At 40.5% G+C, this 126,413-nt stretch overlaps 3 protein-coding genes across 5 annotated transcripts; 2 read left to right on the forward strand and 1 right to left on the reverse strand.

The window, feature by feature from the left end:
- The first annotated feature begins 11,417 nt into the window (after positions 1 to 11,417).
- AGPAT5 (1-acylglycerol-3-phosphate O-acyltransferase 5) lies at positions 11,418 to 67,217 on the forward strand. Its single transcript, XM_041420693.1, has 8 exons — positions 11,418 to 11,874; positions 26,356 to 26,425; positions 26,635 to 26,750; positions 31,995 to 32,084; positions 39,528 to 39,618; positions 47,950 to 48,111; positions 62,893 to 63,016; positions 64,682 to 67,217. The coding sequence occupies exons 1-8, from the start codon at positions 11,656 to 11,658 to the stop codon at positions 64,905 to 64,907; spliced, it is 1,098 nt and encodes a 365-aa protein (XP_041276627.1). The 5' UTR covers positions 11,418 to 11,655; the 3' UTR covers positions 64,908 to 67,217.
- A 36,355-nt stretch (positions 67,218 to 103,572) lies between these two features.
- On the forward strand, positions 103,573 to 111,611 carry TMEM14A (transmembrane protein 14A). Its single transcript, XM_041420204.1, has 5 exons — positions 103,573 to 103,687; positions 104,923 to 105,008; positions 106,584 to 106,685; positions 110,116 to 110,203; positions 111,219 to 111,611. The coding sequence occupies exons 2-5, from the start codon at positions 104,933 to 104,935 to the stop codon at positions 111,256 to 111,258; spliced, it is 306 nt and encodes a 101-aa protein (XP_041276138.1). The 5' UTR covers positions 103,573 to 103,687; positions 104,923 to 104,932; the 3' UTR covers positions 111,259 to 111,611.
- A 1,629-nt stretch (positions 111,612 to 113,240) lies between these two features.
- LOC121344317 (glutathione S-transferase) lies at positions 113,241 to 124,135 on the reverse strand. 3 transcript variants are annotated; one of them, XM_041420185.1, is made up of 7 exons: positions 124,079 to 124,135; positions 119,762 to 119,882; positions 118,303 to 118,354; positions 117,936 to 118,068; positions 117,233 to 117,374; positions 114,288 to 114,419; positions 113,241 to 113,566 (listed from the first exon to the last, which is right to left on the reverse strand). In XM_041420185.1, exons 2-7 carry the CDS (start codon positions 119,846 to 119,848, stop codon positions 113,444 to 113,446), a joined length of 669 nt encoding a protein of 222 aa, XP_041276119.1. In that variant the 5' UTR covers positions 119,849 to 119,882; positions 124,079 to 124,135; the 3' UTR covers positions 113,241 to 113,443. The 3 variants fall into 3 exon arrangements, with proteins under 3 accessions (XP_041276119.1, XP_041276128.1, XP_041276110.1); XM_041420194.1 differs by lacking the exon at positions 124,079 to 124,135 and adding an exon at positions 122,835 to 122,959; XM_041420176.1 differs by lacking the exon at positions 124,079 to 124,135 and adding an exon at positions 122,160 to 122,237.
- Between the last annotated feature and the right edge of the window lie 2,278 nt (positions 124,136 to 126,413).

Raw genomic sequence — 126,413 nt, forward strand, 5'->3', positions numbered from 1 at the left:
CAAACACATCCGAGAAAAGGCCATCACTGACATAAATTCCTGCAATCATATGAACAAGCAGAAATGTCTTCCTGACTGCACCTGGGATTTGGCCAACGGTACATTACAAATCTTTGTCATTTTCTTGTAGGTAGTGTAACCACAGAGGCTTTCTGTATTGAAATAATTAGGACTTTGGAGATTCCCTAAACAAGTTCCCGTAAGAGTTGCTGGGTAAGGTTTCTGGTAAATTGCTAGGCCAGAATATGATTACAGTATCTCTTGCAGTGACAGAAAGTTAAAAAATCACAATGTAATATTGGAAATTTATCCCTTCAGCTGCAAAAGGGACGTTATATGATCTGCTGATATTTGTTTCTTTATATTTTCAAAGCCAAGTTAGAAGAATGTTATCTATCTTCTGTGCTGGCACTGACCGATGAAACATTTTGGAAATTATCTGTTCATACACCTATATGCTTATTACAATGGATGGATGGAAATTTAACTGTATTCATGACTTTCACTGACTTTTTTTTTCCTTATGAATCTAACTTTAGTTTTACAGGACTGGATTCTGTGAAACTAAGGAGTACACTTGTGCTGCTGCATGGGAAATGTCTTGTTTTTAATGAGTTGCCAACTTAATGACCTGTGGGATTTCAAAGTTCCTTTTTTGTTTTAAAGGAAATGATTAATATATATTCTGTCTTTAATTATAGTGCTATAATTGTGTGAAAGGAATTCCATTCATTCTTTTCTTCATTTAAATGTCTTATATTTGTGAATGTTAGGCAACATATTCTCCTAAAAGTTCTGTCTGCAAAACAGAGGTATAATATTACTCACTTTCAAATATGAGAGTAGTGGGAGTACTGGTATTCCTCAGTTTAGGGCAAAATATTTAGATTCTTACTTTAAAAGGATAGACAAGTTATTTAAATAATTGCTTGACTAAAATAAAATTAACTTGTATGGAAATAAATGCATGGCTTCAAGTACCTACTAAAGTAATACTGCTCCTTATTTTTTTACCAAAAGAATGTTACAAAACAGGATATGTTATGTGTATATTTTTGATGATTCTGTAAATGGCTACTATAGCCTTCTAGCAAATGTCCTAGGATAATTGGTAGTTACACTTTAGAAAGCAAATCTTAATCCTACTGCTCTGTCTATATAATCTAAGGACTTTCTACTAACTCTGAAAATTATTTATGACTTCTGTCTCCTGGTTTTGCCCCATGTAACCGGGAGATCAGGTTTTAAGATTTTCAAGAGGTTATGTACATGCTGCATATAAATCCTATCCCTGTGACTAAGACATTTTGATCCTTTGGTTATCAGCCACATATTTTTCAACAAATTGTAAATCCCTGGAAATGAACATTTTTGTCTGATTTTTTCCTTGTACATAAGGAGAGTCTGATTTTGCAAAATTGTGATTTAGAAAAACATTTTAGGATTCACACCACCACTCCACAGAGATGCAGAACACCCTTCTCCCACTACCTACTCAGCTTTCATGCTCCACACTAGATACCACACCAGGTGCTCTGATTCTGATCAGGTATCCCTACTTTGGCTTCCCAGATGGTCTGGCCTAGTATCAAGATTCACTCCTTAATATGGCTCACAAGGATGAGACAAGACTTATTGTATGACACCAGAAACCTTTTTTTTTTTTTCACATATGTCTGAAAACTTTATTTCTTTGGGGTTTTGAGCAGTCCCCAGACCTTTTACAAAACATGTGAAACCTGGTTGACAGCTCCTTATGTGCACCTCTCCATCCTACCAGAGACAACTGGCTCTTCCCCCAGCAGCACCACCATCAAAAATGGAACACAGACTAGGAAAGAACTATCTGGGTCATCAAATCCCAGCTGTCTGCTACCTCAGGACTATGTCATAATCCATTTATAAAGTTATCAAGCTCCATCTTAAAACTACTTAGGCTTTGTTGTCACCCTGCACCTGTTAGGAAGACTCATTCACAAGTGGTAAACTTCTGCCATCTAACAGAATTACCTAATATTAATCTTCTAGTGCACAGACTTGCATTTTGCACAATTACATTTTATCCCACTTCCATTTCTCCTGCTCTCATCTACCCTGTTAACCTTTAGTATTTTGCCTTTACAGAGCTGCATTGGGAAGGATGTCATTTTAAGACATTTATTTGATACACAAGAACTGCATTATTGTTCTGCTGATAAACAGAAAAGGCTCTACTTTCCCAGCAAGGTTAGAGGTCACTTCCTAGAGTGACATTGCTTGTTAGCTCAGAAAAAAAATATATGTACACATTCCATAAAGGAGAGTGCCAGTGACTTCTGCTAGAAGTGAAGTGCAATGTTAAATCACAATAATACCTCACCACAGGACTATGAAAGAAGTATCGAGGGGAATTTTCACAAATGTTATTGTGTAGCCAAAAAGAATTCCACTATATTGACAAAAAATTATAACTTAGTATATTAATGTAAGAATCAGTATGGTTAGGAAATACTTAGAAAAAGAACTGGCAAAGCAGACAACAAGATAAAAACATAAGTAAGGTTAATTTTCTGCAACTTTTTTTAATCAACTGTGTTTCTGAAAACTCTGCCTCCAGTTAACTGTCAGCCACGTCAAAATGAGCAAGACAAGCAACTGAACAGGAATGATGACTTTATTTCTCTATAGGTAAGCATGGCGCTTTGATAATAATTTCACTGTTTCTACACATGAACCAGCACACCTCAGGCAATAGTCTGATGGGCCATTACTGTCAGGTGTTTCTAGTTCCTCTGGGCTCATCAGCTACCCAGCTTTGTGCCACTGAGAAAGAACAATAGCGCACATCTACTTTTTTTTTGCTAAGTCATTAAAGAAACCATTTAAGAGTATCAGGCTCAGGACCAGTCTTTGAGGAACTCTGAATTCACACTAGCTCTCTTTTCTCTTTGGCCATTTCCTCACCTTGCCTACAGTTCTAATGCTGATCTTCAGGTTCCCCACCTTAATTACTAATTTTCCATTTGGCACTGTGTGGAGTCCTCTAGAGAAGATGATAACTTCTATTGCATTTTTTTCAGTTATCTTACTAAAGAATATGAAAATGAAATTTGCATTTTATCCTCTTTTACAGCAATTTTAGTCTCTTTAGTAATTTTTTCCAACGAAAAGTATTTTTAAATCCTGTGAAGTCAGACTGAAAGACTATCTAGAATACTCTTCCTAAATATAGCAGGTATTGATATAATTGAAACCTTGCAAGCTGCAGCATCAATGTAACCTGTTTTCTTCATGCACACAGCACATTCTGCCTATTCTCAGTAGACCACGAAAGCACTCGTGGTAGATGAGCAGTAATTTAAAAAGTCAATAAATTCCTCCATTCAGGCATTTCAAGTAGGATAATGTGAAATGAATACATTTTATATTGCCCAAGGTAGAACTGAATAATTTGCATTTACTCTGAATTATATTAGCAATCCCTCTGGTACCAGTGTGAGATCTCCCTGCAGGCCCCTTTGGAATAAGAATGTAAGTTCTGCAGCCTGTGATGTTGATTCCCAGCTCTGTTTCTAACTTCTCCTCTCCAGAACTCTGAACAGAATGATTACATCTGAGGGGAGGAGCTAGATGTATCTCACAAAGAGTAAATCTACAGCATATTATGTCCTCACTTTTACAGTCCACAGGGTATATGGGAGATTGTCCTTCCTTAAGATATTGCAGCCACCTTTGAAACAATAATGCTCTTTCTTTTCTTTTCTTTTTTTTTTTTTTTTTTTTATATACTACTCCTTTTGAAAAGTCTACTCAGGTAAAATACTAGTGCTGCTGGATTTATTGCTTTGATCCAGTGGTTTTTGGGTGTTCACACCTGGTTTATAATTTTTATTCTCCCTTTATGGCTACTTGGTTTTTATCTCTCAAAGCAAAAAAAAATTTGTAAAACATGAAATAACAATTCTGTTAGGCTCGGTTTAGGGAAGGTTTTCAAACTTGAGCTTTAACATGAAGCTTACAGAATAGGGAGAGTCAAGGAAAAAAAATAATATGAGAAGAGATTTAGAAATTATGGCACAGAAATAAGAGATTTATGAAATTTTAGATTTACTTGCTCCTGGATAAGGAAGACTGAAGAGACTTTGGGGTAGAAGTCTTATAATAAACTTCATGCAGGATGTAAAAGGCTAGCTAGGTGTGAGTCATAGAATATCTTGAGTTCTAAAGGTTCATCAAGTCCAACTCCTGTCCCTTCACAGGACCATCCCCAAGAGTCACACCAAGCCTGAGAGCATTGTCCAAACACTTTTTGAATTGTCAGGCTTTGTGCTGTGACCACTGCCCTGGGGAGCTGTTCCAGTGCCCAGCCACCCTCTGGGTGAAGAACCTTTTTCTGATATCCAACCTAAACCTCCCCTGGCACAACTTCAGGCCATTCCCTCAGTTCCTGTCACTGATCACCACAAAGAAGAAATCCATGCCTTTCCCTCCTCCTCCCCTCACAAGAAGCTGTAACTGCAGTGAGCTCTCCCCTCAGTCTCCTCCAGGCTGAACAGACCAAGTGCCCTCAGCTGCTCCTCATACAGCTTCTCCTCAAGGCCCTTCACCATCTTTGCTGCCCTTCTTTGGATGCTCTCAAGCAGCTTAATACCCTTCTCATATTGTGATCCCCAAAAGTGCACATAGGACTTGGAGGCAAGGCCACACCTCGTGCAGAGAAGGACAATCACCTCTCTCAACCTGATTCCTGATGCACACCAGATATTTGAGCTTTTCTTAATGCAAGGGCCTTGAAGTTGATAATCTTTTGAAATGTGTCATTTTGCATTTCTATGCTTTTTTCTCAAGACAGAAAACTATTGCCAAAGTCACTAACAGGCATTTTAGGCCTGGCAACTTCACCATCAGTATCTTCGGACATTGAGATGGTAGTTTCATTAATATATCTACATATTTTATTTTTATTTCCCCTGGTAGTTCTTTGCAGGATACAGGGATAAAATCGGCCTATAGCCAAGGAGTGGGGAAACCCTCTATCCTGTTACATCTACTCATTCACAAATTAAAGGTGAACATAACATAGAATTTGCATGTGTGTATCTTCTATGATACAGGGTAAGGGTATCACCTACTCCTTACAGGAAAAAGGAGTAGGTAGAGTGAAGATCAGCCATCTACTTCTACCTGTGATCTCACATGGATGTCTCATCTGCAGGCAAATGTCTTGAGCACTGTCTCCAGTGTTCTGAGACTGGAAACTGTGACAAAATGATTGTGGGAGGCAGAAAAAGGACTAACTAATTGCTGTGTCTCTCTTCACAGTTCTCTCTTTCTACATAGTTTATTGCTTTTTAAGCAGAGGGCTGTACTTCTCTTTGTCTTATGCAATGCACCAGCATTAAAGCAAAACAGTCCTGCTCTGAAAAGTTCAATAGAGAAGGATAACTTTGTTTTGTAAAAAAATTCTGTTACTTCATAACATAATATCCTTCTGTTGGGAACAATACTGTATTTTTAAAAAAAGGTGTGAAAGTGCAGCTTCAGGGAACTGGAGGTGGTCTGCCCCAGAGTCGTGAGCAATGGGAGTCCCCGCGCGGCAGGCTGTCCCACAGATGTGGACACTGAGAGCTCCAGCTATCAAGGAAGAATGAGCCTGGAAGCCCTGAGAGCCACAGCTCCCAGCACTTCCCAGATCTCTGCCAAGGATCCAGGTCAGCAAGCTGTCAGGAAGCTGAGTAGGGTTCTCATTGAAACACTAGATTTTGATGAGTCAGCAAATGCTCAATTAAAAACATGTCAGAATTTTTCCAACCAGTTCTACTGACAATCTAAACAAATAAAGGGTGTGGGGAGGAAATATTATCCTTATTTTACACCAAGGGGACTGAGGCACAGAGACATAATGTCAGGTCTGCAGTCCAGAGGCAAACTTAAATTTCATGTCATCCCTTGAACACATGAGTCTCTTTGCTCTAAACTTAATTTGCCATTGCAATGACGCTGGGAGATAAGTATTACTTTAATTTTATAAATGGAAAACCAAAATAACTTGTACAACAGCAGATGGGAAGCCTGTATCTTGAACCCAGTGTTACTAAAGCTGCAGAGCTTCAGTGGCAAGCCTGTCTGTTTCTTTTGTGGACAAGGTACACAGATAAGACACAGTCAGACTCAGACAACCTTGCAGCAATGATATAAATTCCTACAGCAACATACTCCCATGCTACAGCCTTCTTATACTGAAGCCATACTGTTCATGCAAAAATGTTGCTTTGTTATGACTAAAACCCTTGTAGGTGGTTGTGGGTAGTATAGAACTAAAACTTTAGATAAAAGGAGGTAACCAATTCTTCCCTAAACACTCATAAATACAGTTCAACTGGTATTCCTAGTTCTGCTAAACACAAACAGCTATATCTGTGTCTAGGCACACCACATTAAGTCTCTTACCAGGTCTTTCATGATCCCAGGTTTCTCAGGCTTCTCTATATAAATATTAACTCATCCTTCAGTTGGGTTTGCACAGTGAACACAGCCCTAATTGCAGGGAAGAACCGTAGCATTACCTGGTATCAAAGTCTGTTTTTATTAATAGATTTTCATTTCAAATTTCAAAGAGCTTGTCTTTGTTGTCTTGTCCCTGCTTATTTTAAAATTGAAATTTCCTAAACTGCATTATTTTAGGGAATATAGCTATAGAAAATCTGCTATTCTACTATGCCGCTCATAATCCTTTTGATTTTTACTACTTTTGGCTTTAGAGAGGAGATTTTTTTGATAAGGTCGTGAATAGCATTTGAGCTATGAACACGACCTCCTACTATGAAAACTGGCTCAAATTTGGCAAAGCCACAAACCTCTGATAAATCTGTTTTAACTGCTTAATACAGAACCCAAGTTTACCAGCTAAAATGCACAATTCCTGTCTCACTGAACAGGCTGTATGGATGCTGTCCTTCCTGAGAGACAGCATGCTTTGACCCCTTCAAGCCATCCAAAGACAGTCCCTTATTTTGCCAGTCTCTTAGTGCTGTCCTTGCCTGCACCCAAGTGCCACAGAGGCAGAGGCCACCCAAGTTACATACAAAGAGATTGAGAGCTTGACCAAATGAGGGGGGAAAGGCCAAGCCAGAACTGCTGGTCTAGGGTGAAGCTGTGGCGGAGAATTGTTGAGGAAAGACTGGACTGTGACCAAGTAGGCAGGAAGTAAAAATTAGAATTGCTCTGGCAAAGAGAATTTGACATAAAGAGTGGATAACAGGATTAGGAGCTCTCAGGGGAAACTAAGAGCAAACCAGGACTCACTAGGAAAAAAAAAGAGAGGGATGCACAGAGTCATGGGAGTAGAATTAGCTAGGCTTGCCTGGGAAGGAGATTGGAAAAAAATATGTAGAGACAGAGCTGAGAACCAAAGGATGTATTTTGGAAGGGAGACTGAGAGTTTGGTGGGCAAAGACTGGAAACAGAGGAAAGACAAAAGTTGGAGATAGATGAAAGATGATAGTGATCCAGCTTTATGCAAAAGAGTGTGTGCTCCTTAAAACTCTGTTTCCTCCACAATCTGCAGAGTCTTGAAAATCACCATATCTCTGGTGTCAGCAGATGTGTTTTAGAACCATTAGAAAAAATGTGCTTCTCCTCATTTACTACTTTGGTTTATTAAATGATGACATATTATGCTAGACATGTATCAGAGATTCTGCAAGTTATTTTTATGGATAAATCTTATGAGTGAACATAATATCTCTCATGAAGAAAACAGATCACCTAAAGGGGATGTTATGGAGATCTTTTAAAATAATGAGTGGAATCATCTCTTTAAAAAGAGAGTGGAAAGGGGGTTTCTGTGTCTTTCAATACAAGCTCTAAGGTACATAAAATGAAATTACAATTAGGCAAGTTCAAAACAAAAGGGGATTCTACTGCTTGTCACACAGACTGCAGTGCGGCTAAAAGCCAATAGAGGTAAAGGGAAAAATGGGTAGACATATGTAGAATAAATCTGTTGGTGAATTAAACATGGCTCCAGGCCCTGAACACAAAGGGGGGTTTGGAGAAGGCTGGGAGAGCTTGGAAGAAGTTTGCCACATCCTTACTTCATCTGTATCTCCCATTCTTATTGATTTGTAGAGGCAAAAAGTATAACCAAATCCATAAGAAGGAATCTCCTAGGACACAGAGAAGAGCTGAAACCTCCCTCAGTTAGGGTACAGCTGAACTTGTTTCCCTATCACTGCAAGGGCATGATGCAGAAGACAGTGTAACTCCCACCATAAACACAACCATGCCCAATGCCACCCAGAAAACATCCTCAAGAACTAGCTCAGATTACAAGCTGGCCCAATGTGATTCCTCCTTTTCTGGTGGTAAGAGACATCCTTTCTGGGCAGGGCCTGAAGGTAAGGAATGGAACAAGCCAAGCACAGACATGTAGACATGTTGTTGAGGTGGATCAGATGTTGTGCAGCCTTATGTTCTGTGTAAGGAGAGCCAGGGCGTCCAATGGGGCAGAGGAACCTGAAGGAACCCTGCAAGGACAGAGTCAGGGATGGACAGGAACTACTACATTTCTCACCTGAGGTTGGAGAGGACTGCAGGATTCAAGGAAGCCTTCATTTCCTTGAGCAAATGCAGACAGATGTAGAAGGTCATGGCCATTGTTAGAAAAAAGGCACGCATCTAGAGGACCTGTAATCTAAACAAGCCTACTTGTCTAAACTAGTCTAATTGTAATCTAGGCTAATTACTTTTTATGTTACATTAAACATTTACTACAAAAATGCACCTTCAACATGAGAGATGTTCATTACTCTTACCCTGCAGGTCACCTACCTTGGTGATGGGAGGTATGAGTTTGATACCCTCAACAAACTGAATCCATGTCTAATCCAGTCCCTTGAAGTCTGTCGGTATCTTCTCTAGCCACATTTAAAAAGTGTGTTACCAAACTTTGTAACACATTGTGGGTCTCAAGTGGACACATGTGCTTCTAAAATACTTGTAAGACCATACTTAGGCTCACTGTCCTCAGTGCTTCGGTTTACCTGACCCTACACAAATACATATTGAGTCTGCTAACTGCAATCAACTTTCTACACAGACTGATGATGGCCATGGATCCTATTATGCACTGATTAGTTCCCCATATGACATGGACTTCATAGCAAGCCTAAGCTCTGAATCAAAGTCCTTGACTCAAGGAATTCAGGCGCTTAAATCCTTATTTTGATCTAGATCTTTGGCCTTAATATCTGTGTCTCTTTTCTCAACATTTGACAACAGAACTGATACCAATACATCATCTTCCAGGATATTGTTGAAGACAAGACCATCTGTAAAGATTTCAATTTTAAAGCTCAAGGGAGACTGATTTGTATCAAATGTTATGTGGTTTTGCTTAGTCTGACAATTGCAGTGAGTAGGTGATGGAATTGTGAAACATGGTTTTGTGAGCAGCAAAATGGGAAACTCCCTTAACGTTCAGAGCGACACAGTTTGTGGTTCCTTCAGAGGCAGTTACAGGTATTTTTCACTATCAGATTAACATCTGATTCTTTTTCCAGAGCTTGTTGAACTTGGCCACTTTAGGTGTGGCAACCGCCAGCAGAATAACCTAACACTAGAATAATCATGTTCATACCAAATAATTACATCCTCACAAAACAGACTGAGCACCTTACAGATGGCTCACCAATGCTTTTCCCCAAAAATTTCAGGGGGAAAACATTGTTTATTTTATTAAATGTCAAGGTTTTTATACAGAAGAAAATAAAACCAGGTTTGAAGTCTTAATATCTGAACTGGAGTACTAATTGCCCTAAACTGGGTGATTTTTCTTCTTCCACCTGAAAGTAAAATGCCCAGAGAGCAATTTGGTTAAAGGAGGTGTAATTGGGGCCTATGCTTTCATAAGACTTTCATAAGATTTTCATAAGAAATTACAAATTGTAGCAAATATCAGAACATTCTTCTTATTTTGCCTCTGGCGTCTATAATGTGAAAGACTAGTATTGAAATTCGTGTGGCACAATTCAGAGGGATCTACAATAAAAACCATCTATGAATCAAGAAAAGCAAGGACTTGGTGGCAGCATCCCAGATCTCATCACTGTTGTATATTTGTTTTTTTAATGGGAAAGTTTGAGTTTCATTCAGCTACAGACATTACAACCCCATATTATGACATAATGATATAATTACACCAGTATATTAAGCCCTAAGCACAAGTACATGGACTCTGTACCTTTTATGTAACTAAAATGGTATCTATATGTCAGATAATAGACACTTCACAAAGAGAGAGAATATATTAAAAGAACCAGTAGAAAATATCCAGTTATGAAAAGCAGAAACAAAGTGTGTGAACATGGGCATGCATGTGTGGTATGGGATGGTAAAAGATTAAGAATACCAAAAAAGCATAAACTGGAAGGGAAAAATAATCAAACAGTAACCAAAAAAAGAAAACTTGTAATGTAAAATACAGCAAAGAAATACAGACAGTCTTTGTAATATGGGGGAAAACATACAAAGGAATTAAAATGAAACTTTTTAAAACTGGTAAAGACGTGTCTTGTTATAGCTAAGACTAATGAACTGAAGGATGCCGTTTTCAACAGACACTAAAAACCAGCTAGCAGGAGGTCAACAACAGCAAAGGACAAAGCTTGCCCCAGTTAAAACCTGGCAAAGGAAACAGATCTTAGCAGAATGTATTGCACACCCACTTCTTTCAAAACAGTGAGATCTCCACAAACTTCAGGACAGAACTTATTTTTTTAAAGACAAGGAATACATCCTTCACGACAGCCTAGAGCTCAATAAGCAATTTTTTCTGCGAAGATTATTAGACTGGTTTTGCAAGACCCCTTGCATTTTCTTCAAAAGCAGATGGTGCCTCTGGCTTCTGCTGCCAGCAGGGTCCTGGGGGGCAGAGCCTGAGGGTGGGAGCAGAGAGGAGGCGAGGCAGGCAGCTGCCAGCCGGTGCGAGAACGCGTCCAGGCTGGGCACGTGAAATGCCTCCGAAACCCGGAGCACCGCTGTGCCTGGAGCTGGCAAAGGGAGAGCTGCATTCCAGCGCTCCACTTTGGGCTCATAGGCCGAAAGTGCGGGGGTGGGCAAAGGGCGGAGGACGGCCAGGAGAAAGGACTAAATTTTCTTCCAACCTATGCTAGGATATAATTAATACCAACTCAGCTCATCAGTTATAAACACGTGTGCCTCGTTCTGCACGGAGTCGAGCGGCCAGGCCCCCACTGCAGCCGGTTCTGGTTGGGGAGTGATGGGGATGCGGCCGGGCCGGGGCCAGGGACGCGGACAGAGCCGGTGCCACAGGCCGGGCCGCTCGCGGGTCCGGTCCGGGCCCGGCGCGGCGCCAGCGCGGCCCCTCCCGCCCGCCCGGAAGCGCCGCGGGCCCGGGGCCGCCTTCCTGCGGCGCGGCTCCGCCTCCGCCGGGCAAGATGGTGGCGGCAGCGGCGCTGCGGGAGCCGTGAGCCGGTGCCCTCTCACGCCGTGCTCTCTCTCCTCGTCCCTCCCGGCCGCGGTCACCGCTGCTGCTTCGCGGCCGCCTGGCGGGTGTGCCCGGCGCGGCGGGCGATGCGGACGGCGGGGCTGCGGGGCTGTGTGTGAGCGCGCCGCCCATGTGGGTGTCCCGGTGAGGCCGGGGGCAGCGGGAAGATGCTGCTGTCGCTGGTGCTGCACACCTACTCCATGCGCTACGTGCTGCCCGCCGCCGTCATGATGGGCACGGCGCCCACCTACATGCTGGCCTGGGGCGCCTGGCGCTTGCTTTCCGCCGTGCTGCCCTCCCGCTTCTACCGCGAGGTGGATGACCGGCTGTACACCATCTACCAGAGCATGGTTCTCTTCTTCTTCGAGAACTACACGGGCGTGCAGGTGAGCCGGCTGGGCCGGGCAGGGCAGGGGGGCTCCGGCGGTCCGGGGAGCGGCCGGCGGTGGTGCCGGCTCTGGGCTCGCCCCCCCGGCCCCCGTGGGGCCCGCGGCAGGTGCGGCCGTGGCCTGTGCCCGGCCCCGCAGAGGATCCGCCTCGTTCCGCAGCCGCCGCTGCTCCTCTGGTGATGCTTTTCACAGAGTGTTGGTGTTGTGTTCGTTTTGCAGGTCGGGGAAACGGAAGAGATGCGACACCGGTCGTGCTCTATCAGCACTTGAATGGCAGCCGCCTTTGCACACTTTGAACCCCTGTGGCCTGTGCTGCACATCTGTAGCGTTAAATTGGCAGCAGATGAGAAAGCTGTCATCAGCTATAATTGTGCATAATACACGTACAAGTTTTTAATAAATAGATTACTTAATTTCTCCGTTATTACAGATTTTTAGTTTTCGTGCAGTCTGCCTCATGTCACTCTTTGGCCCTTAAATTTTGGATCAGCCATGCATTGTGATCATTCAGGATCTTGGTTTCAGGTTAATCAGTTGAAATTGGAGGCCTCTCTTGTATGATCAGAGGGGTATTTGCATTCAGGTGATAATACCTCACAAAGTTCTCAGTGTTTGAGAGGTTATGTATTTTTCTGTAATTTGGAAAGCAGGGAAGGAGACTTTTAATCCTGCATGTAAAAAATAATAAATGACAGGTACCTCCTGTGTCTATGCATGACCTTCAAAAATTTTTTAATATACTGTTTGAAGGCTGTTTGAAGGTAGTGTCAGCTTTAGGTGCTTGAGAGCGAAGAATAGCAATGCACATTGACAGATGACAGAGCTCATACAAATAAGGTCTTCTCATATTCATGGCTGAGGCCTTTTTCCACTCTGTAATGAAGCATTTATTTCAGAATCAGGCTGGATCTCCCCTAGTTTCCACTCTTGAGTGCAGTTGTAGGCCTTACTTTCATACTGACTCTTGGGAAACCCACAAAGCCAGCTAAAGGTACAAGAGTTGCACAGTTTGACGTCAGAGTAAATAAAACGGATACAAAACTGAAGCAAGATCTTCTTTTAGTGGTAGTTTTTGATTCAGTTTGTAATTTTTGTAGTTTCACCTTACCTCTTGTCCAAATAAGCTAACTTGTGTTGTGCTTGATTTAAAAAAAAAAAAAAAAAAAAAGAGCGGTAGTTCACAGGTACTTATAGTTTTAGCTGTCTGCTGTTTTATGTAGTGTCTCTAGTGCAGATACTTTGATGTTACATTAGCTGCTGAAAGTAGTGGTGTAGCAGTTTAACTTGACCTATTCTAAGAATGTGAGCCAAAAATCAGTGTCTAAATTATAATGGAAAAGCTACTCAAGCTGCCTACAACTGATGTGCAGACAGTAGCAAACACTTTGAATTTTTAGAAAGAGCTTTAATCCAAAAATTGCATGTGACATTAAAGAAAGGAAAATGCTAACCAAAAGAAATAACAAGGCAGCCATCATCTGTTGACCTCTGTTTCATTGCATTGATAAACTTCATACAAACAGAAGAGTGGTGATGATCAATTATAGGCCACTAACAGGAGATCAATTAGGAGAATATTGAAATAGAGATGCTTTGTCACAGTAAGCAAGAAATAATGATAAGAAATTGTGGAGGAGGAAGCATATGTCATAGGATAAATAAAATATTAGCCATGACTGGAAGGTAAATAAAAGCTTGGAAAATACAATACATGTGTAGAGAGGTAAGAGCTATAACCTTTAAAATCCATGTGTCATTTAACTGGAGGATAGTCCCCATTTGTTTAAGGGAGAGAAACAGAGCGTCCTTTTAGACCTACTCTAGTGAACGCTGCATGAGTTTTAACTTGAAACTCACAGTGGAAAGTTAACCATGTGCCCAAGTGTGTGAGATTGGGATGGTAACCTGAGACCTACTGTGGACGGGCTGTCTTAAGGCATGTAATTAGATGCAGAAGTGTGGCATCATTAAACTTAATTCCAATAAACCAGCAAAAATAGTAGCTTCATAAAGGCAGCTGTAGGGCTCTAGCAGCATTAAGGCACCATAAGAGCCATGGGAGGGAGGAATTCTGCATCTCTTTCAAGTCTATTAATTTATTCAATCGATTGCTTGTTGGGATGTTTATTTTTGTAACTGAACAAATAGAAGACAACCTCATCCATCAGAATACTGGAACTTGTAGTCCCACTCAAGTCGTTAGGGTTCTACAGATACCTAAGTGACTTTTTGTTAACTCTATTGCTGTCTTACTGTATTTAAAATGTCTTTAATGTTATGTACTGTTTAGCATTCTTTGGTTTTACGCTTAAGGTATTCGTGGTTTTTAATACTTATTTATCTGTCAAGAGGTGATGTTTTTCACTACCATTTGCTGTTAATCCATTGAGTATCTAAATCTGTCTCCCTCTCACATGTGCATGCACAGGTGTATTGTTCTTCTTGACTTGGATGTTCTTATCCAATTCTTTAAAAACAAAAACTATAGTTCATACTAGAAAGGCTTTTTATCTTTATAGCAAACTCCTCTGTTTTGAAATGTAACTAAGTAAGGTGATAACCTGATCTGCATGATAGAAAATCTTGAAGTACTAGTCTTTCCCTTTCTCTTATGTATTTGACTTGAGATATAAAATAATTGCAGAGATACAATTGCTGTGAGCTCTGGATATTTTAGGTTCTATAGAGTGGCTCATGAAGTAACTGTAGAAATTTTTTACTTGGTAAGTAAAAAAGTATTTAGTTGTAAATACTTTCTCTTTTTAAATTTTGGTCAGAACTCTTTTTTCCACTGAAACAGTTTTGTTTTACAAAGCCTAAGAGAACTCAAGCTTACTTGGCATCAGTTTTGGTTTTCCAATAATATTAGAATTCATTAACAAATTGCCCAAAATAGTCCTTTTTGCTGACTGTCATGCAAGAGTTGGCAGTAGAAGACTGAAGAACCAGTACTGAGAGTACAGAAAGCAACAACAACATCTCAGTGCTGTGAGGTAAACTTGACAAAGCCAGTATGACTATAAAATGAAATGCTATAACACTGTGTAAATTTGTCAGTGCAATTACAGTTTAGCGGGCATCCATGAATTCTGTTAAGCAGCTATAAATATATTAAATTAATGAACTTGTGGCATTGTGACAGTGCTCTTCAATAGTCTCTAGGATTACGTACTCAAAGTAATGAAATGTGTAGAAGTGGTATTGGAAAGTGGCACAGAGAGCACGTCCCTGCTTTGGCTCTGTGTTGCTTCGCACCTGTCCTGCCGTAAGATGCAGGTGCCCTACAGTACTGTTTTCTAGGAGGAATATTTTATAAAGTGAAAAGAATTCTATGTAAAGAGAGTTTCAGAGCACAAAGGGTGTTAATTTTATCAGTGATGAGCTAAAGCAGTCCCTGGTGCAAGCAGGTACAATTCATGCACTTTGGAGGTCTTCCATCTGAGGGTAGTTGGTTTGGCCCCAGGTTTCTGAATCATCAAGCAGCTGATGAACTGTGATTGTGTTACTGCTTTTCTCTTTACTGTGTCAGGGAAGTCTGGTCTCTTCCATTTCAAACAGGCTATAAACAGTTGAATCTTGCCATAGAATGTGAAAACTAGGATGGCTGCAAATATGTGTGTGATTAGAATGGTTGAAGGCTGAAAGGACTGGTAATTCAATATGATGAATGCTCTCATCTCTCTGACCCTGAGTGTCTTATCCCACTTGCTGTCAGGGTGATGAAATTAATGCCTATTGTGTTTGTGCACATGTTTCAGATCAGATGAGGACTAAATGTTCTTCAACTTTTTTTGTTGTAATTGTGTTTGATATTTTGTACTGAATGCTGGTGAGGAAATAATAAAGAAATCATCACTCAGACTGCTTCCTAAAGGATCATTTTCATCTGAAAGATTTTGACAATTGAATGAAATCCATAATTGAATTAATGCTCATGGATTTTGTTCAGTACTTGTCTCAGTGTCTTCCTTACCCCCCCTTCCTGATGAATAGAAATTTTTGGAAGCAGTGTTTTTATTAAAGACATAATGAAATTCTGGTTTTCGTTGTCTTTACAGGACTCTGGAAAGGCTGTAAGAATCAGATAATACCTCGGTGTTGTTTAGTAGAGCTAAACAATTATTTTATAAAATACAAAATATGCTTGTTTAACAGTGCGGTGTGCTTCCTGGATTTGTATTGAAGCTTGGACTTGCTGTGTCTCAATAGGGTTGAAAACTACTTAGGTTTAGAGCAAACTAAAACTTTGTGGAGCAAATGCACTGCAGAACTCTTGACAATACTTTCCAGTGGAGTAGAATCTGCCATTTTTTTCATACCTTGGCTTCCTAGGAAATCTCATCTTGGTGTCTGAGATTGGGATGGATGCTTAGTCTTGGAGCTGTTGACCAATTTGCAGTGAGTGTCTGTGCCCATTTCTGTTCCCAGGACAGCAACCTTCCCAGACAAGACTGTCTTTACATACTTCTTGCTTTTCCTTTTGAACCTGTTCAGCTGTCCAGCAGGTAATTCTTGAGGGCCCAAGGTGGAAGTGGGAAGGCAAGAGGCAGCTCAGTTTTGACAGCCAAGTTGCAGCATACAAGGAGGTGCTTTGGTTGCTGTTGGTGGGGTGGTTTGTCATCTCTTAGGCACCTGGTTCTTCTCTCTCTGCAGTGGGGGAGGTATCATAACCAGGCTTCATCATGGCAGGGTGAAGGTCTGGTTTCTGACTGCTTCCTGTCAATAGATGTGAGTGACATGGTTTGGCTTCTCTTTAGATGAGGACCCATTTCCCAGGCAAGTGACATAACCAGAAAGTCCAAAGGAAACAGAACTTTTCACCCTTCCTCAGTTGTGTTTGGAAGGAAAGTGCTGGCAGTTGCATTTTGGCATGAGCCTGGGTATATGAACCTGCTCTTGAGTTTCCCGAGCTCTCCTCCCTGTGTGGCAGCTCAGGAGTGGGAGGATTCTGGAATGGTGTGGGAGCTGAGTGGGAAGGTGCAGAGCTGCCATCAAGGTAAACCTCTAAGCTCAGGTTGGAGCTGAGCAGCCTCCCAGGGCTCGAGCTTTCCTTGTTCATGTAGCTTGTGGCAGTAACCCCAGTTAGTACCTGCTTACATTGCTGTTTTGTGAAAGTGTTAGCTGTTGGGAGGTGTGTTGAGAGGTTAAAATAAACATACTTGTAACTTAATTGCAATGGTAGAAATAATGAGGTAAAGGTCTTGGGGGAGTGATAGAAATGTGGGGACTGGTGCAATGCAGAGACTGAAAAGAATCTAGGAGAAGGTAGGGAAGTGTATCACATTTACATGATAAATTTTTGAAAGAAGCCCAGTGAAATTTTTCTACTGTTATGAAATTTTTCTGGCTCCATTAAGAGGGTTTACCCTGCTTCATTTCATTACAGATTTCAGTGTGTAGCTGTCTCCAGGCATTTATGTCTTTTGTAGTACACAGCTAAGTTCTCTGTGTTATTAGAACAGAAATCAAGTGATACCTGCTAAGCCCGAGGGATGCAGCTTTCAGATTGAGATGCATGCCTAATTTTAGACTCTTACGTTCAACTGTGGTATGAGGTAGCAAAAATAGATTAGGTGTGTTAACTTTGTGCTCTGTTTTAGATATTGCAATCCAAATATTTGCATATATCTTCATATTTATTCTGTGCCTTTGACTGTAGATCTGAAGGTGAAAGTGGTGTCCTTCAGGACTCTTGTTCAACAATATACCATCTGGAGTTCCAGTCTATTGCAGATCTGGCTTTGGGGCAATCTGGAAAGAATTTAGTATGGAGAGGTTCTGCATTCAGTACTGATCCTGATCATCCTCCACTTATTGCCTGATACATGAAAAATAAAATAAGTAAAAACTGAGGGCTAGCCAGTTAGCATTTTTAGAAATCAAGTATCAGTTACCTGAACCAAAACTGCTGTTTGGGTTCATAAACTAGTAGCTTTGTGTGGAGATTTGCCTGGCATATGTTTCATAAATGGCAAGTCACAACTGAATCTGAATTTTATATCAGCCTTATCTGTCTCAGTCCACAATTTAAAAAATGTATGTTTACATTTTTAAGTTAGCTGCATGTCCTTACAAAAATATTAGAAAGTATGTGTCAAGTATGAAAAGCTAAGGAGTCAAAGGGCAAGTTTGAATGCTCTTATGAATTTTGGTTCCAAGTATTTGACCAGTAAGTATTGCAATCTTATGATTTTGTTTTAAAATCTTCTATTTAAATATACTTTATTTTAATATCTTAAGATTTTTGATATGTGGATTTTTCATTACAATTTGTCCTGACTTAGCATAATTTGTTACATTTGAAACTAAAAGTTGTATTTGTTGCTATTTTTTTAGCCAGCATTAGTTTTATACACTATACTCTTTTTGTGTTTAACTGTGTTGTGGTAGATGCTGGGCTGTGGAGTTTTACAGTGCTCTTCCATGCCCTTTTCTTCTGCTTACATAATATGTCCAGATATTTTATGTAAGGATGATTGTTAATTTAGATGTTTTTTTCTCCTGGTACTCTACCATCTCACACTGTTCTTGCTAATAGAAGATTCTGTTCATAGTTAAACGTTTGTGTGCACTTCTTTCAAACTTTTTGCCATAGGCTTGCAGGTGGGGTATCCTTTTTTCCTCAGTTTTAGTTGTGTTAGATAAAGTAGGCTCAGATGTCAGGGATTTTGACATTACAGTTATGAGGAAGCATATCTTCTCGGGGAAAAATACTCTTTAATCTCTCTTCTGTCAGTTTGAATTGATCCTATGAAGCGATTTGGTATAAAAAGCCAGGGAAATTATTTTCTTTTGTTCATTTCTTTTCTGTCACATACTACTTGTCATCTTCTCTATTACAGCTAGATCCTCTGTGGGAGTAGGAAATAGCATTTATGCTAGTTTGATTTTTTTAAACGTAAAATAAACTACACATGATTTGGTCAAATTTTGTATTTTAGTTCATGACTAGATATTAAAAAAAATTATTAGTTTGGATTGCTTTGAGCTGTATTGTGGTAATTGAAATAATTTTACCTGGTGAACTTACGGATTGACTCAAAGACTTTGTTCCATTTCCTGTGGCTACCTGGGAGTCAGGGGGCATGCATGTTTCTTTTTGAGTAAGCAAACAGTGCCCAGTTCCGAGCAGGCTGCAGGTGAGCTGGCTCGTTCACATGCTGTGGTGGTGAGCAGATGAGGGTGATTTTAATGTGTCAATTTTTGAGGCTGATCAGTTTACTAGGTTCAATTCTGGAGGCAGAATTGTTGCGGAAACCTCCCTACATGTTCTTATGCTTTCCTTTGCCTCACTGTGACAGTCCAGAGTGCTTAAATTCTAAATACCTACTGATGATGTGTGGAGAAGCTTTCAGAAATCCTATTCCACTATCACAAGCAGAGACTAGAAATGTTTCATAATCATCTTCATTCATGTCAACTCACTGAGAGCTTCCCAGAAACTTCCAGTCTCTACTTGATACAAACACTTGTAACAGTATTAGAAATAGAGATGCAAACAACTCCTCCGTGGAGTCCAAGGCATTTAAAGGCCAAGTTCCTGTTCCAAAGAGCTCTGGCTGGAGGAAACGCTGCAAACTGCCACAAGGTTTCCTGCTCCTGAGTGGTGGGCAAAGGGTATTTCCAGAGTGAGCTTGAATGGATGTTACATATTTTCCACTACAGAAGGATAATAAAGTAAACAATAGCTACATTTAGTGTGGGTTGCTTTTGCCCTTCTTTTAAGGAAATTACTAAAATGTGCGTGAAGAAGTCTCCAGAGATGCAAAAGGCTTATAAAGGAGACTGTCTCTTATTGAAACAGGTGGAATACCTACTTTCACTCTTGTACTAGAAGACATGTTCAGGTTTTATGTAATACCAAGATGCCAAATGTTCAGAAAAACACTCCTATTGAAATCTCATCATATAAATAATCACCTTTCAGATATGTCTGAAGTATCTGCAGTTGTTATTTTAAAAATTTCATTACTGGTGATTTATGATAAAATTTAGATACTCTGATTTTTCCCAGGTGATCACTGATTGTAATGGTGGATTTGTGCTATTAAACTGCACTGTAATCAAAAGCAAGTAATTTAGAGAAAAATCTGTAAATTATTTGGGCACTGATAATAGGATTTTTTCAGACTTTAGATGTCAGAATCTTAACATCATGGTAAATCTTGGGGGTTTTTCCTTTTATCAAGACTGAAACATTTAAGATATAGAGATGCCTTTTTAAAGATTTTGTTAAGGATTCATTAGAGAGCTAAGGAGTACAGGGGACAATTATCTTTAATTCAGCTCATAATCTGTAAAGCCTTTACAGTCAGCATCAGAACAGAATTACTTTTTTACATGTATCTAGTACATGGAATGAAGTATAACCAACCACTCATGAAACTTTGTTTTTAGACCATAAGACTAAAAGCTAGTATGAAAATAAAAATGTACAGTCTTCATATGTAACATCTGATGGTATGATTTAGTCCTACTTAATCTAAATAGATTGTTACTATCATTTTCTTACAAAAATGAAATGAAGTGACAGTAAGTGTATTTTCTAAAGTTTTGGGCTCTCTGGTTGAATCAAGTCACAAATGTATTTTAAAAAGAAATTGAATTACATTATGTATAGGAATCTTTTCAATATTCTCCAGAGCTTAATCTCTTAGCGAGGTTTTTTTCTACTGAACCCCAGTAAAATACATATCTGCAGAATGTTTGAACTCTGCTTCAATAAAATGGATTGCTTTGTGATTTTATGGTTTGCTGCTGAGCTTGCTAGAGCTGTCTGAGCAGCAGATTTCAGACTTGTGCAATTCTGTGTTGAGCAGATAGTCCCTAAAGAGGTTACAATGTGTAGCAATAATATAATTGTTACCTTAAAGCTGTGTGTCCTAAAGGTATTTTTACAAAATTTATAAACTTTTTTTTTTTCAGATCTAGAGAAAATGCAACTAATAACATCAAAGTCCTTCCTCTTCTGTTCTATTCATACTCCTTATGCTGTAGGGAAGTGAAACCTGTATCTGTTAAAGGTAAATAAAAGTGCTTGTCTTCTGTGAAGAAAAATAAACATTTAAAATTCTTATAGTAAGACATCTAAAAACCTGAGAAATTTGTCAGCCCCAAGTACAGATTCGCTATCTGTATCCTGTCTTGAGCCTGTTTCTAGTCAAACAGGATAAATAGTTTCTATGATCTGAGATGCTTTCTCTGGAAGCTCAAAGGACTTGAGTCATGAGGCAGGTTTTTGATATCTTCAGCAGTGCTGCAGAGGTCAGCTTGCACAGGGTACGTGCTAGTTGCTTTGGTGGTTTGTCACGCAAACTCCACCCTTTCACCAGAAAATTGTATCCAGACTTTATAACAAACAGATGAGAAATATGTTTTAGTATACTATTTATTTTAGTATACATGTTGTAGTGGTGCCCAGCTAACAGAGATGGTCTTGGCCCAAAGAGCACGCAGTCCCAATTCATCGTGAAGAAATAGTGAGATGGAGAGAGGTACATTTTATGAGGATAGTACAGCTGAGTAGGAAGTCTCCGTGGTCCTTTTTAAGTGTTGATGTCTTGACTCCTTCTCCAGAAGTAGGAAGGAATGTTCTCCTCCTGTTATCCTGCTTTTATCCCTCTTTCCCAGTTTCTATAGCCTATGCTTAAAGCTGATGTTTTTCCTGAACACGGTGCTTTGCTTTCACAAAGTACTCCAGTGAACGTAAGTTTTGTTGAAGTAGCAGCAAAGATGGGACCATCATTCTTTGTTTCTTTGAATAGAGAAGGAAGGAGGATTAAAAAGTCTGAGGAACCAAGACTGAATGTGCTGGTGGACTGATAGATACCAGATGAGATGGCCCAAGTTTTTACTAGCAATAACCAGTTGCATTGCCTTAATGCTGCTAAAGCAGGAGTCACACTGTCAGAAGATCTGCTTGCAGATCAGCTTCTAGCTGCTCCCATTATCAGCCACATCCAATTACAATATTAAGGTAATCTTTTTGCTAGGATTTTGATGTGATCACCAGCTGACCTGCAAGCAGATCTTCTGATAGTATGATTACTTTTACCTACAGTTGTTTTTGCCATGGCAGTGTTTACTGAGCTGATACTGTTGGGATGTGACTAAATGATCTATTTAATTTTCTTTGGTGTGCAAAGATTTCATAAGCAAGAAATAAAATTCTTAACTCTAAATTAGGATTGTTCACCTTGTTTCAGTGAAAACATGTGCAAATTACGGGTTATTTGGGTGTGGCTGCCATGCAGAACTGTTCCATATTGCTACGTGACCTACCACAATTAGCACAGCCATAGTTGAGTATGTTGCACTGGAAAAAGCAGTCTGGTAGGGAAGCTGAAACCGGTGTCACCAGATCCCCCAGGAGCTCCCATTTGCATGTCTAGATCGGCCTATCACTGAATTAGTACATTCTTCCAGCAGAACTACTGTAACTTCCTGCTAATTCATCAAAGCTTCAGCTGGTCAGGACACCCTGAGGTGTGTCTTGTGGCTGCTGAGCCTGTGAGCAGCTTGGTGTATGGCATCCATGGAAGCTGGGTACCAGCCTTCCTACAGAAGGGATCTAATAGCATCCAGTTTCCTGCGTTTGAGACCTCATTGTGTTGAGTTTGACAGTGCTGCTGTGTAAACAGATGTGAAAGGCCCACATTAACTGTATTACCCATTACTGCAAACAGGTCTGTGAGGCAACCAAAACAAGGCTAAAAGCACACATTTCAGTGTTGTGTACACAAGTAATGTTTGCAATGTTAGACTCTACATCTGCATTTTAAACATTTTCCCTCTGCTTACTTTGGCTTGCTGTGTTGCTCTTCCTATTGACTTGTTTTCTTTGCTTGACTTCATTGTACCTTTTTTTTTTTAACAGCAGATTCTATTCTAAATGAACAGGTTCTTCACTTGCTTCGTTTGACTGACAGGGCACTTTTCACTTCATTAAACTGATAGATAGCTAGAATATATGTGTGTATATATGTATTGTGTATATATATATATATATATATATATATGTAGTGTCTGGAGAGCCACACATGAGATATGGAAACACTATACTAAAATTCAAATTCCCTCCCAAGCATGTCCTGCATGTCTTGCGCTGCTTCCCTGGCACTGGCTGCAGGGGGCAAGACCACCCCTGCCAATGCTCTGCTCGTCCTGGGAGCAGCACTGCTCTTCTGGGGAGGGCTGGGGGTCTTTAAGCCACTCTGATGTCTTCAGGTTACGTCCAAAGAGGCTTGAATATGAGTGGGCACTGTGGGCTCCTGTTTCTGTACTGCTGTCCCAGGAGAGTCACTCAAGTGCTGCCTTAGAGCACAGTGCTGGAGGCACCAAGGTGTGGGTTCGATCCCTACATGGGCATTTCCTTAAGCGGTGGACTTGGGGATCCTTCCAACTCAGCATATCCTGTGATTCTATAATTCACTGTGGCCCCCAAACATCTGCACCAGCAAAATGAGAAAGAGAGGCTGCACAGCTTCTGCGGCAAGGAATTCTGCAAAGTTAGCTGTGAAAAACAGCAGGGAGTCAGGTTTTCGGGAGGCCACAAAGAAAGGGTACTGAATTGTTTCCTTCTGCAGCTATAATATGCGTTAGGTGCTCTGGTTTACCTAAATACATCAGATGGCCAGAAATTGGAGTCTTGTCCTGAGCAGACTCTTCTCCTGCTTATCCACAGGCAGGTTAATTACTCAGACACCATCTCAAAGGGAAAAGAACATTTCTGTAGGATTCAAAGCTCTTAACTGTTGCCCCTCTGTTGTGTATGGTGAATATTTGCAGAAGCCTGATAAAGGAAAAATGCTTTGGTCTCACAAGGAGAGCTGCGTGGGTGCCCACAGAGTAGGTGTCTCCTGGGACTGCAGGCTGGAAGTTGCCATTCTTAGCTACTTGTAGTAGCAGTTGTAAGTTTGTAGCATAGTTCTTTAACTGAGAGTGTCTAAGGTGAACAGCTGCTTGCTGGCCTTTGATGAACTGTGTAAGCCTTTCCTCCAGATCAGTGAGATGGGCGGTGCTGAAGTCAATGATGCTGCAGATAAATCTGGTGCATCCTTTTAGGCTGAGGCATGTGAGCAAACAAAATAGAGCTTTCAGATTTTCTCATTCTTACCTTCGCTTTGAAATAAAACATCCAGCTTTTGTGTGTTTAATGAGAACTAATATAAATAAGATTTTTTTTTTCTGTTTTAGTTCTGTACAACATTTTGGCTGTATGTTTTATCATGAGTAAAAGATTTTGGTCCATTACATGTAAACACATCTAACCCTTAGGGTAAGCCATAGTGTTGTGCATACTAGTTGTTTACAGGAATAGTGAGTGGGTGTTCCTCTGTGGTTAAAAAGTGAACTAGATCCAATCTTACTGAAATAAAAAATTACACAGATTAACTGTTATATTTGGCAGACACTGGCGTATATGTTTTTTAATGGGAATGATGCTTTATATTTGTTTTTACCCAAGCAATAGTCCAAAATGAGTGCTTTAAATTGTGGGTCTGATTGCACTGAGATTTTGACTTGGTAAATTAAAGTGGAAATATTTACAAGTTGAAGTTATAGATTGTATATTTCAAACCCTGTGTCTTGTGTGGTGCAGCTCTTGGGGTCAAGGGCAGGGGTTTTTTTTCCTCTTCTTATTTTTCCTCTACATTTTAGAAAAGCTCAAATAACATTCAGAACCTTCTGGTTTAATGATTTGTTGTATTGGGCCTTCTCTCTTACACTAAAAATTGTCTCTGCCAGAAACTGCATAGTGGAGTCTTAACTTGAAATTAAAGAAAGCAGTATTTATGGACGTTGTGCATAACAGTACTAAGAAAGTGTACACTTGTAAAATGAAGTTTTAACTCTATAAGTGAGAGTAGGAGGATTTATTTCAGAGGAATTTGTGCACCTGAACTGTAAGGTCAACCCTCAGACTGCTACCTTGCTCTAAACTGTGTGTGCTACCTAGTGTCAGCAGTAAGGTTATAAATCTGCTACTTCAATGAGAAGACTACTCCTCTAGCAGAATCTTGTTCAATTTTCTCAAATACAGTTCAGAATGTACTTGTCAACTAAGTTGTAACAAATATTGTTCAGTTAGAATTTATTGTGCATGCCTTTACTTTTTCATTTTTGGAAAAAAATAACTCAAGTTTTATCCTCTTTTACTCTATGCTGAATGATCTCTTGTTCACTATTAACTGAGTATCTCAGTTCGCCAATATCTGGTTTTGGCTTTGAAAACAAAACCTGATCAACACTGTGGTTGTATTTTTAAAGAAGAACCAGCAGGAATGTGAAACCTACAGTGGTTTTGTGGGGTTTTGTCTAGAGTTAACAATATGAGACATTAGCCATCCAGTATCACAGGTTACCTGAGAGATGGCAGTTTCCAGAGATGCTGGTAGAGACCTCCTACAAGGATCAATGTGAGACTTGGCACACTAAATTATACCAATTTAGATATCAATGTTAGTTCTTCCTGATGAAATTCCAGTATTGCCCAGACTAGGGATGTGATGAAAATAAGTTGGTAAACCTTCCATATAGCACTTTGCTTTTTTGGTAAATGGAATAACTTCAAAGTAGCATGTATGTCTGATACAGCCAACTTCTAGAGACAAGGAGAATGTCTATTGGCAAAGAACTGTGAAAGCCTACCTAGAATGTACTGGTTAGAAAAACTATGCTTTATTAAGTTATGAAAATGTTTATTAAAGGTAATTGAACAGCTGGATTGGTTCTTCAGAATTAAAATTATTTTCAAATATAAAATGAGAAATTAATTTAATGAATCCATCTTAAAAGGGTGACCAATATTCTAGCATCAGCATCTTGTTTTGTAGTCATGCTCTCAGAAGGTTATTTCGCTAGTAGACCAGTACCTTTCAGGGGTGAGACACTACAAGGTTGAAGTGCATCTTTCATGTAGCAGAGGAAAAAACATATAAAAACCCTGCTCTTTGGAAGCCGTAGACTAATTTAAAGGCACCTCTTAACCTCATGCTTTTTTTCACTCTTGATGGTTAAAATAATGGCAAATGGTTGAGATTTTGTTCTTGATCTAATCCAGGAAAATTTACCATTTTAGGTTGAATGATAGCAGGTGTCTGGCTAAAGCATGTCTTATTCATTAGATCTATAAAATAAATGGTGATTTTGTACATGTCTGTGATTCTTCATTAACTTCAATTATATTAATGTAGGGAGCTTGTGGCTGAAGGTCACATTCCATGGATCCAGTTCTGGGGCTATGGCACAAGAACAGAATAAGTTTCTTCAGGCATCATTAATTAATATTTACAGCTTTGTTGATGAGTGAGTTGTCTGTGTGGTGGGTACTGATGTAGTGATTGGGTGTTTGTCTGCTAATGATGCTAACTTGCTGACAGTTTTCTTAGTAAAAAGCCTATTCTGTATCTCACCACTGCCAAATGCAATGAAAATAAATTATAAAGTAATACTGCATATTTTTTTAATTTTTTTTAGGTAATTATCTACGGGGATTTGCCAAAACATAAAGAAAATGTAATATATTTATCAAATCACCAGTGTACAGGTTTGTATTTTTTTTGCTTAACACTTTTATAGATTTAAAAAAATCTGCTTGTCTGTTTACTGTCTCTTTCCAGGCTTGCCCTAACAAGCAAGAGCTTCTAGTTCAGAAACCTTTAATGACATTTATACATACAACATGTACTTTTTTTGTTTCATCAGTGGCAATTAAGTGGTAATTTAGCTGACTGCTTTGGGCTTTTGTCGTTGCAGTTGATTGGATTATTGCGGACATGCTGGCGATCAGGCAGAACGCGCTCGGGCACGTCCGCTATGTCTTGAAGGATGGCTTAAAATGGCTTCCCCTGTACGGGTGGTACTTTTCACAGGTGAGCCACTTCGCTCTTTCCTTGCTGTTTGTGAGTCAAACTCGTAAGATGTATTTCCCCCGTTTTCCATGCATGCTGTGAAGATGTAGTTCTGAGCTTGCAATCAATTTTTTGAACATGACAGCAACTGGTTTCACTTAGTGTAGTTAGATGTGAATCTTAGTTGAGAGACAGTTACTAAAGATTCACTTTACTTTTCTAAATGAATACTTATAATAGAATTAAAACTGTGGAGTCTGTTAGGAGTATTTCAGAATATTCTAAATATTTTGGAATATTCCAAATATATTGTAAATAATTTCAGAATATTCTAAATATCTCAGAATATTCTAAAACTGTATTCTTTTTAAAGTCTAAAACTCCAGTTTGTAGTCATGCTCTCAGAAGGTTAGCAGAAGGTGTAAACAAACTCTTTTTGCTGTGTATCATGCTACAGATTGGGAGTAAATTGGCATTACTGTTTGAGGTACTTCTTTGTTTTTCAGTTTTTAGGTTTTAGCATGATACAAAAGAGAAAAATTGTATCTTAGTGTAGTGTGCAGGAAAGGCAGGTCCCGCCTTCATGAAAATGTTGATGGTTATTTTGGACTTCAATTAAGCAAAAAAACCCAAGTCTAACAGTATTCCCACCTTTTTCTTTCTCCTCTTTCTGCATAATATTCCTTTTGTTCCTTCTAGTCTGAGAGCTTAACCTGATGTGACTCAGTTTTATACAATTACTGAGAAGCAGTGGGCCGTGGTCACTGAGCAGCCAACATACTGAGTGGCTATGATATTCAGTCTAAAATGGTGGAAAGCAGTGTAGATGGGTTACTTCCCTAAAATCCTCTGTGAATTTGTCATGTCTGTTCTTTGCTTTTTCTGAAAGCAGAACTATTTGTATGTCAAACAAAATAAAATGTAGAGGTGGATGGTTTTGGAAGCACTGGCCTTTTTCTAGGTGAGCAGAAATGGCTTCATGGTACTTATCTCAGGGTTTAGATGGGTGCTTAGTTATTAGAATAGAAATGGGTAGAGTTTTGAGTAGTGGTTCCAAAGTGCTTATTCAATAAAACTTCTCTCCTTTGTCTTTTCCATTTGCTCTTAATGTGTTCTCTGAATATTAATCTACTTTCTGTCCCTCACTCCATTGCCCAGGCAAAAATAAAAAAAAATTAAGGGAAATAACCCCAACCAAAACAACAACAACAACAAAAAAACCTCAACCAAAAAAAACCCCCTATGCTTAGGAAAATACTTCTAATAGAATTAGATGGTTTGCTTGAATTTACTGTCAGCCCTGTCCAAGAGGGCAAGAAGGTGGAGAACATTGAGAAAAATATGCTGGGTATGATTGGAACTGTATATTAATTTGTCAAGGAGTGTATGAAGAGTAGGCAACTACAGGTGTATGTTCAAATAAGAGGATTTACTCTTTCCCTCATCTTTGCAGCACGTGCAGTGTCTTCAGCTGGATGGTTGACAATCTTTGTTGTCTTTTGGATGAGCACTTTAGTGAGTAGGCTATAAATCTAGGCTGGAGCATAGGTGATTGCCATTGTTTCTGCTAAAATTGGTAGGTTTAGAGAAGTATATGCTGCAGAGAAAAGGAGAAAACTGTTCACAATTTCATTTATTGGTAGATCTGCTGCCCCTGTCCCCTAAATAACTACAAACTGTCAGACCCTGTCATGGCTCACTAAGGGTATGCATAAGGAGAAAATGGAATTCTCAGTTGTCTAATGCTTGCCCTTAATGATTTTCTACATTTTTTGTGCACCAAAGTGACTGATCTGCTGCACGGAAGTATTTTGCTCTTTGTCCTTGCCTTTAGTCATTACAGTGGTGGTGATTTAAGTCTGCTTTAATTAAAATACAAACAGGATATATATTCCATCTACTATCACTAGATTTCCGGAAATTATTTTTTTCAAGATTTTGGAAAATTACTTTTGCTGTGTGGAATATCCGGTGCTCAGTTTCCTGAGCTGTATATTGACTGTTAAAAGGAGGTTCCTGTGGAAATTAATCTGAATGTCACCTACATTTTTAATCAAAACAGGTATATATTTTAAATAAAATGTATTCAGATTTGGACTCCTTAAAAAATTAAACTTCTGCAAGATTTAGTGGGTGGTGATTATATATAGTTTTATATATATATTTAAATCAGTGACACAATTGACAGGCAGTGGTGATGCATATATGGCTAAATGACTGAGACGGGATGCAGAAGGCCTGCAGTGCAAGCTAATAGGTATTTTTATTGTTTTTATCACACCAAACAGTGCAAAAACATAAAACACTTCCTGCCCTTCCTGTTGATGTTCTGTCAGTGATGTCACTTACACTCCACTAAAAGTTTCCAGAGCCACATAATTACGCCATGCTTACGGAATTCATATTCCCTTCCTCAGGTAAACATCCTGTTTGGAAATAAACGTGGTCTGGATGTCCAGGAGAGCAAAATTCAGGCACAAAGGAAGTATATTTGTAAACACAATCCATTGTTGACTGAGAGAGGGGCTTTTAAAGTACAACGGAAAAAAATTATAACCTTAAAAACAGTGCTTCCAGAAACCTGTTTTGAAGAGTGTTCATACATTTGATCTCTTACTGAAAAGGAAATGCAATACAAGTTGGGGAATTTGAGCTATATACAATCACATAACTAGCATTCTTTTTTGAGACAGCTATCTAATAGCAAGGAAAGAAAAGAAACTCTTAAATTAACCTATTATATTCCAAGTCTGATTTATTAAGTAGAACCGTTTTCTTTTCCTAAAACTGAGTTTATTATTTTTGGGTGGTTCTGAAATATTTTTTTCCTGCTATCATTTGCTACCAATTCATCCCATCACTCCTATTTGCTTAACAATTCATTCCTATTTATCTTATGTCCCTGATGAGGCTGGGATGTAATTTTGAAAAGTATTTTTGATACCCCGCAGTTAGCTTGACTTTCTAACATGGAGAGTATGTCTTTATCTTTTCTATTATCCAGCATTAATTAGCTTGTGCACCCCTTTGGCTATTCCTAAGTTTTAGCCACATATCCTACCTCTCTTTAGCTTTGTACCCCTGAGCCATGGGGACCTGCCATAGTGGTGTAGTTGGAGTGAATGCAGCGAACACTGATCTTGTGATACGTTGTCTGTTCTTATGTTACATGACTCTGTGCTCATTTACTTGAGAAGTGCAATCTATTTCTGAGCATTAAAATGTCTGACATGCAACACCAGATCTATCTTTGGTGTCATGGTATGTGTCCCTGACCAAAAAGTCCAATAGTAACTTTGTTTGTCCAAGTTGACAAATCAAACAAGGAAAAGTTGGTTCGGTATTTTTCCAGTTTACTGCAGCTGATTAGTAATTTGATGGTAAGGGAATGCCTCGATTCCAGGTTTCACTCATTTATCAAAGCCTGACCTAGCTGAGCTCACAGAGAATGATGACCTACCCATTACATGGAAGTCTTATATAGTAGATGAATTTTTTCTCATACCAAACTGAGTTTGCCCTTCCTGGAAGGGGTGGTTGTGTTGGGTGTCAGAATACAGCTGCACTTAAGTCTGCTTAAGACTTCAAGTTTCCCTTTAATAGTGTCAGATCTTGAAAACGGTCTTATATGTGGAGTGTGGAGATAACATGAGGCTCTCTGTTTGCTACACAGCTGAAGAAACGTTTTTCTGTTCATGATGCTTTCTGTCTGAAACTGTTAAACTGCTTGTGGGATGGTCCCAACACCATGCCACAGCCAAGCTTAGTGAGCTGGGGAATTCTGTTCATGGTTTTGGTCCCCTGCCAGTCACAGCAGCAGAGCTGAGTGTTAGGGTTGGCTACTTCACCTTGGGAGGGAACCACAGATGATAAAGTTAAGACAGAATATTTAGTATGCAGTTAATGCATCATTGGCTTTCTGTTCCCTTTCACTGCAGTATTTGAAGAACAACTCAAAAGTCACATCAAACACCACTAGCTAAGCAGCTATCTCTCCACATTATGAAAAGCAAATGCTGAAAACACTTTGCATGACCACCTCTTCTGCCTGCCTCCTCCTAACCCCTCAAATTTTATTTCAGTCCATTCCAGGGATACAGCTCTGCAAACAGCCACCACCCCTGTTTCTACGATGTACTGTATCTTTTCATGAGATCAGGTGTTTGAATGAGGCTCAGCTCTTAGTAGTTCTAATCTTGCTGTCACCTTTCTGTTTAGAGCATACAAAACCATAAATGAACAGAAGTTGTCTGACAAATCCTAATACCAGTTGTCATGGTGAACAGAAAAGAGTATTACCAAGTTATGGAGTCAGTCAGAAAACCCATGAAAACAATGTATCTCATACCTGTTGTATGTACCTTAAATTCTGTTATTTGGAAGCTGATCATGTTTTTTCCAGACTTCATTGTAACAGTAGTTCAGTTGGTGCATGTTTGTTTACATACTCTTTCTCTGTAGATAAAACAATGTGGTGGAAGAGGGAAATGATAGGGCAAATTTCTCTTTGTGTGTACTTTTACTGAAGTTTTGTGATAAATTGTGTGCAACAAGTTATAAAATTAATCTTTTCCAGGACATAGTTTTACTTTTTATAATAGTTTTCAGTAAAAATACTTCTGTAGAATTCTTTGCTTTGTGAAGATTTTGGTTTACTTATTCAAATATTATCTTTTCATATGACTTCATTAAAAGTCTGCTTCTCTAGTAAAGTGCATGGAGGTTATGACCTACACTAGTTACTTTTGTGCTATTGATAAACTTTGTATGTAGAAGTATGATACTTGCATTCCCAGTATTTGCATTAGTTACATTATGAGTAGTTGCATTTAAGAGAGGGCACCTAGAATTGAAAGCATTGACCTCTAAGTACTTGCATGTGAGTAACTTCAGTTCTGCGATTTTCCCCTGATACACAAATGAATCTGCATGTCAGTGTTGCCAAGAATAAATACCCTGGGGTCACTTCTAATGCCATCTTCTAGTGCTACTTAGCACCTTTAAACAAGACTCTTCAAGTGTCTTATGCATTGGGGGGGCTTTTATATCTGATTTTTATTTAAACAGATTTTTGTGAGCTAAAGTATATACAAATGTAAAATTAGTTTCACATGTTTTTGCAATAGGAGAAAAAGTCTTGTAGGCAATTTGCAGCGTGAGTCATAAAGGTAACTTGTCATTGTCTCTTGTTTGTTCTTCTGTCAGCTATTCTACATTAAACTACTTAAATATTTAATGCTTTCCCTTTTTTTTTCTCTCTGATAGCATGGAGGAGTCTATGTAAAAAGAAGTGCCAAATTCAATGAGAAAGAAATGAGAGAGAAGTTACGGACCCAGATGAAAGCTGAGACTCCAGTAAGCTTATACCTTCCTTCTCATTTCTTTGACTTTTTTAATGGCAAAGGCTTGTTGGAGAAAAGAGCCATGCCCGATATCCACAAACTACTAAGATGGTAATCATGGATTTGTTTTCTTTCTGTGTTTTTACAGTTACTTTCTGTGATTAGAGTGATACCTCTAATTAAACCGAGGAAAGTTTGACTGGTTCCTTATGATTGACAGCAGCTTTGTGGTGCTCTCTGTAGAGGACAAGGGGGATATGGACTTAGAACATGAACTATAGTACCTTCCTTAGAAACCTCTACTTCAAAAGAGAAACCCTCTGTTTCAAACGACATTTTGACTACTGTGTGCTTGTCAGAGACTGATACACTCAACTTCTAAAAGTCAAGAACCTTTCCTACCAAATGTTAATTAGTCATCACAATGATCAATCATTTTTAATAGCAGTGACATGTTAGAATTAAATAACTTTGTCTGCTATGCCTGGAGGAGGGAAAAAAGCCCAAAACAAACTCTTGATAATTTTCTATTTGAAGAATGACTGTTACTGCCAAGTGACTTTTCTCATGACTCCCTGTATGGTTTGTGGCTCAGTGGTTAGAATCACTGTGCTTTGCTTCCATTACTTGCTGTGCATTAGATTTTTTTCTTCCTTTTTGGCCAAGCTAAAAGAAAACAACTAAGCAAGCCTTGATATAGAACAGTTAAACTTCCATTTTATTTAAAATTGTGTTATCAGGACTTAAACTCCTCATATTGTCAAAACTTTTATATCCTGAGACTTGGGGAAAAAAGAGTTCATGGGTTGTTTTGACATTCATAATAGTATTTTTTTTTCTTATTTGGAGATGGTGAGTTTATGTTTGTACATATGTCTCTTTTGAAAAAGTGAATTGACATTGTGCTTACTGTGGGACTTAAAGGAGTAAAGTGTCCCTATGTCAGACAGTGCTCAAACTCATTTTGTCTTCAGTTAAGATTTAACATTATTTTTTTTGTGTTATAATTAAGAAAAGAAAGTTCCAATTGTTAGCATATAAGTTAGGCCAAGAATACATTGCAACAAGTAAACAGTATCTAATCAATGATGTCCATAGAGAAGATGGTCATGTTCAGTGGTGGCAACCTGCATCCTCCCTTACCAGGGAGCGTCCTGGAATGTAAAGAGGTTGTATTGTAACGTAATGAGGCCTCATTATTTGCCACATGTCAGTGGTATAAAGATTCTACTTGCTGTAAAACTTGGGATGTAATGGAATAAGCAAAGGCTGCTTGCAGGATGTATGAGACATACTTGTAGTCATCCCCCAAAGCAATTCTTCCACCTGCAGAGTGCTGGTTAAGTTCGTTTTAGTTAGTCTGGATGAAATAAGCCAGCAAGGTGTTTTCCTGCATAGGCCCATGGCTTTCTTGCTAACTAAAAAGATAGGTTCTGCTTGAGTCTGGTTTTCTGGCTTCACTCTGCACCTCCTAAAAAGCAGGGGTTTGTTGTTATTACAAGGTTTACATGGTGGTAAGAGTCTTAATTCAAAGTCTGTGTTGAATTAATCTCCTTTAGAAAAATGTGCATTTTTCTTTTAATACAGTCTTGGGAAGATGTGCCTAGAAACTCTCCTGATTATGTCCTTGGAAACCTGCAAATGGTGTTCAGCCTTGCTGCAGTGTGTCATTTTAGCACAGTTGGAATGTAAGGAGAGGTTTAAGCATAAAGCTTTTCTTTAAAGATAAGAACTGATGTGGGTTCTGCTTTCCATGTGTTTAGTACGTGAAATAAATCCAGAAGTTTCTGTCTGCGGAGAGTCTCTGTCCAGAAGTCTCTGTTTTTTCTTCTCCCTCCTGAGTTGTGTGTAGATTGAAAACCTATCCCTAACCTATCAAAGGTAATGCCTAATAAATATGGGACCACTTGGGTTCGCTTGTTTTTTGCTGCTGTTTAGCTCTCTGGGAGTTTGGTGGTGTTGGAAATGAGCACAGAACCTGGACGTGGATACCAGGCAGTTGTTGCCATTTGCCTCATATTATCAGGTTTTGCAGTATAGAAGAGAAATAAGTGCTTCAGAAATTAATTGTTTAAAATCTCTCAGTCAAACGTATAGGGAGTGACACTTAAATTTACAAAACCAAAGTTGTTAAAAGCCTGTTTACTGAGGCAAATGTTTGCATCTGCAGGGGTAAAAGACACAGACCACTGAGCTGTCATTTGAGAGAAGACTAAACTTCTTATAGCCCACTTTATCTGAGAATTTAAATGTAGATCCTCTTAAATGGCCTTTAACCTACAGTTACTACTGTGAGAAGAACATGATAACCTGTGTCCTTACTGCATTATTCATGGAGTTTTGAAACTTAGCATGACATTTACAAGCAACCATATTGCTTTTAAAATGAAGACATTTTGATGAAGTATGCCCTGCACTCATCAGCTTCATGCAAAAATAACTAATCTATGACTCTGGAATTTTCATGTGCTGTATGGTACAGCTCAGGGTGGACTTTCCTCACTTTAGTGGGCAGCTGGTGTAGCTTAGTCATCCTGTGTGTACGTGGTGGAGTTCTTTCTTTAATGTAGTGCTAGAGATGAGCTGGCCTTTCAGCTGCTCAGGAAAGATTTGTATACCAATAAAGAAGAGATGGACGGGAATCTGTGTTAAGGGTCACATTGTTATTTACAGTTTCTCTCCACATACAATTTAAACAAAAGAATCCAGATGAGTAATGTTCAGTCTGTCTGGAGCCATCCCTTTTCCCATTAAGAAATTGAAGATGTGTAGGAAGACAGAACCATTCTTCTGTTTTCGTTAGCATAGCAAACTCTTTACTGCTTCACTGTGGAGCTTTTTTTCTAAAGGTATGACAAGTAAATTTGAGTTAAAACTGACAGGCAAAATAAGGCTGCCTCCTGCCTCTTACATGCACAGTATAACTTGTTCAGTACTCTGATGTGCCTCCTTTTGTGTAGACAGCAGTGGACTGCATGATTCTCCTTGTTCACCTTGTCTTATGACTTTCACCCACCTGTCTGCTACAAACAGCCCCTTTTCCTGCCCTCAGGTCTGCAGCTGGTCCACACCTCTTCCTAGATGCAGCACAACAATGTCAGACAGACGCAAAGCTGATAGCAGACTGAAACACTGTTGCACCTGCGTTTTTTTAGTGGGGATCTTAAACCAATGTATTTTCTTAGTTCTGGAAGTCACTTTGCTTTTCAAACTCTCATTGAATTGTATGCCTAAATGGTGCATTATTAGGACTTTTGTTGATAAAATTCACTCAAGATGTGATTTGGTTTAAAAAATTTAACTGATTGCTAACAAATTGCAATCACATGTCTTGTTGTGAGAGCAGAGACTGTCTCAGTGTTTAAAGAACCCTTTTGTGTTAATGTTTTAATGTAAGCCACAGATGAATGTAAGCCCAATGAATGAGTATCCAGCTGTTACTTGATATGCTTAATCTACTTGATTTATAAAGAAAGTTAACTCTTCTGAACAGCAAACTATTCAATTTGATGACTGAAAATGTCACTTCTATTTTTTTATCGTGCATCCAGAGTAGGAAATCTGCATTCTGAGATGTGGGATTTAAACCTGTACAACCAATATTTAGCTGATTACTATGTTTTGGTTCTGTCATTCATTCAGTCATATGAAGAAATGCTAATCAAACAATAAAAACATAGAGGTTACAGACACATTAATACAACTGCTGTGAGGCTTAAAGTAATAATTTTGTGATATAGTTACTAATTTGCAAATTCCTGACAATTGTAAATCACAAATGTCCTTGCCTGCTTTTCCCACATCGGCTTTTGTTTTTTGTTCCAGTTATACCAGATAGGCTTTCTCATACCACATGTTTTTCAGTTACTGATCTGAGTGGTAATGTTTCTCATTCGATTCACTAGAAGCATACTTTCTAGGCAGTGTCTAAATGGATGCAGATGTGAATCTCTCTAGCTGTCAGGACACAATAGCAATAATAAATAATAATAATAATAATACTAAAATTAAGCAAGTGCATTGTGTAAGACAATTTTGAATTTTGTAAATTAAAATATTTGTTTTCCCTTTTTCACATGAGAGCAGCACAGTAAATGCAAGATACCTTTAGTCAGTAGTTACCACTTCTTCATGCCCTATGTTCTTCTACAGAGTAGCATCTACTCACTCCAGAACTTTCTCCAAAGCCCTTGGCCACCTTTTCTTGCTATATGTTTATGGTTGTTCTGTATTCCAGGGGCTTGTGTGTCGCTTTGCTTTTCCCTGCTCTGCCCACACCTCAATTTGTGGCAATCTGATCTGTCTCAGGACTCCCTCAGCTGCCCTATCCCCTCTCTGGAAGCACAACCCCCCCGCTTAGTGCCATTGCTGTTTCTGTTTGCCTGTGAGACCTTGACAGTGCTGGGGAAATGAAGCATTGCTGTTGGGAGAATGCAGTTACCATCTTCCATTCGTTGTGTTTGTGGGTTGTGGCAAGTGCACTGGGGACTCTTCAGGTAGCCTCTGATTGGCAAAATCCAAAAGACTTGCATCTTTTTTGATTTTCTGGCTCCAGCAAGAATCAGTAGGGTTCTACTAAATGAATCCTGATCCACTCCTTGAAGCTTTCAAATTGATGAGAGATACCAAGTTTACTGACACTCACCCGTTCCACAGAAGAAATGAAAGTACCGCATACCTGAGCATAGGGACTTATTGCTTGGGTTAGAATTGGTGTCTCAATGAATCAGGGACTGTGGTAATCCAAAACTGTCTCTGCTGTTTTGAACATGAGCGCTGTATGTTGCACCAATAAAGTGTGTAACTTTTATGTAGCTAATTGCCCTAATTGAAAAGTCTGCATTAAAAATGGTCTAATGGTCTAATGGTCTGCAGCTAGTGTTTCTAGGCAATTAAAATATTTCTACAAGTTCTTATTCCAAGTTCATGGGAGCTTATTTAGTTATTAAAATCTTAGAGATTTGTAGTTCTTACAGTCTTTGGAAGTAGTGCTTAAAGATTTAACTTCTGCTGCCCATGGTGGGAGAAAAGCCAGTCATACGAGTGGTTCTGGCACTGGCAGGATATCTTTGTCTTGTGCAGGACTGTATGTGAGTATAAGTAGGTCAGCTATTTACATTCATGAATTCTACTGTTAAAACAGTCCTAATGAGCTATATAGTAGGTTATTATATGCTGAATTTAAAGCAAAGGCCACTTCTCTGTCTTGTTGGTGTGCTTTCAACTCAGAGATATTCAGGTTCTGGTCAAAAAACCTGTTTGGCTGCTTGTGTTGTAGAGGTTTACTAATAAGTAAAATACAATTTCAGTCCCTGGTTTGTGTTATGCACATAGGACTGGAGTAAGTCGATATTGTTCCCTGTTGTGCAGCCAGCTTTTGGGGGTGATTATCTGCTTTGAAGACCAGTAACAATGTTGCCTGCTTATAAGTGCTGAGCTGTGTACCAAGAATGATATTCCTGTCCTGTATGCTTCACTTCCTTTGCTCTATGACCAGTTACTGTGGCTGTATTACCCTTTAGAGCTCAGCAGTGTAGTCTTTAATGGAGGTGGAGGGAGTGCACATCTTTAAGTGAAACTGGAACAGCTCATTTTTAATTACCATTTTAAGCATCCAGATTACAAGTTTTGCACATAAGCACATATATGAAAAGAAGAAAAATGCACCTGGCTTTGAATGTTATGTCCTTTCCAGCTACCTCTGAAAAGTTTTACTTGGTCACTTAAATATCCCAACGTTATACTTCGTATATGAAATGTATAGAGGACTGGGGGAAGTGTGGACTGCATCTGGGTCTAAGGATTCCTGTTCTTGTCCCTATACTTATGCTACAGTTATGTATGAAAAAGTAAGCACCTTGACTCTTAAACCCATTTTCTTTTGTTCCCTCACCACCAAATCTATATGATTATTGGATTTCTTTGGGTCCTTGAACATTCTTGGACTTGCCTCTGCAGTCTGCCAGTTTTCCCCAAACACACTGTACAGTCTTTCTCCTAATTCTCTTTACTGACGCTGGTTTTGCTATTTTTGATGTTGATTTTCTTTATTTTTTTTTCCCTATCAGGTGCTAGGCTATGTAGTCAGCTCTCCTTTTTCTTGATCTCCAGCAGGCTTCTCTGGTTGGCACATTTCCTAGATTTCTTCCCACCTCTCCGTTTTAGTGCATCTTTCAACCTTCCTCACTCTGGGGTAATTCTGGAGAGGTCATTTGCTGGGGCCTGTCTTTTGGCATTCAGCCCCTTCTGTAGCTGTTCCACAATCATTAAGTGCAAGTACCAGCACATTCTGATGTTCTGTCAGCCAGAAGCACAAAGTTGCACTCCTATGTGTCTCTTTTTGAGGTTTTATTTAACTTTGCATCTTAATGTGATGTGCACTCCCAATTATCAAAGTCTCTGTCTAATCACTGATAATATTCCTTGGACTGTTTTGTAAATTGATTATCTTATTTTCTTTCAAATGTTTCTTGAGACTGTTTTCTGCAAAGTTAATAAATTAAGTATTTACAGCAGGCATTTTATGAATGTGTCACATTCAGCTCAATAGCAGTTATCATTTGTGACCATAGTTTCTTCTGCAGATGAGCCCCCAATATGGAATTTTCACTGTTTAAGTGATGTTTTGCACCAGCTTTGTTTATAGGAGATTATGCATCACACACACACACACACACAAAAAAAAAAAAAAACCCAAAACCCCTCTGTTCTGTTTCAAAAGAAAATGAAAAATTATCAAATTTGACTCCTCCTATTTAGGTACATAATTTTACAGTCAGATTTGCAGATACTTAGGCAACCTTTACCTGTGTAGTGATTTGAGAACCCATAGATTTGGTGCTGAACAGGCAAGCAAATTAATTTACTTGGGAAACCTAACCTTGCAGACACGCATGCTTGAAGGAATGTGACTTTAAAGTTCAAATTACGCTAAACTATGAGTTTGAGTTCCTAATATTTTTAATATCCAATTCAGTGAGAGACATAAAAGGCACATAAGATCTGTCATCATTTCAATTAATAGTATTTCTAATAATGAATGAATTAGTGTATATTTCAGTATAAAGAAAGACTAGAGGCAAGATCACTATTTTTAAAAAATGGTCACTTTGTGATTTGTCTTTTCAAAATCTCTTAAAACTGATACTCTTGTTGATATCAGCTGCTCCTGACTTGCTGACTTCTGTTCACACGTGCTGTCTCCCTTCCTAAATCACATGGAGTATATTCTATGGTGTATTTTCAAAGGAAATTATTATGAAGCTTGAACAGTAAGTTTCTTAGAGCTAAGAAATTTTAGCTCAAGTATTCTGATTTTCTTTTGATCCTTGCAATAATCAATGGTGTGAGATAAATATAATATGGACCTATAAAGTGTTGATAATTTCTGTAAAAGCAGCCAGTTTACATTCATTATAAGAGCTTGTCTGTTTTGTTTCTTTTTAAAATTCCACAGATGTATTTAGTGATTTTTCCAGAGGGGACTCGTTACAATCCAGAAATACCAAAAGTCATTGCGGATAGTCAATCATTTGCTGAAAAGGAAGGTAAGCAAAAAAAATTTTGGAAGAATTCTTTTGTTACTGTGCTAACATATATTATATAAAATTGTTATGTAATGTGAAGATCATGTCACCTTAACTGGACTTTAAAACCTGCACGATTGGTGTTTAAAGGTTTAGAATAGTATAAACTACTGTTTTGCTTACAAAGTAAGATTGAAGTAGTTAATATACAGACATCTCATGCATTTTACAATGTACAATAGTAACAGTACTCCAGAAGGCTACCTGCAGTTTCTACCTATAGCTGTGTATTTACTTATTTTCTTGCTCCTTAAGGTTGTAGGAATTGCCTACACTGAATCAGGTCCCTGGTCTATCTAAGTCGATATTGTAGCTCCAATTACAGTTGTTAGTCAATATAAAGAATATTTTACATAAAGCTTGTTGTGCCTTAAAAGAAAGAGTCTTACATAATTTCACTTTTAATTAGTGTTAGTATTCCTATAGCATTTTGGTTTTCTTCCTCTCTCACCTTCCAGTCTCACTTTTCCTTGGTTGAGCTTCCTTCTGGAGTCTTTGATTATTGGCATTTTCTCTAACACAGATGGAATTACTTCCTCTTCAGAAAGGCTTGCAGAAAATCCAAGAGTCCCAGGATTTTTTGTATTTTTTCACACCATATCATATGCACATAAACTTTAAATCCAACAGTTCAGTGAACATGTTTCCTGATTTTGTTTTTTCCTGTTGACCAAAACTGAAATAATTCACTCTAAAAGTAAACAAAGAATAACAAATAGGTCTGGTAAATTCATCTCTGTGACACACTGAAATGAATTCACAAGTCTGTGAATCAGCCTGTTGATATAATCAAGCTATTAAGTATTGTTAGCTCTTGTCCAAAGGATATATGGCTTTCTTCTCCTTGGGAAGAATGGAATTTGTTTGCGTGTATGAGCAGGAGAGCTGAAGTCATAAAGTATTTGTTCATCGCTTCAGTTTCCTGTCGGAAATGAAAGTCAAATGTTTCATTTAGGTTGGTGGTTCTTTGAGAGTTCAGAGGGAGGGGACTGTTTGATAGGGGTGTTTTTCCTCACCTTCTTTTTCAGGGAAAAGGCTCTCATTGTTTTACTATTATTTTATTTCACCTTTTAATTATATCTCTACAGTCTGCAAAACAGTAAAATACTGCTTTTGTGCTTTCAGAGCACCTGTTTGTTTCTTCTGCTGGTTTTCTCTCCAGTCATGGTCTGTTTTTATTTTGCAACGATTACTCCTTTTAAAAACTCTCATGACAAATAATTATTAAACAATAATTATCTCCAATTCTTTGCAGAATCCTCTTGATCTCCTTCTCCCCACTGCCTCTGCCCCACTTTTTAGGTGGGGAGGATGGGAAGCAGTTTGTGCTCCCCTGGGGCCCTGCTCACTTGCATGTCCACGCAGATACAGATGCTCACGGGAGCTGGAGCATCCCTTGTGCAAGTGTGTTGAGAAGCAGGGGCTGACACTGAGAGCAGAACCAGGCTGTTCTGAAGGCTGAGCCTCGAGCACGTGCCAGCCCAGGGCACATCCCAGTATGCTGGGTGCTGTGGGGATGGGGAGCTCCACATGGCTGCTGGCAGGATGTGATTCCAGCTCCCAGGATCCCACCCTGGTGCTGGGCAGTGCTGCTGGCTCTGGCTTATGGCCTGCCCTCAGCAACCCCAATGTCCCCACGGTGCTGGCTGGGTGCTGGGGCTGCAGCATGGGAGCCACGGCCACAGCCCCGCATGGCCAGGGGCAGGCTGAGCCATGGCCACGCTCCCCGGGAGCGCAGTTACGGGACGCTGCTGAGCTCCATCACAAACACCTCGCCATGCTTGTCCGAAAGATCCAGGAGATTTCTTACTTCCTACAGTTTTAGGAAGGGTAGTAATGCACAGTAGTTCTGCCAGCCATAGGAATGAGGAGGATGTACTGTAACCTACAGTTTAAATAAAATTGCACTTCATTCTTTGTATGGATATAATGAAGTCTAATAATTTAGTCTTGTCATCTTGTATATTTGTTACAGATCATGGTGCTTCAGTGTGGGCCTTACTGACATGTAGGGGAATTTGTTTGCTTGTTTTGTACCTTGAAATGATTTGCCCCTACATTTTTGCTCAATTTTATGTTGAGAAAATACTGAAAGTGTAATATTTGGAAAAGTGGTTAAATTAAGAAGAGTTAAACTAGAAACCGATGTTAGAACCAGAGCCATTACCCCCAAAGATAACAAAGCTATTCCTAGAGCAAAACATAACTCAAGGTTTATCATGCTGTTTGAAATATTGGTTTTGACATTAGTGTGTGTATATGCAGAGTGGAAGTATAAAAAGGCTTTTGTGGGATTTTACTTTTACTCTCTGTGAGCTATATCCTCTTCTAGAGAAGATTCATTAGTTTAGGCAGAATTCTTGGGCTGAACTTAATTACCTGCTCTTAGTGGGACCAGTTGATGAGCTGCATCAGATATCTTGATGTTCTTTTTAAGTTTTGCATAGAGGTACTGGCTCTTTACAGTTGGTCCTAGGACCAGTTCAACAAAAAGAAATTGAAAATGAATTTAATAAAAAGCTGACATATAATGAAGTAATGTGCCATTTCAGCTATTATGTCTTCAGTCATTGATATGAGTATTTAAATAAATCTTAACTGCCTATGAATAAAATGGAAGGATATCAAGCAGCAAAAATTTAAGTTTTAAGCCCTTGAAAGAGAGGCAACATTTAAAAATACCAATAATAATTCATGTTACAGTTTGTTTTGTCGTAGGGCTTGAGTTCCACACAAAATCTCAATTTCTAACAAGAACAGATTGTTTTCTTCTTTATGAAACAAGTGATTCAAACACACAGGGTGGGTCCATTGTAAGTTCTATCCACTGAATTGAATTCAGTCAGAATTAGCAACAGAAAGTTGGTTACTTCCAGGAATACTGATTTTGTGGTGATGAACTGAGAATGTTGTCATCTAAGAGCAATGCTAGTACCTCCAAAAACTGAAGGATTGCTCATACCTTTTAGAAGTGGCAGAAGATTCCCCTCAGATCAGCTTCTTACCTGGGATAGAAGGTAACCTCAAAATATGTTTGTTTGATTGTGCTGGGAAAGAAACTTGTTGACATTTAAAAATGAAAGCAAAATTCTCTAAAACTAAATTTTTTGGTTATTTGTAGTAGGATTAATGCAGGAGTTAATCACAGAACAAGTTGAATTTTGTGAAGTTAAGAGAATTAATCCAGTATTTATATTTTTTGCCCAAAATAACAATATTTGCTGACATTTTACAGCTGCAACAAGCCACATAAGCCATGTTTTGCCAGAATATCAGATGTGTTAGGTTTTCTCATTTCTGGTGGAGACTTTCAAGCTAAGGGGCATGTGTGCCATATAGCTGGATTTGAGCCTGATACACCTCGCTGTCCTCTCCTGCCAAAAAGTAGGTGCTTGGGTGAGATGACTCCAGCAATTGCTACCAGGATGGGCACTCACATTCCCATAATGAAATATTTCTTCCTCTGCTCTCTCAAAGAACTAAGAATATGATGGCATGGGTTTTGCCCCTTGTCTTCTGATCTTTTGCATTCTAATTTCCAGTCTTTAAGTATATAGTCAGTAGTCGAGTTTGCTTTTGTTTTCAGTTGTGTGGAAGTAGTCAGTCAACATGGTTCTTGTCTTCAAAGTCTGATGTAGTCACTCAGGTTACATATTGGTGATACCTTTCAGGCTCTGTTCCATAGGTTTAGGCATCTTAAAAGTGCAGGACTTCTTCCCCACTAGTCAGTGAGCTTGAGTTGCTGAGTCCAGTCTTAATGTGTAGGTGCACTCATATTTTCATAGGGATTTAAATTTTGTCATAATAATAGAAGTGGTAATTTTTATTGGATCTATTTAATTCAAACTGTAAATCTTTTAAGCCTGGGTCTTTGTAATTATATTGGACTATAGAGAAAAATGTTTATAAACCCTGTAATACACATGATGGCTATTTTTTGTGCGAGTTTCTGGTGTAAAATTTATTTCATTTGTATGTAGCCAAAATATCTATGTGTGGATTTCTTATCATTTTGTAGTAGTCAGTCATAGAATCATAGAATATGCTGTGTTGGTAGTTACCCATCAGGATCATTGGGTATGAATTGTGGCCTTGCACAGAATACCCCCAAACACCGCAAATTTCTTTGGTTTAGTAGAATATTAATTTTATCAAAATGTTAACATATGGCATTTTAAAAATTTTAAAATAAACAGAAATAATCCAAAACCCTCCTACTCCTAATATTACTAACTCTGAAAAGTCAAAGCCAAAGGGATGAGAAGCTTCTTAAGTTTAACTTGGCTTGTTTTTGCTGAATGAAGACAAAACAATCTTCCCTGGTGAAAAGCGTTTTTGGAATTTTGTATTAATGTTCGATTTCTAACAAAGGTCATTTAATGAAGCAAACATTTAAGGTATGCATTTATTATCTTCTTTGGTTTTATGCAGAAAAGTTGCTCATGTAAATATTTTTTAAAGCTAAGCTTAGCTTGACAAATATGCTTTCTGCTAAGATGTTTGTGTATGCAGGATATGCTTATCTCAAAATTGTTTTACAGGTCATGTAAAAAAGAGGTGTTTCAATTGAGCGAATTGAAAATGTTTCCCTTCTAGATCTTGGCATTAGTTTTTGATTGTATTCTAAGGCAATTCAAAGTATTCAATATCCTTAAAAGTTATTTGGAGTTGTCTCTAAAGAAAATAACTTTTGGTGGTATTTATTCTACACTTTGATGAAAGCAGGCTTGGTCTAAAAGTGCTCAGTGAGATGTGGACAAAGAATATAGTTCTAAAAAAGAGTAGATTATGGACCTTGAGTAGCATTTGAGACCAATCATTAGAATGAAGTAAGGGTCTGTGTTATTAAAGGTTATATTTAGGAAATTAAGATAGGAAAACAAGGAGCTACATTGTATTTCTGTAGATACCCACGGGAAGAAAGTGTACCAATGTGTGTTGTTTCCCTTGTCTTGCTGTGGACTGGTTATGCTGTTCCTGCGGAGATTAGTTGCATTTCCTGTATACTTTAGTTCATGGTAACAGAAAATCAATTTTACTAGTGCATGCAGTTTTTTAATACTGTAATCAGCTGAGTCCTGTTTCTGTAAGCTGATGGAATACTAGCAAACAAATGGATGAGCTCTCCTACCATTTGTTATTACGTGTAATTATGGACTCTGGTTTCAATATGTAAAGCTTTGAATCACTGGAGGCATTCCAGAAAGCTGGTGGGAACCCAAGAGTAGGGTGAGTACTTGGGACACTGCGCGTAACTACAGAGCTTTCTGTCTGATATCTTCACTGCACACACATTTACATGAAAAAGGAAAGATCTAATTTGTCTTGAAATCAATTCATCGGTTTTCACCCTTCTTTCAGTTTTTGTGTACTTGAAAGTTGAGTTTCAAGTACATGCTTTCATGGGGAGGAGAGAGAGGTGTGGAGACCTCAAACTAATCCTGAGCTGAGAATTTTTACTGTTTTCTTTTCAAAATGTGGTGTGTACACAATGGGTAGAAATATAACTAACGAAGTCCAACTCTGAAAATATGGATGGTTGCCTGTACTGAACAGCTCTTTGAGTTTCTGGCCTGGATGAAGAGAAGAGGATGGCAATCTTCTACACAGACTTGTACTTAGCTACTATTATGTTACTTTGCCCTGTTGAAGTTAGATAAATGATGTTTTGTTTAGTGTCTTTTTGGGTTTTTTTTTTGTTTAGATGAAAAATTCAGTCCTATAGGTGTAAATTATTTAGGCCTTTGTACTTGCCAAAGTAATTATTTTATTTCATTCAGTTTTCTTCAGACTTTCTCAAGTAATTCTGCATCTTACAATAATGTAGCAAATGGATGATATTTGAAGTATCACTGCTCATCATATTTCTTCAGATTTTCTTTTTTTTTTTTTCCTAATGTCTATCATTCAAAAGTTAGAAGAGCAAAGCTATGGCTTTTTAAGGTAGAACATTACAATATAACTAGTATCTAGTTCATTTTCTTTGGCATTTAAAATAAAATCTCATGACCTTAAATACTTTGACAGAGGGTCCTAACTGTATTGCACAACATTAAAAACAGTTTAAGCACAGTGTGTTTTGTGAATTGGATGCAGGCAGCTTGCCAAGGTAACTATACTGTAACTACTTGGATTTAAATTCTATTATGTTGATTTTAGCAAAGATCATAAGTAATTGCAAGAATATGTAGTAATGTTTTTATAAAACAGATTCTTTAAAAGGATGTGCTGAACTGCTGTTGCTGCATGCTTATCATGTAGCTTGTACTTAAGATCTCAAGAGCTCACTGAGAGCATGTGGAATAGGAGTGGCTTATTCTACATTTTCACTTCATAGATTGTCACTGACCATCTTCATCACCAGAACTGGCTATGGATTAAAAAAAAAATAGCAGTTAATAGTCATAGATACCTAACTTAATAATTTGTCTAGATGATTCAATTCTCACAGTTTTACCTTTTTCTTCCTCACAATATAGTTTGGTGAAGGGGAACATGAGTTGGGCAGGAAAGGAATGACAGTGTTTTTAGAATATGTTTGGGAATTCGTCTCAGCAAGAGTTGTGTTGAGTGTCATGTCCACACTAATATCATTGCTGACACAGCACGAGAATATTCAGTGCTTCATTTACAGAGTAAACATTTTGAAACATAACATAATTAGCTGTTTGATGTAACAGTTCACAAGCTAAGAAAACACTACCACTCTGTTATGCTTCAAAATATTTACATGATCCATATAACATTTTGCATAGACAGTTATCACTATTGCCGGTAATGCATGGAACAATGGCTTCAGAAGGAGCGCTGATAAAAAGCCTTTTATCTTTGCATTCAGACAAGGAGATTCTTAGCAAATATTAAAAAATCAAGATAGTGATTTATATTGAAATTTTCAACTCTTAAGAATGTTAGAATGATGTAGAAACAAGCATTATCTTAAAATGTTCACTAGATATTTTCATAATGTTAGATCAAAGTATGTTTTACCCAGCAAGGGAGTTCAGTACAAAATCAGAACATAATATAGAATGTTTTGAATTGATTTAGCAAGCAGAAAGGTATCAAAACTACTTTGGTTTAGAAAAATTTCCTGTTCACCCACCAGGAACCAGTAGATTCACCAATGGATGGTTCTTTAAAAACGCACTGAAGAGTAAGCCACTGAAAAATAGGCTAGAAATGAAAAGCCACAATTTTATTCTGATACTTCTCTTTGAGAAAGATACATATAGAAAAATAGTGAAAAATTTTACATAGCATCCTTTTTTTTTTCTAGAAGCCCTTTCAAGTAAATGTGGAAGAGCTGTGTTCAGGTCAAGAAAAGGTTTTGAGTTTGGACTTATTTGTTTGCCTGTTTTAATTTTGAAAGTCATTGTATATTAAAATTCTGGAAAGAGAACCAGGCTTATACTTTTGAGCCCAATGTGTTCTTACTCTCTTGTGTCCAGTGCGTTCATACTTAATGTTCTTAAGTATGCTCTAAGTGGAAGTAGTCAACTGAAGTAAAAAGGGATATAAAATACTGTTGTTAAGATGTGTGGTGTGATGTTAAACCTGATAGTCTTGTGTTCTTAACATACCAAACTCTGTGGCTTGGCCTGGAAAAGTTAAAAGTTGATTTCTGTCATGAGAGTTTTTCAGTAGCCAAGTCAATTGTAAGAGGTTGCAGGGAAGCACAGGAGATTTCCTCCTTGGTTTTGGTTCTCAGTGCTGTATTTTCTCCCACTGCTGCTAAGTTTTCCGCTGGGATAGTAAGTAGGTTAGGATTCAGTATGTTCACTAAATTGGTTTGTCCTTGGGAAGTAAAATGCTGGATGAGCATTAGGTGTGCTTAAAATCCTCTGTGATTATCCATGAAATCTGTTTCTGATACAGAATTTCAGGAGGTGATGCTATTTGTGTTTAGTATTTCTCAGAAAATTTGCTCTCTTTTTTAACCTCATTTGGACACACATAAACAGTAATGAGAAGGGCCGTTTCATCAGTCCTGAGTCACATTAAAGCCATCACTGCATCTAGTCAGGAGTTGTAGAAAAGGCCCTCTTACTGAGCAGCCTTCCTGTTGTTATTGTCCTCTAGGATTTCTGTTTCATCTTCTACATGTGTTCAGTAGAGCATAAGCAGTGAGTACATGTGCACACTCTCAACTGAGAATTGAGATTGAAAATAAACCTCTTGTGCTTTTGAATGGAGATGCTGACATTCCTTGGTGTGATGTTCCTTTTGTGAAAATAGTCTAGTTTACTTTCAAACACTGTAGTTATTTTTTTTTACTTTTTTCCCCTCTAGGACTTGCTATACTAAAGCATGTGCTGACTCCACGGGTGAAGGCAACTCATGTAGCCATTGACTCAATGAAAGACTATCTGGATGCAGTGTACGATGTGACTGTGGCTTATGAAGGTACTGTGGACCACAAAGGACAAAGAAAACTGGCACCATCTATGACAGGTGAGTTGAGGCCTGTGAGGCATGCTGGAGCTGTATGCTTGTTTAGATACAGAACCAACTTCAGGTGCTTTGAAATGCTCTGAAGATAATCTCCACAGCACTTCAGCCATCCTACAGCCCCCTGACAGGGCATTGTTTTAGCCACTGGACTTTACAGGAGTTACCTGTGACACTCCTGCCCTCTGCTTCCCTATTCCAATTCTAAATACAAGTGCCCTTTGCAGTCAAAGGGAACTTGGAGACATAGGCAGCAGATTCCATTTACTTTCATGTTTCTTCTAGCCCTGGGATTTGGCATCATCTTAAATTCTCTCTCTCTTCCTCTGCTGTGCTACATATGTGTACATGTATGTACACATATGTAACATCTAATTGCTGAAGTGCACATATTTTAAGGGTAAAATGCATAGCAGTAGTATTCTACTGTCAATCACACAGGCAATAATCCTACAAACACACAACAGCATTTTATGCAAGTGGGCTTCACTTGCTTTAGGACTTTAAACTACCTACAGGACCTTAAGGAAATCAGATTGGTTTTACATTCCTTGCATATTCTAACCAGAAAACATGTTCTGGAGTTTCTGCTGGGGAAAACTCAGGGACAGAGAGCTTCAGGGTTTGCTGTTTATTATGCTTGGTGATGGACTGATAATTTATTGTTAAGTAAATAATTTGCCTGCACTGTTACTGGAGTGCCAGATATCATCTTTTCACTTGTAGTTGCTGTGTTACTCAGCTGTATCTGTGCCTGACTGTCTGTTGCTGGTTGGCTCAAAGTGGCACTTTTAAGTCTTATGCACTAGCAATACCAAGTGAGAAGAAACAGCTACAGTAGTTCCACAGAGCTTTCCAGAGTTTTGGGTGAGGGATCAGTGTAGACTGAGGGACATGCAGGGAACTTATCTAAGTCTCTGTTCCTCAGCTCACCCAGTGTCACTGGGACTTGTTCCTTCTGCTGCTAAAAATAGTTTGTAGTGCAGCTGTTTCCATGTCACTTCATTAGCAGGTGTAACTCCTTGTGTCACATGCACTGCTTCCCAGGTGCTAGTTGATTAGAAGTTCTGCAGTCATCTATTTTTACATTTTCTCCCTGTTTAAAATTCTTCTGGATAGGTGAGAAACAAAACTGTCAACAATGTGTATTAACTCAACATTTGTATTGTACTGTAATGTCTTAGGATGGTTTTGTTTTATGTGCATCTTGTTCCTAATGGGCATTTTTAATGTCAAAAGTTCTTCTTATTATTTACAATTATTTTATTCTTTTTGTTAATGCCTTCTGACCCTTTCATAGTACCTTTGGAGACTGAACAGCCTCCTTCTTGTCCTATCACCCAACCCTAAGACCCTCTTCAAAACAAATAGGATTATTTCTCCTTCCCTGCAGCATATCTTGTTTCACAAGTTAATTACTAGGCAGTTTCAGCCATTCTCATGCTGAACTTCTCACTGCCTAATGGTTAATTAAACTATTAAAATGTCATTACCTAATGATAAGATGGCAAATGTTCAAATTCCTTACAAGACCTCTTCACCTATTGAACCTTATGGTTTGCATGAAGCATGATATAATTATGGAAGGGGAGCCAACAAGTTGGATTTCCCTGTTGGCTTTTTTTTGTGTTGGTGTCAGGCAGGAATCAGATGCTTTGGGTGGCCACTACACATCCAGCCTTTTGGAACCTCCATGGCAGCAGTCCAGGCATATCTTTCAGCCAGGCTTACTGTTAGGGCTGGGGTAATTACTGGCTCAGCCTTGGGGTAAAAATAAGGCAGTAATACAGAATGAAGTGCAGCCAACCAGCTGCTACCCCTTCCAGAGCAGATAAATGATATATCCATGATAGATCAACATCACATTGCGTGCTATTGTGGCAGTCACATTTGTTACATATAATATAAATTATGTAGATTAAGAACACTTTATGATTTGCAGTGTGGAGCATAGTTGTCATTCTTCTAGGCTCTCCAGACACAAAGTGATAGACAAACAATTTTTGTTTTAAGAGATCAAGATCATTTCACCATTTGTTACGCAGGGGTCCAGCAACTGGTCTGTCAGGAATATAACAAGAAATTAATTAAGCATACTTGTGCATGTGACATTTTTTAGCATTATTTCTCTTTCACAGTGCTAAATTGAGTTATGCACACATGAAAAGGACATCTTATTTCATATGAACATTTCATATTTGTGTCAGGACTGGTTGAAAGTTTTGTTTTTCATTCTCATCGGAATAAAATGGCAGTGCAATCCTGGTAATTTTTAAAAGATAAGGTTGACATGTCTTTTTCAATCCAGCAACACTGATGGAAATTTATTGCATGGAAAACAAACTTCAGATAAACACAACTTTACTTGAGGACTTTATTTCCCATACTATATCATTTCCCATGTGAATGAAATCTGAATTCCACACAGATACAGTGTTTCTTGAAATGCATTTTGCTTTCAGTTCCATATATCTCAATTCCTCAGAAGAGACTGTGCCATTTTAGGAAAAACCCATACTTACCTGGGACATCATCAGCTCTTGGCTATTGTCTTCAGTAGTAAACAAAATGGATTAAAAAGAACATTTTAGTGACTGTGAGGAGTACTAGCACACTTTGAAAAATTGTGTTAGCAAAATGTGAATGGGAAAAAAATTCTGAAGAAAAGGTGAATTGCTTTGTAAATTTTGTAGTATGCAACTTTTAGTCTAAGTAGTCTTTCTTAGCAAAATTCAATTTTTGAAATTGTTTTTAAGTCCAGCAGTCTTAAATATACTTTCACTTGCTCAAAAGGATTAAAACACAGCATAGCATACCTTTCACCATAAGAAGAGTGAATGTTAGACATACCTGATATAACGTGGTGCCATTTTAGAGCAGGCAAATTATTGTAGTATATACTTTCAAAGGTGTTGAGCTTTTTGTTACTACTTATGCATGTTACTGGTTTTTTGGCACTTTTCAGTGGCAAGTTTGTTTCAGAAGACATCAGATTTGATTAGTCTTCAACAGTGACTAAAACTAGATTAGCTTTACACAGGGATATTAGGGATATTGCTTTCTGCTGTTGCTTCACATCCAGTTGTAACCGATGGTGGAATTTTTTTCCTACCATTTATTCATTCTCTTTATTACAACTTTGGATCTTGGTACCTTTCCAGTGGAAGTTTATCTGGCACATGGCAGCCTTTCCAAAGAATATCAATTTTCCACAGGTTTCTCCCCTCTCTCTACTCCTGAAGATGGCTTGTCCAGATCATTAATGTCAGAACATCGTGGTCCTGCCTGGGGAGGACCAGGCTGCTAGGTAGTATTTATTTGTGGTCATTAGAATAAGATGCTAATAATCATATGGGCACTGTGGCACAGCTGAAGGACATCTTGGGTACTGAAGTCTGGAAGAACTATTTAGAAGGGAAAAGGAGAAAGTGAAACTTCTGAATTTGTTGATACTGTTTTCCTACACTGTCATCAAGTGAAAAGCAGAAATAAGTTTGGGAAGAAAGGATGAGAATGTAGTTTTCCCCCCTTCTGAATAAATGTGCTAAACGTTCACAGCCAGCTTTGTCTGGTGTTAAAAGGCAGATCTCATGGGACGTGGGAACTGTTATCATTCTTGCACCTGAAAGAGCATTATGTACACATCTACATCTTTATTATTCTGCCTGAAGGCTTTAGTATAACCAGATGGTATTTATCTGGCCATTGTAGATGAAAGAGTGTGTGAAATAGCAGCATGTGACAATGATAAACACTGAATAAAAATAGCAAGTATATATAGACTCTGTCTTAAAGAAGTCAGAGGAATTCTTGAGAGTTATTGACTCTGCTATATATCAGTTCCAGAACAAACACTTTGAAAGCCTGTGTATGTGAGCATTTCTGAAAATCTGTACATCACTTTGATCAGTATAATTTGAGGAGGTCAGACTGGCCTAACTTCCCTCGGGGAAAGTACACTTTTCCAAAAGCTTGCACTTCTGTTAGGACCCAGTTAGACAAGGACTACAGAAAATACAAGACTATAGAAAAGAAACTGGAGTGATAGAAAACAGTCTTTGTCTGGACTGTGGCCCAAATTTGTTCACATCCATTGTCTCTCAAGGGCCAAAGAAGGATAACAAGCACATGGTTACAGATGTAACCATCAATGAAAGAATTAAAAAGCTAAATTATTAAGCTGATAAACATTAACAGAAGTGTGAAACAGGCCAAAGAAGCTTTATAGTTATGAAATGACTAATAATCTCTTCAGTTCTCTACTAGCTGTTATCTTCTATTGCATGAAAGAATAGTGAAGAGAAAATGTAATCTGTTTTAGAGTAACCAAGGAAAGGATGTAGATTAGACCTCAAGCTGGACATTAGCATTGGTGAAATTTGTATCATGTGTAGGATGGCTTTTCAGCATGTACAGTAAGGCTCACGTCAAAACCTTGTCATTCTGCATCTGTTCAAGCAGAGTTTAAGTAATAATTACCTTTTGTATTTCAATATGTAAAATTTACATTGAGATGTTTGGAAGAATTTTGATTACAACACTAGTTGGCAACATAGTTCTGTGAGGGCTGGACTGGATGATCTCCAGAGGTCCCTTCAAACCCTAAGAATTCTGTGATTCTGTGATATTCTATAAGACATTTTTCTTCTCAAGGAAAACCCTGGTTTTATTTTGTGCAAAATGTTAAATAAAACTTTTTTAATAACATGATTTCATCAGGTACAAGGTAACCTATGATTCAGTTTTAACTGAATGCATTTTCACTTGTCCTATGTAGAACTAGAACTGTCATTTTAGATCCCTTGTAATTCCCTTTAGAAGTAGTTTGAGTAACATGAAAAGCTGTCTGTTAATTAGGGATGACTTAATTGTAGTGGCACTTTCAACATAGATGTGGGCATATATATCAATATTCTGCAGATAAGGACAGTCTGGGTAAATGCAAAGTATTTTCATACTGTAAGAATGAAACGTACTTCTGGTCAAAAACCACATCAGTTTATGGGAGTGTATGAAAGCCTTGATGTAGTTCATCAGAGAAAATGAAGGTCAGTCTGAGCATGAGTAGCACCTCTGCTTCTTTATCCACCTAAAAACAAGGACACAAAGGTGTCAGCTTGTCTCCCTCTCTGAAAGCCTCTCAGGAACCCCAGCCAGCCCCAGGTCGGCAGACAACGGGGGGGCAGCCCCAAAGCGGGCGACAGCGAGGGGACACTCTCTGGTGCCCCGAGGGTACTGAGGGCAGCTAGGCTAGTCACCTTTGCAGCAGAAGAGACACTGGAGACATCGGTAGAGGATAAAAGGCCGACTCTCAGCAGGGGCCCAGTCCAAGGTTTATTTGGAGCCCCCGAGGAGCCCCACACCTCAGTGATGCCTCTTGCTCAGAGTACCCAGGAGCAGTGCCAAGGTTACATTTGAAGGGCAGGAGGAAACTGAAGGTAGATACATTTGCTGACCAATAAAGACCCTCCAGGAATGAAACCTTAGGGAAGGACATTTGGGATAGTGTATAGGATAATACTTGGGGGGCTGCCCCCTGGCTTCGGGCTAATCACTCGATGGCTTTGACCGAAAGTTCTAGATAGAGGGGATGGGATGCTGAGTGACTGACAGAGAGCCAGGGCGGGGATTTGGGGATGATCTCAACAAAGGGGAACGATTACACAGGTAGAGGGAGGAGGTACAATCAGGGGTAAACCATTTGGGAAAAATAAGGGGATACAAAAACAAAACTATTACAAAGTATTATAAAGCATGAAAGCACACTACAACATCAACTGTGTTTGGAATTCCTGTGGCTCAGTTTATTGTCTCCACCATCATCCAATCTTGGATGCCTAAGGAAGAATGCAAGATTCAGGTGACCCTAAAAGTGTCGAACTTTTCCCAAACGACAGACACCTGTGGGCACTGTGTCTGTGTGCTCACACCCCCTTGGTGGGGGTAATGACCCTCTGCAACTCCTTCTGAGCCCCAGGCATGTGTTCCTCTGATTGTAAAGCAGATTATTGTGTATCTCAGTTATTCCCAGGCAGCTCTTACTGAAGGTAAGCATCTGCAGTGTAGTGCGTCTGTAGCTTCCCTTTGGGAATTTGTGATTTGAAAACAAATGGTCATCAGGAAACCTCTGCTACACAAGAGGCTCTTGAAAGTATTTACACTGGAGATTTATAAAATTACCCTGCACCCTGGACCTCATGCACATGTGAGAGGAAGCATTCCCCAAGCAGCCATTTATTTACAAAGGCTCAAGGAACTCCTGATCTTTATGCAAAAGTGTATCTAAACCCTGAGGATAACAAAAACAACCTTAACTTCTTCACACCGTCAGGTCTGGCCAAAAATATGTTGCTGCTTTGGGAGTCTGTGTTTATTTTTGGGGTTTTTATGCATCATAGTCCTTTTCTTCTGCTCTGTGGTGCTGTTCTCTGTTTATCAAAACAGATTGTCTGAAAGAAAGGCAAAAACATCAATGCTAGCAGTACTGGCATAGTTCCTAACAGATCCTGTTTTTTTGCTGTAGAGAGCATAGTTTTGAACTGGTCCACTTCTTGTATTTTTGTTGCCTTTTTTTCTTAATTGCATAGTTTGTTTTTTATTCTTTTTCCACTTCTGAAACTTTAAAAATGTTCCAGGGAAGACACAGATATCTCCTGAATTTCCTCACTTTTAGTTACCAGTGGTGGGATACCCTTTAAATGTAATCCACAGACCTAAGCTGATCCAGGTTCTGTTCCTGGCAGCCTGTTCATCAAAACTGTTACGCTTTTGTAAGAAACCTCCTACTAACTCGGCCAACATACAATATTCACATGTTGTTACAGAGTAGTATAAAGGCCAGACTGCATCTGTTAGAATAACAGATTAAAGCCACTCAAAGATTGTTTCAGTGAGCTATAATGTGCAGGTACTGTGGGTTTTCATCAGACACCATCTTGGAAGAGCAAGACAACTTACAATGACACTGTGCTGCTCTCCATTGCTAATATCAGTATAGCAAACTATAGATACCATTTTCTAAGATTCTTTAGATCTCAGCATCTTCAGGAAGATAGAGGCAAGTGATTATTTACCCTTGAATATGCAGGATTTGTGGAGTTATAGTTCTTACCTGCCATCTTCAGGATTTTTTTTTAATTTTTATATATATATATATATACATAGGTATGTATATATGTATGTATATATTTTTGTTTTGTTTTAAGCTGTCGTATCCTTTGTTCTGCTTTCCTTCTCCGAACTGAAAATTTGGCCTTTTTCATGTCTCCTTTTTTGTAATGGAGGTACTTTTCCTCCTTAAATGTTTTAGATGGTCTTTTCTGTGGCCTTCTCCGAGTCCACTGCATCCTTCTTCAGATGCAGAGACCAGAAATACACACAGTATTTAAAATGTGGATTCGTTATCTTTATCTGTAAAGATAAAGTGACTGTCTTTGCCTTGTTCTTGATATCCTTCCTCAGGCTGCCCAGTATTTGGGGGATTTGGGTTGCTGCTGAGAGGATGGTTTTAGGGAAGGGTCAGCAACTCCCAGATTGTAACCACCAATTCCAAGTTAAGCGTCATGTAATCAGGCTTTCAGTTATTTTTTTCCCCATGTTTGTTTACACTGAAGCTTGGCTGCCACATTTTTACCCTGTTTGTTCAGCTTTGAGAGCTTTTTGAAGTTCAGCCAACATTTGACTACCCAGAAGAGCTCAGGATCTTCTGAAAGAGATGTGAAAAACTGGAGCATTCACAGTTTGCTCCCTTCTTCAACTCATCAGTCATGAGTCAGAGTAAAACCAGTCCTGGCACTGATCCTCGAAGGACCCCAGTGGCCAAGTCTTTTTCATCCCTAAGGCCTTCCATTTGCTTCCTCTCCTTTAAGCTGCTTTCGGTCTTTAAAACATCATTTCCTCTAATCCTGTGGCGGCTTAATTTTTTTAATAGCCTTCAATGTGGAACCCTGTCAGAGGCTTTATGAAATTCAAAAATATCATGTCCAGTGAATCCCCTTTATCCACCTGGTCCTTGACACTGTTGTAGAAATCCAGCAAGTTGATGGGACAGGTTTTCCCTTTACAGAATCCACACCAAATCTTTTTCAACAGACTGTGATTATCTGTGTGGACAGTGATTTTATTACAGAACTGTTATCTCACCCAGTGATGTAAGACTGATCTGTATTTCTGTATTTCCCAGCATCGTCTCTAAAGTCCTCGTTTGTAGAAGGGAAACTCCCCATTTTTCTGGCACAATGGCTGTTTTTGATGATAGGTTACACCTCCTTGTTTTTAAATTCCACATTTGAGAGCTTCTGGATGAATGCTGTCCAGTCTTGGTGACTTCCTGACATCTGACTTGTTTATTTATATTTAGTCTAATATATTCTGTCTGTTTACTTATTGATCTAGTTCCTTTGAATGATCTGGTACAAAGAATGCAGTGGGTTTAGGAATCAAATATTTTCAACAAGAAAGAATTATGCAAGCAGATATATGAGCTTCTCTTACATGGGCTTATACTTGACCAAGAGCTCTGCTCTTCACACTTGTCATCCAGCAATCCTACCAGTGGCCTATCAAGTTTACTGCTTTTAATATACTGAAAAAAGCTAAAATAAAGCACCCCTTCAATTTTTCAAGTTCATTTTTAGTCCTCTTAAGTTTATGTTTTCATTTGGCATGAGCAGTTTTGTGTTTTTTCCTTATTTGGACAGCTTTCCATTCCTCAAAGAGTAGAAGAAGGTAGGAGTATCATGGTAGCCTCCTTAATTTCCCCATTAAAGTCATACAGCTGTTTTTCAGACCCACACAGACTTTTTCTTATGCAGTGTTACACATTTTATGCCAGCTTCTATTACAAGTTTTTCTGGGGTTTGGTTTTTGGTGAGTTTTTTAATAGCTTCTAGGTTGCCTTCTTTTGGACTGTATATTTTAGGGTGTTGTGACACTTTGCCTTCCCTCCCATTGTGTACTTTCTTTAATTCATAGAATCATTAAAGTTGGAAACTTCTAAGACCATGAAGTTCAACCTTCAACCAAACACCATCCACACCCTCTAAACCTTATCACAAAGTGCCATATCTGCTTATTTTCTGAACACTTCCAGGGATTACAACTTCACCACTTCCCTGGGCAAGCCTGTTCCAATGCATGACCACTCTTTCAGTGAAGAAGGTTTTCCTAATATCCATCCAGCCTGAACTTTCTGTGTTGTGGCTTGAGGCCATTTCCCTTGTTCTGTCACTAGTTGCCTGGGAGAAGAGGCCAATCCCAAAGAATTCTGCATTTCTGTGCTGGATTCTTTCTCTACAGCATTGAAATTAATTGTATTGTGGTTGCAGAGCAAGACTACACCAGGAACAGCATCTTTTCCTATGGGTTTTCTTACTAGTTCACTAAGGATTTTTTTTTTTTTCTCCTCTGATGTTTTTGTCCAATTGGTTGGGTCATCTTGGTTTGGGTTTATTTGGGATTTTCCCCCTGCTTATCCTGCTGAAGTATCAATGCAGTTCAATAAAGGTAGCTGGAATCTCAGACTCCTGCTGTCATTCCTGAACTTGCAGGTAGGTCTCAGTCTGGTTTCATAGTTTCTGCTCAATATTATTAAGGTTACTTGGAAGTAATTTTATTATTTTTCTTATATATATTCTAGTAGAATCTGGATTTTCCATTCACAAGGACTTTATTGTGCTTTTGTCCCCTTATTATATAAAGCTATTATATTTCATATAATCTTTCATGCACAGCACCCTACCCTCGCTTGTACATCCTCTTCTGTCATCCCTGGTAGTCTGGTAACATTGCCCACTCCTGCAAGCCCACTAGGATGGCTGTGTTACAGGAAGGAGTGGTCTCTAGGCGCTAATAATTTTTGTAATGTCTTCATATTTAGGCTCCTCTGAATTTAGGTACAGAGGCACTTCTGAATCTTGCCCCCACAATGAATTTAGCTACATCCACCTCGTGTTGTAACCAAGTTGCTTTTTCTGACTTTCAGTCTTGTCCAACTGCCAGTTGAAACAGTCTGATTTTTCAGTTTTTGTGGCCAGCACATTGACCTAATAATGATCCAGGTGCATCCCATTTCTCACTTCAAAACATCCCCCATCTCCTGAGCTGTATCCTCCTTACACTGTGCTCCTTGTGCATGCATGGGGGCACTGATCTCTGTGTGCATGTAAGTCCTTGCACAAGGTGTTGGCAGCATTCCTGAGAGCTCTGTTCCGCAAATGCAGGCTTGTTTCCTGGCCATGAGCTTCAGTCAGGGCTGCACAGCATCCCCTCCACACTTCCTACATCCTCCCTCCTCGCAGGTACTGTTGCTGCTCCTCCAGTGCTGCTCTTCCACTGCTGCCCAGGGCAACTCCTGCGACCACCCTCCGCTGGCCCAGGATGTTTGCTTTCCTGTCTAGTCCTGCTTTGCTCTACTGCTGCTTTACTTTGTTAGAGCAAGTCGTGAAATAGTTTCCTGTCAGCTCAGCTTGGGATGATGGAAAGCATGAAGCTGAGAAACGCAACACTTAAATTTATGTTTGTTTTGCTGTTTGATTGTTAATTTGGTGTACAAAGTAAATGGAAGCAGAGAGATGGGATTTCTTTCTTTGAAGAGCACATAGTTTACAAACTGCTTTGGTAGCTGAACACTGAAGTCCAGACTAATGCAAATTTAAGAAGCAGAGAAAGAACCTACAGTTCAGAGGAACGTCTCTGCTGGTTTTGCCTGTAAAACTATACAAACCACAACACACAATGTTCTCTTACTGAAGAGATGTATTTTTACACATTTGAAACGCTAGTTATTTAGAATAAATAGACATTATTCGGATTTCATTTTCCTGTGATATCACTATTAGTTTATCACAAACATGACTGAAATCTATTAAAACAGGAGAGACCTGGGGGCTCTCAAAGTGGACAGAACTAAGCCAAGCCTCAGTTTGTCCGTTCTTAATTTTGAAGGACTTTGGTGACAATTACATTGCAGTAGAAGAGCCAGTGGAGGAGGTTGAAATCTGAGCTACTTTATTACTGTCATATTTAAAGTGCATATAAAAATAGACTTCATTAGTGATTGAAAACTGGAATATCTGTTTAAGTGTAACACTGCTGTCAGAACTTTCTTAAAGGACAAGGCAAATAATTTGGAGTGGTGGAATGAATGTACGTGGTTCAGAAGGGGAAGGTAGTCTGAGGCCGGTTGTTTGTCCCTTCTCAGGTACAGATCCGTCTGTGTTTCTGAGCTTCTCTCCTCGCTTAGTTTCCCTGGTAATGCTGGTAATTCCAAAGAGAATTAATTGGCTTTTGAAGGTGAGGAGTTGAGAACTGGTAGAATTTCGCAGCAGCACCAAATACTGGTTTGCAAATAAAAATTCCATGGATTCAGTTCCTTTCCTGGAGTCTGTTGCATCTCATTTGTTAATCCCAGTGCTGCAGTGATCCCCACTTTGAAGCCCTGTGTCACAGCTCAATAACAAAAAATGCTTAACCCACTTTATTGTAATTTTCAGTTTCTGCCTTCTGCTGTGCTTGGTCACTAGATGCATTATAAACATTCTGTGCTTGTATCTGTTATTTAGCCAGATAGAAAGTTTTATTAGGAAATTGTCTCCCACACGAAAGTCAGTCCATTTGGCTCCCACAGAGAAGTTGTTAGTGTTCATTTAACCCAGATTCTACAGGGTTCTTGACTAATGGTATCCCCAACATAATGTTTGCATGTAATGTATGATTTGCATTTCTGTTTTGTCTCTTGAAGGAAAGTTCAGGCTTGCTTGTTCCTGCTGTTAATTATAACAAATTCTGGCAAGTTTAGGAATCTGAAAAGTCTGTCAGATGTTGGCCCAAAGGGCTAGTGTCCCTGAAGTTGGATGTAATTTGTGCATAATAAATTGCTTCAATAAGATTTTGTTTCTTAGCTTAATTACATAAGTCTCTTGGGAGTTAAGCTAATGTGAAATTAAGGGTCATGAGACCACCATAAACCTTTGGAGGTTATGGTGATAAAATCCAGCTGTTCCTTCTCACAATCAACGTCCAATACGCTGTCCTTATCCAATGGTGTTCTTACGTGATTGCTGTAACACTGTAGATTGGGCAAGAAAAGTTTGGTTAGTTGCATTAAACACTGACGTGAATTGGATAATTAAATACTAGTCAGATTACCTGACTTGGCTGACTGCATGCATTACAGTGTCATCTGCAGATGTCCTGAATACCCAGGCTTTGGATAAAAGGGCTTTGTGGGAATCAATGTGTGGGAAGCATGACCTTCCCCAGGGCAGCACCTGAAGTAGCAGATCACACAGCCCTGAGTGATGCTGAACTAAGTCAAAGTCAAAAGGGAGGCTGAGGTTGTTGGAAAGAGCAGTAGGATTCACAAAGGTGTGAAATAATGACAAAGTTTAGGACCTTCATATATGGGGATTCAATTTTGAGTGGTTGAAGAAGAGCAGGGTGGGAAGTGGTAAGAATCAGCTTGCATTGGAACTTGGGCCTGAGGTGGAAAGCCAGCAGCAGCACTCATGTATTTGAGGAGGGGATTTTTTTGTCTAAGTAGAATTATAAAATTGCTACACTTCAGCTTTATTGGGGGAAGGTGTTTCTTTTTAAATACTTATGTCTTGAGTTTTGATTGGTTTATCATTTTTCCTTAATAATTTATAACGGAGTTATAAGTAACATTAGTAAAGACTTATTTGTTCCTGTGCAGAACAGCCCATGTGCTAAGAAGCAAAAGAAGCTTACACTATACAATGCACAGAATGTTTTAAGTATCTTTTAAAGCTGGATCTTCAGCTCTATGAATATGCATACCATAGATGCTTTTTATAGGATCCTAGTACAGAAAAAGATCAGATCATCTGGCTTCCAGGCATTTGTTTTCTAGATACAGTTTTGCATATTGTTAGAATGTTCCACTTAATAGATAATGCCACTCAAAAGAGGATTTGTACATCATGGATATTATAAGCATTTAAGACATGGATGATACATCTGTCATTTTAAGATATTAATAGAATGCTCTTAGGTGCTCATATAGTCACTGACCTTCACGTAGTGGCCTGGATAGTATCCTTAGAGAAACAGTCCTGCAAAATCCTTTCTTCACATTAAAGCAAGTGAAAAAATTTATTTTAGATAACATCGATTTCTTTGTGGTTAGTAAAAGCATTGCACATAAACCTGAAGAAAATGTCCACATGTACCATCATTCCGGACTCCGAGTCCTTAACTTGCCATTTTATATACTTAACTGCAATCTAATAGCTGTAGCTAGGAGAAGGTTCTACCAGAAACCTCTTGGCAACAGCTGCGTTTGCTGCTCCATGGCCAAGAGATAGACTGGTGCCTGGACGGAGCCCTCATCCAGCCCTCCAGCGGAGTGTGGGGCCATGTTGCTCCCTTTATGCTGTGGTTCGCTGAAAGGCTCTGTGCCCTGACATCCCGACAGAACCACACACAGCACCTTACAGATTTCTGCATCCAAGCACCTCAAGACCTTAGGGATCTCTTTATCTCTTCTTCTTCCCTCCCTCTCTGCAAGCACACACACACATTTGCATGAACAGGCTTTTAAAATTCCTTAAGGCAATTTTCTAGTATGTGATAAGGGCTGTTTTTACAGCAAAGTCCTTACAAATCAATAATCCTGTGAAGATGAAAAACAAATGGGGGCTATCTGCTTTGGCAGACAACAATAAAGATGTACATGCTGTAACAATTTATTTGCACATTCATTCCTCCAGATACCCCTTACAGTTACGGGTCAAAGTCTTCTGTGCATCTGCACTGCTGTCCCAAAAATGTCAACAACCTAAAGGGACCACCCAGTCTGTGTTACATTTGTTGCATGTATGTATTGTAGGAAGGCACTTCTTTTCAAAATAGGATGACTATCCAAATTTCTGAGGACTTCTATCCTCACATCATGCAAATCTCTGTCCAGGGATACTGTGGTTACTGCCATACCCCTTGCTACTGATAAATGCAAATGGTTACCAATACACGCTGCGCAGGATTTCACATTTACAACATGCAGTATATTACAGTAATCATGCCCAGTTGTAAGAAATCCCACAAGGCCATTTGAGTAATGGAGTTTTGTTTGTCCTTAATGGTTGCTTGGTAAGTTTGTCTAGGGATAAATTGAGGAAATGGCATTTGGGGGCAGGGGGGAGGCAGTTTGCAATAGGGCTGTCTCGAGCTCTGTGAGACAGAAGAAAAATGAAGGGATACAAAATGGAAAGCAGCATTTTGTTCTAAGTCTTCTGTCCTATTACACTTTTTAATTACAGGTTATTGCTTAAACTGAAGCATACTTTCTCCTGGAGATGCTTTGGGAAATCACTATAATTCCAATTTTGTCATCCAGCAGCAAACAAAATTTAGATTTTAAAAAGGACAAGCAAGGAGGATTACTAACTTTAAACAAAATTGCAGGATGGATAACTTTATGGCATCAAAGTTACTGCATCCAACACTATTGAGTGAGCAGATTGTTACTAAAGTAGAGGGTAACATTTTCAAGCACAGTCTTTTAGAGTTAGCAAGGTGCATATTTAGACAGTTCTTCCATGTTGGTCCACCATTTCAAGTGTGCAGACCAGATGATTTCTAAGTTCAGTGAAGTGCTCAGGGTCCAAACATAAGGAGGGAAGGTTTTTGAGCACTGAAGTTAGGCTTCCAAGGCACTTACAGTCAGATTTTTTTTGGTGTATTCATAACTCATAGTTATGAATAATTAATAACTAATTCATAGTGTTTTTGTAACTCAGTCACATTGTTTTGCTCTCTTCTTAGAGTTTCTTTGTAAGGAATGCCCAAGAGTTCATATTTTCATTGACCGAATTGATCTGAAGGACATTCCAGAAGAGCAGATGTATATGAGGAGGTGGCTTCATGAACGTTTTGAAATAAAGGATAAGTGAGTAGAAATATATGGAACTTTCTGTTTCAAGAGTCTCTCTTACTGCTTTTATATTAATAAATATACCCATGATTTCTATGTTACGAGTAGTGCCCGCTGTAGGGCTCTCTGAAGAGGGGTGATGTTGCTACTCCTATTGATATACTATAATACAATATATTATAACCTTGTGGTTAAACCTTTTGCTCAGGAGGTTGGGATTCCTCAGGTTCTGACCTTTAGATTGAAGAAGTGTGAGTCCATGTTCCAGGCAAGAGTCATTCATCTGAATACTCTCCATTCATCTTCTCGTGGTTAAGTCCTATGCAGGAATGTAAGATGTCTGTGGTAGGCAAGCAAGAAAAAGCAGTGTGATTCTGCCCTTGTAATCAGTGTTAAGTTGGAGTGATAGAGAGGCAGGTTTTGATCTAATCTCTTCTGCCAAAATTGTTTACAAATCTTTCATCCAGACAGCGACTGGATAAAAACACAATTAACCCCAAAATTCCTACCTTGAGTGGGGAAACAAGGTGAAGTAGAAGTTTCATTTGTCCATTTTTGAATTGTGGCAGAAGTTAAGTGCCTGGCTTCCTCCAGCATCTCCAGATAAGGTCACTTGTATGCAGCAGATCCTGGGGGACCTTGTTCTCCAGAAGGACTTTGTGCCTAAATGTAGGATTTAAGTATTGTTTGAGAGATGATGGTTTAATTTGCCAGATCTGAAGTCCTGCTTAAGGGAGCTGAATCTGTTTACTTTCTAAATCTTTGAATACTTTGAGTGAGAAAGAAATTTCCCTGGTTCTTTAATAATTTTCTGCCAGTCTCACACTCCATGGAAGTAAAAAATGTATTAATTTCTCCTGAGAACTTTGAATTCATATAGAAGTTAACATGATTATCTGTAAACATGGCACTGTTACTAAAGTGGGTTAGACATTTAGGATCACTACTTTTGAAAAATAGAAAGTCTGAATTTCATTTAAATAGATAAGGAGCTGATACATAAAATGAAAGACTGTCCAGTGTCTGTCCCTTTGGTTATCTAGTGAAAGTGAACAAAACTGAATCATCCGTGTGTCATTGTAAGCTCCTGTTCACTGGAACATCTTTTCTGGGACCTTATAGTCTGTCAGGAAAATTTAGAGATAGTTAAAACAAAACCTCAGAATTTCCAGACCCATTCATTACTGTTTTTTAAAACTAGGAGGAGAAAGATTACTACTAAGCCAGTGATGCAGCATCTTACTCTTGCATGTTTAGCTTCCAATATATTCAGTGTACTGGGAGTCCTTGTTATTTATTAATCTATTTCATGAAGATACTACTTCTTCCTTCTCCTTTGGTGCTCAGTGTATTGTTTTGTCATACACTGTTGTACAGTGGTCTGGCTTTTCTGCTAAATGCTGAATTAACTCAATTCTTGTCAACTTTTATATTCCCTGTTGCAGTTGGTCCACAAGGAAAATATGGCCTTAATGCTTACAAGAGTTCAGGTTGAGCATTTTGACGTGCATCATATTTGTAAGGTGTACTCATTGTTTGAACTTGTTACAGAGGAGCTGCTACATATTATGAGATCATTTACTAAAAATGTTTGTTTAGAAGCAGTTACTGGATGAAAGTAAGTTTTCTTCAAATGTCTTACTGTCTGACTTTGACCATCTCCTTTTTCTCTGCTTATAGGTTACTAATAGAATTTTATGATGCAAAGGATTCTAAAAGAAGAAATAAGTTCCCTGGGAAAAGTGTTCATTCCAAACTAAGCCTCAAGAAAACTTTGCCATCTTTGCTGTTTTTAGGTGGCCTGACTGCTAGTATGCTTCTGACAGAATCAGGAAGGAAACTCTATGTAAAAACATGGATATATGGAACTTTAATTGGCTGCCTGTGGGTTAGCATTAAACCATAAGCAGATGTTAGTTTCCAATCAGTGAAATGTGCAGTCTTTTCTTGCACATTGCACCAAATTTTTTCCTGACTTTATAGAAAAAAAGTGTAAATAAAGCCTTATTGATCGAATATTGGAAATAATAGATTTTGTGACTTAAGCCTTTGTGTGGTTGGTCTGGGGAAAACAAATGTAGGTTTTCAAATTTGCTACTGATTTTTGCTGGAATAATGACAGATAAACTGAGTCATATGATAAATTGCTTTCCCCATGAACTAACATCTATCTCTCTCTGCAGATTTGAAGAAGTACGAGTTATGCATAAGGGTGTCTTATGTGGACCTGTGAATGTATTTACAGAGATTAATTTAGGGTATATATTTATTCTTCTGATATTCATGTTGAATTTTTGTTACTCTTTGGTGCATTACAGCAGCTCAGTTGCATCTATCCCAGCTGTATCGCAACTAAAATCAAAATTTTCCTTTTTTATTCTTAATTTTGCTCTTCAGTTTTCACTAAATACTGTGTTCTTTAAAAGGGACTGTGTAAGCTGAAAAATCATGAGATGTTACCAGAAGCAGAATAAAATGTTCCTGAGAACTACTGTTCATGGGGAAGAAGCTCTGTTTATCTAGTGCATGACTTTTGATTATATTGCAGTATTAGGTGATTATTTTACATATGCAAACATTAAATTGTACCGAGCAAACAGCTTATTTTGCGCACCTCGCATTTGTGCATAAAAGGAATGTGTGCAGTGTAAGGAAATGTGAAGTTTTTGTTTCTGGCCAGAATCCTTGTAGCCTCTCTTGTGTCTGCATTACCCCTCTCACCACAAGTGTTCAGCTGAGCTCACACTCCTCCATGTGTACGTGCCATAAGCAGAAGTTTCCTTTACCTCACGATTTTATGGAAGCAAACCTTGTTGTCTGAGAAGTGCACAGAATCACTGTAATAAGGAACCTTCAGGTGTTCCTGGTAAATCTGGAGCGTGTGCCTTTCCCACTAACCTGATTTAGCCTGGTGTTTCATGGGCTGGCAGTCATCTCTGTGCTGTAGTATCCCACTAGAGTCTGAGTCATTCTAGGCCATGCATACTGCACTTAGGTTGAAGTTACGGGGTTGATGTATATGGTTTGCACAGTAGATAATAGTCAACGAAATGCATATCCTATCAGTACTTCACCTGCTTGAAAATATACTTTAAAAAGCAAAATCAACAAACCCTATTAAAGTCTGAGATTCCCAAGGCTGGTATCTTTGTTGGGGAAAGCCATTTCCTGATTCTAGGGAACAGTCTATATGTACAGCAATGGGGTAGGAAAGAAGATGTATTTGATCTTCTTCCATTAGGGCATTGGACTCCCTGTATCAAAATTTAAAAACTAGAGAATATTTTTATATCACACTTGCAAGCTTTAAATGTGCATCTTTTTCTAGCTTTAGTACGATTTGTCGTCTTGCTTTAGAGTCCATTGTGAGTTAAACATCTCTTAAAATTATTGCTCAATTTTTCAGATTCCATCATTGCCAGTTAATTAAAGGTTTTACTGTGTGGGGTTGTTTTTGGGTTTGGGTTTTTTTCAACACAGTCTTACAGAGGAATTACAGTTCCACCTTAAAATCATTCAGTACAACTTTCAAGTTTGCAGTTCTGTGTCCTTCCATAATGGATTTTGTCACTGGAGTTATTTATATCGGTGATTGATTCAGGATATGTTGATGAACCATTTTAAAAACAATGACTGGGAACAATGTTGAAAAACAGTATTGTTATGAGTCTGTGAAGCAAAAAAAAAAAAAAAAAAAAAAAAGCCATTTTATGTAACAGCCAAATGTGCTTACATGTAGTTCTTCCTATTCTCAGCTGACTGTTACCAGTGAGTATAAGGAGAAGGCACTGTTCCTATGTTAGTGTGAGTCTTTCAGTCGTGGAATGAAATTTTATTCTGACATGGCTAAATTTCTTTGTAACAGCTAAGAATAACATTTAATTATACATCAAAAATAAATGCAAAATGCTTAATTCATTTGTAGGAAAATAACTGCTATTTTGGAGAGCTTAATTACATGAAATATTGGATCTCTCTTGCTGTTTAAGTAGCAGGAATATAATTGACACAGTGCAGCAAACAAACAGGATGTTTATTTTGAACCTTATTCTCTATGTTAATCTTTTTTTTTCCTTGCCATTAATTTATAAAGTTTTGAAACTGTAATTTGCTGATGTATTTGGCATTGGGAGTATCACATGCTATTTCTAAATATGCACTGATATTAACTTGAAATATTTCTTCATTAAAATAAGAAGAGCCAATGCTCATTCAACTTTTCTGTCCTGTCTGCTTGTTCAATTTTTTCTGCACTTTCATGTTTATAATTTGGAGCTGTTTAAACAAAGGCTACAACTGTGGTTTTAAGTCCCCAATGGAAGGACTTGTGTGAGAAGCCGTCAACTGAAAGAAAACAACTTTGTCTTTTTTCCCATGCAGCCAGAAATGTGTTGGAATTGATCTGTGCCTGTTCCAATGCAACACACCACGAGGTCAGTGGAATGGCAATAGCTTTTTGCCCTTGAGCACCTGCACCATTTGCTGCTCATTAATGATGTTCATTAGTATGTAGGACCAGCTTCTGCCCAGGAATTGGCCTCAGTAGCAATAGGCCTTGGCCTGACAGCACTGGCAGAGTGTGGACAGACCCAGGGGCAGGGAAGAAGTTGCTGCAAGCAAATACCTGAAGCATATCTTGGTAGCAATGCCACCAAAGTTGTAGTGATGTGTTGAATCTCAGAAGGACCTTTGTGTTCAAAAACTGCCTTTGCCAGCTGTATCAGTGCCTCTGATAAGAGCTGTTTCCCCCCACAAGTACCACTCTGTTCATGTGCACAAGCTGTGTGTAAAACTTGCAGGACCACTAAATGCTAGTTCTATAATGACATCCTTTTGTCGACTTTGGGGGAAGGAATTTGGCTGAGCAAGCATTAACTTACTTGATGGAGAACACAAAAAGTGAAGTGGCAAAACATTGCATGATACTGGAGTGAAGAAATGACTGAGATGGACACGGGGCTCCACCCAGATGCAGTACTGTGCTAACTCCTCTGAAGCATTTTGCTGTAATACTTGTTTTTTCTCCTTTCAGTCAAATGTAGCATACCTTAAAACTTCTTTTAGTACTTTAAAGTTGGCCCCTGATTGTTTTGGCATTTTAGCTTGCAGAGAATGTTTATACTTACTTCAAGGGAGAGAGAGAGGTAACTATTTTGTGTTTGGATAATGAAAAGGACCATGAGCAGGTTTGGGATTTTTGGCATAGTGTTAAAAGTGAAAAAAGATACTTTTCCCATACCCACCTCCAAATAAAAAACCACTTAATGACAGAAATTTCAACTATGCAATAGAAAACCAGCTAACAGGTTCAAGATCTTGGCATCTGCTTTATAAATGCTCTTTCATTCTAAATATGGGAGCCAGGGTTTGGTCCTAACCTGCAATTCTAGGTCACTTTTTAGCACAGTGGCTCTGGTGGCAGGGCTTGGAGCAAACACACTGGGGTTTCTCTTGTTGTCATTTTCATGTTCTTGCCTGTCTCATCAGTTTGGACCTCTGTGGTCCCAGTGAAGTGTGCTGCCCAATTTGCTGAGCATAAGACAAAAGAAGAAATTGTTACTTTAGATTGTATAATGGCAAAAGTCACACAAGTAAAACACAGCATGTGCAGAGAAGGAAAAGCAACAATAATCTGAAACAAATGTTAGAAACATCAGCTCCAGTCAGGCATGACCACATCTGACTGATTCCAGGGAAAATTTGTTTTCTGTGTGAGTTTCCCTGTCAGCATGGTGAATATTTCTCCCACCTGTCCAATTTCAGTCCCAAATCTGCAGCCTTACCCTAGGCTGACTGCGGTCTCTTTTTTCTCATGAGTCCTTCAACACTTTTCAGACTGATGCAAATCTTGGGTTTCCTTCATTCTTTTGGAACAGAAGAATTTCCCTATTTGTTTTCAGCCTGATAAACTGCTGATAGACCACTGCCACCCATGTCCTTCTAATATGTTGTCCTTTAGAGGACTGGCATTTGGTGGGCAGATGCCAGGGGAAAGGCAGCGGTCTGTTTCTGGTGGGCTGGAAGGAGATGTTGCTGTTGAAAGAGGGCGTGTTGAGCTCTGAGCCACTTGATCTAATGTCCCTGCCTGTGGCAGGTGGCTTGGGACTAGATGGTCTTTAAGGTACCTTCTACCAGACTACTCTGTGAAGTCTATATTGGACATCCGAGATGGATCTCCCTCCCTCCTGCCTGTGCCAGAGCCTGCTCCTTCACTGACTGGCACTTGGCATGGCTTTGAGTAAAGGCAAAGGCCAGACAATCCCCTGAAAAACAGTGACTTGTTCCTGGGTCATATTTGTGATGTGAAAGCTCCATTAGTTAGGCTTGTACAAACTATTCCATAGCCTTTTATCTTCTGTGGGAACTCTGTTTTGGAAGGACATTTTGATGCCTTTGTTTGTATTCCCTGTGTGACTAATTCGAACCAGAGCCATTTCAACCTGTTTGCCTGACAGGCCCAGAGAACCTAGAGAGGATGCAGATGTTCAGGGGCAGAAGTTGCTGCCAGTTTTCTGGCTGTGCAGTGACAGAGCTGCTGGTCAGAACTGCTGGGCTGCCCACAAAACGTCTGCAGAAAACAGGCCCCTCAAATCCCAGTCCCACCATCACAGCCTGTGAGAGGCATCACCGTGGGCTGCCAGTACAAATGGTTTCAGAGTGCTAGGTCCTAAAACCCACTTGGCTTGTTTGCAAAGTATCCAGGATGTCATGTTCTCTACATAGGGTGGGCTGGGCTTCATTGGTGCTTTGAAGCATGGATGAGCAAAGAGTTGCAGAGTTGTGCTTACTTTAGGGCATCAAAGCCCAGTCACTGGGATGAGAAATAGGAGATACAGTCTCAACAACTCCTGGCCTGAGAAAGACCAGAGATATTTTACTTTTCCCACCATTCCATGCCCTCAGGGAGTTCCCAGTGCTGCTTTTCACCTGGCTAGCTTGGAAAAGATTTGAACACTTACAGGACCAGCGTGACTACCTGATGCCAAAGGCATTGGCTGGGTACGTGAATGTCTGCACTCACTTTTGATCCTAGGGCATTTCTGAACTGCCCTAGGAACAAGGTGGAACCAGAAATGGCCCACATCTCACACCAGTCTGCAGGCAGAGGATACACAGAGAGGAATAGGGGAAGGGTTCCACCCTACAGTGCCATGTTTTTGAAGTGCCTCTCCATGTTAGGAGTGAGTCCGGCGCACCATGGGCACCAGCAGATCTTGTCACCACTACAGTTGTTGTGTCCCACGCTCCACACCAAGACCCTCCTTCCCTGTTATCTTCAGGGACACTCACAAAGGCTAAAATTGCCAAAGCAGTTTTGAATTTCTGGATATAACCAGACCCTGGCTTTATTCAACTCTGCAACTATTTCATCCAGTTGGGACCACAAGGGAAACAGAATTTAATTTCCAGTTGGCCAAGATGGGAGAGTTGACACTGTAATGATCCTACAAAGTATCAAATGCTGTGCAACATCATTAAGCACAAATAGAAGAATATGGAGATTTCTCAAGGCTGAAACCTGAACTGGAGGTATTAAGTTAAATCGCTTTTCATGCTGTATGCATTACAGTCACTGGTTAAGGCTGTCACAGTTTAGCAGGCATTTGCATCTCCTATAGTGTCTTATTGCACTTTTAGCAGAAACACTGTAGGTCCAGAAAACAGCATTGCCTTTATGCTAGTTTGCACCCAAGTCTTTTAAAGTCTTGCATAATAAACAGGCTATAAATTTTTGCCTTTAATCTGTATAATCTATGAGTATTTTTTGGCTTCTATAAACTACGAAGTCTTCGCTTTTTATCTCACGAGGTATAAAAAAAAGTTGGTTTGACATCAGGATGCTTTAATAAATTACTGTTTAACACAAAGGATTGCATTAATACAGTCACATACTGAGAGATGTTAAAAAGACTTTAAAAACACACACTGTTTTTATAGCCAGGGGATATAAATCAAAATGCAGAAATACTTCTTTCGGGAATGCCACGCTTGTAGCTAGGACTTGGTTGTAGTCAAAGGTGAATAACCTGGTTCACACAGCTGTTTAACGACAGAGAAATAGAAGTTCTCTGGAAGCTGGAGAAATGGTGTTTTTATTGTCCAGAAAAGGAAAGGTATTCCAAAGAGCTGACAAATAATTCTGCATAACCCATAGTAGTTCTGTTGGCACAGGATATGGTATTGTTTTCTAAGTTTAAACAGTCATAAGAGATTGTGCGTACGTATCCTGATACTGTCAATTGTATTCCTGACAAAATCACAAGAGATTCAAGAAGTCTCAATGCTTAGAACACATCCCCTTTTGCACTGCATGATTGGAAATGCCAAGTGGCTGCTGTCACTAGCTCATCCTGTGTATCCCTTTGGAATGCTGGCTGCTGCTTTCAGAGCCAGTTTAAAACTAACAATTATTCTTGGAGCACAACACATATGAAAGCAGAGGTGTGAACTGGGACATGTCCCATCACCAAGGGTGCTGGGCACTGCAATAAAGCCTGAGCAGCTCATCAATTAGCCCTGCAGAAGCCAGGAATGGGAACTCGGGCCAACACGGAGCTGCAGTCACAGTGAGACAACCACGTGCCTGTTTGAAGGGCGAGTCTCAGCACCAGGGTGAGCACTGGTAGCACCACAGGGGTTATGCCACATGCGTGGCAGAGGCAGTCTTCAGGGCTCAGCTGAAGTAAACAGACTTCATATTCCTTTTTTAATAGTAGAACAAATTTGAAGTTTAAAAAAAAGTCCTCTCCAAATCATACGACATCCTGGAAAGGAAGGAGTACTCCTGAACCTCCAAGTTTGGAGTAGATTTGGGATTGCCAAATGATGCCCCAGAATAATTGAATACGGGTCTGCCGGGCTGCAGGTTCTCATCCCTCTCATCTTTCTCAGCTCAGGTCAAATCTTTCCACATGCAGTTATAAGCTTCCTTTATTCCTTAGGTGCCTGACCTAAATTAAGCCTAGCTTGCAGAAGAATTTAGGACTTGCAGCTGTTGGAGAAGGCAACACATAAAGAACACGCACACATCACTATACCTGGTACAATGTACTTCATGGATTGAATGATCAGAAAATACTTCTAGGCTCTGGTTTTCTGTTTGTAATATGATGGCAGTGCTCTTCCTTGCATTTTGGAGGTGTTCAACAAACACTTTATTTTGTGACGTTTTGGCGCTTTTTTTTTTATAATACCATGACAATATCAGAAAGAAATGCATGATTCTGTCTTCATAGCCAGGTTTATTTACCAAGGAGTCAGTAATGGATGGGAAGACCATCTGAGTGAGCTCAAGTGTTCTTAAATGAGCTCAGAATAATGTGCAAAAAGGCCAAAATGAAATCCTTCACATCCTTTTCCCACACACCACTTCCCAGTTGCCTCCATGCTTTGTTGTGCTTTAGTCTCCTCTCCATCCCCTGATTCCCACCTCAGTGTTCACACACTTCAGGTTCCTCCAGTTCTCTGCCAGGATTCCTTTTGTCTGTTCCAAGTCTACTTTTCCAAATTGTCTTATCTTGCATGTCTCACCTCCTCTGAATATAGTTCAACTGATGTCCTTCATGTAGACTAGAAACAACCAGGTCTAAAAAAAAAAAAAAAAAAAAAAATCTGTACTTTCAAGTATCTGGATTTAAAGCTGGTTTTGGCCTGAAGCAGTTAGGAATTGCAAGTTCTAGGGAAGTCCCACTCCAAGTCCTGGAGCATGTCCCATGCTCATGAACTCACCAGAGAACAAAGCCTGCAATCTCCAGCTGGCCTCTGGCAAGCACATGTGAACTGCAGCTGGCTTGGTTTTTATCCAAAGCTCTATGAATTGGCCAAATTTTCACTGAGAGGATAAAAACTCCATCCCAACAGTAAGGTTAAATTTTGTCCAGTTCCAAGTCCCTCTTCCAATAAGAAAAAAAAGCACCACTGCTTTTCAAGGATTTCCAGAGGACCGGGAGGGGAAAGTGGCTTTTTGTTTGGCTTCAATCTGGCCAATCTGATTAGGTTAAGAAAAAAAGGTGCTCTCAGAAACATGAACTGTTTTGGCTAAAACTTTGAAGAAAACCTGGCCTTCAACACACACCTGGCAAGCAAAACATGGCTTAAATATTTGCTAATTGGACAAAAGTTTTAAATAATGATAAATATATATAAATGATAAATAATCCCAGGATTGAAAAGACAAGATGCATTGGGCAGTCCAGAATTAGGTTGCACTACCAGCCATCTATGTAACTTGCATCTTTCCCTCCCTCAGCCTCAAACTCTGAGAAAATTTGGACTCAAGGATCAATGTGGGATTGGTTGTGGTTTGGATCAGTCTTTGTTTTTAACTGGATGTCTTCAGTGAATCCATTTTATGGCTGCACATATCTCAGATTTGCTTTCCATGTAATGAAGTTTGGCTACTTGAGCCAAATGCAGTAATATGCCTAGGAAGATTGGCTATAAAAATGAGGTTACAAGGGTTTAACTAAACCAAAGGGCTGAAGCAGAGAGTAGCTAAGTCATGTGCAGAATATCTAAGTGTTTTGTTTCCTCGTGTAAGCAAATACTGTGTTTTGTTCACTGGGTATCAGTTTCTAACACTGTGCCTGAGTGTACCTTCATCGTCCAGCACTGATGTGTCTCAAGTGCTGGGAATCAGTCCTGCCACCCAGGTGGGGTCAGTGTTGCTGTAACCAAACTGGCTGGCTGATATTACTAACTACTTCCTGGAAGAATTTTGACAATTTGATTATAAAATGCATTAGAAACATGAGACTTAAGGCTGAAGGAAAGAATGCAGGCTTTAACTGAAAAGAGAAGTGATTCCTGTCATGAAGAGCACCCTACAGCACACAGTTCTTCAGTCATACAGTATGCCAGTACTACATGTTAGCAATAGCCACATGCCTTGGATGTTCAGGCTCATGGGGTTCATCCTGAGGAGTTTCAGCATCCTCCTTAGCCCTGCAGACAAGCTGGCCTGCCAGTGCAGCTGGAGTTTGCATCTTCGTGCTGTGCGAGTTGGTTGTGAGAGGCAGAGCTGTAAGACCCCAGCACTCTGCCAAGCCTCATATCCTTCTCTGTTCTGGATCCAAGAGTTCCTCTTACACCACCTGCCACCTCAGTGACTCTGTTGAGTTTGCATAGGAACAGAGCCAAGGAGCAGCTTCAGACAAACAGCAGAGATCTCGGTGAAGAGGCAAGTATGAGCCAAGAGGCTTGTCCAGTGTTTGTTAAGATGTAATTTGTTCACAACAGCAGCAGCTCAGCCAGCATCTTGGATTAAACCCCAGAATTTGGGCCCAGCTGACACATGCAGTGTGGATGCTGTCTCACACACTGTCTGACACGAGCCTTCCCTTGCTCACATCCACTCCCAAGGCACTCGGTTACCACAGTCCTGTGAGGCTCTGTCTTCTGTGTACTTTGCCTTTTTTACTTCTGCTGTCATCACTTTTCCCTGAAAATGACCTCAAATGAACTCAAACTCACCTGTCCTCTCAGCAAGCCACAGTCACCAGTGGGTGACACTCCATCCCTGCAAGCTCAGTCTGTATTAGAAGCTGAGCCTGGGGCCGAATGCCCCATCTTATCCCACTTCCCATCCCCAGTACCCCTGCAGTGACATGGGCTAGCTCAGCTTTTTGAAACATTTCACACCTAATTCTTGTCCATTGAGCTACACAGGAAGACCAGAGAGCTATGACAGCTTGTAAGCCAGGGGGCTAGAGCCGTCAGGGGATAGGCATTATCCAGCAGCACGCACATGCTGATGCCAGGCACACTCCGGGACTGTGCCCACAGCAAGCACACCGGCAAAACAGGGAATGATGGGTGGTTGGGCATAAGGACTGGTAGCTTTTCCTTTCCCTTATCTAGTGTTTTCCCATATTAAGCTGCAAACACAGAGGGGACATGCTGGTTTTCATGACAGTGAAGAAGTCAATCCCAGATCTTTCTGTGTAGTTTATAATGAAGCTTCAAACCTGAGCTGCCCTGCATGCACAGCTTTTGTGACGCAGTGGCTACTCTAAGGTAGCCAATGCACATTAAGAAGGCACTTTCTGCAGGACAGAAGCTCCCTCAGGAGTCCCGTGCCAGAGCGCTGGGGAGCGCGGGCTGTGACGGACTCTTCCCAAGCAAGCCCTTTGCAGATAATCCTGCTTTGCCCAAACAAGCCCCAGGCGCAGCCACTGCTGAGAGCCGCCATCTCTTCTTCCCTCGGCGGCGTGACACTGCGCGTGTGGGAAACTCGGCTGGAAGCGGCCCCTGGAGCGAGGCCCTGGCTCTCGCCGCAGGGAGAGCTGGCAGCGCTGGGAATGGGGTCAATAGGGAGGGCAAGTCCGAAGAGACAGGGCAGGCACTGTAACACCGAAAGGTAAAGAAGGCAGGAAGGGAGACAATTAAGCGCCAGTGGGAACAGAGTGTGCTGCCGGTATTTGCGGGTGCCCTAGAGACGGGGCAGGCGCGGGGCACGGCCGGCTGGGAAGGGACGGGCAGCGGGCGCTCGAAGGCAGCTCCAGGCAGCGCTTGCATCTACCACCATCTCGTGGCGAACCCGCAGATCCCAGCGCCGGGCCGTTCTCTCCATCGACAGCAAAGGGAAGGGGAGGGAGCTGATTCTCGGATTTTACAGTCAGTGCTCCCCGTGACCCCCGGCGCAGAGAGGGCCGGGAGCTCGCTGAGCAGGGTGCGCCAAGGGTGAGGGAAAGCGGCAGCGGGCTCATTCCCAGGCCGTGTGCCCAGCCAGGACAGATCACTCCCAGGTGATGTGCAATGTGTGCCCAAACCAGGATAGGCCCGAAAAGGTCTGTCTGACAAACCTGAGCTCATCTGCACTCACCAGGCCTGCAGAACCTGAGTGAGAGACCTGCCTTCCAAGGAGCCCTCAGTCCTGAGGACGTGATGCTTCTCCTCCAACACTGGCAAAAATACTGTTTGCAGGGAAGAAGAAAATATCTGCCTGCTCCTTTTTCTGTGGGATGCTCAAATAAATGAAACCAGTGACATTAGCAAGACAGGTTCACAGCAGAAAACAAGAAAATCAGCTTAGAAAACAGAATTTCATGGGAGGGCAGAAAAGGAAGAGGACTGCCAAAATGATGGAGAAGATTTATGATTTCCTACTGAAAATATGTGAAGCAGTTCTGAGCTTCAGTTTAGCTGCTTTTAGAAAGCACTGACAGGAACAAGCCTTAATGCACCATACTTTATGTAGGAAACTCCGTTAATGCACCATGGACTAATTTCTACATTTTAGATTTTCTCTGGTCTGATAATGAATCAGAAGTGGTCTCGGGGTGAGTGGTGTGGCGGTCAGCGAGCTGCAATCAGAGCCAGATCAAAGGGGGCTGAGGACTAAGGAAAGGCAAATCCAGTCATGCTTACCGAGCATCCTCAGAAAACAAAGTATCCCAGCAAACACTGGGTGTTTCAGATGTCGTGTACCCATGCAGAGCCTATCTAGCTGGGCCTCAGGTTCAATGCATTGACTAACCAGAGCATTCCGAGTTGGAAAGGATCCACAAAAATCATCAAGTCTAACTCTTAAGAGGATAGCCTACACAGGAACTGAACCCACAACCTTGTCATCATTAGCACCAAATATTAGCACCAAACTGGCTCTGGCCAAATGAGCCAATCTCACAGAACAAAATGCTTCTCCCGCATGACCCCGTATCTCCTACTTCACTGCAAAAAACAAAGAGAAGAGAGATCCCTGTGCTTTAACTTCCACCTCCTCCAGAAAAAAAAATACATTCTCATCTCATTTTTGAGGGATCCCTAGTGTGGACTGTTTTGCCTTTGGATCCCATGCCAAGCCCTCTGCATTCCTTTACTCAATTCTTGGCTATCCCAGCTAGAAAAGGGGTGTTTGATTTAAATCTGTGGGTGGTGATCAGCCGGTCCCCAAGCTATAGCTGTGCAGACAAAGCATTTGGCATCACACTTGTCTCAGATAACTTGAGACATCCATGATATACACAGCTAGAGAAGATCTGGGCTGCCTTATAGCGGACAGAGTCCAGACCCTTTTACTTCTCTATACTATCACTTGGGAAACAAATGCATGTCCAGTGTTTCCTTCATCTGCACAATTTTAGACACCGATTCTAGGACAAGATGAAACAGAGCCTGGCCTGAATCATTATATTGATCATGTGTCTGCAGGCTGTAAGAAGAGCCCAGCCTGATTCATTATATTGACTATATGTCTATGGAAAGCCCAGCCTGAGCAGCTCAGGCACAGATGCCTGTGGTGGAAATTGTCTGCCTTGAGCCAGGTGGGTGCTGGGCCCTGTCCCTCTGTCCCTCTGCCTGCACTGGGGCATCAGAGATGCCACAGCAGTTACAGCCCAGGGGGAAGGGCTGCAGGCAGTGTAGCCACCCCTGGGCAGAGGGGTCAGCCCCTACCGTCTCTGCCCCTGGTCTGGGGCACAGAGGTTGACGTGGGGTGCCAGCCGCTCTGGGACTGTTAAAACCAAGCTGCCAAAGCCATGTGTGTGTGGTTTGGCTTGTGCGCCTTGAGATCTTCTCATGGAGTATCCCACCCCCCTCCTTTTGAGAATGGGCCTCAGCAGAAATCTGCCCTCTTGTCAAGTCTGCTTTCTCTGCCCCCTTGTTTTCTTGATATCCAGCTGATATGGAGCTACTTGTTTTGTCCTGTGGAGACCAACAGAAGCCGAGTTATATTTAGCAATGTTCCCATACAAAAGATCAGTCTTGTTAGGCAATGTTGGATGTACTGCATCTAGTGAACTACATGGCTATGTGCCATACTCTGATCCAGAAATTTCTATTGCTCAAGCAAACAGGAAGCCCAGAAAATGCAATTATGTGCCTACTTTTAGAAGGATAAATCTAAACCATGGGCAGACCTATTTCTAACTTACTTCAGAAACTTCTAAAATGCATTTCAAGGTAGTCAGTGGTGCACTTAGAGGATGATAAGAAACAAACCTTGAAGCTTAACACCATTATTCACACTGAAAGTTTGGCACAGTGAGACAGCTAGGGCTGTGGGCTCTACACAGGGATCAGCTGTGACACATCCCCATTGGGTTCAGAGTAAATTACTCCTATCTGGTTTTCAACAAACTTGCATTAAAGAAGTCACTGGACTGTTACAAGTTTTATTTCTCCTCTCAGGCAAGATCACTTGCTCTGTGGTGCTAATGATCTCCTAAGCATTCCTGTTGTTTAACTCTCCGTGCAGAGTGATGCATGATGAAAGCAGGGCTGTATTTTATTACATTATAATAGTGTTTCTCAAACTCCTGTAATGAAATACCTGCAGCAGAGCCAGAATGTCCAAGGCATCCTGGTGTATATTCAACAACATACCATATGCAGCTATCTGTGCAGCCCACCGTCAGTGAGAACCAAAGAACAGAAAAAGGAGGAATTGGTCTAATCTCACATTACAGAACTGTGCTCTGTGAGAGCAGAGGTTTGCAGAGCTCCTTGGGGCCTGTCTTCTTGAGTGAACTGTGGAAGGACAGACCAACCAGCATCGCCTCTCTCAAAACAGGCCATCATTCTAACTTTTGTCCTTGCTAACATACTCATTGCAACCTACAACTTCCCTCACTTCCACAATGAACCCCTCCTCGTCAAGATCAAGCACATGCTTTTACTGCTCACAGAGAACAGAACTCATATTGCCAACAGCTTGGTTTATATTTAGTTATTAAAAGCTGGGGGAATCAAATAAGAGACTATTGGCTCTGAGAAGCTCTGCTCTGCAGGCAGTCAGATGAGATGACCTTGAGAGCTCTCCCATTTCTGGTTGCTGCAGTAATCACTGCTGCTGGGAAAATGAGCCTGAACGGGATGAATTCAGCACACAATTTCATTACATTTTTCTGTGCTTGTAGGGTTTTTTTATGGAAAAGTATTCCATGTTCTCAGCTTTCAACTTTCTCTTTTCAAATGTCCTGTTTCTATCATCCTTATTTCATGCTGTCTTCCCTCCTTTTGTTCCCTTCCTTGTGCTTTATAGAACACTGTGCCCTTAGCCAGACACACGATGTATCTCTTTGTGTGTTGTTTCCTTGCTTGCTTGCTACTTCTGTTACTTTATCTTGGCCCTTCCCTCTGCCTTTTACCACTCTTCACTTTGAGGTACTCTTTTCTCCACCATGTTTTGCCTTGTTTTTTTGTTTTTTTTTTTTTTTGTTTTTTTTTTTTTTTTTTTGGTTTTGTTTGTTTTGTTTTTTGTTTTTTATTTATACTGAATTACATGCTGAATCTTTATTTATATATGTAAAACCTGCTGTTCTTTAATCTGTAGTACAATCTCAGCACCACTTATACTACATTGACTTCATTGATTTCAGAGGAACTGGAATGGATAAGAGGATAATCCAATTTGGAAGAGATCAAAAGCCTATAATAAGAAGAGAAGAGAAAGCCTATAATAATCTTTAAGGCAGATGTTCCTGGTTGCAAAGGGAAATCTCTGCCTGGATCTGCTAGACCCAGGAGCAGACCTGCTGGCATGACTGCAGTGTGCAGCTGGGCATGCCATAAACTCACTTGAGCTTTCCAGAGCCAAGTAATAGGGGTCAGGTCAAATGCACCACTTCCCAGCATTCTTATGGAAAAGCAGTGTTTTCATCCAATTGCAAGTCCCACATTACCACTGAATTTTGGCCTACAGCTGTCTGGGGGAACTCACATTATACAACCTGCATTTGATCACCTTTTCCCCCTTGTCATTTGATTTCCCTTTTTCTCTCTCAGTGATGGAGAACTCTTCTTTTTCCCACTATATTTGTCTCTGGGCTATGAAACACAAAGAACATCTCTCCCTTTGTTCAAATTATCTGATATAATTTGCTAAGGACAGAGAAGTAATGGGATTAGGGAGACTATTTTTTTTAATTAATACAGTGATATCAGCCCAGTCTCTAGTGTTACACAGCTCAGCAGCACTTTCCATTGCCATAGTTTATTCCTTGGCTTGTACTTAGGTCAGCAGGACAGTGGCTAGACTGAGCAAGAAAAGACACGAGTCCAAAATTAAAGGACAAGAGCTAACAGCAATGAGTCTCTGAGCCAGGCTGTCAATTGTTTCAGTCACCTTCCTGATGACAGAGCTTGCAGGGCTGGTAATGCTGCCAGCAGCATGACAGCAAGTAGGGTGAGGCTTCTATTCCAGTCTATTAGTATGCATTCTTAAAAGGTTGTGTTTAATCCAGGCTAATACAGCCACAATGTTTTACAATCTCAAACATGCTTATCCTATACAATTCCCATCAGATGTGTTCACAGCCCCCTGAATGACATAGATGTCATTACAAGCCCCTTCAAAATCCCCAGGACATCAGGATAAGCATTTTCTCTCATTGTTCTGATAGCTCCAATTGTCAAAGAACAATTTTCTAGTGTTCAAATGCTCTCTCCAACATAATAATTTAAAAATCAAAATAAAACCAAAAGCAAAAGAACAACATAAACTAGGAGGCAGGCCCTGTAAAACTAACATTGCAAAGCTGACCTGCTGAACGGCCTGTGTGGCCCAGCCCAGCCCAGTGGATGCTGGCCATGCCACAGGTTTCCATCAGCCTTTGATCACTGCAAATAAAGAGTACAGCCCTGCCAAGTGGTGACAGAAAATATCAGGGATCACACTCTGTATTTCACATTGCTGCTAACACAAAATCAGAACGGCTGCCAACACTGAAACTGCCGTAAAGCTGAAAAGTTGATAAAGTGGATAAAGCTGTGGAAGTGGGTAACATGTAGAAGTATATTAAATAATGGCTTTTTTAAATTGCATGGTATTACTTTATTTCTCAAAATAGCTGCACTAAAAGTTGTCTTGACAATATTCTCAGTGAAAATGCAGTAATTTTGTTTCTTTGACCTAGAGCAGATTATAATGGGGATTTGAATATACCACCCCTTAAATAGAATTTCCAGCTTCATTACTAAAATAAATTGCTCCTTTTCACTTTACAATGGATATACTTTTCATAGCAGTCATGTTTGAGAGTTAATTTTCCCAATAAACACAGACAGAAGCCTGACTTTCCCATGCTGCCCTGGAGATGCAGTATTGACTTACATTTTGTTGTCTAAAGCTGTCAGGATTGTATGTGCTGACTAAACTGGAATTTTGCTTCCAGCTTTTCACCTGTCCCCATGCATGTCCCCATCATTTCCCATCATTCCATCAGTTCACATAATTCCTCATGCTGCAGCCCATAGATCCCTGCATCTTGCTCCTGCTGCCCAGGAGCAAGATGGTCCCTGGGGGCTGTCCTTGGCCAAGTGCATCAGGGAAGGTAATGTTTTCTCCTGTCTGCTTTTTCTCAAAGGAAAAATTGACGAAGGTTTGCAGACAGACTTCATTTAGGCACCAAATGTGGTTTAAAAAACAGGCTTGGCACTTGGTGATACCTTTCAAATCGTACCTCTGTGACTCTCAGCAGGGCAGTTTCATAATTCCTCTTGCCTCTCATGGAGCTCAGGGCTTACATAATCACAGTAAGGTTGCGGTGGGAAGAGGTCTCAGAAAACTGGCCAACGCAAGTCCAGGGTCATCTAGCAGGGCCACCAACAGCAAGTTTCCCAGGACCCTGTCCAGCTGGGTTTTTAAAATCTCCAAGGCTGGTATGGGGTGCTAGGGTTTAATGTACCACTTTGGTGTGCTTGCTGAGCCCCTGCATGCAGGCCAGCAGCTGACAGACCTCTTTTTTCTACTCTGCTATTGTGGAGAGATATAAGACATGGAATTCCAGCTGCTGTAGCAGAGGAGGAAGGTTGGTGTATGTTAGAAATTCCAGAGTAGCAGGTAGGAGACTATCATCCTGGGCTGAGAGGGGGTTTCTAATAAGAGAGGGGTACATGGGGTTTATGTACTGGTGTTGTAGGATAAGATTATATTAAAGAAAATGTGAGGTGGAAACTGTGTCTTCTTTTGTCTTCTTTAGTGTTTTTGTGCAGCCCATCCAAGGCATGCTTGGAGAAAAGACAATTTCTCTCTTCCCCTTGTTCTTTCTCTGAAGTCCATGCATGCCAGAATGACAGGGTCCTTGTATTAGGACTCTTTTTGTGTTGCCCCACTTTTCCTTCCTGGAATCTGTTTTTTTTTCTAAGCTTTGTGCTTTCAGTGTTTCAGGTGCAACAATTTTTATCAGGTTTGTATCACACAGGAAGCCTGATGGTACATCAGCCTTTCAGCTGCAGCCTGTTTGATCAGGTGCAGAGAGGTAGAATTCAAATGACTCTCTATCTATATAATAGCTATTGTTTCCTCTATCTCCCAACTCCAGAGCTGGAAAAGAAAGATGTTCTTTCCCATCTTTGCTTCTAAAAGCCGTAGTTTTTAAACAGCCTTTTGATCTGACTTTCACTGACTGTCAAGGCAACCAGTTCCTGGCTTGCAAACAAAGGGCCCTTGCTCTCCCTTGCCAACTGGGGGCATTTAACTTCTCATTCACTGCCCTTGTTCATTTCAAGCTGGGAAACTGCTGCTGCCCGGTAGGTTTGTAATGCTACTGTGCCATCTTTGTAAAGTCTCATGTCTGCTTTCCAAAGTAACATGTAAATCCACAGAGGGGTGTGCCACTAACATTCATTTCTTAGTCAATGAATTGCACCAAGAAAACCATCTCTCAATCATTTCAATGTGACATAAAGTGTATCTCAAGAAAACCAAAGCATTGATGGTGAGAGCAAAGGACAGTAAGGAAGAGTGGACAGATAAATAGTGTGGCCTTGATGATTTTAAAACTGCATGAATGTGAGAAGTCTGCATCTGATTAAAGAAATCCATTCCTCACATCTTCTCTCTCCTTGGCTCTGCTTATGGCAAGGGACAAAATTCATCCCTGCTGTAAGCCAACTGAAGTCATTCTGATCTCTCTGTTTTTAATGCTTACTGCTGTGCTTTTCATATTTATATGAAGAAATGGCATAAAGAAAGAAAAGAGAGAGAAAAATTAGGCAAAGTTACAATAACAAGTGAGATACCAAGAAAATATTAAAGCATGAATCAATATGTTAGAACTCAGCATGGAGTCAAACACACAAAACTTCAGCATTATATTTTTCTATCTCCTCTACTCTTTCTGTCTGTACATTGTGTTGTTGGACTGTCATCAGCTTTCCATCTCACAAATGCCTGGTATATTGTATATCTTAAAAATTGGACATGCAGAAGGACAAAACTTCACTTTTAAATAAGGATATATTTCACAAAGGATTCACAAATTCCAACTAACCTTAATGTGTTTGTGTCAAATACAGAAGGAGTTTCTCAAGGAAACTTCTCTTTGGTGTTTGGTGCGGGCTGCCCACTCTATGCCAAGGAAGACCATGAGAATCCACACTGGAGGTGAGGGGAAAGGGACCCTCACTTTCTGTTCTCACTCTTTGAGTCAAATGTGATGCTGCTCAAGTTTGTAAAGTCTGTATATGTATCTCTTTATATAGATGTGTGTTTCTAGGCACATACATCTGTACAGAGGTAATGCCTTGAAATCTTGACATTAATACAGCTCAATTCTGTTGAATCTTCCAAATTCGGGGGCAGAACAAGAACAATTTTTAGAATTGCAGATCCACATAGACCCATCTAAATCTTTTATATATATATATATATATATATATATATATATATATATATGTATGTATTTATTTTATTTGGTAATACTGCCTTGGGGTAAAGCCCAAGATAAAAGTGAATTGTCCCCTCATTGTCCTCACTCTTTCTGTTTAGGTAAGAATAAAATTAAAAGGTTAACTGGCAATGGAAAATCTTTCACACTGGACAGTGAAAAACTGCAGGGTTTCAGGGCTCATTCTGTTAATGAGTAGCAATAAATAATATATTTTATCTTCCTCTGTAGTTATTTTGGATAAACCAGCACTGTCTTATACTCTTTCAATTGCAAAGCAGTCTCCCTGTGGAATGCCAACCCTGGCCAGCAGCTAAGGAATGCTGCATGCACACCTGGGGAAATCTGCTGTATGGACTGCAGTGTAGTAAAGAGGCACCCATGGAAACCTGGGGTTTAGACAAAACCAGGTGTGACAACTCCATGTACTGAGGCTGCAAAGCTCATGTAAAAAGAAAGACAAATCAGCAGTGCTGCACTGATGGCTTGATACCAAGGCAAAGGCTCATTGAGGCGTTTGCAGTGCAGACCTGCTCTGCACAAGCACAGAGCAGAAGTCAGGGAGAGGTGTAAACTGAGTCCACAGCTGTTACAGACACACCAAACACTTCCGTTTTCTCCTTGGGATAAAATTCATGTTGTCTGGATACAGCTGTGTTTTTGAGCTCAGCTAAAAGTATCTGTCCAGATAAATGCATCAAAGCTGAACAAGAAAATATAGTTGTATAAGCAAGGCAATTGTCTTTGAACATGAGGTAGCTGCCTCATCATCTAACACACTTGCTCTGGAGTATTCTGCCATGCTGAGACATTTTAAAGAAGTTGTTGGTGGATGGCAGCTATGATTTCACCATCTGTACCTCAAGAAGAGTCCAATTCCAGTAGAAGACAATCCTATTAAAAGAATAGTTTACATAGAGCACTGCAGTATTGGTCATGTGAAAAAACACGGCTGACAACTCCCTTTGAACAGAGAGCAACCCTCCTTCTTTGTCAGAAACATTGCTAAACTTCCTGGCAGGTTCAGTAGTTTAACATGAATAGTCTTATAATTTTAATGATATTTTATATTTCCTAGTATTGCTATTTCACAGATTCACAGAGTTTTTGAGGCTCAGAGGGACATCTGGAGATGGTATGGTTCAACCTGCTTGCTCAAGCAGGGTGACATAGAACTGCCCAGGAGCAGTTGGCTTTTGAATACCTCCAAGGATGAAGACTCCCCAGGCTCTCTGGGCAATCTGTGCCAGTGCTTTGTCGCTTTCATAGAAAAAAAAAGTGTTACTTGTATTCTGATGGCACCGCCTGTGTTTCATATTTACAGAATCACAGAATGACTGGGTTGGAAGAGACCTTCAAGATCACTGAGTCCAACCCATGCCCGAACTTCTCAACTAAACCACAGCACCGAGTGCCACATCCAATCTTTTTTTAAACACATCCAGGGATGGTGACTCCACCACCTCCCTGGGCAGACAATTCCAGTACTTTATCACTCTTTCCTTGAAAAACCTTTTCCTAATATCCAACCTATATTTCCCTTGGTGCTGCTTGAGACTGTGTCCTCACATTCTGTCAGTTGCTGCCTGGAGAAAGAGACCAGCCCCCACCTGAGCACAGCCACCTTTCAGGAAGCTGTCGAGAGAGATAAGGTCACCTCTGAGTCTCCTTTTCTCCAGGCTAAACACCCCCAGCTCCCTCAGCCGCTCCTCACAGGGTTTGTGTTCCCAGCCCCTCTCCAGCCTCGTTGCCTCCTCTGGACTTGCTCAAGCCTCTCAAGGTCCTTCCCAAACTGAGGGGCCAGAACTGGACACAGCACTCAAGGTGTGGCCTCACCAGCGCCCAGTACAGGGAGAGAGTGACCTCCCTGCTCCTGCTGGCCACACTATTCCTGATACAGGCCAGGATGCCCTTGGCCTTCAGCAGGGCACACTGCTGGCTCATGTTCAGCTGGCTGTCGCGCAGTCCCCCCAGGTGCCTTTCCACCTGGGCACTGTCCAGCCTCACCATCCCTAGCCTGTAATATTTCAGGGGTTATTGTGGCCAAAATGCAGGATAGCCAGAGGATCAGACCCAGCCAGCATGGGTTTAGGAGAGGTAGACCAACGTGATCTCCTTTTATGACCAGGTCACCTGCCTGGTGGATGCAGGAAAGGCTGTGGATGTTGTCTATTTGGACTTCAGCAAGGCCTTTGGCACTGTCTCCCACAGCACACTCCTGGAAAAGCTGGCAGCCCAGGGCTGGGACAGGAGCACTCTTTGCCGGGGTCAGAACTGGCTGGATGGCCAGGCCCAGAGAGTGAGGGTGAATGTTGCTGCATCCCGCTGGGGCCAGTCACCAGTGGTGTCCCTCAGGGCTCTGTGCTGGGGCCAGTTCTGTTCAATATTTTCACTGACAACATGGATGAGGGTACTGAGTCTTCCATGAGTAAATTTGCAGACAACACTAAGCTGGGAGCATGTGTTGATCTGTTGGAAGGGAGGAGGGCCCTGCAGAGAGACCTGTAATGGTTGGATGGATGGGCAGAGTCCAAAAAGCTGATGTTTAGTAAGTGCCGAGTCCTGCATGAAGTCCCTCCGGTTGCAATGGGAGGATTGGGGACAAAACCTTTCACTTCTGGCTTCCATTATAGTCAGTGGAGAGATAGAGCAAGAGCCTTACCACAGGATCACCCATTCTATCCATTCTAATATAGATTTTTAAGAGAGATAGAATGAATCAGTGAGGGCTTTCTGTCTCTGCAAGGGAAGGAGCTTAAGCAGCTAGTTCAGGATAAAACATCTAACTTCCATACAGCTCAGGTCAGTAAGATAAGCCATACACTTGCCATCTTTTTAATTTATTTCAATTCCCTATCTGTAAAATGAGGACATTACGGCTTCCTTTTTTTCTCCCATCTATTTGAACTGTATGTAACAACTAAGTTAGGCTGAATGGTGTTTTGCCTCATGTCTAGAAAAATAACAACTGAAGTATTTTTGAGCTTTACTGGCTCCAGGCTACCACTATTAACAATGAGGGGATGAAATACAGAGCTTCTAGAGCAACTAAGTTTTGAGCATCCATACACAAACTAAAAAACTGACATAGAAGGGGCGCAAAGGGAAAAACAAGGCAGTGAATTTCCACAATTTCTCATTGTCTCAACCTTCTGAACAACTGCCAACTTCAAATATAAACTGGCATATTTCTTATTTTGCTGTTTTAACAGGAGATAATTATAGCACATTGTTCCACAGCTTACTGCATAAAATGTTGAGCAGTACTTCTGTCTATTCTTCTCAGGTCTGAGGAACTTTAACTACCTTTGATTCTTGTGTCCTAGATAATCACTATTAAGCAGTTAAAAGTTCATTAAAAATGAGGCCAAACACAGAAGAAAATGCCAACAAAAACATGCCTGAAAAGACAGATGAATAAAATGGTAGTGCCATTAGAAAGAGATTTTCTTGGACTATATTTTTAAACATATCTAATGAACATTTTATATACTTTAATTACATTTGATGAAATTAACTTTCTTTGGCATAATTGTCCTAAGGATGTGGAATTTTAAAATGGCAATGATACTCTGAAGCAGCACCCAATGAGGACATTTTCTGCAAATATTCATATGTATATCTTTCATGACCTAGAGTTCAAATTTATCCACTGTTTTCCACTCTATGGAAATAAGTTTAAACTATAATGTACAATTTAAATGAAGATGGGAAAAGCATGTTTGAGTTGCAGGCCTGTACTTTTCCACAATTAGGAAGGCAACAGTTCCCTTGGGTTTTCTTTCTTTGGCTGTGAAGGAAAATGGCTGGGTAGTATTTCCAAAACATTTCTGTGCTATTCCACAACATCAATACCTCAGCAAAAGGAGGTTCCTTCTCTCATTCTTTTAATGCAAACTGCAACTAAAAACCAATAGAAGCCATAATTAGAAAACATTATTTTAGACGTTCCTCTTTTTTTTTTTTTTTTTTTTAATTTGAAGTTCTCCAAATTTAAATGCTGCTCAGGTCATCCCTTCTCTCAGCCTGAACTCTGCAAATGAGAAGGCCCTTGGCATTTTTTCTTCTTTGTGGATGGGTAGGGAACAGCCAGTGCTTTTCTTGCTAGCAGATGAACAGAATGGATTAATAGGGCACCACAATCCTAGATTAGGTCAGAGATTCATCACTGACAGATAGTACAAAGGTCAAATAATATCGTACAAGAAAACATCTAAAATAGTGAAGCACACTTGGAAGCACAAGTTGAAATAATAATTCCTGGCCAGGTCACAACAATCAAATCTGTTTTCCTACATTTAAAACTACCTCTAAACCACTAATCTAAATTGCTAGTAAGCTTTGTGTTTTGCAGCCCTGGTTGAGAAGCGTAGGAGCTGGCAGAGCCAGAGCTGGCAAACAGGCAGCAGGCAGGATGCTGACCTGAACAAGGCAATAAAAGCATGCCAGTGTCAGCCAGTGCACTGTGCCAGGCCAGCTGGTTGTGCAAATACACATTTGCTAGAGCCTGAAATAATTGTTCAGAAAGCAAAGTAGGGCAGTTCTAGTAGAGATACAGGCTCAGTAGCCATCCCCTCTGCTGGGCAGTGGCTGGCAGGAAAAGGATACAGATAACCAGCAAAATGACTGAGGGGAACAATTATGAGGGGAACGATTTTTTTATTTGCCAGAAGCACCAAATACCAAAACTGTTGTTGGCCCATTCCTAACAGTTGCATTAGTTGCAGTGTAGTCCCATGAGAAACTGATGGTCATTCAGAAATATAAAATGAGCCTCTTTGTTGATTCATCTTATGCTGTGGGCTGATAAATATGAGAAAAATGTAAAGATCTTATTCAAGAATAAAACAATGTTTCTGCATTTGCTCCTTAACTGCTGCAGAACTTGAGGAGCAACGATCCAACTCCAAACTGCTGTGCTCACATGAACAAAACCAGAAAACCAAGAAACCTAGTGAATGTGAAATGTCAAAGAGAAGATAACCAAAGTCATAAAAGTACATAAGATAGAAAAAAAAAAAAAATAGGCCAGATGTGGTCACCTTGATAACTTCAACAAAGAGCCTTTCCAGATTGGTTTTGAGCCAATCTAGTGCCTTTCTCCTATTAAATAACTTCAATGATTTGTAGTCCTGTTTGTATGCAGTTTCCTCCTATTTTAATCTTCACAGGATCAGTAAAATGTTAGCTTAAGGATACTTTCTCTCTGAAGTACAAGAGGCTTAGTCAACCTGTTCTGCATAAACATGTGAAAATACACAGATCAATTGATTTACAAAAGGCAGTACAGTATCTACATTGCCCATTCCTTCCTGTCCTGAGATAGCAAAGATTAGAGATATGGGATATATTTATTATGTTTTCCTTATGCTTGACAGTCATATGAAAATGCAGTTCTGCTAAGTCTGTAGGCTAAGAACCAAGGATACTCCAACTCCTTGTGTTCTGCCATCACAACAGGTCTTTAAGGTATGAAAGCAGATCAGGCAAGCAGCAAAATCTCCCCAGGTTTTCTTCCCCACATTTCTGAAAGACAATGAGAATGCAGTGTGTAATTTGACACTGAAATAAAACTGATGGTTCCAAATCTGGCAAAGTGAACCAATCCTTTTCCTTTTTCAGGGCCTGAAATATTTAGACACACAATAGGTTTCCTTGATATTTCTGTATGACACCTTCTATCTTACAGGATCTTGGAGACAAGTGAGTGCTTTCACACACTGCTGAGAGCCTGGAGCTTCCCAGGTGGAGTTCTGGGGCCATGATCCAAGACAGCCATAAGGACTAACACACAGAGCTGAAGAAAGCAGCAGAAGAAACAGGCTGCTCTTCAACAGCACAGCACTAGCCAAGTACTAAAGATCTACCCTTGATTTAAAACAAGGCCTGTGACATCTTAAACAACCACAGCTTTTTGGTGGCCAAGCCGGCATTTCCAGTGCCACTTGGAAATCTGATGTACCAATTAAAGAACATGTACCAATTAAAGAACAACCATGTACCAATTAAAGAACAACCTCTGGGCATCAGCGTCCCAAAGTGTGCAGTCCAGACAGTCTCCTAGCTCTGTCTGGTTGCACAAACTGCACCAGCAATGTACCTGATTTGGACCAACCATTCAAAATGTGCGTCTTCATCCTCCTTGAGCCTGGTCTCCCTGGCACCTGATCCATAACCATGGCCAACAAATTTGATCACTCACAGGTGAATCAGACAGAGCAAAAACTGTCCATCTGACAGTTTTAAAAGCTCTTATTCAAGAAAAGATATATGTCAGATTGGATTTGAGCTTCTCTGGAGCAGCTGAAAGGAGATCTTCTGTCTTCCCATTGTATCTATTCCATAGGAGGAAAAAACTGCAGACCTTGAATGCAGCTGAAGCAGGCCCAACTGTATCTCTGCCTGAACACTCCACTGAACCCCTATTTTTACCCACTGTTACAGCTAAGATGACTGAATTACAAGGTCATGTATTTTGCTGAAGGCCATATCATGAGTCATTTGATTAAAACTCTGCCCTTCCTGGCTCACAGTCCTTTTCTCTACTCATTAGTACACACAATGTAATAAAATGTTGGAATATCCCCAGAACGGAGTCTTGCTTAGAGCACTTCCTCTGTAGTTCACTAGCACAGACCTCAATTCCTGGCTTAGGCAACTTTCCAGCTCAACTATATGATGCAAAATAACATTTTAAGTTAAATTTCAAGTGGGATAATGAGCAGCTACAGAACTTCAAGATTGTTCTAAATTTAAACAAAATCACAAGAGGAATTTTAGAGAGTATTCAGAAGGATAAACAGAATAGAGGCTAAGAAAATGCATAGTGGACACTATTCACCCTTTCTATTATCCATCTTGACAAGGGTTCTTTGATGCTTTTAGTAACTTATGACCTTCCCCCTTCTTTCTTTTTTTTTTCCACAATTTTTAGCAAAAAACCTTTAACCAACTCTCCAATCTAGGATAACTGAAAACTGAAAAGTTGGTAAAATTAACCAGCTGTTCTGACTGATGAGAAATCATTGATAACATGAGGCATTTTATTAAAGTTGCATTGACACTCTTCTAACACAGCTTAAGGAAGGGTTCATTTTATAAACTCATAGGGTGTTGGAATGAAAGATGTGATCGTTCCCATGTAACCTCATAAATTCTCTTGCTAGTCAGTTTTGAGCTTACGAGCTTCAGTAAAATTCTCATGAGAACACAGTATCCATCCATAAAAACTCCTGAACCCACCATGGGAATCAGCTGGTTTAGAAGGGTTCAGAGGTTCAAGCCTGTGGTTTATTTATTGAAATTTTCTCAGTAAATATATCATGGTATAATAGATAACAAGCACACTGTTTTGTGCTAGCAACATCCGTCTTCCATAATATACATGCACAGTAAGTTTCAAAAATAGGAAGGAAGAACACTAAGTTACATTTAAATGTGAGTGCACTGAACCTTTTCTCAAGAAGAGTCTGAAATCATAAACAAGAGCTAGAATTTGCTTCCTTATTTTTCAAAACCACTGTCATCAAATGCAGCTAAGATGTTGCTCTATGCAAAGGCATAATAAGGGAATTCAGATCACCAGAGGTTTTGAGAGACTGGGCTGAGGCTAGACACTTCTAGACCCAGAAGATGATGGTGACTTAGAGATAACAGTGGTAGAGCATTAGAAGCTGCAGAAGTGCATTCCTTCACTGTAGTACTAGAAGTGTGAATCTGACCACGAGCACCATGTCCATGCTGGAAATACAAGCCTTTCATAGAGTCTGTGGTTGAAGGCTCTGAACCAATTTTACCTCCTCCCTCTATAAAGCCTCCAAACCAACCCCTAAAAAAGTGCAAATTCCTTCCTTTCCTTGGAGACAGCAAACAGCAGCAGGAATGCAATAGACAGCAGAAGCTTCTGTGAGGCAGCATGGTACCCAAGAATTGCTCAGAAACTCACTCAGGTGATGAATTTGATAGCTAGTTTGTGTCAGACTAATTATCCTAACACAGGATTCATGCAGTTATTTCTACCTCAAAAGGCTTCTGAGGGAAGAAAAATGCCACTAAAATCCAAATAGATTTTTTTTTCCTGTTGGAAACCAAAGCCAGTTGGTCTATAGTCTCTGGTGGTTGAGAAGAACACTTCCACCTTAAGAAAGAGTCTGTCTTTCAGTGCTATTTTTTGGCAACTCATTTCAGTCCTTTAGAAGCAGGCTCTGGAGGTGGCAAGAACAGGGAGGTGACAAAGTCACCTTCCTCCCAGCTCTACAACCAGCTGCCAGCTTCCAACTCTGAAAATAAGCAGGCAGATGGTCACAGCTCTCTGTGTGGTCCAAATCATGCTGCTTCATGCAGGTGTGCAGAGCACTGCAGCCCCAGCACACTGCAGGAGCCAGCACTGCCAACATCACCATTACTCTAAGGTGTCAGGGTAAGCACGCCATGGGCAGACTCTGCATTCTCTACATGCTGCACTCTTCTCCTGGCACTGCAGTATTAAGATGAAATAGGAGAGGAGGATGCCATGGGGAAAGGGTGGAATACCCTTGCATATTCCCCATCTGGCTTCTCTGGGACACAGCCTGCATACTCAGCTGCTCTGTGCTCCATATTGCATCCCATACTCAGGGCTCCACTGTCTAACACTGATGGAGTGTTTGCCTAGAAAGAGCACAAGGCTGTGCAGAAAAGGAGCCTTTAGTCTCTGCTCTCTGTAGTCTGTGTGCGTGCAGAACCTGCTCAAAAAAACAGGCTCCATTCTGATTTCTGCCAACCATCTGCTGAAACATAAATGTGTTTTACTTTTTATTCTATCGAACTCCAAGCAACTTCACAGGCTTCCTTCATTTACCATAACAGTACCTTGAATGTGTTCAGAAAATTTGCTTATCTTTGATAATAAAGTTCTAGCTTTGTATTTCAAAGTAGTGTACTCCAAATCCTGCTGGGAGTGTCTTTTCTTTCTCTTCATGTGAGCTCAGCATATGTACAGTATTTGAATGCCTGAATTAGAAGGATAATCAACAAAAATATTCCAACTTTTTTTTTTCTGGAAGGAAAAAAAACTTTATGTGTGTGTCTGGGTATCTGACAGAGCTGGTTTCGTTCACACTGACACACCCAATAAATGTTTAAATAAAATTCAATGGTTCAACATGTGAAATAAGCATTACAAATCTTTATTAATTTCTTAATGTAATCAGGAGTTTGATCCCACAAGCAATGTACGTTATTATTTAGTGTTAACAGCTATAGCTGTGTGCATTCAGGGTGTCTGCAGGCACCTTTATACATTTATACATCTTTTCTTTGGAATAGAGCTGGCCTTTCCATTTGCTAAATCATTTACACCATAGGGACAATGGGAAAGCAATGTAATACAGCACTGATTGACTTTTGCAAAGTAGAAACCAGATCTGAATTCCATTTTAGCCTGGTCAAATCTTAAGGCTTTAAGGGAAGCTTCTGCTTGGTCCAGCAATAACAGTAACTTGTAATTTACACAGCACATCTAAAAATTCTCAAGCTTACAAAGATTTATAGGAGTCACTTCTGTCAAGAGTGAACTGCAGAGAGGGGTGAAAAATAGGATTGTGTGACATAAAGAGACAGACTACTGAAATGAAAGACAACAGACCAAGAATAATGCATTCCCTTGAAATATGTAGAGGATAATAGGTAGACACAATACAAATTCTAACACTGAATTATCCTTTAGCTCACAAAAAATGTCAGGAGACTTTAAATACCTACAGATGGTCAGTGCCTCCATTTTCAATTACCTCTGACAGATGGCCTTTCCCTACGGCCCAGTGCTGGAATGCCAAGAACACAGATTAGAGATTGACTCAGAGACAAGAACGGTGCCATACTTTGCAGCTGTATTTATAGACAGACCCAGAGTGTTCTTTGCCTCTGTATCTGCAATTCAAAAACACTGCATGAAGACATATTGAAACAATAGCAGTCACTTGGTTCCATTCCTGTCCTGATTTACCACCATAAATCATACTGTAGGCTATTCATCAGCTGCATGAAGACCCCAGAACGTATCAGTACCCATTCTAGCAGCTAACACCTCTGCCTATAGTTAATGCATTTCACTATCACTGCAACTCTCTTTTATTCCCAAAAGTTGAGGATTCTGTTATAGATCAAATCATCAGTTAAATTATTGGCCAGTAATCACAAAACCCAAGCCAACTGCTGACAAATCAAATCCACAACTGGCATCTATACTAAATTAATCATGTAGCACGTGGGTATTTGTTAGCACTTTACCACATTATACACAGTCTGGTTATTTCCTGACTCCAGTTCCAGTTTCAATCATGGCTCTTAATTTTATGTAAAACATCCAAAAAATAAAATTATCCAAATGTCTTTATCAACTCAAAAAATGTAAACTGTGAGAGTGTGAAATGTAAATTCTTTACAATCCATTAAAGCTCCAGGTCCAGATGGTCTCTCTGCAGTTTTTCCAATGATCCAATTTGCTGTTTCCATCCCATTTATGACGCCTTTATTGAGAATCATAATAGGTCTTCTAAACAATTTAGTAAAGCAATTGTTAATTTTATTTTTGGATTTTGGAGCATGAAGGGAGTCTGGAAATAGATTTGCTTGCCCACTTATCATTACCATCTACTGTGGGATGCATCCAGAACACAAGTCACTCTGGTTTGAACAGTGTAGGCCTCATGGCTGCAGGCAGCTCGGCCATGCCTCTTGCTCCTCTCTCTGCTCCTGTGGCCCATGCACCTCTCAGGGAGGGCTCTTCCTCAGTGTGGACCTGGCAGAGATGTAGAGCACGCCCTCGACAAATGGCACAGGTAATGTCATCCCTGAAGATAAAGACGTGTGTGAATTTGAGTATCTGTGTGTGTCTGCAGATGAAACACACCCAACTGCCTGGCCAGCATTTGCCCAAACTGATCATGTTACAGAAGATGATCATCAGCCAGATTAAACAGTTACTGGGGAATTACAAAAAGACTTGACACAAAGCAGAAGCCAGACAGAAAAAAAATATTAAAGAAGTGTGAAAACTCATAACAGGACAGACTTCAGAAGGAAAACAACTGTCTCAAGGGTGTGTGGTTCAGCCCATGACTTGTGGAGAACTGCAGGGATCTGTAAAAAGATAGAGGATCCACATCTCCCACAGGAGACATGTAAACAGGGAAATCTGCAATCTTTGGGAAGGGGGCTGTTCTTGTAACCCATGAATTGAGCCCATGTATTGAGGGGGTGCATACAACTCTGTGCATATATGTGCCTGCATGTTTCCAGGATTAGTTGTAGAAGACTGTTTAGAAATCTCTAGCATGCTTTGCCCATTTGTATTACTGATCTCTTTTCCATAGTTCACTGATTGCTGTATAATTACACTCTGCCAATAAAGCAATAAACTGCTTTGATTCATATTTATTTTAAACTATGTGAACTCAACAGTTTTCCCCCGCAACCTGTAACAAATTGCTGAAGCAACCAGAGATCTCTGTAGCACAAGGATTTCATGTTTTCTTCCAGAGCACTGATTGACACTGAATAAATTCATATTTATTGAACTGCATCTAACTACAGGTGAGATCCCTTAAGTGCATGTAATAGTCAAAATAATTATTTTTAAGTAAGGCATTACATGTACGGTTATTTCAGGTGTCCTATTTCACACAGGAGTTCATATGCAGGTGTTACATGGTTAGCACTTGTAACTAAAAAAACTTCAATCTGGGGATCAGCACTCAACATTGGCACTGTATTTTCCATCTTGAGTTACCTGTGAAAAAAACAAACTGGGCTGATTTGGATCTCTATTACCGCAGCCTCACAGATAAAACCCTTAGCTAAGACAAACAATCAAAATCAGAACTGCAGAAGTGGTTTTTGCATGTTGCAGGTGTTCACTAATCCTACAGGTTTTAGGAGATTGTTTTGAAACATCAATTCAGAATTTTCTTTTTCTTTAAGATGGACAAATCTTTACAATTTTACCCATTTAACTGGCCTGGCCAATTATCCTTCCTTCCATAGCTGTAACAATATACTGTAATATTCCCTAAAGAACATTTTGCTGTGCATGCCTGGGTATGCTAGTCAGTGCTAATTTGCTATAATCCTGCTGCCCTGACTTTCCCAAACCACATCACTACAAATGTAGGCAGTTTGGTCCAAAGTTTGGTCCAAAGTGTGGACTCTGCAACAGCCTGACAGCCCTAAATATTACGAAGCATTGATGCATTACCAGTGACAGCAAACTCCCCACACATCCTCACAGTACAGATAAGGCAAAAGCAGCCAAGCAATCAGAAAGGCTCGAACACTCACCAAACAATGAACTTTGAACAACTCAGTAAAGGAAACAAACATGCACACAAAAAAGGTCAATTTCTGGGATGAGAATGTAGTTGAATATCCCAGCCAAAGATAATTGTATTTCACAAAATTGCAAACCTCACATGAGAGTTTATAGTGGAAAAACACTGACAGGCCATTGTCTGTGGCACTGTATTCACAAGGCTGCAATTATAGCTTTACCATAATGAGTGTAACTCTGTGGTCAGAAAGACTGCAAGAATATGATATTTTCCATGGAATACTTATTCCTTCATGGATGTTTGGCTTGAAATCTGGATTTTATGTTGCAGGGTTGTTGGCATTGTTTATCTCACACTTTCACATTTGCAGTTGATCTATGTAAGTACTTTAACTTGGCTTCTTCTTTTAGGTGTATAAATAAAAGTTATTTCATCTTTTCCAAGCTTGAGTAATTATACCCAACAGTAGACATGTAAACACTTTCTATCATTTGATGCTTATAATCTTCCCTTTGCACTCCCAGTGGTACTCCTTTGGGTATCATCAGCCACAAAAAAATTGAGACAGCTTTTTTTCTCTTTTTTCAAATTAGGTTACTGCTGTTATTAGGCAATATCCCTAAGGTATCACTGAGCTGTGCTTCTCCAGGCAGGCTTGGCAAGACATATCCTAATCCACGCTGCCTGATGACAACCACCATGAGATACCAGTCTCACCACCCACTGGGGGCTCCTCTAGCACATGCTTGTGGAAGGTTCCTGGCTCATCTGTACTGGAGGAGCACCAGAAAAACCCTCAGAGGAGACAAAATATCTGGCTTCATAATCAACCAAGCATGAAATACAGTACTTGTGTATCTCTAAGTGTGGGAAGAGCTTAGGAAAGGGAAGGAAAACAACATCTGAACTGTTAAAAACGTTATTTCTGATAGATGTAAAAGATGGATTGGTAATCATTACCCGAGGTTGCTGAGTAGTGTGTGGTCCTCCTTAGTGGATGTACCAACTCTAAGGGGCTCTGATGAGGAAAAGGTCAGAATCTCACTAGGAAAGTGCTGGAACAAGAACATTGCTTTGAGGGCCCAAGCCTGTTCACCACTTTTTCTCAGTAGTACATTTGTAAGCAATACTCCTAATGTTAATGTGATTATGTAAAGGCAGAAGGAGTACTCATACAAATAAGGGCTGGGATTCGTGCCTAGTAATCTGTCTAATCTGGCACTCTCTCTCCTTCAGCTGCACTAGATATTTTCAAACAGATGACTCTCAAATAATATTTCCAAAATACACTGATATCCTGGGGGGAAATTCTATCACAACTTACGAAATCTTTCCTGAGACATGAGTATTCATCAAGTTCTATGCAGACAAAGCAAAAGGATCTCAGGGGACGTGCAACATCAGGAGGGCTATAGTTCAGTCTAAGAGTCCCTATCTAAGCACTGATATTATGTGGACTGTCTTAAAAGTGTATGTTTCCCTAATAGGGTACAAAGCAGTGTTAGTGACCTATAGTTCAGGCCTCACTGAAGTAAGAGAACCCTGAGGTATCATCTTCAAAAATTAAAATAGAAACTCTTACCAACGTTGCATTTATCCTCACATACCTGTGGACACAAAAGCAGAGCCCTGAAAAGAACATAAAGGATGTCCTGGTGGGTTAGACCAACATTCAGCTATCCCCAGTATCCTTTCTTTAATAAGAAGAGATACTATTTAAAGAGAACAAGCCAGGCATATAAATTTCCTTTATTCTCCTCCAGCACGCACAATTATTGTATTAGGGATGCTAGGGAGCATATCCCTACTAATTTATTTTTGCATCTCTCTATGAATATGCAGTCCATTTAACTGTTTAGTCTCCTTTCCAGTGTGCTGACCCATCTGCTTCCAAAACCTCTGCCAGCACCAAATTCTACAAGTTCACTGTATGTGCTACATAAAAAAGTACATTCCCTTTTCTTTTCTAAACCAATTTCCTACTGGTTTCAACGACTGCCCCTACTTCTAGTTCTCCAGGATTTGAAAAACATCAATCTTTATTCACTCTACCCACTGCCTTGATTTTATAAATCCTGATTACATCCATTCTCTCCAAACTGAGGCTCATGCTTGAATTTGATCCCTGAGAGTACTGGATGTGGGTTTGAGTGGGACTGTCCCTCCATCTTTCAATCCCTTCTTCAATACATAAGTAAGGATCATCTCTAAGGATCAGATCTAAGAATGCTGTTTCAGAACAAAAACGTCAGCAGCAAGCTAAATTTTCTGATGATTTATCACCATGGCTCAGCACTGGGCTCACTGAATGCCAGGCGTGGGTCAAGGAAGTGACTGAGAATGGGGAATTCAGCAAATGAAATAAGTTACTGCAAAATCACAGCCTGAGCCACACTCTGTACACCCCATAAAAGCTAGGATCTCAGAGACCCCCTCCATCTGGGAGGGATGTTGTATCTTACTTTTCCTTCTTTTTAGTGTGAGAATGATCTGAAGGATGCCTATGATGTGGATACTCCTGTTCACAAGCCTGCCCATACTGGACCTGAACAAGGTTCAGCCAGCTCATGCTCCCGTCTTGGTCTATGGCCACAGGCAGGAGAGAAAGAGTTAGAACAGTGGGCATGAACTGATGTCTAAGAAATAGAAAGGACAGGGCATTTATATATGAACTTTCATCCTAACGCTCCCCTAGGTGCAAACTGTTTTTCAGACCAGGAAACTTTGAGGCACATATAGGTTTTAGGTAATTCTTGGTGTATCTGGTGTATCTTTGAGAGGGCAAGTGACTCTGTGCCTCTGTTCTTCAGTGAGTTGTTGTCTGAAAAACTTGTCTCCCAGTATGTGCAGGTGAGAACAGACCCCTCTGTACAAGCACATAGTGGTAATAGGTATCAGAGATCTGCTGTCTATCACAGGACAACAAATATTAGGGAAAGGGTCTGAAAATATACACACACACAAAAATCCCTTCTTTGACCCAAGAAACTTTCATCCTCATGAGTTATTTTCAATCAGCTGAAAACACCAAATAATGACTAATAAGCCACTTCAAATAACTTTGAAATCCCTTAGAGTTTCACTCTGACTTCATGAACTACTTTAAAATCCACATGCTTATTATAAAGATGGAAAATTTGGGATATATCAGTAGCAGAGAACAGATAGTGGTCCTAATCTGCACTTAGTTAGACCAAGGATTCCTGAGATACTGAAGAGAAAAACCTCCATTTCTTCAGAGGAAATCTATCAGCTTTTGGGAACTCAGCTGGGAAAATGAAACCACTACATTGCACAGAATTCACTCTCAACATCACCTACAGCCCTCTGACTATGCCTGGTGAGCAGAAACAACCCAACATATGCTGTCTCAAATCACTGTATACCACAACTCCATTCTTGCTTTTTGTTACTACTGGCCTCTGCACCTTTACATGCAGCTAGAACCTAGTTTCTCACACTAATACTGTGGATATTGTCAGCTCGCAAGGCCCACAGGTAGGTTTCTGTGGTCATGCACCTTATTTCAGTGTTTGCTGGACTCAGCATCTGGGAAGATTCCTGTGATACCACTGACCAACCATAATAATGGGTTGCATTTCCCCAAATTTACGAAGAATTTCAGTTGGTGCTTAATGGTTTCTTGCAGGCCAAGTTTCCTGACAAATCAAAGAAAATGCACACACCTTCATGTTATCTCACTTTTTTTTGCTGATGCCTACAGAGCCTCTCCCCAGCCTCCAAGCCGGTCATGCAATCCCATCTCTTCCTCTGTGTTCTGATGCTTTGCAAAGACTCCTGACTTAACTAATTTAAACTAATGACTGATTGAATGAATTCAGCAAAAAGTGATAAATTTTTCTGCCTGGTTATGTTTCTGCAAGGCTACTGAGTTGACTCAGTCATTGAGGACTGGGAGAAATGGAGCAAAACTCATCAATTACTTCACAAAATAACAGACTGGAACATAAAACTGGAAATTAAGAGGCCCTTTTGGCAGCAGTGACCTGTTAAACTTGAGCACCATCTCCTGTGAAATCACTGCCCAAGAACCCATCTCTTTTTCCTTTGCAGCCTTTACTCCATGTTAATATATGTTTAATTCATAGAAAGGGCCCTAAGTTTGTGTGGCTGCCTGTCAGATTACTTCATAGCTATTATTAAAAACAGTATCTCTGCCTTTTACTATTTGATTGATGATTCCAGATTTAAGCTTTCATACTAAATTTTCAAGGAAGTGACACCTCAGAACTGCAGTGTAATAACCCACAAAGTCAGTCTGTACATCAACCTCCTCAGCTTTTTAAAACTTCTGTTACTTTGACACTACTGATCTTCTCACTGCTTATCTGCATATGTGTGTGTATATAAAAGCTTATAGAATGTATCCCTAGCACTACTTTTTTTGTACTGGAACGTAACAACTGACTCCTTCCTTCATTAACTAGATCATTAAACCTGAAGCCTCTGAACCTGCATTTCATGAACAGTATTTTGTCTCCTCTTCCTTTTCCATAATCCCACCCAATGAGGAGAACAACCTCTGCACAAAAATATTCCAGAACAACACCTGTCTCAGGGTGCTTAGCTGCTCTCTTCTCCCCATCTCAGTACTTCTTCTTCTGCCTATGGGATTTCAGAGGCACTCTTCCATTCCCTCCATTCAGAGGCACCATTCCATTCCAGATCCCTTCTGGAATCACATTATGTTCTGGGATAGCAACTAGCAATAAAGCTTACTTGAAGCTTATGATTATGAGTAGCCCTTAGTGTTACTACAGGAAGACCAACAAAAAGCACAAACAGCTCACCACAGAGAGGGGTCTTTTACGTGCTCCATTCTGCCAACACCTTCTCTAACTACAGGCACAAGCTCAGACTTTCTCAGGGAAGAATGCCTACATTCAGGTGAGAATGTAGCTGGGGCTAACACAAGGTAACACATAACCAGTACAGGTGAAATTTTCTAGGGACAGGGCTGTACAATTTTAAGAAGCCTCCACTCAACACTTTTAACTCTTTTCCTCTTCAGGTCACATTTTCCTGAAGATGGAAAAATATATCCCTGCAACTAAGGCAATTTGCTTGCCAGATCTGAAAGCTTGTTTTTCCAAAGCAAAGAGATGCTAGGGGCTGTTCAGTGAAATAGTTGTGTTTATAATGGACAAAACCGTGTATTTTTGCCTAAATTCATCCTTGTAGTTGGCTCAATTGTTGTAAATGGAACTTTCCAAAACCAAAGCAAACAAATCATAATACAAAACAAAATAACCAAAACAAACTAAAATAAAACAGCTGGAAGCAGACACCCAACAGGGGAATTTCAGCTCAGATTGGCAGTAACAAGCAAGTGAAAACTATACTAGAAAGCACACAGCAACAGTAACACTGGCTATGCTGCCAGCTCTGTTACAGCTCTCTGTAAGGACTGAGGTGTTTGACTTGTCAAGCTACCAACAACTAATTTGACTAATTCTCCTCCTATTCAAAACCTCCCATCTGTGCTGTAAAATACAGGAACCATTTCACATCAGACAATAGTTAAGTAAAACCTTAGGGAAAACAGTACCAAATACTTTTTGTGATTGAAAATTGAAGGGAACATAACAAGCAGCATATAATTATGTGGATTCAAATTTTACGCAGACTTCAGGGTTACCCAGTCTTCTTAAGTGATGAGCATCATTGAATCAGTAACCACAACTGGTCATTATCCTAGAGGTGCCAAAAGATACTGTATTTGTTGCACTTTGGAATCCCCTCCTCAAATAGAATTGCACGGTTCTGCTCCATTTAATTCCCTGTTTATTTCAATATGCTTTTCAAGAGCCGCAAGTCACGTAATACTTCATCAAGAAATCCACTTTCTGGATTTCAGCTTATGAATCCACTTTTTGTTTGCATTTTGGAGCCATCCTGCCCTCAAGTGTCCTGTGTTTGTTTTCCAAAGTTGGTGTACCTTAAGTCTTCCTTCCCACAGACACTGTGGTGAGATAAGGACAGCAGTTCTGTTTTCCACTGAGCAGACAGACTTGGACAGCTCACACAGAGTGAGCTTGTATTGCAGCAGTTAAACACTACCACAAAAAAACAAACGGAATGTTAGGAGTGGAAATTAGATACATTTACCCTAATGAGAATGTTGATTTGCTTTCCAGTTAGCTCTCTGGAGCGGAAAACTCCCACACCTTTAAGCAAAGAAATCTAAAGGAAACACAAGATTTTGGCAGAGATTTTCAAATGACCCCTGAAGAAGGCAGGTATCCAAGTCCTATCACATGGCATTGTGAGTCTCTCCCTGTTGTGGCCATGTTTATGCTCAGTCTGTTTGTGGGAACAAGGGAAGTGTGGGGAATGTCGCACACAGGACCCCTGCATCACCCCTGAAGGACACGTCCTGTGCTGGTCAAGAATCACTCACTTGAGAAAAAGCTAAAGAAACACTGCGGAGGGGGATGAAATATGGACAAAAATAGCTTGCGGTGGAATAGGTCCAGCAAAAAGGGCTAGCAGACAAGAAGTCAGGGTGTTAAAATAACCACATCAAGCAGTTTCATAAATTAGCTACGTGTTTAGTATCAGAGTGTCAGGGCTTGTGCCTGATGTTTTCCCTGACAAACACATCCGAGCATTCAGCCTACGTGCCTGCTCACCTGACTTCATGCAGCAGCACTCAGACTTTGAAAAAACACAAGCAAGGAGAGAAAGGAACCTGTTTATGAGAGGGGCAGGGGGCAAAAGGGTGCCTGACACAGCAATGAGTGCCCATTGCTGAGTCACAGGGCGACTGTGGGGGCTGCAGGCAGCAGACCCTCACCCTGTCTCTGTGGAATGGGCGCGCTTTGGGGACAAGTGGATCTGCAGATGGGACTCCTGCATCTCTGAGTTCTTCCATCCTGAACATGACAAGGGGGGTTGTCCTTAAAAGAGTAAAATATCCATGGACCTTTCCAGAGCCTGAAAGGCTAGATCAGGAGTCTCAAGCAGGAGATGCCCACCCTGGAGCAGGGCACAGTAACAGAGGGGCCCCAACAGAGTGTGCTGCCCTACTGCCCTGCCACCCTAACTGCACCGGCATAGCCACGACTCACAGAACCACAGAACTGCTGGGGGGGTGGGGGGGAAGGGACCCATGCAGACCATCTAGTTCCTTATTAGTACCATGCTCTGTCCAACTGAGCTGAAACTTCATGTGGTTTAGTTTATGGCCATTGCTCCTTGACCTATTGCTGCGCACCACCAGAAAGTCTGGCACCACCCTCTCAACACTCAGCTTTGATTTATATGCATGCACGAGATCCTCTGTCATTCTTCTCTAGACACAACAGACCCAAGTCCTGCAGTCTCTCCTTATAGAAGAGATCCTTCAGATCCCATGTTATCCTTGCGGCCTCCGGGGACTCTCCTCAGTAGTGCCATGTCTCTGTTTTACCGCGGAGCCCAGAACTGGACACAACACTCCAGATGTGGCCTCGCTAGGGCCGACTGGGGGGGAGGGATCACCTCCCGCTGGCCACGCTCGTCCCGACGCACCCCGGATAGCACTGCCCCCCTGGCCGCAAGGGCACAGCCGGCTCACTGTCACCCACTTGTCCCTCGCGGCCCGGCTCCGCCGAGCGCCGCCAGCCGCCGCTCCGCCAGCGGCGCTGCCGCCGCGGGGCTGAGCCGGGACGCGGCGGCGCGGCCGGGCCGGCGCCCCACGGAGCCCAGAGGGCGCGGGAGGCGGGGCCGGGGCCGGGACAGGTCGGAGGGCGGCGCGGTGGGACGAGGTACGGCGGGGCTGAGCTGCCGCGGGGGCGGCGGGGGGCGAGCGGGCGGCTGGGCGGGGCGCGGGGCCGACCCCCGCAGGCGCCTGCCTTGGCCCGGGGGCTGCTCCGCGGCACTGGGAAGCGAGATGCGGGCTGCGGGTCCGGGCCGGGGGCGGCCACGAAGGCCAGGCGCATCAAAGGCCTGGGAATCCCTGGCCCCTGCATCCCTGGCTCCCGCCTCTGCAAACCTCGTTCTCCGGGGTGCCAGGGCCCCCTAAACCCACCTTTTGTCCTGAGGGGTTACGACTTGAGGAGGAGTGGGCTCGCTGCGAATTGCTTACTTTAAATACTAAAGGCTTGACATGAAATGCTGAGTGAGCACTCTTTGCTAGCACGCTTTAACACTTTGGTCAAGGGCACGCGCACTGAGGTATAAAGAAGGATGTGCTTAATTAAGTGTACGCTTAATTTGGGAGGAGGAGGGGAAAGGTGTGCTCCACCGGCTGGTGGGAGAGAGGCCGCGCTGCTGCAGGGGCTCTCTGGCTGCCGAGCACTGCCATTGGTGCCTTTACAAGCACTGCCAGGGAAGTACCGACCAGCATCACAACAGAACCTTAAGTGCTTTCTGCAGAACAGAAGCCTAACTTCAGACAGTGCATCAAAATGTAAAGGTGAAATAAAAGGGGCATAGATACAGGATAAAGTATATGTATGTGTAGCTTCCCAAAACAGCCTAAGTTTCTGTCTGGAAACTTTGAATACACTCTAAAAATTCGTATTTTTAGAGTGAAATGTAACAAACCCTGGTGCAGGATTTGTTACATGCCGCTTGAAGTGCTTCAGGTGTAGTGTGGTTGAAAGGAGATGAAGGCACTGAGATGAGCGCTCAGACCTGTGCTCTCAGCTCAGCAGCATGGCACAAGTGCAACAAAACATGCTTTGGATGGTGTCAAGCTTTTTGCCTGCATACCTGTATTTGTAACTGGGAAAAATGTATGCCACATATATCCAAAAAATCCTCTAATGGAAATATGGGTATACCCATACCGGGGTGTAAGGAAGGTCATCAGTTAGTGAAAGGATGGTGCAATAGCCAACAGGCACACCTTCACCTTCTGAATGTTTTGACACAGTAGTCAAGCACAACTTAGGAGAGTGTAGTGTTATTTAGAACCCATTAAGTAATTATTTCTTTTTTACCAGGAAGAAGGAATTTGTTTGCCTTAGTTGCAATATATTTGGGGTTTTTTTTCCAGAGTTGGGACCATGGCTGTTGACTGGATTGGTTTTGCATATGCTTCATTGCTGGTGGTTGGAGGTGTTGTAGCATACACTCGTAAAGGTTAGTACTGTGACAAAAGGATTTGGAAATCAAGCATTTGATTTCTTCTATGCAGTATGAGACATGAAAACTGCTGTAATTAGCACAGCTGCATTTTACATCCATCGTATGCTGCTGTAAATGCACTGAGTTTCATGAGATGCCAACTTGAGCATTTAAATGAGTTTTTCTGGGCAAAGAGTGTGGGTTGTCATGTTATCTTTGACCTTAAGTGCATTTTGGGCTTTCTCATCACCTTTCAATCATTCCTATGTTGATTACAGTATCTCCTTGATTAAAGCTTGTTTTCTACAGAGAAATCCAGGCTTGATTCTGACGTTTCCAGATGCACGGTGGGAAAAAAGCCTCTGCTTATGGTGGTTAAGTCTCTGGTACTGTTAAAATTGTGCCTTTTCGCAGTAGGACAACGAGTCAGGTTTTAGGTGGCAGTGTACCACAAAGCGCAGTTTCGGTATTCCAGGGTTTTTGCAGTCCCCGTGGCAGCGCCGCGCCCGGCAGAGGTCGCAGCGGTACCGGGGACGGGCGGGCGGGCGGCAGCCCCAGCGCGCCGGTCACCGTCCCTGTGCAATGTCCGTCACCGTTCTTGTGGCTTGGGGTCACCGTCTCCCTTCGTAGTGTGCACGTGCTTTTTTCTCGGAGACGCGGCTTCACATCCGAATTTCTGAAAACGCTGTGGTTTTGTGTTTGCAGCCAGCTGCACTCACTGACTATCCCGTTCACCTGTTCTCTTCACTCTTTAATACTTGGTCGATCCTCGTGGCAAATCTAGATAATTTTTCATTGGTTATGATTTACATTTTCTTGCAAAATCTTGATTAAAAATACTCAAAAGGATTGGGAACTAAATGTCATTGTGGGTCTGAATTCTGTATTTATAAACATCTGGGGATCAGTTTAATTCAAATAATGTCTGCTGTGCAGATTCTGTGTTTTTATCATATGATACCAAGACAAATGTCTGTTCAGAAATGTAAAATATTTGGGATATATACGGGATTTATGAACCAGTTTTTCAATAGCACTGCAAGAAGATGTCAAGTTACTTTTAGAAGCCTTGTGTTCATCCTCACTGCCATTTATTTGTTTTTTCATTCGTTATTCATTAAATGTGATGTTGGCGATGCATTTCTTTTTCCAGGACTGATGTCAGACTGAAAGGCCTGACATTAAGACCACTCATGTTTTTCAGTTTGCTCTTTTTATATATTGGCAAATTTCTACCATTTTTGGAGACTCCCAAGTGCTGTAAGATATAGTTAAAATGAGCATACAGTTCAGAGAAATTACAAAAATCCTTCATAAGTATGATAGAGAAAATAGCCAAATGTAGGGTTGTATTTTTCCCAGGTTGCAAGTGTTACTGGATCCTGATCATCTCCCTCTACTTAGTTGGCTTTGCCCCTAATCCCACACATTAGAATGACCCAGTTACAGAAATATTACCTCTCTCTTCACACTGGGTGAGGTAAGCTGGAATGTGGCAAAATCAGTTCTGTTGTAGAGAGACAGCTGCCGTATAAAGATTGAGCTTAAAAACCTGGTATTGAGAAATAACACTTGAATGATTTCTTGCAGGTAGTAAAATCTCTTTAGCTGCTGGACTCACCTTTGGCTCCTTGGCTGGTTATGGAGCTTACTGTGTAACGTGTGATCCGAGAAATGTGAAGATATCATTGTGTAAGTGTTTCACTACAGTAAGCAAACAAACAAACAAATAAGCAGCATCCTGAACTGCATGTAAAATTCTTTTTTTAGTAAATTTTGGCTATTGCTTTGGTTTCAATGTTGGATTTTAACTAGAGTTCAGCACTTCAGCTTAGCTTGCAAAATTCAGGAGCCATTTACAAGGTAAGGCAGATCACTGACACAAAGCCAGCAGGTGTGTGTTACCACCTGGCAGCACCTGCTTTTATGAGATGTTTGCCTAATATTGCACATATTGTGAAATCCAGCTGATAAACAGGAGATAGTACTGCAGTAAAATCGTTAGCATTACAGATTGAATTTTGCAATCTGAGCAGTAAAGTAGATGTGGGATCCACTGTTGCGTAATGTAACATATCCTCAGCTCCCAGTGAATGGAGCAGTTTAACTTAGTGTTTTTCCTTTGTTGCTGAGAAAGACAGGATGCAGACTGTGCAATAATTGTCGTGGCAGCTAGTTTGCCATGAAACCCTTTTGGAGGCTAAAACTTACAATCCCTTCAGGGGACATAAACCTTGCACAAGTGAATTTGCAGTAAGAGCTGTTGGGAGCTTGTCTCACTCATGGTTTTAGCAAAGATGGTTTAGGCTCTGGTTTCACATGTCAAAAGGCATTTAAAATACATTTAATCCAGATTGTGTAAAAACTAAGTGTGAAAAACACAATTAGTTTTTCTCAGCTTAGAATTTGTGGTATATTGTTCATTCTGGCTTTATGCTTTGCACCAATCACAGCTATAAAAATTTCCATTTTAAAAAAATGTTGAGTAGTATTGACAGCAAAGTGTTCTCAGCAAGTTCTTTAGTAAAAGGTGGTAATTGTGGACCTGCTCTGCTCCTAGATAGCCTTAAACTGATTTCCAGTTTTACCACCATGACCTTGCTCAGATTAAGTTATCCCACTGCTTAAGAAAAACCCAAACCTTTTTTTGCAATGAAGACATAGCCTTAAATATATGTAAATTTATAATCATTAGTGTGAGATGCTATTATGTAGCATATGGTATTATACTTCTATGGGTCAATTAAATCACTAAGTTAGATACAGAATTTATGGAAAAGAAGACTCATTAAAACTTAATACATGTTGCCTCAATTCCCAGGTTTAGAGGGGACTAATACAAAATTTTCCATTAATGTGCTTTTGAATGTCTGATATATAAAACAGCCAGTGTTTTGCATTTCATGTTGTTGTAGGCATGTGAGGATTTTCTCAACTGGAGAAATGTATAGTACTTATTTGGTAGAAGTTACAGCGATGAGATGAGATAGAATTCACTATACCTGCCTTAGAAAGTTCTTCTTGCATAAAGTAAAAGGAACAAAGACTTTTTAAAGCAGTCTTAGTTTGGAATGTTTACAAATAAATGTTTTAATTGCTTTTTATTATAAATGTGTATTGCTTTTATGGAAAACTAGAATGTTTTCACTTACGCCTAACATGCCAAAATATGAAAAGCAGCTAGAGCACAAATGAAAGATGGAAATTAAGTGCATGGAAGAAAGTGACCACTCTGAACTTAGAAACCACTACAGTAAATTACAATGTAAAATAAAGCAAGCACCCAAACCTTTAAAAGGTTAGGAAATGTAAAAACAACCCATCCATCCAAACCATAATTATTGACAGTGCTTTTGACCTATGCACGACTCTCCTACTGCAATTTAGGTAATATTTTACTACAAAACCTTGATAGTGAGGTTGTTGTAACTTGTCCTACATACAAAGAGTATGTAGCCAATGGGTACCCCAGACAAATTCTCTTAGATGTTTTATAAATTACTATTTCAGGCATTTTCCTACTTCACCTCAAATAAGCTCTGTGTTTTCTTGGATACTTTAATGCATTTTTATGTGTTTGAAGTAAATGTAGAAATTCAAATCTCAGTATGCAAGAGTTAGTAGCATTCACAGTGCAAGTTGATTGTGATCTGAATATGATTCACTGGATTGAATTGCTCTTAATTTATTGAATTTCTTTGGTTTAAGGTGAAACAGTGAATGTATAGCAGTTTCTAAAATCTGGTCTGAAAGCTGAATGTATTAAAAAGTCTCTGGAACCTGTGAAAAGCCAGGTACTAGCAAATAGGGAAAAAAAAAAGAACATTACAGAGTGAATATGGTTTGTAGCTTGTAATAAACTGTAAATATACTCAGGGCTCTGGCAAGACACATGCTGTGGAATACTTCACTCCTTCAGACATTCCTGAGAGGATCAAGGCTATGGGACTAGAAAATAAGAGCAATGGATAATGGAGCATAATATTTTTTTTGCAGCGTATCTTTGATGAGTGCACATAGTTGGTAGAGTTCTGTAAGATACTTGTAACTGTCAGGACTTGTTTTATATGCTGAAGTGAGTTTAAAACTAATTTTTGACACCTGTGAACACAGGGCTGGCCCCAGGACTAGACAGTGGAGTTTGAAGAGAATTAGCCAGACGGTTTAACTGCTCCATAAAAAGGGAAGAGATCCGTGTGACTGCTATTACTTTGGCTGTGAGAGTGACAAAGCACAGCTGCTCATGAGAAGTCCTGCCTCTCTGCCCACTTCTAGGAAGCATTTCAAGTGACAGTTCTTTAATGAAGGTAGCTATCTTTGCAGTTTCATGTGTTCTCCTCAATCTTCTCATTTGTGTAGCACTCTGCAGCCATAGTTCAAAGTGAAATCCCTCTGCCTGATGAATTCATTGCTGCCTCCATTTCTAGATAAGACTGCTCCAGGAAGAAGAGGCAGTTTCTTTCATAGTTGTTCTCTGCTGCTTGTGCTGCATCAAGAGGTGGGCCCTCTTGAGCTGCCCACCTCTTGTCACAGGCAAGGATGGTTCCCTCATAGCAAAAGGCTCCAGAGGAATTGTAGTCATGAAGAAAAAGATGTCAATAGCCATATTCTGTAGCAAAAACAGCTGGCAAACCTTCCAATATAGTTTATAAGGCTCAGCAAATCAAGAGCTAATATTCTAAAAATAAAACAGACAGGAAGTTGAATGCTCTAGCTCCTTGAATAGTCAGAAAACAGCTGCAATGATCTAGACTGGTGGGATTTATGAGAGACTAGTCCTGTAATTCGATATACATGAGTGCTATGGCCAAGATTCTTTCTGCTTTGTTGGTATCCCCGTGAATTTAGATACGGGTGAGTAGAATTGATTGACAAACTTACCTAGTCTTCATGGAATAGGATTTAGCATTCTGCTGCACACGGACACTTTATTTGTCGCTAAAAGAAATCATAATGTTGTATTTTAGAAAAGCAAGAATGTTTTTATAGACTGTTTCTGATCTAATGTTTCACTAAATTGCAGTTCATAGAAAAACAGCAATGACCTTTGATAACTGTGTGTGTTCCTGAGTGGTCCACTGAGAAAAGTGAAAACATAAATATATTGGATTGTCTTTTACAGTTTCATCTTTTCTTTTGACCATTATAATGGGAATGAGGTTCAAGAGGTCCAAGAAATTAATGCCAGCTGGACTAGTAGCATGCCTGAGGTAAATACATATTGTAGATCTTACTGTAAAGATTTCACTAGTTATTAAATAGTTGCCATTTCACACTCGATTCAAGGCACTGTTGGTGGAAGTCACTGTCATTCCGCAACTACACAGCTGAAGTGAAATTAGTTTGGAGGTCACAGTCCTGTTTCCAGTGAGCAGCTTTTTCATCTTACTAGGCAGATACAACTGGTAAGAGGTGACTTTCTCAGCACAGAAAGGAGAGGTCAGCAATTAAATATTAATGCATATTGTTAAGGCTTTTGGAATAACCTAGATAAGCCTTAGTGTTTTTGAACACGTAAAATTTGTCTAATTTCATACCACAGTCATCTTTTAAAAAAAAAAAACCAAAACAAAAAGGCCAGCACGTTGGTTTAGAAGTGCTGCATTCGAAACTACTGGAAGCACAGTACTTCTGAAAATCAGGACATTTTTGACCTAACCTCAAAACTTTGGCCAGTATTAATGCAAATAAAAAAAAAAAAAATCTGGCTGTTCCAGCTGCTTTATTGCTGCTGTTCAGCATTCTGGAAAAATTTCTGAATCTATTGATTTGGAATTAAATTATGGAGTAAGTTCAGAACTTTTTTCCCAATGAGTCTGTAATGCAAAACATTTTCCAGGTGTAAATCAGAATCCCCATCTTCTGAAGGAATAATAACTGTTGCTCTGTCATTTTAATATTGCAGATTTAATATATCACCATTCTGTTTTACTTCAGTTACATACAGGGAAGAAAAAATCAGAAGCAATTTGTCAAAATTTAAGCAAAATTTAAGAATCAGGACTTACACTGGAAAATGTTATTGTCCATTGTGGATTGCTTTTCCAGGCTAGGTGGGTTTTGTTTTTCTAGACACTGAGACTGGAGATCTGGACACCTGAAAAGATGGCTTAGTAGAGACTCTAGTGTCAGTTAGTTATGAATGCACTGTTATTTAATGATGACTTTCACTGATTTTATTAATGACAGCCATATTTATGTTTTCTTGTTTTGGTTTTTTTTCAGCCTTTTGATGATTTTGAGGCTTGTTTTTATGCTGCTGTAGGAGAATTTAGAACTGAATATAAAATTGCCATGCCCACCAAACAGACATGCTCTCTGTACTTGAAAGACAAGATTGAACACAAGTCTTACACTGCATTTATATTTTCTGTAAAAGATCTGTACCTGTTAATTGATTATTGACATGTGCTGATATTTTAAAAGCTTTTTTTAAAAACTAAAGCAAGTTTTTAGTTGGTGTATTTTGATCTACTTTCATTTAAGCAGTCTATTAATTCATGGAATTTTTCTTTGTAAGTTTGATCTCTTTAGGGGTGCGGAGCACCCCAGGAAATTGAATTACTCTTGCACTGTATCTCTGAAAGAATATCTATAAATACATGTTTATGCTAAAAAGGTATCTTGTATTGAAGTATAATTTTGTAGTTTCTGAGATTAAATAATCAGTTCTAAATCAAAAAAGTCTTGGGCCTGTATTGTGTTGCACTCAAAAACCAACTTCTTTTCCAACACATGTTCTTGTTACCCTGGTTCTAAATATAAAAAATGAGAGTTCAAATAAAATGTAAAATGTTTGAAGCTTATTTTTTTTTTTTTTTAAGCAGTGAGCCATTTTGTCAATTTAAGAGTCTGGTGCTCTGCTTTGTACTCAGTAGTGGTTTAAAACATACACCATGCTGTAAATTGCCAGTGACATGATCCATGGCTGAGGTTTGTCATGCTACACAGAGGTTCCAAGCTCTCAGTACTCTGGAACAGGTTTGCCATTCCATTCTCACACAGATTATTTTGCTGAATTCCCCCCTGCCATAAGCAGAAGAGCGTTCACTGAAGTTGCTTTGATTTGTGTAAAACATAAATATTCCTGGGGTCTCAAAGCTTGGCTAAGACTGTCTTCTGGTGTACAGGGAATATAAGCAAAATTGTTAGGAAGCAGTATGGGTGAGTGCAGTCTTGAAGACAAACAGAAATTTTGCTGCTTTTTATTTTCTTCATACAAAGCTTGCTTACGAAGGTTATTGTGTACCACAGTATCCCCTTTGTGATGGTTCCTAAATCATAGCACTTGTTTGGAAGAGAGGAGTAGCCCAGTGAAACGAGTACTGTGCTGGGCATGGCTAAGCACTGCTTCAGCTATCGAGGTAATTTTAATGTAAACCTGTTTGGAAGTCAGCGGTGCCCAGGTGATGGGGCACTTGTGCTTTGTACCTCTGAGATGCACATGGCTCTTCTAAGGCACAAGTCAGGGAAGGAGTTAACTTTGCTGGGCAGCAATTCTTCATGTACACTGGCTGACTGCCAAATCAGTTGGAGTCCTGCTGAGGAGAAACAACTAAGTGCAAAGGATGGTTTATGGCAATGTTCTTAAAGGGAGCAGTGATTGTTCCATTAAATTAGGGTAAAGAATCTGATAGAGTAGTGCATGCTTTAAGCACTGTTGAGGTAAAACTCACTCTTACTGAAAAGATAAGCAGCCTTGCAAGTGCACTTGGCTTTATAACTGTGGGAAGTGACTGCAGAAGGTAAAACCTTACAAAAAAACACTCAAGGGGCATTTTCCTCACTGACCAGCCAGCCAAGCAGCAAAAAGAGCAAGGGAGTAGGTGCTCTCAGCAGATGAAAACCACAGCAGGCCAATTAAACACAAGGACTTTGATCTTTCAGTGAAAAAAATCACTCCTAAGAGATTCATGTGGGGATTAGAAAAGTTTTTTAATTCTGCCCATAAACTTAAAAGGATCATGAATTTTATTTTTAAAGGTTTTATTTCCTTGATTTTTAAGCTGTGAAATACATCAGGGAGAGAGTGAACTTTCTAGGAGACCACCTAGAGGCCACTAGAGAACCAACCCAGAAGATTCTAGGCCTGAATTTAAATGACTTCTTAGTTTTCAGGGTGTGGCTCCTGTCTCTGGCAGTTTATAAAAGGGGGTTGGGGATCATCTGGCTTTTCTACCGTACTCCGGAAGCTGTAACTGAGCATTGTACCCTACCAGGCATGCCTTTAATTGAACACACACCAAGTGTCAGCATATTTTATTTAATATAACTGCTTCGTGAAATTCTTCTTTCTGGACTCAACAGGTACAAATTAGCCTTTTACTCTCATTTAACAGTGTATTGTTTCAACACTGGCCATATGATGCAAGTTACAGAGCACAGCTATGCAATTTACTCTTACAAAGCAAGTTCTGGTAATATACTACAGTTGGGTTATCTTCATCAGATTAGATATTGAATATTTTCCTGATAACAGCAACAGACTTCTCATCTGTTGGTGGCTTCCTCTGGCTGCCAGGCTGTAAGAACTTTTTGATTGTTGGAATGTTGCTGATTCTTCCTTTAAAAGCCTGTAAGAAGCAACAGTAAAGCCAGTCAGATTAAGGAAATTGTAATTCCATCCTTTATAGTTTAAAGGTCAGGTGACTTAGATTTTTACTTGTCAGACATACTTACTAAATAGTAAAGGGTACTAACTTTTTCTGATCTGTAATGCTGGTGCTATACCTTAGTTTCTCAGATGAGAATGGGAGAAATTAATATTAAAGAGTTAAGATTCATCTTGTAAAATGTGGAAGAAAAAACCCCCACATCCCAATCCTGCAGATATATTTGAGGAAAAAAGAAGGCAAAGACAGGAATATTTCAGTGCAAAGCACTACAGAAGTCAAGACATAGGAAACTTAACTGCTCTTTGTATATGATTTCTTAAAAATGTAATTTTTCTGGCAAAAAGAAAAGGACAGGAACTGCAGACACACCAGGCCACAGACTTTCCTTCTGGATATTGTTGTTGTGTTTGAAGACACGGAAGTAGCAGTGAAAGGACCAAATTAGTAGCACTAGTGAGTGAATTCCTGCCAGCTGAGAACAGCTGGGAAAAGCAGAAGTGAAGAATGGTGAGTCCCCAGCAGCCCTAGGGCAAGGCAGTGCACTGAGTGCAGGTTTTTGGAGTCGAACAGACCAGAGAAGTGTCAGTACAATGGCTCAAAAGATGTAAACATCCATAAACTTTTAACAACAGTCAGTGAAATTTGTTACCTTCCAAATTCACACCAGATGATTACTAACCTGCAGCAGAGGGAATGCAGACAGTGCATCAGGCTTACACTCTTCTACCATTAAAATGGCTTCCAGCAGATGGATATCTGCCCAGCTTAATTTGTTGCCAACAAGATAATCCTGTCCATGATCTTTTAAGGCCTGTACAGTTTGAACAAATAAACAAAAAAATTCACATGGGATGTGACAATTTTATCTAGGTATTTCATTGCAGATAGATTTCTGAAAAAACACAGCAGAGCAAAGCCATGCAAGAACCTATGAAGTTAGAAAGTGATACATATTCTTTAAACAAAAAATTAAACCAGAATTCATGTTTCAGTGTATATGATCCCGTCTCTCACTCTAACCTACTGCACCAGGTAGCTGTATACCAGGTCCAGTACCACAAGAAAGACTTAATCACACAAAAGAAACAGGACTAAAGTAATTGGAAGAGGTAGCCAGGCCAGTTTACATGTAAGCACACCTGAATTTTTAAGAAAAATGTTAAGTGAATTTCCAGATATTTCAGCAAAATTTGAGACTGCTGATTACAGTTTGAAATATGTCAGAATGAAGGACTACGACCTTCCCACCCTTTATCCCGTTAAGGAAGGACTCCTTTGTGGAAAACTGCTGATGCAAGAGTCACAGCCTGCCATAGGTACTACAAGTGTAGTAGACAAGTTGAGATGAACATTGCAGCACAGCTGCAGAGCAGTTACCAGCTCTCCAGCCCACCTTTGTCCTGAAGACTGTCACCCTCCTATCAGGAGCAAGAGAAGGCCATGTCTGTGCCTAGGTCACACTAAGGTTACTCTTGATTAGCAAATGTGCAGTAAGACACCAGTCTGTGACTCTGGAAGCCAACTCCTTCTCCAGGCCCATCTGCCAGTTCTGCCACAGAGGCAGCAATCATGGGCAGAGTCACAGCTGATCCCTTCACATAGTTACTTCCTACACTGCTCTAACAAGGCCTAGCACAGCTTGTTTATCAGACTATGTGGAAACTCCCAAACATAGCATTGGAATTGATTGCCTGCAGGGCTTCATATTGCCTTTTGCTGCTCCATCTGGCTGCTGAGTGTTTAAAGTGAACACACACAGCTAGGTATGTTTCCTGTAAGTTTCCAGAATGAATAACACATAGTCTGCAAACCCTGATAAGCTGAAACAACAGACATCTTCAACAGCTGGTACAGAAAGAAAATTATTAACCATCTTAACAAAATTAACTAGGCTAAAATATAATGGAAAAGTTCAGCTGTGTCTTTATGTAAGCAAACAAGGATTTCTTTAAAGACTCTCCTACATGGAGCATACATGCTAAAACACATCACAACAGTAGTTTATGCCACCTAGGCACAAGTTTAGAGAATTTTGGTGCATTTTTTATTGTTTAATAACTTAAAATACGTATCAGACTTTAATCTTTGAAAGATTTGAAAGATCAACACTTCTCAGCACAGCCCTTCATTGGTATGGCAGTGGATATATATGAACTCTGATTACAGAAGTGCTGGATTATCATTTATGTTGTTATTTTACAGAGCAGCCTGTGTAGATTTTCTTTGTACAATTCAAGGCTCTAAAAAGTGGGACATGAAATTGCATCAAGTCCTGTATTTTTTGAGTGGACTTCAGCTGCCTGGTAACAGAGGCTTCAAGCTGGAAACCCAGCTCAGCTGTGAAACAACACAGCTTTGTACCCCTGGCAGATTTCTGAGGAGACCACTATGCCCTGAGAAAGCACTGTGAGAAAGTCTGTACAGCACAACCACACATGGCACAAAAGGAAAAGTTACAAAGAGAAGCAAACTTCTGAGATGAGGATGACAGCTGGCTCAATTCAAACAAGAAAATCTTAACACAAGAAAGATTTAAAATATCCTTACAGGAGAAATAAAACAACAAAACAAAAAGGAGGTTGGTGGAAAATGGCAGCTCCGTAACATCTGGACAATGTTCCAGGGAGAAGAAAAGAACAATCCATCCCCTCCTGACCAACTCCTCCCTAGCCAAGAAAGCTTCCTCATGTGCTCAAAGGGGATGGCAAGCATACCAATGCCTTCCTTCACAGCTCAGGCTCTTTGGTGCATGCTAGCCAGTAAATAATTGCTTTATGCTTTCTATGTATCTTGCTTGCAGAGCATCTCTGTGCACACCTAAGGATGCCCAAGCAGCAATTCAGAGAATCAATCACAGTCTCTAAATATAATACATTTAAGCAATGGATTTAAGGAAGATAATAGAATTAGATCCTTAGCTGTAATGCACAAATATATATAACTTTGAATAGCAAGAATAAAAGAGGGTGAGTGGGAGGCCTTATTGTTCTCTACAACACCCTGACAGGACATTGTAGTAGGGTGGGGGTCAGCCTTTTCTCCCAGGTAACCAGTGAGAAGAGAAAATGGACTCAAGTTGCACCAGGGTGGTTTAGATTAGATTTGAGAAATTTTTGTTCATGTAAAGGGTTGTAAAGCACTGGAATAGACTGTAAGGGAACTGATGGACGGACTCACCGACCCTGAAAGTGTTCAAGAAATGTGGATATGTCACAGGAGGACACAGTTTGATGGTGGTGATGTGGGGTTGACAATTAGAGTTAATGATCTTTAGAAGGTCTTTTCCAACCTTAACAATTCTGTAACACATTACACTTCCAGAAAATAAGTACTGAAGGCTGGCGCAAGTATTGAAAAGGTGCATTTAGGCAAAACACTGGGAGCCATCAGCCACTAAGCTAGGTTGGAAAAGAAAGACAAAAAAGAGACCCTATACTGAAACCACCCAAAAATTATTTTGTGGCCCTCTTTTCACATTGTTGGATACTGGCTCCATCATACATTTCTAGAGTTCTACTGTCACTTGCCTTCTGGAAAGTACATGTGTGGGAACAGTGGGGGAGTAGGGTAGGAGGGAGAGCCCAGAACTCACTGTCTGTGAACTGCTGGTGATTTATCACTTACCTTTTCATAAACAGGGAAATACCTGGTTGTAGCTCGTTCAATGATTAAGGCAAGATTCTTTTCTTTTGTATCAGCTGGTTGAAAAGGGAGATACATGATCATTCCCATTAGGTCTGTAGTTCCCTCCACGTACATATCAATCCTGAAACAAAGATTTTTGTTCAACATATATAATTCAAACTTTCCATTTTGATTATTTTCCTGAAATACAACTCTGAAGTGATCACTGAGTAAAATGTTTATTAGTGAATGTAACATAAGACACTGGTTTATTTTCTTGTTTCTTCCACTTTGAGAGAACTTCCAGTTTTTTTCAAAGCACAAATTGTAAAACAGGCTCACAGTATATGCATTAAGCAAAAAAAAAGGCTGCAAGTAATGTATTTAAAGTGGAATTCATGCTGTTTTCCATTAATAATTTATTCATTTATGCTGTGGGAGAAAAGACTGAATATGCAAAACACTTCAGGGGAAAAAAAATAGTTTTGAGGTCTAATCATGACAGGATGCTGGCTAACAATTGCCAGTCCATAATAATCGCCACAGTCTCTGGAGCTGCCCTTCCATTCTCACAAAATAAACCCTCTACAGTAAGTGACAGTCTGTTAGGTATACTCACGTGCAGATACTTCACAGCAACATTCTTTCTGTAAATATTAACAATCAGGGAGGAGTGTTAGTAAGTGGCACACTGTTACTGTACCAAGCTCTCTCCTTGAGGTCCTTCCCATAGAGGTTGTACTTTGCTGCAATGTAGCTGAGGATGGCTCTGGTCTGCACCATCCTCATCCCATCCATCTCCACCATGGGCACCTGCTGAAACAGCAGGACTCCATCTAGGGAAGAAAAAGGAGCAAGCTATTCAGACTGCTGAAATACTACACTGAAAATAAGGAAGAGACCTGGTAAGAGACCAAGACATGTCTAATTCTCAGGGATGAAAGCACCCACAAGGAAGCAGCTCTTCTTTACAGGTCACATCATATTGCAGGTCTTAAAAAAAATACCTCCTGTTGTTCTTTTGTTCTGTTTGCGTGAATTTATGTTTAGGGTACGTTTTACAGACTCACCATTGAGCAATTTTTCTAAGTCTTCTTTTTTCTCTATGAATTCTTCCTCAAACTGAAAAGCAACAGTAGAAAACAACACTCACTCCAAAGGCAGTGGAGAAGGGGAAGGAAATCTGGCAGTTAGAGCCCACCTCTCCACGCTATTCTCCATACTTATCTCATTGTGTTGACCCTGTGGAGGAATCCATTCAGTGCCAGTAGCTGGGTGAGCAGCTGCAGTTCCAGCTGCTCATGGAGCCCTGGGAGCCCAAGGCAAGAGCTGGGAACTGCCTCTCTTTGCACAACAAAGGGCAGAGGACCTGTGGCACTGGCCAGGTGACACACAGCAGGAGCCCATGACCCCAAACCTTCACTTAGACTGTGAGGGTATAAAAGACCAGTAGTTTCCTTTGTTCTGGGTGCCCCTCCCTGGAGGCATAATGTTACTCTGTTGTTCCACCACGACTAAATTATTTTAAGGACTGATGGAGAGGCTCCTGGATGGTCAGACAGGAAAGTTTCCTTAACAGACCCCTACTTCATCTCTGCTCCAGCAGAGACTATAACCCAAGACTTTGTTGTCCCCAACCCTACAGGACTGTACAATGCATTGTGCTCCAGAAAGAACTTCCTCTTTAAAAGGACCAGAGTCACCTGCATGAACCATAAATGGATACCAAATAATTCAATTAAAAAGCAGCTGATGCCACATGAAATACTAAGAAACTTCTTGTAAATTATGCCTCTCTTACACAGCATTTATGTCCCTCTTTAATCCACTGGATTTTTTTTTTTTTTGATAAGGACATTTGAATGAGGACAAGATCTTGGTTTCCTCAGCACTCATGTTCTGCAAATTTTCTGTCAGCAACATTCTCAAGTGAGCATCATTTAAAAAAGCCTTTTATTTCCAACAGAGTATGAATAGTTTAAAAAAAACATATTCAAACAAAAACTTAATGTAGAAATTCAGATGTCTTAGGATGCCCTTCACCTGATGTGAATCTCGATAGATCCCCTAACACTGCTTTTGGGGCAGATGTGCCGATTTATCTTACTCAGGTCCTGACCCAAAAAACAAAAGATACTTTGTTTGGAGAGAATATTCAAAAGTTTTGATGTTCATCAGACATGAGGTATGCATGGTCCTTCAGTGGAGAAGACTCACGAGATACAGGGAAGTTATGAGCATTGACAAAAAGTCCCAGTTTTTTCTATAGCAACAATTTACAATCTCATCTTAAAGTATGTTTCAAAAATGACACCCATCAATTCTCTTTGTATGTTAAAATCTCTTTACTGTGCAACTATGGCTCAAGGAATATACGAAATACAACACAAGAGTGTATCACTCAATCTAAGCATTCTGCTTAGACAGATATGTGATGATGTGTATATCCCTAAGCACAGATGCAATTGGGAAACCATTCCAGAGAATACTATTTTAATCACAAATCACTTCATAAAAAATGGTACAAACCTCAACCCCAGCTGCTGCTAACAGCCATCGGATTGACTCCATCTTCCCCCTTCCCTTGGTGTAGTGCAGCTTGGGTTTCCCCGCCATGATTTCAGAGTTCTTGTTTCCTGATAAAAATAAGCTGAAGCATGGAAGCATGCTTTAAATTAGCATTCTGAATTCCCACTCCAAACTACTAAATACAGTTGGATGAACAAGAAAATAAAAGTACAATTGTGTCCTACACACTTGTGCTTGATGTAACTAAGTTTCCTGTGGATTAATGGAATAAAAGAAAAGCCACACATTACCAGAATATGCAACCACATCAAGACAATAAGCGTCTCCTAAATAATATATTATTGTAGTTTTAACAGCTTACAGGAGTTTTACAACCAAAGCAGAGCTGTAGGGTATTCCTGAACTAGCACATTTTTAACCTTGCAGTGATGCAATCTCTTCAGTAGGTTTTGGGTTTTGTCACATGTCATACCATACTTGAAGAATGTACGATATCAAATTAATGGCTTCCAAAGAACACCAAACTAGTGCCACCAGCACTATTTTCACCTCTCCCATATGACAATCCAGAGCCCTGTTCTCCTGTGCCTTATAGATCACCAGGCCTACTGCGTTCCCTATCCAGCTGCTACAGTCAAACTGTAACAGAGATTTGTGTTCCATCTGCCCTGAAAATTTAACTTTAAAATCAAAAAACAAACAGATGGAACTGACCTCTGTTGGGCAGATAAGTCCTGGGCAATGCCCCTGGCAGCAGGGGGCTCAAGTCAGCCCATCAGATGATGGCACTGGGATGAAACACTTGGTCCTTTCAAACTTCCCTACCATGTGCAGTCACATGCCACTGTATGACACTGGCAGCTGATGTGAGCTTGCCTGCTGCTGGAAACAAAGCTAACACTGTACTCTTATCACTAATGGGTCACAGAAGAATGAAGGAAATTTCATAAGACAGAGGCACAGACTAACAGAATGCTTCATTGTTAAGCCAAAGGTTTATCTGTTCACAGGCAGCTTATTTATGCATGCATACACTTCACAATACATAGCTGAGCCACAAAGTAAAAATTTTGGCCATAATCCCAAGGCATCAATAAAGAGGCACAAACAGCACAACAGTGCATCCTTGGCCCACTCCACTGAAGTCCTTTGTGCTGGGTGCTATCTTGCACAGGCTCTAGAGCACACAGCCATCACTCTGCCAGGGACTGACTCACAGGAGAAAGAGGTGCCCCCATGCAAAATGCAGGTCTTCAAAAGCACTGCTCAGCTTCCACCTAGCCCTGTGTTATAGTTTAGCAAGAGAAGAATTTTAAAAAAGAATACAAAACTTCCAACCACTAAAAAACTAGACAAAAAAAAAACCCCCGAGAACTTCCTCTTTTCTCTTTCACAAGTTACCATCAAGTAACCATTTACAAGACCCAAACAACACGTTAACCCTTTCAGTACTTCAAGCCTCCCTCAAATTAAAAAAAAACCCAAAAAACAAAATACAAACATACAAAAAAACCCAGAAAACAGTCATTAAAAAATATAAAATCCCAGATAAAAAAGATAAATAAATACCTTAATTTTGACACTAAAATCCTCTTACAAACTATAGAGAAAAAACTCTTTTTCCCTATAACTCATACAACTATTTTAAAAATTGAAGTTAATATCAAACATAAACCTCCATATTAAAATAAAAAAATATTTAAATAACTGTAATTCCATAAAGTTTAAACAAACAAAAAAAAGTAATTCTATACCCCCAAGAGATAAAGAAAAAAGAAAATTCCTAAAAATAAAAATTATTTTTAAAATAAATAAAAACTTTTATCTATAAACAACTCATCTTTAAAACAATACCCCATAAATCAACATAAGCCATAAACAAACTGTAAGAAACTTATAAAAAATAAGAAGAGCTTCACAATTACAGATTTCCCCAAACAACTACTATTTGTAAAAAAAACACGACAACTGGGTTTTTTCCTTATAGAAAAGTCTCCATAACATTAGCAATAAAGACTTCTCTCCCTAAGTAAACTAAAAAAAAGAACTATTTTAAAAATAGTAAACTAACTAAAATTTTAAACTTTGTTTCTTTACATTACCAGTAAGAAAAAATATTTAAAAAAATATATTCTAAAAATTTTGTTCTAATTCTTATTACTCTTTCTTTTAGTTAATGTTAATAAACTTTTCTTTATACCCTTTTAAAATTTTAAACCTACTTTACCTTTCTCCTAATCCAACCTCGCAACAAAAAAGAAATACATTAATAATCAACCAACACCAAACCCACCACGCTCTAATACATTAACCAAAAAATCTCAAAATTAATAACATCTCAAATTAACAAACCAAAACCACTAGACAAAATGAGTATTTCTACCAAGTTCCGCAGTACCGTCTGCCCGGGCCGCTCCACAGGGTACCGGAACAGCGCCGACACGGCACGGAGCGGCCCCGCCTCCGACACAGGGCCCGCCCGCCCCCTCAGGCGGCCGCTCCGCCCTTCGGCTGCCGCCGCGGCCTCGCCGTGCCCGCCGCCCGCCCCGCTGGAGGCCTTCCCAAACCCCACCACCGCAGCCCAGGGAAAGCCAGCTCAGCCTTGTCCTGCAGTCTTGCCGCGTTTCTGTTGCAAAATGTGGAATGTGTAAAAATTTTCTTGACAAAGGATGTGCTTTGATGTTTGATCTTAGTATACTTTCAAGCCTAATCAACAAGAAAGAAGTTCTAATCTGTGAAACATAGAGCAGCGACAAAATGAGTATTTCTACCAAGTTTCAAACTAAAACCACCACACCCTGGCAGTGCCTGTGTCCCCGGACACCTCAGTCTCTGGCTCTCCTGATACAAAAGGATGTGCTTGTCAATAGATTACATCTTGCTTGGAGCTGCATCTAATTCAGCCCTGCTGGATGCCCAGCTAGATTCCTCACACCTGAACTGCAACAAGGCACTCAAAAAGTGCCTTGGCACAGCTCCCTCACCAGGCCCTACACACACAGGACCATGACCTACACTTCATTTCTATTTCCCATGTATGACTTACACTGTAACAAGTAAGAGAGCTCCTGACCTTCAAAAATACTTCATTCCCCGATGCTCAGAAAGTAGATGTTGGTTTCAGCTTCACCAGGGAGAAGAACTGCACTTAAACCCTCACAGACTGGAGAAACACTTCCCTCCAGCACGTGGGATCGAGGCTGAGAAACACTATAAGGACAGGCTAGCATAGGCAGAAAGAGCAAACACCCTTGACCTTTCCACAAAGCAGAGATAGAGCTGATAAAACTCAGCCCACGCAGAGCCCTGACTGCCAGTCCCAACTCAGTGCTCCTCTCACAGCAGCCGGGAATATCTTCCTGCAAATGCACGGCTAAAGGTCCGAATTTGGGGTTCAGGCTGAACACTTACACAGGGCTGCAAACTAATTTGGTACAGAGCCTTTTACGGCTCTGTAATGAATATCCCTTTGTAAAATACTGAGCAGTGATAAAAGAGTCGCAAAATTGGTAAACTGTCTTTCTTGAATAGCAATAATGGACCTGAAAATTAATCATAAACTTTCTTGATGTTTTAGTGCATCAGACTTTCCTTGGACCACAGCCATGCAGGTGTCAGAGAAGCAGCTACTGCTGTACTCGCTGTGTTAAAAACATCACACATTGTTTTGTCCTAAACAACTCAGGCACCAGCCTTTCAGTGAGGAACAAGTAAATTAATTCAGCAGCAAGCTCATAATCTGATCCAAGATCTTAAACTTTCTTCCTGATTGGATATGGGAGCCAGAGCAGTTCTCTGCACCTCTTTGTGGCCCGAGCCCGTCCCGCGCGGGGCTGTTCCCCAGGGCGAGCTCGCAGCACGGCGCTGCCTCGCCCGGCTCGGCCTCCGGACCATCTTAAGGCTGCAGCTCCTCACCAGCAGCTGGCTTCCACTGGGACTCGGGCCAAGTCCGCGCTCGACAAGCTTCCTTCCACAGCCGGAGCTAGGAGGAGCGTCTGGACGAGGGGAAGTACCCCCAGAGATTGCAAAACGTGCACTCCAAAGAGCAGCTACTCTTCAGCTTCCCCGCTGATCCTACCCAGAGCCAAACACACACCCCATCCGTGCGCACCCTCCCGCCCGTCCCGGTCCCTGCTGCAGGAGAGAAGCCGGGGAATAATCTCTGGACAAACTCCCCGGAGCAGCACGGCAGGACGTTCCCGGAGGACCAGCCGGTCTGTGACGGTCCGGGCAGGAGCCCTGATCCCGGCAAGAACCACTCACTCCACCGCGCTGGCACCGCCCGCCCCCCGCCGCGACCCCCGCCCGCCGCAGTACCGTCTGCCCGGGCCGCTCCACAGGGTACCGGAACAGCGCCGACACGGCACGGAGCGGCCCCGCCTCAGAAGTTCTAATCTGTGAAACATAGAGCAGCTACCAAACAAGGTCTAAGTGAAGTCCAGCTGTGGGAAAGAGAAATTGTCAGAATTGCCTTGGTTAGGGTTGAACATGTTTTAATGGTCTCAAACCTAGGGGGAGTTGCTTGGAAAGAAGGACGTACCTCTGACAGTGGATACATAAAATACAGAATTTATGGGCCACAAGGGCATTTGGCAGAACTCCCAAGATAAGGAAGAAACTAAAAAAGCCCACACAGCAACTGTGCTGAGATCACCCCTGAACGGATAAAAGATAATTCTGGCAGGGAGGGATTCCCACACCACTGACTCACAGCCTACCAAGTCAAGAAACCCAGCTCAAAAGAACAGAAAGACCCAATGAGGATGGAGACTAATTAGCATGAGAAGAGGGAGAATCATTAACCAGTAGGAGAGAACATTAAGAGAATTAGACGATTTGTAGTCAATGAAAATTTATGCATTTGCTTGCTAAAACGAATAAATAGTAAAAACTTGTCATTGATTTTTGGAATACCACTAAGCAACCAAGATTGTACAGCTCTGAAATTAATAGTCAGTGTCTCTCTTAAGTATGTAATTACTGCTTCGTTGCACACTGGGTAACAAACCCAGGTTTTCTGGACAACATTTCCACTGGGCTGGCTCTGAGGCAGCTGCACATCAGGGACATGGTCAGGACACAGTGAGCAGGGACAGGCTTGGAGGCCCCTGAGCAGCAGCGATTGTGTGACCAGGGGAGCCTGGGGCTGCAGCCCCTGTGCAAGGGGCGCAAGCACTCCTTCTGCCAGGGGCTCTGGCTCTGTGTGGCCAAAAACTGGGATCTCTGTGGGGATCCTGAAACCACGTGGCCATGACCGGAGCTCGTCCTCAGCGCGTGGCTCGTGGCACGGAGTCAGTACCTACAGCCCAAGTTTCTGGCTTGAGTTTCTGACAGCACTCAGCAGCTGCCAGTGTTGTCCAAATGCTTCAGTGAGGCAGGAGGGAAACAGCTCCTGCAGCAACTCTCTTGAATACATGCTTTGCTGCTGAAAAACATGGGCTTATTCCCTTTCTTTGATGACAAAAACTGGTTCCAGCTGCATGACATTTCATATGAAGAAACTGTTGGTTTTAGCGAGAGCTACTCAATTTAGTGAACAATTTCCTTTGCTGGTAGGATCAAAAAAATTTGTTTTCAGTACTTTCATTATTTTCCCACTGCCAGCAAATAGTTTCTGCAGCTTTAGACTCAGTAGAAAATTTTGAGCACTTTAGGTACATCTTCCTCTCGTATTAGCGGTTTCCTCTGGCTGCCAGGCTGCAGGAATTTCTTAATTGTGGGGATATTGCTTACTGTAGTGTCCTTTCACCACCTTAATCCCAACACCACAAAAATTAAAGCATTGATATTCCAGGGGTAGTCTTTTTCCATTTCCCTCTATAAAATTTGTGTGGATCCAGGATGGCGGTTCAAGGTAATAGCATCAACTGAGCCACAACCTCCTTGCCACATACCTTCTCATAGACTGGGAAGTATCTGTTTTCAGCCTTGTCCATCATATTTGCAAAATGTTCCTTCTTTTTGTCTGCAGGTTTGAAGGCATACATCATGAGTAACTCATTCAGATCGAACATTCCTTCCACATACATATCGATTCTGAAAGGAATAGATCCACTTGGTCAGGTCACACACAGTAGGTCTGAACAGCACAATAACTCCTGGCACAACCTCACTGAGATGCTGGGAAATCCCTGCCCCTTCTATCCCCCACACACATCCTGGCCAAGTTCCCCCTGGAATGCAGTTGCGCTGGAGGCAGGCAGCGGGGGAGCTTGGGCCAAAGGCAAATGCAAAATTCCTAGGGAAACCTAAAGACTGTAGCCCTCTCACTTCTTACTGGGACTGATTCCTGTCTGGACTATGGGATTTTCAACCTGATCACAAAATTGTCATATGTGCCATCCAGACTTGTGTTAAAAATCCAGACAGCCTAAGTTTCACAGCAGGTCCATACAACTATCTAGCAAATATCTTGACACATGTTATGGGTGGTTGGTTGGAGGCAGAAACAACACGGTCTCAGAGAGAGGTTCTCAACAAACAGCATGTTTTATTGTTCAGAGTTTCTTATACAGGCAGTTCAAAACTACCGGGTCTCAAGTGCTGGTTGGTCTGGGTCTTAACACTGCCCAGTACTTGGACCAGTAATGTCTCTGCATTTACGGTTGAAAGGGATTAGGTGCTGTGTTTGAGTTCACATCTATCCTATCAC

The sequence above is a fragment of the Onychostruthus taczanowskii genome, unplaced genomic scaffold (genome assembly GCF_017590055.1).
Source record: "Onychostruthus taczanowskii isolate IOZ18803 unplaced genomic scaffold, ASM1759005v1 scaffold11, whole genome shotgun sequence".
Taxonomy (NCBI): domain Eukaryota; kingdom Metazoa; phylum Chordata; class Aves; order Passeriformes; family Passeridae; genus Onychostruthus; species Onychostruthus taczanowskii.

What these genes read in the sequence shown, in the direction of transcription:
- LOC121344317 (XM_041420185.1), bottom strand. Translation starts at nt 119,848, where the DNA reads ATGGCGGGGAAACCCAAGCTGCACTACACCAAGGGAAGGGGGAAGATG. An exon ending in ATTTCCCTGTTTATGAAAAG is followed by an intron (nt 114,420 to 117,232) that starts GTAAGTGATAAA and finishes CAAACTGTACAG; the next exon opens with GCCTTAAAAGATCATGGACA. An exon ending in CTGCATTCCCTCTGCTGCAG is followed by an intron (nt 113,567 to 114,287) that starts GTTAGTAATCAT and finishes TGCTTCTTACAG; the next exon opens with GCTTTTAAAGGAAGAATCAG.
- TMEM14A (XM_041420204.1), top strand. Translation starts at nt 104,933, where the DNA reads ATGGCTGTTGACTGGATTGGTTTTGCATATGCTTCATTGCTGGTGGTT. An exon ending in AAATGTGAAGATATCATTGT is followed by an intron (nt 106,686 to 110,115) that starts GTAAGTGTTTCA and finishes TGTCTTTTACAG; the next exon opens with TTTCATCTTTTCTTTTGACC. An exon ending in GGACTAGTAGCATGCCTGAG is followed by an intron (nt 110,204 to 111,218) that starts GTAAATACATAT and finishes GTTTTTTTTCAG; the next exon opens with CCTTTTGATGATTTTGAGGC.
- AGPAT5 (XM_041420693.1), top strand. Translation starts at nt 11,656, where the DNA reads ATGCTGCTGTCGCTGGTGCTGCACACCTACTCCATGCGCTACGTGCTG. An exon ending in AGAACTACACGGGCGTGCAG is followed by an intron (nt 11,875 to 26,355) that starts GTGAGCCGGCTG and finishes AATTTTTTTTAG; the next exon opens with GTAATTATCTACGGGGATTT. An exon ending in ACTGGCACCATCTATGACAG is followed by an intron (nt 48,112 to 62,892) that starts GTGAGTTGAGGC and finishes CTCTCTTCTTAG; the next exon opens with AGTTTCTTTGTAAGGAATGC.